Source organism: Pleurodeles waltl, chromosome 10 (assembly GCF_031143425.1).
Source record: "Pleurodeles waltl isolate 20211129_DDA chromosome 10, aPleWal1.hap1.20221129, whole genome shotgun sequence".
NCBI classification, from domain to species: domain Eukaryota; kingdom Metazoa; phylum Chordata; class Amphibia; order Caudata; family Salamandridae; genus Pleurodeles; species Pleurodeles waltl.
The window spans coordinates 930,391,714-930,535,892 of record NC_090449.1 but is presented as its reverse complement, the minus strand read 5'-3'; positions in this window follow the sequence as shown (position 1 = coordinate 930,535,892).

Sequence of the window (144,179 nt, the reverse complement as noted above, 5' to 3'; positions counted from 1 at the left end):
CAAAAACATTTGGAAGAAAAAGCTCATGAAAACACTGTTATTGGGAAAATGTCCAGAAAGAATGTTTTGCAGAAACTTATTTCACAATCTTTCCGAACGTTTTTGTGTACAACGTCTCACAAAGGCACAGTGGGGTAAAATGTGGAATCATGCGAAGTTCTCCTTTTTTGAGAACAAAGTTCTAGCTTCCCATAGCCCAGGCAATTATCCCAGCTTTAATGCGGGTGGGAGGGTGATGGAGAGATATATTGGCGAAAAATGTTTTCAATTGAAAGGAAAAAAGTTAGGGTTAAGAAAACACCTGTTCACTGATAGTAACTATGGTATATATCAGCTAAACAGGTGTTAGTATGGAACATTTTGTGTATTGTGTACACAGAGATTGTTTTATAAACAATTATATTGGGTTTTCATACGTGATATAAAGAAAACTGACAAAATTGCAGAAGCAGAACGAAGATCATGTTCCTAGACCCACCTGTAGTCAATCAAAGTTTTTAACGAGAAATCAGATAAACGAGCAGAAATACCCCTTACCACCCACAACCCAAAGTGTTCCTGCCAAGGGTCCTAAGTGTGTTAGTGTTTATGTGGACATCCAAGTACAGGGGTGAGTTATTACATGCATATACATAACTTACACCTTGTGTTTACAACAGTTCAGCAATTCAGGTCCAATATGTTCACGGTGAGGCCCCTTAGCATGTTTCCATCATGCTCTGAACACGGAAAAAAACTGTAAAGTGACCCTCCAAAATTAATTTTGTTAGTTGAAGCCTGAGTGGATGTAGATTGTACTTCTCACAGACGGTGTACATCATGCAGACTATCGGCCTGATGTAATTTTAGGTGGGCGGCCCGCCATTCTACGATGGAGTTAGAGTAAATTACTCCATCCTTATGGTGGAGAGGACGCCCATCTAATTTATAAATGACAGCCGAGAAGACAGTTTTTTATAAAAGCATTGGCAGGAGCCGCCATGGCAGCGGTCCCTGTCAATGCATTTTCCAGTTTGCTACAGGAATGCTGCAGAAAGGTGCAGCCTTGAAGCAAACAATATATATATATATTTTTTTTTTAAACCCCCGAAACATTATTTTCTTTTTTAAAAGAAAAAAAGTAATGCTCCTTGCACCATGGGAGGCTTCTCCCTTGGTGGGGGGAGCATTACAATTGTTTTACTGTTCCTTACCGCCTACATGTCAGTCCATCTAAATTGGGTGGGTGGACAAATAGCCATTTCCCGGACGGCCCTTACTCCCCAGCGCTGTCAGAGAAGTTTGTCCATGGCAGAGACTGAGTAGCCTCTGCTGTGGTCAAACTTAAGGTCCACCTACAACTAAATTTGGCAGGCAGAGGCAATATTGTCAGGGAGATAACTCTGTTGCCATGGAGTATCATCTCTGCCAATATATAAATTAGGCCCAATGTCTCTTGTGGCTGAACTCTCTTCATGGTTCTTGCTGTTTTCTGGGGAATAATGTGGCATATCTGTTTTATTAGCATCCACCCATCCCTGCCAGATTCGTTCAATCAGAAGAGGCTTACCTTCAGGCTGTGCAGATATTTTAGTTTACAGCTCACCACATACAGTGTCCTGTTGGACCATTCTTCTAATGGGAACTGCAGAACTACAACTACCAGAATCAAAGGGGCTGTTGAGGAAATAATATGACTGGCTGAACATGGGTTGGGTCTCAGCTGGAAGCTCTCTCCGCCATCTCGCAGAGTCCTGTATAAAATGTCAATATTGGTAGGTACTTGGAGCTTTCTGTTGTAGGAAAGATACTATATTTACATTACAGATAACTATAGTAACAGAACGCAGAACTGTAGTTGGCAAAACACAGCTATTAAGGATCTAATGGCTTTAACTTGGCAGGAAATGTATAAAAATATAGCAGCCAGCTGGGAAATGGTCTCACTGTCGCATCAAATGCATATCAGCCCACAGAGAAGAGTTGTACATGTACATAATGAAACAGAAGCCTTACTGAGCAGAGGGGTTACTCTCTCATAAATGCATGGCAGCCGAAGAAGTGTTGGCACCACTGCGTATTTGTAAAACTAACTGTTTGTCTGTAATTGTTTTATTAGGATGGTGCCAATCACTGCCACTGCTGAGGTGACCCTTTTCTACCACTGGTGCCTCCCACTGAACCATGGGCACCACCCTGGTTATTACTTCTAGCAGAACCACTTGTGAGATGTGTTGACAGGTGACTTTTAAGGTGGCTGAGAATCAATACCTGCCTTGCATAGGACAGTGTGAGAGAGCAAAGCAAGCCAGATAAACATTTTAAGACGTCATAAATGGAATGCAAATCCAGAGGTTGCAAAGAGGCACTATTACAATATTCCAATAATGTTGTTGTGTGTTAGGTAGGCAGGCTTTACATTCCTCAGATAACCCAAGGATCTGCAAATTCACATGACCTATCATTTCTCAAAATGGATATTGCATCTTTCTTCAATTCATTTTTCTATTCTGCCTCCTCCAAATAGATTCCAAGAATCTGCTTTGAAGGGACAGGGAGCAGAAGTCAAAATGTTATACGAATCTCACAGTCACATTCCATAGATAGTAATACTAGACAAGGTTCATACTCCAATGGCACTGCATAGTACCACAGAGCTTAGAGTGGTTACTCCAATCTTACATGTTCAGATTCAAGACGCAACACTGATATCAAAGAAACCTGTTTCCCAATATTCAGAATGAAATATATTTACACAAGTCATGATGCTCTACCCATAGCAATGTATCCTTTACTACCAAATAATTAAAATAACCAACAGACCACCTAAATTGCGCATTAAGACCAAACCCAAGAAAGCTACAGCTGGCGAGCCTAACCTGTCTGTAAAAACAATCTGTTTACATTTGCAGGCGGTCACCACATATACATCCAGACACACTAAATACAGCACAAACAAGGTGATGTTTTTGCCAGGAGCAATACCACATAAAAACACAACAATATAGCTAACGTTTTCAAATACAGTGTAAGCTTGTATCCAATAACTACCTATTTACACACACTTCACATGTGGAATAATGGCTGTTGTTCTCAGTACACATGGTTTTTCATCAGTCACAAGATGAAACTTCAGAAATACTACTTGACTTGGTGTTTTAGAGAAACTGAGAAGGTGTACAGTCAGCCAAGTCTTTTCCATAAAGTTCTTTGACCTATGCCAATCTATCTGCCCCTAAACACCTAAGCTGCCCTCTAGACTGTGACTCAAGTGAATGTAGAATGCAACAGAGAATTGAAGAAATCTCAGTAAAATAGAGGCAAAACATAAACATTTTCCATTAATCATTTCATCACTGAGAAGAGAAAGTTAAGAAAAGTGGCATTACATAGACTATTGTAATCATAATTGCATTTATATAGCACTAACTACCCCTGAAGAGATGTTCCAATGCTTTACACCACGCAGCATGCTACACCAGAATCAAAGGTTAGTGGTTACTCCAGTGTTATTGGTTATTGTTGTTATTATGATTAGTCTTGTGCGTTACTCCGGTTTCTTTGTGGTAGATTACATTTATAAGAGTTAGGTGACATCATTAGTGGGGAATGGGTGTGTGAGTTTATGCAGATGGTTGGTGGGGTAAGTAGAGGAACTTGAGATTATGTATTGTTAGGTTGCAGAGGTATGACTTGCAAAGATGGAGCGGTTGTGATGTTTGATATGAGTTGTGAGCAATTTTCAGCAGTACAATCATAGAGTAAGGCAAATATGCAAGTGACGTTGAGAAGGATGTGCTCAGAGGGAAGGGGCATTCAGAGAATAGAAGGAAAGGAGAGGGCCATTTAAAAGGCAACAGGAGAGGAGTCAATCAGACATTTTAAGTAAAGGGCAGTTTTGTGTGCCTAATTTACAAACATACAGGACACTCTGTGAGACAGGATGCAATTTGAGGATGCAAGACTGTGGAAAGAAACAGCATAATCTGAATGGTAAGATTGTAATTGCAAATGCAAATTGTATTTGTATAGTGATTTCTACCCCTGAGAAGGTGTTGAAGCATTTTGCAGTGAGTAGCACCCAAGGTTAAAAGTAAAAAAAGTATGAGACTAGTCAAAGTACTTTTTTGTTTCCTTGTGCATTAGTTGTGGTAAGTGAGTTTGGAGATCTCACGCATTTACTGTATTGTCTTGAATGGGATACATTGGTTGAAATAGATTATAAAGGGAAGATGTGTGGTGTTAACTGGGAGTGGTGTACATGTCCATCTGTTATTTGGATGAATTGGACAAAGGAGACAAAAGTTTGGTGAGGACTCTGAAAGTGCATAGAAAAAGGAACGTTTTGGGATGAATCAGAGAGTGGAGTTGCAGGCAGAGGGTAAAAGGGAAAATATATATATATTTTTCCCAATAAATACAATTAATATTTTCTTGTATAGATACAAAACAACACCTCTAAGTATATAGCAATATGTATACATGCATACATACAAACACATTATACGTATTACAGTTTATGTACAAGGCACAACTCCCTTTAAATATACACCCATATGTAAATACATGTAGTAATATTGACATGTTCAGACATCAACATGTTGTGCATAAATATATATAGTCTGCGTAATATTTGTTATTTTGTTTTTTTCTTTCTATATTTCTGTAACTCCATATAAAAACAAACACAAGCCCATGTACATAAAGAGAAGTATATAGACAACATCATCCATTTCTTTACAGAGTACAGACCTAAATATCTTCACATATGTGCACACCCTAACAATATATGTATGCATAGATATAAATATATGAGAAAAGTTGTAAATATACATTCCTGGAATATATACTTATATAGTAGAGGCTAAACTATATATTTGTTTGTATTTTTATTACATTTGTTTTCATGTCTTGTACAATGTATTGTAGTACATTGTTGTGTTGTGAGTATTGTGGGCATGTAAGGAAGAGACAACTGTTGACTCATTTTCTGAAGCAGGGGTGGTTGTCAATGAATCTTATGTTTAGGGGGACAAATCCAATAGTTAGTTTTTTTGGGCAAAGTAGATGTTCCACCCATGTTCCTTTCTTGTATGCTGGGATTTTGAGGCAGGGTGGCAGTCTACAGTGGAGGTTCCTTTTTGTATGTATTTTGTGATTTTCATCCTGATGAAAAATGGTCTTTTGTCATGTATTGCTCTGTGGGTGACACAAAGCACCTTGAAAGTGGATCTTCTGGCAACTGGTAACCAATATAGGGCCATCAAGATTGGAGAGATATGTGCTTGTGGTTTTACTTGTAGAAGTTGTCTGGCAGCAGATTCTGAATCCTCTGTAATCTTATCAGGGTTGAAAAAGGTGAGTCATGATATAGACCATTAGCATAATAAAGTTTAGATAGGACAAAATAAATTAATGTTTGGACCTAGGTGTGGGAAAATGAGTTGGGTTGCAGCATTTCCATGGTATTAAAGCTTTATTTGCCTACCTTATCCACTTAGACATTCATTGAAAACTTGGAGTCCACGGTAACACCGCAATTTCTTACCTTCCCTCCTGAGAAGCCAAGCACAAAGACAGTCATAAGTTTTGCAGTCACCACAGTTGAGAATTTCAGTTTTGCACACATCCAATTTGAGCAACTGAAGATTTTGGAGTTTCCAATAGATTATGTGACAAGTGCAGCAAATTCATAGTGCACTAGTTAACAAAGCATAAAGTAATATCTGGTTAACTATACAGGGAAAATGGAGATCTTTAGGGTGTACTCAAAAGTAGCCGTAAAATCAAGATCATAGCAATAAAAGAAATTATGTGGGTATAGAATGCAGACATTGAGAAGGAAAGTCTGCAAATGCTGAAGTGGATGTCTGGTGATGTTCATCCTCAAATTTGTCTCACAGTATTAATATGAAAGCAAATATGGATTCATTTTGATGCACCTAGTTGTGGCATGACAGAAGTTGGAGAACAAGGACAGCTTCTCCGGACAACTGAAGTGCATTTGTGTACAATGCCTCATTGCCCAACATGTGGCAATGAGGCATCTGCATTTACACCTCAACAATTGGGATTCTTGACTGTGAACATGGGATTAGGACCCTGTCCGTTCTTCTTAGTCATAGTCCTTATTAAGTGAGTTTGATTCCAACCCCAAGAAAGGCTAATCAGCTCTTAATATTGTTTACCAAACATCCTTCTACGGTGTTTAGTAAAACTTTACTCAACCTGCTCAACTCATAAGACCGCCAGTGTACTCATATCCAATGTGATTTTTCCTTTTCTTGGTTTGGTATCCCTGATTTGACTATGTCATAATTCAAATGTTTATTTTTATTGAATAATATATGTGGGCCTGCACTACTGCAGGTCACTTTGATTCTTGCACTGTTTCAATGGCAGCCCGTCTTGTTACATAAGCATCAGAAGTGGTGTTGTGGGCTGGTAGAAGAAGCAAGATGGAGACAACCTGAGCCAGTCCTCCCACTCCTTACGAAAGTGTCACATAGAATATGCTTGTCTAGAGAATTGGCAGACAGGCCAGAGAACATTTTATACTTTTGGTGGAGGCAGGGCTAGTGTTCCCCAGTGCTTAAGCAGCTCGGCTTTAGTGAGCTACTGTTGCCTATTCTTCTGTTAAGTACTAAGGAGAGATGCAAGTGTGCATCCAAGAATAAACATACAGGACTCTAATCTTTGCTAATCCCGACACACACCAGTGCTGTAGTTTGGGAGCTACTCTGGGGACCAGCAGGATTCAAGGGAGATAGTCCTCATAGGAAGTAGTTCAATCTTAAAATAAGAGAGAATTAACACCATTTGTTTGTGCACTAAAAGCATTTATACTTCGTATTCAGGGGCAATCTGTTTTAGTCGAAACAGACACCCAAGTAGCAAAGTCACACATAAAGTGACAGGAGGCATGATGTGCTAAAAGTTGTATCAGGTAGCTGAGACAGCGGGTCTCTGAGCAGAACTCCATCTTCCGTCCTTAACAGTGACATGCGTACCAGGGGAAGAAAAGGTAATGGTAGATCATTTGATAAATCATTTTTATTTTTCAATAGACTTACAGTTGCATCCCAGAATATTCAAGAAAATAACCGGTTGCAAGTGGTGCCAGTGTCAGAGCTTTTTCGTTAAGGGAGAATGCTCTACTGCCAGTCTTCTGCTCAAAGGCTAAGGGCCTGATTTAGAACTAGATAGATGGGCTACTCCTTCACAACGGTGATGGATACCCATCCGCTGAAATCTAAATCCCAAAGGATAGAATGGGATTTAGATTTTGGTTGCCGGGATATCAGTCACCTTTGTGATGGAGTAACCCGTCTGCCGAGTTCTAAATCAGGCTCTAAATGTCAAGAGGTCTGTTGAATGGATACATCAGCCCCAAGGCCTCCAATATGTCTTGTTTCCCATTCCCCTCCTCCAGTGAATGCTGAAAAAGATTCAAAAGAAAATGGTTCAGATAATTCTGGTACCTATTTTATGGCCACAAATGCATTAGTTTCTGTTGATAAATTAACTTGCTGTAGTTCCACCAATGAGGCTAGAGAAGTTTCCCAGTCCTTTAATTAATACAATACTAACACATTAGGCAGTTATCAGGCTTCAACTAACTGTTTGGAAACTGAAAGGGAAGACTAGGTATAACATTGGATGTTGTTTACAAGTTGTTTCATATATCCTAGAGAGTAGAAGTCCTATTACCAGAGTATTGTATTCCAGACACAGGACACATTCTTCAAAATGCCTTCCTTCTACCTCTTTTAATTTTAAGATATTAGGGGGCAGATTTAAGAGCCCCTAGCGTCTCCTTGCGCCACATTAGCATAATTTTTATGCAGATGTGGCCCAACAAGGCCAAAATTGCTGCCTCAAATTTTCAAAGTGGCGCAATGTTTCATTGTGCCACTTTGTAACACATTGTGCTACATTATGCCTGCGCCAGGCATAATGTATGCAAAGGGGGTGTTCCCCCATTAAGGGGGGGGGGAAATGGTGCAAATAAATGTAAGAGATTTCTTTGCGTCATTTTTTTGCCACTTTTAACGCCTGCTCAGAGCAGGCATTAAAAAGAGGCACACCATTGTTTACAATATTAGCGTCAAACATTTTGAAGCTAATCCAGCAAAGCTCCGAACTAGCGTAAAAAAATTCCCTACTACTGTCACAGTGCGCCATATCTTAGGTAGGGAGCACACATGGTGGCATTAGGGGGGCACTAAGGGGTGAAAGAAAAGTGACGCTTCACTGGTTGCAGCACAACATTTCTTAAATCTGGCCCTATATTTTTTAAGGGATGTATTGGTGAGGGATTGTTCCACTGCAGCAACAAGACGTCAATAGGAGGCTATTAAGGATTGAATAGGTAAGCTGAATGCCTTAAAAGTTATACACTATTTAGTGAGTGATCTTTATGAAGCTTTTGTTTTTAAACGTCCAATAATTCAATTCATGGAATTTGCCAGTGGCTCTCAGTGGTCTTCACATTCCACATTTAAACCGGTAGCCTTAGTCCAGTTGCCATATCTAGTAGCCAAGCTGGTGTTTTTGTTAAGAATAAATTTAACCAGTCACTTGGTGAAATTTCATCCAAATAAGGTTGCTCTAAAAACGGCCATGGAGTTTATACCTAAGATACAATCACAATTTCAGTTGAAGCAATATATTATACTATTAATTTTTATTCTGAATCCGTTGAATTAGACACAACAGTTCATTACATAGTCTAGATGTTCAAATGGCAATAGGAATGTGGATGCAAAGAAAAGTTCATTTTTTAAATGCCACTCTTAGTTTTGTTTCAAGTTGGAAAGGCAATAAACCATCACCCACTTCAATAAGTAAATAAGTGATATTTGCTATTGATTCATCATATGAGGCTGCAGGTCGGGAAATACCAGCAGGCGTCCAGGGTTTCTCTAAAATAGGTCTAGCAGCATCACTGGCAGAGGCCAGCGGAGTTACCCTTTTAGAAATGTGTATATCATCTACATGGCTTTGAAAGCAGAAATGTATTAATCATTACAACTTCAACGTGATCCTCAATTCTTCGAAGTCTTTACTAAGTGTTCTGCACACTCTTATGTTTTCTTCTGTCAATTAAATTCTTTATGTGCCTTTAGTTGGTGAAAGCATACATATGAAGTTTGGTTTACCTCACTTAGCAAGGACTGTGACGAGGAACACGGGATGGGAGGTAATGGGCCATGGCCCAATTACTTACCAGTAATTGTAATTAGCCTATCTCGGGGTTCGAGAGATTCTGTATGTGGAAGGACTGTGACAACAAATACTTGGCTTGGACTAAGAGTAATGACAATTATCTGTAAGCAGTCGGGCTGTGAACGCACCCAACAATGTAGAACTCTGCTTCGAGGATGGTATTAATTCTGAGTATTGTGTGCAAAACCAATATCAATAGGAGCACAAAAATGAAATAAAACATCTGAATGCTTTAAGTAGCTGATAAAAATATGCTTTTTCAGTTGAAGGTGATAGTAAGGCTGTTGACCTGGGCGAAGAATAGGAAAAATGCGCAAAGAAAATTCCTGAAATAAAGGACATGCAGAACTTGTTGCAAGGTGCAAAATATACGAAATAAAAATGGAAGGTTATCTTTGGCTGTGCACCATATGGTTTCAAATACGAATATATAAAAGAAAAGCCCTATAAATTGAAAAGGTGACAAATAGTCACTAATGCCGCATCCTTACTAGAGCATCAAATGTGCGAAGCATCAACTTTTGCTGAAAAGTTACCCCTATGAAATGAATTTGTAAGAGAGCCATGGCTAACCGTTAAAGATGGCGGACCCTCTTCTCTAAAGCTCCGATGAAGTGCCCAGAAACCACTCTTCCTCAGTCACGATCCGTGACCAACGCGGGGTAATGGCCTCGTGGATATCAACCCAGGTGCCTGGCTACAGCGAGATGATTGGCTCCCCTGCTCCTCCTGATTTCCCAGCTTCGGTAAGGTGACAATAAAATCTATGACACACTGAGAGCCCCCTCCCCCAATGGGCTACTCCATACTGGCATTGAACCGTGGCGGGCGTTGAGAGAGTCAAGTGGGAGCGGACCACAGCACCGAGGACGGAGGCCTGTGAACACCTGCGGCGGTATGACTGACTCCCCCTTTAACTGCGGATCCCCAGGCCCTGAGGGGACAATGATGATTGCTGCAACATGTTGAAGACCCCTCACCTCCACCCTCAACCTAGGCTACATTCGCAGGGATCCTTGATGGGAGCCAGGGAGGGGGGTGCATGCGACCTGATGTGGACTCTGGGCCGCAGATTGAGATTGAGCTGTGAGGAGCGAACACTAGCATGGGAGGGCCACCAGGGCAGGCCAACTGGGACTTAACTAATACAAAATGCTGCTTCGGCGGACTGGATGGGTACTCTGTTGGGGCTGGGTGAGGCAGTCCAGAACTGCCAAGCCCCTCCCACCCACTTGATTGGCGATGTGGGTGGGCTGCCTACGCAGGCCGCAGACTTAGACACTGTGCATAGCACGGCTGGGCAAGCCTTAAAATCCTATGTGGGGCAGCCCCCCCTGCATCCTTTTCACAACCGCTTGCCAGAGGATGGTGGCACCACATGTGAGGGGCATAACGCCTATCATACACTGCAATAGCACTAATTACCAGAGGACGGCCTTCCCCTCCCCAGTTGCCGATTAATAGACACGCTTGACAAAGAGTTTAATGTAGCGCTCTGGCCCAATGCTACGTGAAATCCCTATACTAGACTTTCTGCCAGCAAAATGCCACCTGTCTCTATTACTACAAGTGCTGACTGTGCCCTAATTGCTTCTGGTGAACTTTGTGTACAGCCTTGAAAGGACTACCATGCACAATGGGCACTACTAAAACTAATAAGCCGGTGCCGCAGCCAAACGACAACATATCCCAAATCACCCAGTCAGATGGCTGTTCCACTTAAGTGGCAGAGGACTGTATTCTGCCCACAAGACTCAACCCTACCCCTGACAATTTAGATGCTATCCTGCAGGAAATCTGAGACTCTAGGGCAGTTAACAAGCACTGCATCAATATACTTGCCACGGATGTAAACCTGCTGAGGGACGACCATCGCAAACTATCAGACAGGGTAATTTCTGCTGAGACAGCCCTGTTCTCATTATCTGCCTAGCAGGTGGAACAGTCCATCTCTGTAGGACGCCTCCAGGAACAACTCATCACTTTGTCCGACCAGAAGATGTAGAAGGACGAGCGTGAGGAAATAATGTGCACATCATTGGCTGAGGATGCAGTGGGACCCACCACCACATTATTTGTGAAGAATTGGCTGAAAACTAAGGTGGCCCCACAGATTTTGTGTGCACTGTTCATGGTGGAACAGGCCCATCGGGTGCCGACTCCCTGTGGCACCCATGGTGCTACGAATAGCTAGGGAAAATGCGGCTAATTCTGTGGACAACACAACAGTGTCCCTTATACCTGACTATACATTGGTGTTCAACTTTCAAGCCACCGAAAAACAGTTGCTATCAGAAGGACTCACCTACGCACTTATGTTTCTCGCTAAGTTGAACGTGATCCACAACCAACATGCCCTTTTCTTAGATACTCTTGAGGTGGTGTGGGACTGGCTTGGACAACAATACCCACATGCCCAATGACCACTTGCATCTGGGGTGCCCTCCCATAGGGCTGAGCAGCCTCCTCGTCGGTGCTGATGTGGAGCCCCCTGAGTAGTGCTCTGGGCGGTGGTGCCGTCCCCGTGGCAGGCTCTGGAGGGCAGACAAGCAGCGATCTCAATGGTGTTCTCCATTCAGTTGCATCAGTTATCACCCCATTCAAGCTCCTCAGCAGCTACTACTTCAGATTCAGATTCCAATACTAGTGTAGCCCTATTCCCCTCAGAGATGCCGCAGACAGTGGAGAAAATACCCGGAACTGGATTCTCTATGCACACTGCACTGCTATTTTAGACCACTTGCTGGGTGGGGGCTTGGAGAGATTCCCCCACCCCCCAACAAACTTTATCTACTGAACAGCACCGTACATGAAGATACAAGGTTGGTTTGTATGACACAGGTGGTGGTGAGGGGGTGGGAGACGGCAGGGGTCTGATTGCAGATTAGAATTCCCCGGTGATGCCCCCACCCCCATAATGTACAGCCTCACAATTCTTACAACTGTTCCAACATGAACCCAAATACACTATTACCGCACTGTACCACTAGTAATACAAGGAACTTCTGCAAACTCCCGTCCCTCCTCTTATTCTTAGGAAAGTTCACTACCAAAAGGGGATACCTGTGTATGTGGCCTCACCTTCACTCCACATTGGGGCACCACCCTACTTAATATGCCTACCAACTCATACTACGCCTCACATTAAGGTTTTGTTGGGACATGACCATAGGAACATCTCAATATTATTTACTTTTACACCTTTGTACCGATCAAGAGTCCTTGATGGCACACGACAATCACCTGTTAAAATGATTTTCCAGTTCTGGTCGAATGATCATTCTTCACTGGACCTAGTATTGGGGAAAGGTTTTGTTTTTTTGTCATTTTCTGCTTCTAAATGCCTCATTTTGCATGGGATGTTTGCTGCATGATTCATAGTGTTATAATGTATAGTTTTGGATCAAATGTTGGTTATTCAAAATAATTTTAAAGCACTAACTTGGCGTGCAAGGGTCATGGGGTCCATACACAAAAGGCACAGAATTCTAGCACAACTCAACTGCCATAGGGCAAGCATAGTTTGCTTACAACAGACCCACCTCACTGCCACTGAAACTATTATATTGTGTACAAAATGGAGAGGACAATTATTTGTTACTACGTAAACTGCCTTTGTCCATGGGGAAGCCATTTGGTTATGCACAGGAGTACCGTTTGAAGCCTCTGACACCAGAATAGATGAGAATGGTCATTAGGTTTTTGTCTGAGGCACATTAGATGCAAGGTATTAGTACTGAGCAGTATTTATGCTCCTAACATAAAACAAGATATGTTCCTTAAACCTTAAATACCTTTCCTTTATATTGGCTGACTGGACATGCATCCCATAGATTCTTAGTGGGGATTTTAACGCAATCATGGACATCAACCTAGACCTTTCTCACCCTAAACTGCTGAGTGCAACTTCGATTACACAGGCCAGGGCTCTAGTGGACTGTCCCTGAGTGATGCTTGGTGCTCTCTCAATGAAGGGAAGCATGAATACTCCTCCTATTGCCCCTCACCCCCATAAATAACATACTAGCCTAGACAGGATCCTTTGACCAGTGTCACTACAACTTCACATTGGGTATCCAACTTACCTGGATTAAACACTAGCAGACCACAACACGCTGGAACTGACCTTTGCCTGGAGATGGCACAAACTTCACAGAAACGACCAACCCCGCATCATTCCCATTGATGGAATGGGAGGCTTTGAAGGTGGTGATCACAGGGGTGTCCATCAATACCATAGTAGGCACGTGACGGACTTTACACCAAGACCTCAAAGATACTGAGACCCAACTGGGCCTCCTTGAACATGAATCTACCCTTGATGATTCACATGTGGACAGCTTACAAGAGGCCAAAAGTAAATATGCAGAACTCCTTGAGCATTTCAGAGTTATAGACTAGGCTACATACACACAAAGACTACAGGCAGAGGGAGATATGGCTGGTACACTTTTAACATGTATTATCAGACCAACACCGTCACCTACACCTATACTATTGGTGCTTACCCCCACACACACTTGCTCACCACGCAGGTAGAGCTCAACAATGCCTTCTGCGGATACTGCACAGAGTTGTATGCCTCTCCCCCCTCAGACACCTGGCAGCATTGATACCCTTCTCAATGATTTACAATTACCTCGGATGTCTGCTATAGATAGGGAGGAATTCCGGGCCCTTCTGTCACATGGGGAAATCTGCCACACTATTAATGAACTGGTGTGCAACAAAACGCAAGGACTGGATGAATTCCCTGTGGAACTTTATGAAACATTCATTACCCAAATTATTCCACAATTGGAGTGCCTCTAAAATATGTCCCTAGAAGCGGGTTCCCTGTCACCCACCACACAACAAGCTTTGGTCACGTCCCTACTTACGCTGGGCTGCAACCCTTAAGATCTGTCCACGTATAGGCCCATGTCTCTTCTCATCATAGAGTATAAAATATTAATTACAGTATTGGTAGAAGGACTATTCCCCTTGCTCCCTCCGCTGATACATGCTGACCAATGTGGCTTTGTCCCCTGCGCAGCACTTCTTTGAATAACAGATGCCTCTATCAGGTTATGGAAGTGGCCCGCGAGCAATACTTAGCGGTGGGCTGACTCTCTCTAGACTTACAACAGGCATTCAACAAATTGTGGTGAGTTTAATTGTTCTTAGCCCCTGCAAAATATATCCCCCTGGCTTTCATACCATGGATTAGACTGTTATATGCTAACCCCACTTCCAGAGCACAGATCGAGCAACATATCACCTCAATACTCCGTTTTACGCTGCACCAAACAGGGAACTGTGTTGTGAGGAAGGTATCATATTACATACCTAGTTTCACATATGCCCTTAGTTGTTATAATTGTGCATAGGATAGGACTTTTGTATTGCACTAACTAATATTGGCTTTGAGCACACCTATCCCAAATGCACTTTTAGCAGTTATTGGGTCCCACTGGTAATCCACTTCCTGCAAAAAAATCTCCAAGAGCCCTGGATGAGCCAGTTTAGGACTATGTAGGTGCTGGCGAAGGAGCAACCCAGTGATGAAACATCCCTCCTTGTGAGTGAGAGGTGTTGCGTGCTTTCTGAAAAATATTTCTCCTTTTGTAATATCAGGTTGACATAGACCATTATGTCATTACAGCCAGTTGAACTAATAACATAAACATCGTCTCCAAGAGTACAAATTGTGACCCTCAAAAAACTTACAGAGTCTACCAGCCCTTTTTGTGCATGTTCCTCAAAATAAGCTCCTGTGGGGTCACCAGCCCGAATTAAATACTGGTTGGCAAGGTCTATGTAAATTATAACAGCCTGGTACAACGTGCTTACACTGGCCTATTCAAAGTTTAACAGCCATTCTTTGTAGTTGTTTTTGTATTTTCATACAAAGACATACCTATTTACTTGAGAATCGTTGTATAGTATTATGAATTCATGACAATTAAGCTAAGAATTATTCACCCTGCCTATGAAAGGTATAGTGTCTGTCAATAAAGATATGGCAGCCATGATGAGAGGCTTTCACACCGTTCAATAAAATTTTAGTAGCCTTGTTGAAAAATGTTGTTATCGTCAATTAGGAGTATGGCAGCATTACTAAAATGAGTTGGTAGTTTTCTATTAAACTCTTGACAACCCTGCTGGAAAATGTTGTTCTAATCAATTAATCTATGGCAGCTCAGCTGAGAAGTATGGGTTCACAGGAAACCTGCTAAGAAGTGTTATTTAGGGAAATAAATTATTTTAGTTGAGACTCTTTAGTATTATCCATGGGAAACAAAGTTGCCTATTGAAAGGTGCTGGTGCTGTCTATGAAAAGTATGACAGTTCTGCTGAGAAGTACTGACTCAGTCCCAAAGTTATTGCAATCCAACCTAGAAATGTTGGAACTATCCATGAAAAATATGGTAGCCACACTGATAAGCATTTTTAGTGCTCAATAAAAGCAAAGCTATCTGCTGAGAAGCTTTAACACGGTCCACTAAGCATCCTGGTGGAAATTGATGGTATTTAGCTGCTCTACTGAGAAGACTTTTCAGCCGAACAGGAATTCCTGCCAACAGATCCAAATCTTTGCTCTGACCAAACCACATCAAACTACTCTTTTAAGAAATGTTATCATTGTCTAATAAAAGCGTAATATTCATGCTGAGAAGTATGGCCAATATCAAAGTCTGTAAAATCAGGTGGGTACACAGATTACATCATTCTGAAGACAAGCAAAAGAAATGACTTATGGTATACGGGCTCCCCCCATCATGTCCAAATGAATGCGCTCTGCAGACAGCCATAGAATGAGAAAGAGGTGAGGGGGCAAGAGAGATAGAGGGAGAGGGTCAAGTGAGAGATGGAGAGAGAAAGAGACAGGCAGAGAATGAGATAGAGAGATAGGGGTTTTGTGCAGAAAAGGTCAGGAGTCTGGATCCATGCTGTGCCACTGCCTCTTATTGTAAGACTAGCAGGAGCCATGCCATTGGATCCAGGTGGCAGAGAATGGGGAGTGGGAGGGTCGCCACTGAAGCAGCATAAGGCAGGCACTTAAAGCAGGCACTGCACTAATGGTCACTTGCTGAAATTGGAACTCCTGGCAGTAGATAGGTGGCATGCTTTGAAAGGACAGTGGAAAGGTCTGGTTGGCAGTGCCACTAAGCAGCAATCAATCAAATATCAACCAAATAATTTCTTAAGCGCACTACTCACCCGTTAGGGGCTCAAGGCGCTGTGGAGGGGGGGGGGGGGGGGGGTGTTTGCCGGTTACTGCTCAAAAAGCCATGTTTTAAGGTGCTTTCTGAAGGTTAGGAGGTCCTGGGTCTTGCGTAGGTTGGTGGGGAAGGAATTCCAGGTCTTGGCAGCGAGGTGGGAGAAGGATCTGCCGCTGGAGGTGGTGCGTTGGATGCGGGGGACTGTAGCGAGGGCGAGGTCGGTGGAGCAGAGCTGTCGAGTAGGTATGTGGAAGTTTACTCGTTCGTTGAGGTAGGCCAGTGCAGTGTCCTGGAGGGCTTTGTGAGCGTGGACGAGGAGTTTGAAGATGATCCTTTTGTTGATGGGCAGCCATTGTAGGGATCTGAGGTGGGTGGATATGTGTTCGTGGCGAGGGAGGTTGAGGATGAGACGTGCGGCTGCGTTTTGAATTCGCTGGAGTTTTCTTCGAAGCTTGGCTGTGGTCCCTGCATAGAGGGCGTTGCCGTAGTCCAGTCTGCTGCTGATGAGGGGGGGTGACCGTTCTTCTTATTTCTAAAGGAATCCATTTGAAAGTCTTGCATAGCATGCAAAGGGTGTTGAAACAGGAGGATGATTTGGCCTTGATTTGCTGGGTCATGGAGAGAGATGAGTCTAGAACGATGCCAAGGTTGCGTGCGTGGGCAGTGGGTGTTGAGGGTGGTTCGAGGGTGGTGGGCCACCACAAGTCGTTCCATGCCGTCTTGTTGGGGCCGAAGATGATGATTTCTGTTTTGTTTGAGGTGGCTTGCTGTCATCCATTTGCCGATGTTGAGGAGTCCGGCGTGCAGGTTTATCTTGGCGGTGGCTAGGTTCCTGGTGAGGGAGATGATGAGCTGGGTGTCGTCTGCATATGAGATGATGGTGATTCCTTGGGGGCGGAGGACGTTGGCGAGATGAGCCATGTAGATTTTGAAGAGGGTGGGGCTGAGGGAGGATCCTTGGAGGACCCCACAGATGATTTTGGTGGCTGGAGATCAGAAAGGAGAGAGGTGAACTCTTTGGGTCCTTTCGGCGAGGAAGGAGGTGAGCCAGTCCAGGGCCTTGTGTCAAATTCCGGCGTCAAAAAGGCGTGCGCTGAGGGTTTGGTGGCATGTAGTGTTGAATGCTGTGGAGAGGTCTAGGAGGATGAGGGCGACGGTCTCGCCCTTGTTCACTCTGGTCCTGATGTCATCTGTGCAGGCGATGAGGGCGGTCTCAGTGCTGTGGTTCTTGTGGAATCCAGACTGGGAGGCGTCAAGTATGTTGTTTTCTTCTAAGAAGTGAGACAGTTGGGTGTTGACTATCTTCTCAGTGACCTTTGCGGGAACGGGGAGAAGAGAGATGGGACGGTAGTTCGTGAAGTCTTCCAGGTCTGCTTTGGGTTTTTTGAGGAGAGCGTTGACTTCGGCTTGCTTCCAGACGTCTGGGAAGGTTGTGGTGTTGAAGGAACTGTTGATGACGGCGCGGAACTGGGGAGTGATGGTTTGGCTGGCCTTGTTGAAAATGTGGTGGGGGCAAGGGTCTGTGGGGGAGCCTGAGTGGATGGAGTTCATGGTTTTTCAGATTTCTTCATCGTTGGTGGGGGTCCAGGTGTGTAGTTGGTTGGTGTGAGAGGGTGTTGTGTTGTTGGATGTGTCAGTGGCGGTGATGGTGGGGTCTGATGCTGTGAAGCTGTTGTGTATGTCTGCGATTTTGGGATGAAAGTAGTTGGAGAGGGAGTTTCAGAGGTTTTGGGAGTGAGGAGGGTCGATGGTGCTGGATTTGGGTTTGGTGAGTTCTTTGACGATGGCAAAGAGTTCCTTGCTGTTGTGTGTGTTGTTGCCTATGCGTTCTTTGTAGAAGGACCATTTGGTGGTCCGGATGAGTTGGTGGTGTTTGCGCATGCCTGTTTTAAGGGTGGAGAAGTTGCTCATCAAGGGTTCTTGGCGCCAGGCTATCTCGATTTTACAGCATTCTCGTTTGGAAGCCTGGAGTACTGTGGTGAACCAGGGTACGGTTTTGACGTGGTGAGTATTGTTGTTTGTTTTCAATGGGGTGAGGGAGTCTGCGCAGGTTGTTAGCCATTGTGTGAGGTTGTGGGCGGCGGTGTTGGGGCTGTTGGTGGTGGGAGGTGGAGCTTGTGTGAGTTTGGCGATCAGGTGTTCTTTGGAGATCTTGTTCCACTTGCGGTAGGGTGTAGTGTGTTGTTGGTGGTTTCATGATGGAGAAGTGGGCGCAGTGGTGGTCAGTCCAGTGGAGCTCGGTGGTGTGAGTTAAGGTGATGTGGCTGCTGGAGGTGAAGATGGCGTCAAGTGTGTGTCCCCCTGAGTTCGTGGGTGAGGTGACCAGTTGCTTGAGGCCAAGGTTTGTGAGGTTGTCCAGCAGGGGTGAGGAGTTGCAGTCATGGATGCTTTCCAGGTGAAAGTTGAGGTCACCAAGGAGTATGTAGTCTGTGGAGGTGAGGGTGTGGGAGCTGATGGTATCTGCGATGGCGTTGCAGAATGGGGGACGGGGTCTGTAAATGAGGGTTCCTCAAAGGGTGGTGTTGGCGTTGATGTGTATTAGAAAGAGTAGGTGTTCTGCATTGTTCAGGGTATCGTTGGTGTTGGTGGAGATTTTGATGGTGTTTTGTGCATTATGGTGATACCTCCTCCTGGTTTGTTTATGCGGTCTCTACGGGTGATTTTGTAACCTTCTAGGATGGCTATGGCTATGTTGGGTTCTGATGAGGGGTTCATCCATGTTTCCGCGAGGAAGGCGATGTCAGGAGAGTATGTTGTGAGCATGCAACCTCTTAAGAATAACGGTGCCATCCTGAAGGATGATAAATCTTTGTGGGGAGCAATGGCTCACTGTAGGCTAAGCACTTCAACTGCATCTATATGCCGGGCAACTGCCTAGAAATGGGAGCGCTGTGTGAGGGCTCTCTTAATGACAGAAATCCCTGCTAGTATAACTGAATCCACATGCAGACAATACAAATTTATCGCTGAGGCTTGCATTTTTCAAAGAAGAATGAGGAAGAACTACATCAACACAATCTCTCCTGCTGTTGCAGTAAATGACATAATGGGACTGGTACCATCCTGGCAAATATCCTCATATGGTTCTTGCTGTGTTAGGGCTTGCTGCATTGGCCTTCTACCTGAAGACACAGACTATTGTCACTGGAACCTGTTGACTGAACTACATAAACCAAATCCCCAAACATGTACAAACATAAATTGTCTTACCTTGTGCAAGTTAATTCTATCACCCAACATACAACTCCTCAAACTGCATCCCAGAGGAACACATGGTAAACAAGAACCCTTCTGCCATTTAATATGAATGTTCAAAGGGATAAACCCACAATAACTGACATATTCCTAGCCATGAAAAACTCAAGGTGGCCATGGAAAACAAGATAGATGCAGTGATGATTGAAGTCCACATATTTCACACGGAATTGGGAAAATGACAGTGTGCATCCAAACAATTGAACACAACGTCAAAGGATTGAAATGTGGCATTGACACCTCAAGGGAAAGAATGTCCCATCTAACTGCTCTAACCAGAGCCCTAGAAGATAGACCTTAAGAATAAGAAGGCTGCTCCAGAATTAATAATTTAGGATTTTTGTCTTTTCTGAGTGATCAGATGGAACATCAACTGAATTATTCCTCCAATAATGGATCCTACAACCCCAGAGCCTCAAAAACATGTTCACAGAAAAAGAGTGCACAAAGACCTGGTACATATGCCCCCGCCAGGTGCTCGTCTGAGGTTTCCAATAGCCAGATTCCTCAGTTACAGAGACATGGACTGTATCCTAAAGACAGCATGACATGCTGAAACCCCTGAAATGAAAATCAGATGATTGCTATCTTTTCTGACTACATGGAAAAAGTGCAAATGCAAAGAAAATCTTTTGATGAGATGAAGCTGAAGTAATTGAACTGGAAATGCATGTTATTATAACAACCTCACCTATGAGAAGTAGGAAATGGAAAGAACAACTTCTTTGATGCCCCATAGAAAATGTTGCTTGGCTAGAGATGTGGGGCAAGGCACCACAAAAGGGAAGGTGCACAAGCTGTTCTAGTTCACTCAGAGATAGAATGTGGAGCGTAGACATAGTAGGGCCACAATGACCGCAAGACCCTTGCCAACGCGTCCCTTTATGTTAATTTATTACACACTAGGACTCGTTTTAGGCCAATGAATCTTTTGACCCAGATGAGAGACACTGTAGGACTAGATAGCTAATCACCATGTCAATCAATACATCAATACTGTCATCAATATTTATCACGACAATGTATTTCACCTTAGTCAAAGTCATCAATCAATTCAAAGACGGTACCATGACCTTTCAGTCATGAATAACCACACTTTGTTTAGTAGAATTTTATGAATTTTATTCCCTATTAATTAGAATCTAATAGCAAATGCGTTAATCTCAACACCAAGAAACATAAAAGCATAGTCACGATATGGCAATTTTGATAAGATTTCATTAAAGCAAGGATCACAAACATCAGAACATAACACGGCGTGAACATAGATCAATTTTAGCAGAATGTCAATATCGCGTCAATTCGACAAAGCATGGTCTCGGTCATTTGTCTATTTGCGTCAATTTCAGTGAACACCTTTTCTAACCACTGATTAGCATTAGCATGTTGGGCTTCATTCAAAACAATTTAGAACACCAATTTGAAAAACATTTAGCTAAGGTCTCTGTCAAAACAAGCAGTTGGTACCTAGAAAAGAAAAGCAAACAGACAAATTACAATTGCATTGTCATAGTTACCCTCCAGAGATTAGGTCAGCGCACAGGTTCAGTCTTCGTCTTCAGGACATCAGTCAATACACCATCAATCAGGACTTAACTAAAGGGCAAGAATGGGCACTTCCCTCATAAGGAGGATAAGTGTAAAAGGACAATCTGTGGGTGAGGACGGTTTCTAATAAGTCTCAAGTCACCAAACAGAGTGACAGAGTTTCTGGATAAAATCAATGGCATTCCCTACCTAATTCTCTATGACCTCTCTGTGACATGGGTTTTTATCCCTTTTTCGTAGTACATTCCCCCAAAATTCTATTGGACATTTACTATACTCCACTATCTTTAAGCTATCAAATTTAACATTTGGTAATCCCAATTGTCACCCCATGTTATTTTTGAGATTGTTGATTGGTCTTCACAATGGACATCTTCAGAGGTGGCACATCCGGCGTTACTACATTTTTTGGCATCTTTTGGCACGTCCTTTGGTCAGCAGTTTCGTTGTTCATCGGTCTAAGTGACCTTGCACATAACATTAATCTACACTTGTTTCGATATTTTATAACATTCATTTCAGAGCACCGAAGATGCGCCTGGGAAAGATTTTTAATGTGGATACATTTGTGTTCCGAGTTTGAAGAAAAAGAACATTTGCAGGGTCATGGCCCCTTGTGAGTCAGCACACTGAAAAACAGGAAAATGCATTTAATCAGAGAGCCGAGCAGCTAAACTGCAGCTCACGCTAAGTTAAGGCCTATGAAGAATTTCAGTATAGTTTCAACAATACGAACGTTAATATAAGCTTAATTGAACGTAACATAAACATTTTATTCATCATTATTAGTTGCGTCTACATTGGTGGCCACTCATCGTGGTCACAATTTCAGTACACGTTTAAGAAAAATCGCTATTAATATTGTTTTCTATGCAGTATCGTCACACATTAATATATAGATATTTCGTTCTAATATAGGTTATATAAACTGCGCTCTCTCAGTCCCTCCTCTGATGACGCTCGTCATCACACAAACCTCTCTCTTTGACCTTTCACCTTAATTTTTCACTTTGCGCATGATGCGCATTTCGACATCTTGTCCCTTGTGTGAGCTTTCCCAAATTTCATTGAACATTTTCTCTCTTTCACTTTCTTAATTTCTCCTGGTTCTTTTTGCCCAATTTCTTTTAATTTTATCATCAATTTTGCATGCTCCCCATAATCCTAATAGACAGGCCAGAACAATTAATAGACCACCTAGTATTTTTGCAAGAACCCCATTCCATATATTGGTAAACTAGCTTCCCACTCTAGCAACTCCTTTTCCAAATTTCTCCCACACTCCAAGTTCCTTCAAATCTTTCAAATCTGCACTATCTCTAGTTAGGTTAGTAAGCATACCTCTAATCTTTTTACTATTATCTGGAATGAATGAACAGCAATGACGCTCATTGAGCATCTTGCAGACCCCTCCGCTCTTTACTAAAAGGATGTCTAAAGCAAGCTGATTTTGAAGAGTCATAGCTCTTTCTGCAGCAAGTTCAGTATCCATCAGGAGTATAGCCCCTGTAAAATTTGTCAGCATGTTATCCACAATAGTAGACAACTTTTGAATTTTTATCGAATTCAAGATAACCCCTACTGAAGGGATTATGGCTCCAAATATATCACCAATGACAGCCGCCACTGATTCTCGTTTTTGTCTAGCATGTTGTAATTCAGAAGTTTTAGGTATTTGTTTCAAGTCGTCAATCTGGTAAATCTTTGGGAAAATTATTCCCAAATAACATGTCCCATACCATCCCTTAGGGAGATGGTAATAAGCATTAAGCCCACAGATGTAATAGATCCCAGGGATCGCTGGATCCTGTCCATTCAACATAAATGTCCATTTACTCTGAAACAAAAATACGTCTACATTCACTCGTTCCCACAAACAAATTGTCTTGCTCAGATTTTGGCCTATATATACAAAGCCTACCTACATGCAATGCATCTATAGCTAATTTGCCTTGTGTTTTGATTGCTGTGTAAGCATAGTCGTTTGCATATGTGCGTTTTTCTAACCCTTTTTCTAATCTTTCTTTCAATGCTTTGCGTCTATCATCAGTGTGATCTAAAAAGCTTTTCTCTACAGGAGACAGTAAGCAGGTCAGATTGTTGCGATGTGCATAAACAGTCCCAAATGTAAGCGTTGGTTTAAAGAAACCTCTAACTATTTTTATATCATGCTCTTTAGCTAGCTTGTTCAAGAATTCAATCACAGGCACAAAGGAAAACACAACATCCAAATTTGAATAAAAGTATTGCACATGCTCTTGATTATAGACTCTGGTTAGTAACAAGCTACAGCTAATCCCGTAAGTTAAAGGAAGGCTATGATAGGTAACTCCTTCTTGCACAGATGAAGGAATCTTAGTACACACATAACAGTTTTTCGCATCCATGGTCTCGACATACTCATTCAGTAAGCGATAGAAGACATTAGTAGAAAGTTCCCCTTTTGAATTACTTCCCTCATGCAAGTGCCTTGCATCCTGCTCGAACCTCTCCCACGGTGTTAGTATGGTAGTATCAGGTTTTGAAGTAGCATTAATAGTTTTCTTATCTAACCACGGCATTCCCACAATTACTCCCACAATTATCACTGCACACACAATACCTATTATAAGACTTAACCAACCACACACCTTACTCTTCTTGTTACTACCTCTATCATAAGCCATGTCTGTATAGAATCAAATAGCAGAATAACAATCAACTTGAGGATGATATGAACTTTCCTTCTTTCACTCTCCTTTGCGTGTATTTACAGTGTTTTCATTTACTCCAGGATCCCTTTGTCAAATCAGGTTAGCAGCTTGTCATAATCAGGTTTCTCAAAGTCAAATCAGGTTATCAGTGTCTCATCCGGTAATTTATAAGTCTCTTTCTTCAATTCTCAGTTTTCGATTTTAACAAAAGTCTTATCTTTGCATTAGTTCAGGTGCCGTAGTATTGGCCTGGTACTTCTCGATCAAAACAGAATGCTAGGAATTCCTGTTGCCATTCAGATGTTGTAGCAGACGCCCATTCAGGACCTGTATACCTTCGATTTGCGACTCTTTTTCTTTTCAGTCTACGTTCACCTTGCAATTCTCCTTCACTCAGATCTTCTACTCGGGATGTATCAGTTTCTTCAACTATTGTTTCACCTGGTACACTTCTCGCATTTGCAGCCTGTTTCTCTGGCCAGTTATCTCCTTTATGCGTCTTCTTCCAATTTATCTTTTCAGGACGCTGAACAGCACCCTCCTCTTGTAATATGGTGTTTTCTCTTGATGGACCTGCAACTGGCTCAGGGGATGCCGGATTGCTCTGGTCTCTTTCTATCATTTCCCCTTCTTCTGCTTCTTCTTCTTCTGGATCTGTAACGGGTTCAAGTTCTAACCCGTATTCGTCTGCTTCTGGGAGAACTCCTTGACTTAGTTCTCCTGCTGCCTCTACTGAGATAGGCACTCTGTCACCTCTCTCGAACTCACTCACTGTTTGAGGGACAAGGCTGTTCTCAGTGGGCTCTCCTGCAGTCTCAGTTCCCTTTTGGCTGTTTTCTAGCCCCGAGACTTCTCTTTCTGGGACTGTTGTGCCGGAAACTTCAAGTTCCTCGTCAGTTGGACACGTTACCTTCTTTGTGTGACTGGCATGTATCCAATTTGGAATGCCTGCACATTTCACAGTAGTAGTTGTTGTCAAGATTACTTGATACGGCCCCTTCCAGCGTGGCTCCAAACACGACTTTCTCACGTGCTTCTTGACAACTACCCAGTCACCGGCTTGTCGGGTGTGACCCGGATCTCCAATCTGTGGCAATGTGTTAGTTTCTACCTGGTGAGAGAAAGAGCGAATCACATCAGCCAAGCCTTTGCAGTAGTCCAACACCATATCATCCGTGATATTCACTAGAGCATTTGCAAGTACTGCGGGTAACCTCATAGCTCTACCCATGAGGATTTCATGGGGTGATAGTCCTGTCTTCTTATCGGGGTGTTTCTCATTGACATCAGCACTAAGGGTAATGCATCTGGCCATTTCATATTGGTAGCTGCGCACATCTTTGCCATTCTTGATTTCAAGGTACCATTCATTTGCTCTACTAATCCTGATGCTTCAGGGCGGTAGCTACAGTGCAACTTTTGTTCAATGTCTAGGGCTGCACACAGAAGTTTAATCACCTCATTGTCAAAGTGTCTGCCCCTATCTGATTCTATAGAGACCGGAAACCTGAACCTGGGTATTAGCTCCCTGAGTAGCAGCTTTGCGACTGTGAGACTGTCATTTCTACGTGTGGGGTAGGCTTCAATCCAGTGACTGAAAACACACACAATCACCAACATGTACTTCAATCCTCCACAAACAGGCATCTCAATGAAATCCATTTGCATTTTGCTAAGTGGACCACCAGCTCTCCCAATGTGGCTCAAAGTCACCACAGTCCCTTTTCCAGTATTCATCTGTTGACAGATGATGCACCTGTGACAGGTAGCCTCTGCGGCATGTCTGAACTTCGGGTTAAACCAATCGATCTTGAATGACCTGATCATTGCATCTCTCCCAAGATGAGCCTGTCCGTGATACAACCTTGCGAATTGGGACAGAAGACTGTTTGGTAAAACTAATTTCCTCTCCTCTGATACCCACAAGTCATCAGCCCTCTGTGCACATTGCATTCTTTGCCAGGAGCGTTTTTCCTCTTTGCTAGCACGACCTTGTAGTGTCTTAAGTTCATCTAGCGTATCGACTACCCTTTATGCAAGGTTCAAACGTGTCATTTTCAGTTTGCAGTAACAATTCCCACTGGTCCTTGAACGATATACAGTTCAATGCGCAAAATCTTGCAACTTGATCTGCATAGCCGTTTCCCATGGACACAAAGGGGGTCATTCTGACCCCCGCGGGCGGCGGTCGCCGCCCATCTGGAGGGAGCCGCCATATGGCCGCTCCGCGGTCGAAAGACCGCGGAGGCCATTCTGCCTTTCCCGCTGGGCTGGCGGGCGACCGCCAGAAGGCCGCCCACCAGCCCAGCGGGAAACCCCTCCCCACGAGGAAGCCGGCTCCGAATGGAGCCGGCGGAGTGGGTATGTGCGACGGGTGCAGTGGCACCCGTCGCGTATTTCAGTGTCTGCAAAGCAGACACTGAAATACAAAGTGGGGCCCTCTTACAGGGGCCCCTGCAGTGCCCATGCCATTGGCATGGGCACTGCAGGGGCCCCCAGGGGCCCCACGACAACCCATACCGCCATCCTGTTCCTGGCGGGCGAACCGCCAGGAACAGGATGGCGGTATGGGCTGTCAGAATCCCCATGGAGGATTCAAATGGGCAGCGGAAAACCGGCGGGAGACCGCTGGTTTTCCACTTCTGACCGCGGTCAAACCGCCGCAGTCAGAATGCCCAGCGGGGCACCGCCAGCCTGTTGGCGGTGCCCCCATCATTTTAGCCCTGGCGGTCTTGGACCGCCAGGGTTAGAATGACCCCCAAAGTCTTGTGACTTGACATGAGCATTGCATTTCACCACGGCAATTTCAAGAGGTAACTGAATCACATGTAACAAGTCTTTAATTTGTTCACCATTATTTCACCGGAGAACCAGAAGAGGTCATGAAACCTCTCTGTGACCACAGTTGGTCAAAATCATGTACAATTCCGAATCCATATCTGTTGTCAGTATAGATAGTGACTTTCAGATTCATAGCCACGTGGCATGCCTTGGTAAGGGCGATTAGTTTTGCCACTTGTGCGGAAAACACTTTTTCAAGCCAGGAAGCTTCGATAATACCAGCTATGGTACATAGAGCATAACCAGCTCTCAGTGTTCCGACTGAGTCTCTCAGACAGGACCCATCAACAAACATGATGCAGTCATTTTCTTTCAATTGTGTATCTTGAATGTCAGGCCGTGGCTTGGTACATAATTCCGTTACCTCAAGACAATCATGCTCAACTTACTCTTCATTATTAGCTTCAGTATTTTCGGCAGGAAGTAGAGTTGCCAGGTTCAATACAGTACATCGTTTCAGAGAAACATTTGGAGGCCCTAGTATAATTGTCTCATATTTAGTGAGTCGAGCATTTGTCATGTGCTGAATTTTGGTTCGAGTTAACAAAATTTCAACTGAATGTGGAACCATTACTGTTAGGGGGTATCCCATCACTATGCCTTCGCATTGCGTAATGCTCTGACCAACTGCTGCAACTGCACGCAAACAACCTGGTAAGGCTGCTGCAACGGGGTCCAAAGTAGCTGAAAAATATGCTACAGGGCGATTTGCACCTCCATGGACCTGTGTTAAGACACACAAAGAACAAGCATCACGTTCATGACAAAACAGTAGAAAAGGCTTTGTGTAATCAGGCATACCCAAAGCTGGTGCCCTGCACATGCATTCTCTCAACTCCATGAATGACTCAAGCTCTTCTTTGGACAAATCTATGGTATACGGCTCATCCTTGATCTCTTTACCTGTCAGCTTTATCAAAGGTTTTGAGATAATCTAGAAGTTGGGTATCCACTGGCGACAGTAGCCCACCATTCCCAAAAACATTCTGACATCTCTTTTCGTCGTTGGAGGGTTCATTTGCAAAATGGCTGTTATTCTTTCCTTCGATATTCTTCGGGACCCTCTTTCAATCAGATGCCCTAAGTATTTCCCCGAAAGTGGTAATTTCGGAACCTCTGCACTTCTGACTGTAGAGCGTGTAGCTCCAGTATCAACCAAGAATGAAACCTTGTGACCCATTACCTTTCCTTCTACATAGGGTCCCCTCTGATCTACTTCTAGGGACGCTGCAAGCCTGCACTCTTCGCTATCTGAGCTGTCATCCGACCACTGCTCATTCATTCCATCTTCACCACGCAATGGGAATTGCTGTACTTTGTTATTTTGACTCATTACCTGACCTGTGACCTGTTGAGGAAGCATCACCTGTTGCTGTCCCATCGGAGCCATTGGTAATTGCATTTGCTGTCCAGGTACCATGGGAACCTGCTGTTGTGCTTGCTGCATTTGTACTGGCTGAACACACGGCATTTGCATCTGCTGCATGGGCTGTACCCCTTGCATCTGTACCTGGTTATTTAGAAAATTCGAATTCTGATTTCTCAATTTTGGACCTCGTACATTTTGTAATGTACCGACATTAGTACTTTGTTGAATGACACCATCCTGCACCACATTCGGGCACTCCTGTTTCCAGTGCTCCACGCCCCGCACGCGTGACATGGTGACATCCTTTTCATCCCTTGTGCGTCATTTTGAACCACAACAGTATTCAAATCTGAACCGCGATTCACAAAACCTCGACCTCGACCTCTCGGTTGTGGCTGAAACACACCATTCATTTGTGGTTGTTGCTGTATCATCTGTTGAACTCCATTCCCCTGTATTCCTGCCTGTGCAGCCCTTATCTGCATCACCATCACCTTTTCTTTCAACTTTTTCTGCTTTAGTTCAATCTCGTCGCTACAGTATTTTGCATACTGTAAAACCTCATCAATTGGCTTCGCTTGCCAACAAATCAAATGATTCTTGATCGTCTGGCTGACCTCTGGTCTCAACCTTTCAACAAATCGGAACACAAGATGGTTCATGTCTTTCGGCTCAATAGTTTCAGTACCACTGTTATGTTTGAATGCCTTTAACAATCTCTCATAGTAAGCATGTATTGATTCCTTAACCTCTTGCGAGGTCCGGTCGATTTTCTTCCAATCAGTCACCTTCTGCGACACTTTCTGCTTCAAAAACTCAATCACTTTATGATAATATTTCATCACCTCCTCAGAAGGTGCTCCAGTCACCTTATCTCTTGCCGGCTCCTTCGTCGGCCAGTCTACTCCTCTTTTGCACTCAAGCCACAAATCAGGCGGAACAATGATCTCAAACAGAGTATTAAGGTCTTCCCAAAGACATTTTGCAAGTTTCACAAACCTATCTGTTTGTTGGTACCACTCGATCGGTTTCTCCCTCAACCTAGGGTAGTCATTAGTAAATGATAGGATGTCTCCTCTAGTCCATGGCACATGAACTAAAACACCACCAGCTGTCTCTCTCATAGGTAGTATTTTTACCGATTCTATGTCAAGTGAGGCCTTGGTCTGACTCAACCCTGGACTGTCACCTTTTCCCTTATCCTTTTTCTTTGCCCACCTGCCTTCCCATTTCTCTAGCGCCCCCCAAATTTGTGCACTTTGCAAAAGTTCTTCTAAATGCGCCTTCATTCCGGCAGACCTCATGTGCTCAAAGTCTTTTGAATCAAAATCTAGTCAGTAACTTCTCTTCAAATGTTTGGTGTTCCCAATATCAATATCGTATTTGTCGGCTAGATTCGCTAATCTCTGATGCACCTTGCCCACTTCTTTAGTAATCTTAGGACACAGGTATCTCAACTCTGCTTCGGTGTATGACTCCAGTCTATTTACCCCCATGGTTCCGTCCACTAATTCAGCAGCTTCCACTCCCAGTCTCACAAAATTCAGATAGTCATCTTGCCCTGTCTTTTCCGGTTCTATAGTAGTCACTGTAGTCTTTTGTGAAGCATAGGTTTTTTCCAGCCACTCGTTTAGCTGTTGTACTGTAAAACCTTGCAGTGAAATGTTTCCTGCATGCATCATTGGTGACTGTGAATCATTCATACTTATTGTCTGCAGAGTCAAAACCCCTAGCCCTGCCTGACGCATTGCTTCCAAAGGCGCTTCCACTGGGCTAAGGTCTATTAAGGACCTCTGCTTTTCAACTGCTTGTTCTCCCGGGGCCATTATCTGGGGAGTTCCCATGGACCCTCCTCTCGTTAGATCTTGGGTCATTACTCCCTGATCACATACGCCAGATTTACCCTGTGCATATAACGGCACTGGTGGACCGACAGTAATTGGTAACGATATTGCTCCAGGTGTCTGACCCGGTCCCAAACTTCGTGGAGCAGTAACCCCATAAGTCTGTTCCAAAGTACCCGGGACAGGTACTAACGAAGGACCAGCTACTGGATTGTACCCTGGTATCAGTTGTGGTTGTGGTTGAGGCAGTAATTTTGGAGTTGACTCAATCTGCACTAACCTCGATTTTGCATATATCGGGTCTGGCGGCACAATCAGATTTGTAGTAGTCTCAAGTACTGGGACGTCTGGATAGATTCTCTGTATCTGCGGTGGAGGTTGCAACTGTATCTGCATGTCTGGCGCAATGGGTACACTGACACCATTCTGTATCGAAGCTGTATCACTAGTCTGTACCGTATCAGTAACTCCCTTCTCCTGCGTCTGGTTCACAAGACCCACGCTAGTGCTTGGAACACTGTCGCTCACCGCATAAGGTGGCGGGCGATCATGTAATAATCGGTCCATGAATTTTTCATTGTCTGAATCATCTTCCTCTTCCCAAGGTCTCTTATTTTCTTTAGGCTTACTAGAATCCTTATCTGTTTTACAGGTGGCTTTCTTTCCCTGCGTCTCGTCTCCCTGTGTTATTGCTGGGAACAGTTTCAGCCCGTCAACAATTCCCCGTCTCCACATTTTGTTCTCATTATCCCACCTAGCTTCTGCATAAGACTTTTCTGCCCATTTTAGTCTTCTCTGGAATCTTTCTTGTCTATGTTTAAGAGCCCTCAAGTCCCAAATCGCTAAAGCCTCATACTGAGCTGATCTCGGAGGTGGTTTTGTGTACTTAACATCCATCTTAAGTTCTCTAGTACCTTTGGATTGAACGTCCCATGTTCTGGAAACGCTAAACATCCCTCTTTCTCTGTCAACTTACGCCACTGTTTCATCCATAAACAAGGCGCGACACCCTTTTCCTCCATAAATATGTAAGCTGGAGTACCCTCAGGCGGTGTAGGCTCTCCATCAGTGGCCATAATATAGGCGTCTCCTTTTAGAGCGCTCTTGAATGCTTTGACAAAATTCATTTCTACGTTTTCTCTTTATTTATTTTAATCAGAAAGTGACTTAGTTCCCAGGACACTCTTCACCCACCTTTCTCAACCTATTGCCTCTCACGGACGGCAGCCAATCCATGCGCGACCCCTCTCGACAACTGACCTATCTCAGCGCGGCACCACTGACGTCACACTCACACACTGCAGCTGACAAAGTCTTGCGGCTTGTCCGCCCCTCACTAGATTCACACAAAACTAATGCAAAATTACTGCGAGCACCGTTAACAATGACACAAATCTACAGGTTTACTACAGGAAGGGTAAACATTCGCTTCAGAATTTTACAGAGATTTCACTTGAAGCCTCGGCCGCTACTCTCTCCTTCTCAATTCCCGCATACGCAAGCAGAATCCGACCCACAAATCCTACTCTCGACTTGTCAATGGTTTGTTCTAGTGCACTTTAGAACTTGCCAAAGGTTTCACACATGCGTTTTTTTGTTTTTTTTTTACTCAAACTCGACTTGTCAACCACGCCTGATTGACCTATTAAACCGCACAGATTACAACATAAACCCAAGTGTCTCCTACACTTGTCAATATACTCCGGAGTCTTAGACCACGATTGGTCCGTACAAAACAACCAACCACGTGGATAATTTTTTAGCACAAAGCGCTACACTCATATGAGGTACGCCGACTTCCCTACTCTCATACTGCGGAGTACGCCCACTCCTACTAAAACAACATTTACTTGACCTAGATACACACAAATTTCACAATCACCTGCAAAAAGGCATAAGCTGAGCAAGCGCAAACCCTACACCATACATGTTATGACGCTGAGAACATTTCCAACTTACTTAGGCAGGCTCTGAGATCCCGGGAAAGTCATGGTGAATTTAGAAACACATCATACCTCCAATTTGCATTATCACAGGAAAACAATTTAAACAGTGATTCTCCGTCCTAGGGCCCCAAAGGGCCAAACCGTCGCTCTGCTACCAGAACTGCCAACGCGTCCCTTTATGTTAATTTATTACACATTAGGACTCGTTTTAGGCTAATGAATCTTTTGACCCAGTTGAGAGATACCGTAGGACGAGATAGCTAATCAATATGTCAATCAATACATCAATAATGTCATCAATATTTATCACGACAATGCATTTCACCTTAGTCAAAGTCATCAATCAATTCAAAGACGTTACCATGACCTTTCAGTCATGAATTACCACACTTTGTTTAGTAGAATTTTATGAATTTTATTCCCTATTGATTACAATCTAATAGCAAATGCGTTAATCTCAACACCAAGAAACATAAAAGCATAGTCACTATATGGCAATTTTGATAAGATTTCATTAAAGTAAGGATCACAAACATCAGAACATAACATGGCTTGAACATAGATCAATTTTAGCAGAGTGTCAATATTGCGTCAATTCGACAAAGCATGGTCTCGGTCATTTGTCTATTTGCGTCAATTTCAGTGAACACCTTTCCTAACCACTGATTAGCATTAGCATGTTGCGCTTTATGCAAAACAATTTAGAACACCAATTTGAAAACATCAAACTGAGGTCTCTGTCAAAACAAGCAGTTGGTACCTAGAAAGGAAAAGCAAACAGACAAATTACAATTGCATTGTCATAGTTACCCTCCTGAGATTAGGTCAGCGCACAGGTTCAGTCTTCGTCTTCAGGACATCAGTCAATTCGCCATCAATCAGGACTTAACTAAAGGGCAAGAATGGGCACTTCCCTCATAAGGAGGATAAGTGTAAAAGGACAATCTATGGGTGAGGATGGTTTCTAATAAGTCTCAAGTCACCAAACAGGGTGACAGAGTTTCTGGATAAAATCAATGGCATTCCCTAGCTAATTCCCTATGACCTCTCTGTGACATGGGTTTTTATCCCTTTTTCGTAGTACATTCCCCCAAAATTCTATTGGACATTTGCTATACCCCACTATCTTTCACCTATCAAATTTAACATTTGGTAATCCCAATTGTCACCCCATGTTATTTTAGAGATTGTTGATTGGTCTTCACAATTGACATCTTCAGAGGTGGCACATCCGGCGTTACTTAATTTTTTGGCATCTTTTGGCACGTCCTTTGTTCAGCAGTTTCGTTGTTCATCGGTCTAAGTGACCTTGCACATAACATTAATCTACACTTGTTTCGATATTTTATAACATTCATTTCAGAGCACCGAAGATGCGCCTGGGAACGATTTTTAATGTGGATACATTTGTCTTCCGAGTTTGAAGAAAAAAAACATTTGCAGGTTCATGGCCCCTTGTGAGTCAGCACACTGAAAAACGGGAAAATGCATTTAATATGAGAGCCGAGCAGCTAAACTGCAGCTCACGCTATGTTAAGGCCTATGAAGAATTTCAATATAGTTTCAACAATACGAACGTTAATATAAGCTCGATTGAACATAACATAAACATTTTACTCATCATTATTAGTTGCGTCTACATTGGTGGCCACTCATCGTGGTCACTATTTCAGTACACGTTTAAGCAAAATCGCTATTAATATAGTTTTCCATGCAGTATCGTCACACATTAATATATAGATATTTCGTTCTAATATAGGTTATATAAACTACGCTCTCTCACCCTCATCCCCTAAGGACAAACAGCTCCATTACTTGTGCAGACAGGTGACACCTTGTCAGAGGAGGACTCTTCCACCCCTGCTGAAGCATCTGAAGCTGTCACTGATGGCATTAAGTTAATTGCTGAGTAATAACTGGATGCCTGAATCATTTGGAACAATTAAATAATAAACCCAGACACCTCGGAAAGTGCTCGTAGTCATTTACTTAAAACAATTGGAAAACTGGTGCTTTAGCTATGCTTAACGAATGAACATGTACTCTGAGGGTGCTTTCTCCTACTTTCAGCAGAACTGGGATGCTCATTTTGGGTAGCTGTTGTGCTTTATAAGACACCTATTCATTCATCCAGTCACCTCCATATTAATATTGTGGCATCAGCATATTAAGCTATAGAAGTAAAAGAATATACCTACAAGATCTGGCAAAAACACATAGGGGTTAGAGAATCAACATGCCACCTGTGAATGGGAATTACCAGAGGAAAATCTGCCTTCCAACAATGGCTTGCACATATAATGTATGAAAGCTTAAGAGAGGTTCTTAGGACATCTGGTGGTCTCAAGCTCGGATAGTAATACCCTGCCCTCAGCCGGAGCAATCTGGACTGCAAAGTAAAAGTTGGAGACAACTAAACTTGGTCAAGGATTGGATTGCTATCAGCGCTTAATACACAAATCCATAATAGTGGTGTGGTAGTTACTGACGTTTTAAGGGAAAGGGAGGAAGATTAGTGAGCTGATCTACTTACTAAATTAGGGGGAGAACAATCAAAACCATTTGGGGAGGCACCTGGTTTGTACTGTAGTATGCTTATATTAATGCATGCAATTAGTGGCACTGGGTTAGGGGAGGGAGAAAATAATGTTAGTCATCAGTTTTACAAAGATTAGGGGACCGCGTGTGCATGTCTACAACATAATGAATTATGGACTGGCAGTATATCTGATTGTGTGGCCAAGAAAAGGTTCACCAAAAGCTCAGACAAACTGATGTTATTGCTCAACAAAGACGATCAAGAGGAAACTAATCTCCTGTAATGTACAGGCTTTGAAGCAACATCCTAAAAAACGTAGGATACGTTTACCTTTAGCGACATGGGAAACCAACCATTAAGTTCCAGGAAAAACACTTACTGAAGCCAGAGATTGAGAAACTAAGGGGCATATTTATACTCTGTTTGGCCAGATTAGCTTTTTTTATTTTTTACGCAAATCTGGCGCAAACTTAACTTCATATTTATATTTTGAAGCCAGACCTGTCTAGCATCAAAATATTTGAGTTAACGTCATTTTTGTTTACCATGAAAACCTACCTGGCATCAATGAGATGCAAGGTAGGAATTCTTGGGCCAAAAAATGACTCAAAGGCCCTAGTGCGTTATTTTTCCTCCCGTGCAAAAATCACACATGAGAGGAAGAGGGCCTTAAATAATGGTGCTAATCTTGCTTAGCACCATTATTTAACGCCTGGGTCAGGGCAGGTGTTAGGGGACCTGTGGGCTCATTTCCATGGTCCGAGACCATGTAAGCAGCCCACAGGTGCCCTTCCCTGCCCCCAGGATCACTCCCACCCACTAACACCTGAGGTCTCCTAAGGATGGGGGGACCCATCCCAGGTAAGTCCAGGTAATTTTTAAAAAAATGTTTAAAGGGCCATAGGAGGGCCCAACTTGGGCCCCCCTTCATGGCACTGTGCCCAATGGCCATGCCCAGGGGACATATGTCCCCTGGGCATGGCCATTGGGCAGAGGAGCATATCTCCTGTCTTTACTAAGACAGGAGTCATGTCCATGGGGGTTGTGCATCAAAAAATTACGCTAGTCAGGTTAGAGTCATTTTTCTGACTCTAACCTGACTAGCGCCATTCTTTCACGCACAACCTCCTGTTTCCCCTACGCCTCCCCCACCTGGTTAGCATAATTTATTTTGATGCTAATCGGGTCTTACCACCGCTAGCGTCATTCCTTAAAAATGACGCCTGGCTGGCGTCCAGGAACGGTGCTAGCCGGCGGTAAACTTTTTGACGCAAACCTACGCTAACGCAGGTTTGCATCAAAAAGTATAAATCAGGGCCTAAGAAACAAAATGGAGGCATATTTTCGCACCTCCCTACTCTACTTATACTAGAGGGGTACTTGCAGGGATTGCTGCTGAGGTCCCCTTATAGGGAGATACATTATAGTTGTGGGCCTCCTAGACTGAGTTCAAATTTGATTAGTAAATATTTACACATCCGACAATACGTGTTGCATCTCCTGACATGGGTACCAGATTCATTTGGACAGGTGACCTGAATTCTGTGCTAAATTAGTACATTGATAGATACTGTGCCAAAGCTGATTTGAGACCGGAAACTGTAACCACACTAGGACACACCATGACAGAACTTTATCTGGTACACATTTAGAGATTTCAGTACCCGACTGACAACATCTATTGTGCTGCTCACTCACTCATCGCACCATTATCTGACTTGATAATATTTTTATTAAAGTAGAACATCTATTGGGCATGAGTGAGACAGCTTACTTAAATACCTACCTCACCAATAATTTGCCATTGTCCTCCCATTAAAGAAAACCATACTCAGAATACCATTGTGGAGGCTTAGGACCAAGGCCCTAAATGACCACTCCTTTATATCTTCTCACATGTTAAGGAATATAGGGCCATATGTACCAACACATTTTCCCATAGACACAGAATGGGTAAATCCCTTTGGTACATCTGGCCCATACTAACCATTTTTTTTCAGCGTAACCGGAACCAGCAGGGAGCGGGAATGGCAGGCTTTCAAAGTAGCAGCCAGACGGGTGTGCATTTCCCAAAACACAGGGGTAAAAATGTAGATTCAACACACACTCAGAGATATGGAAACAATGCTAGTAGGCTTTAAGAAAAAGATGGCGCTTTGGCCAGACAAAATGCAACAATTGGCAGACATCATGAGAACGCTAGAAGATACTTGGGATGGCGGAGACAAGTTCACTCATACAAAATACATGCAAAAACTCTATAGAGAAGGGCGTAAATCAGGTCAGATGGATTGGGTAATGAAAATAGAGAGGGCCCCCAAGCATGTATACTACACTTACAGCAGGAGGAAGCTACTGACCTAATCACTAGTGAAGGGATAAACGAAAAATGTAGTGAATATGTAATAAAAGCCTACGCACATACCCATATTGTGAGAGGACATTTTTCAGTATTTCACTGGAATGGAATTACTGCAATTGTTGACAGAGTGGCGAGAAAGATTTGAAATCCCATTGACCAATGAGGAAATTGATAAGGCACTTGCTGGGTTGCAAAAACAGAACACACTGGGGTCAAATGGTGTACCCGCAGACCTGTGTCTATTCATCCCTAATTTAATCACAGACAAATCGTTGCAAGTCTTTGAAGAGCTGATTACAATAATCTCTAAAGGTGACATAGATCCAGCACAATTGGCATCATATTGCCCACTTTCGATCTTAAACACCGATGTGAGAGTGCTCAGTAAAGCCTTAGCAAATAGAACAATTACAGTAATAAGGTTTCTATTCTATATAGACCAGTCAAGCTTTGGTCCAGTCTGAAGGACAATGCAAAACATTAGAAGGCCAACACATATCATGCATTCACAGAAGGCCTTAAAGGAGGACTATGCCCTGGTGGCATTAGAAATAGAATGGGCCTTTGAAAGGGTCTCTTGGCAATATCTGTGGCTAGTAGGGAAAACATGGGGGATGGCAGGTGTTGTGCATTGTCTCCCATGCTGTTCGCTATTTCCATGGAACCCCTGTAATGTAAATTGTGTGCAGCCATGACATAGCGGAGCACACAGATTGGACTAGCAAATCATATTGTGCCTCTTTATGCTGATGGAACCTTGATTTATTTAAAAAGCCCAACACATTCACTGCTCATCCTCTGTACTGAATTACACACATTTGGAAACGTTTCAGTATTAAAAATGAACTATATATAAAGTAAATTTAGGGTTTAGGGATGGGAAAGGGTTTTGGGTGGTAAGGGTGTTTGTACGGTTTAGAGGTGGGTAGGGGTATAAGGTGATAAGTGTGGTTTTAGGTTTAAGGGTTGGGTGAGGGCATAGAGTGTTAAGGATGTTTTTAGGGTTTAGGGGTGGGTAAGGCTATTGGTAAGAGTTTAAAGGTAGGTAAGGGAGTAGGATGGTAAGGTTACTAAAAAAGAGGGCTTATACACATCTATAGCTATATATCCATATCAATACGTACTTACACACACACATATATATGGTGAGCATATTAAGTGAACCCCTATTTTTTTACATATATATATATATATATATATATATATATATATATATATATATATATATATATAGATATGGATATATGATATAGATAGGCATAAGCCCCCCTGCTTAGTGAACTTACCACCCAATTCCCTTACTATCTATCCATCTATCTATCTATATCTATCTATCTATCTCTCTCTCTCTCTCTCTATATATATATATATATATATATATATATATATATATATATATATATATATATATATATATATAATTTCCAAGGGGCACTAGAGGTAGTTCTTGTTAGGACCTAGTTTCTATAGAAAAAGTGCTTTTTTACTTGCCTATATGTTTGGCACCAGTTGACGAATCTTCACGAAATGTTACCAAAATATTTGACACGCGCGTGAGCTCCTGTCTGGAAAGTTTTGGGGTGATCCTTCAAGTGGGGGCCAAGAAAAAGGGGGCCCCATAACACTTTTTTTCCATTCATTTTTCCATAGGTATTTTGAACCTCATTAACGAAGAAACCACTGGACAGAATTACAGCAAATTTGGCAGAAAGCTAAGCCTGGTCCAGAAAGCGACCATTTGGTGATTTAGTATAAATCTGTTCAGTCGTTTTATAGAAAATTCAAGAAAATCCAAATTTGTACATAGGTACATGAAGGCTCCACAAACCCTCCAGATCTCGTGCTGAGATCTGATTGGCTGCCAACACTTCACTGACTGGCTGCCAACACTTCAACAAGGAAGTGTTGGCAGCCACGTTGGGACTCACCTTCAGCTGAGCCCCAGAAAGAAAGATGTAAAAGAACAGAAGGGGCCATGGTAGGGACACCCTGATCCCTTAGCAGGTGAAACAAAAAAAACAAAAACACGGACGCCGGTGCTTGTTTTTAATAAGCCTGTGGATAGGCCAGTTCCCGGGTGCTCCCTACCCCTGCTGCTCCAGGGACCCCCACCTCCATCGCTCTTAAAACAAATATGATGGTGGGGCCACACCCCCCCCCCCCCCTTCTGCTGCCCTGGGGACTGCCACCTCCCTGGAACTATAATAAACGAATGAAGGGGGTCTGTTTTGGACCCCCACAGTCCTGAGACTGCCACCTCCCTCGGGCTATGCTCGTAGGAGGGGGGCCGTGTGGCCCCCCTTCAGGTGCCACTGATGGTCCTGGGGACCGCCACCTCCCAGGGCCGTCTCCTGCTATGTCCCAGGGTGCCCACCTCAGGACATGGCTGTTTGCTTTTGCTTGGTGGGAGCTCAGAGCTCCCACCAAGAAAAAGCAAACAAAGTCTGGTTTCTGCAAGAGAGTGCGGTCAAACTAATTTCTCTTTTTCAATCTCTTTCACTCCCACACCCACTCAGACTCTTATACACCCAGTCACAGACCCACTCAGACAGTCACAGACCCACTCACAGAGCCACACAGACACTGAGGCACCCACTAAAACACATATGTACCCACTCTCACACCCAGGCACTAACGCACTTACTCACAGACACACTCACACCCTCATGCACCCACTCACAGTCCTACTCACACCCTTGTGGACCCAGTCACAGACCCACTGAGACAGTCATACATCCACTCACAGACCCACTCACACACCCAGTTACACACTCACTCACAGACACTGAAGCACCCACTAAAACAATGATGCTCACACTCTCCCACCCAGACAGACACTTTTACAGCCACTTTCACTCCCAGATACAGTCTCTCAAACCTATTCTCAGACCCAGAGAGACAAGCAGCAGCCAACTCCCACTGCGCACTGCAAAAGGGCCATGCCCAATGTGAGGTTAGGTTGTTAGGGGGGTTGGCCACAGGGTCTGGCCACAGGTACGTCTAGTAATGAAAATTACTTTACTTAGAAAAACCATAGCAATTCACTGAAAAAAACAAAGATTACAGGGATGTTATAGTTAGGCTCACATTTTAAACGTATGAAACCATAAAAATTCACCTGTTATAGTTAGAGTTATCTCTAGAACTATAACTCATGCCCTAAGGTAACTATAACTGGCGACCTTGACATGCACTGCTAATTACACAAAAAACTACTGTACTCATGACATCTTTGATAATAACACTGATAATATCAATGTAATATTTGCAGTACAATTTTTTATGAAAAAACTGTAAAACTGAATGGTGGGCGCACGTGTTATAGCTACCTTAGAGCACGAGTTATAGTTAGTTCAGATAATTATAACTATAACAGGTGAATTTCTATGGTTTCGTACGTTTAAAATGTGAGCCTAACTATTATATATATATATATATATATATATATATATATATATATATATATAGGGGTTTCACTTAATTCACTTAACTTAAATATATGCCTACCTTGGGGTACAAAGTCATGTGTGGTAAAGGTAATATGCATGAGAAATGCTTGCATGAGTAAGGCAATGCATGGTAAAACTATTGCGTTGGAATGGATGCTTGGTAAAAGCATGCACTGTAAATGGTATTTCTCTTACTGTGTGCCTATATGCTGTAAAAGCCAATATGTCCCATGCCAGCTAACCTATTCTCCAAACTAGACATATTAAAGTGTTCCTTGGTTTGAGATGGGAAATGTAATTGAGTTAAATTGTAGATATCTAAATCCTGTGGGTAAAGGGAGGAACTTGGTCTCCCAGACGTATTCCTGTACTAGGCACATGACAACTACAACATGCAGTGCAGCAGTTTGATAACAATACTAACAGGAAGAATAAATTATTGGCTGTGACGCACCTGTCTGATACTGTACCCTAGGCCTTCATGATGGAGAATGGTATAACACAAAACATCCTGTACTTAGGGCGACAGATGACAGGAGTTTGGGGAGGGTTGTCAAAGCCTTATTAAGAACATGTCATTGATTAGATGAAGGGAGGGGGTATTGTTGGACAATGGGAAGTTTATTCCTAAATAACAGATTTTGTAAATTTTATTAAGCACAAGAAACCTTCTGGGTAGGCTCAGGTCAATTCCTTCAGCACGTGTAACTGTCACAGGTACCTGCAGAGACCTGGACCACATTCCTTGAAGTGAGTCCAGAAATAGAAATAATAATGAGAACCCTTAATATGAAAGGTGGCAGAAAATAGATTACTAATCTGTATTCAGCACTGATACAAGAAAGGAGTAGAGTTATGAAACAGGGATGGGAGAAGTGGATACAAGAGTGCCCAGAACCTTTGCCAGATTCAGACTGGAGGAAGTTCTGATTTTGCCAAAGTCAGGTTTCATAGGTAATTTAATTTCACTACCACACAAAATAATATTTCACATCTAAAAAACTAGCTAGGATGTACTGAGGTAGAACATTGGCATTTAGTTGGTGTGCAGCGGTTTGGAAGGACTTTCTTCCTGTGGTCTGAGACTGCTCAAGGAGGGCTGAATTCTGAGAGAAAGTGGTAAAGAGTTTGCAAATAATAATAGGGGCAGTGTCTACAAAAGCAAACAAGCAATATTTATTGGCTATATTTCCTGTGAAGAAAAACTATAGGATGAAAGTAAGGTTAGACTCCTTTGGCATGGTCCATGCTAAAAGACCTGTAGCATTGGGTAAGCCACACAGATCCGAAATATGAGTTATGAAGAGATACCTAATTGATGGGCTGTAGGGGATGACAAATTAACTGAACATTTAGCTGACTTGGCAGAGGTGCTAGCAAAACTAATACACCCCCAATAATAAACTGCCATGAAAATGTAAGGAAATACGCACAACATAGACAGTGCTTAGTTGGTAAAAGACTAAGGGTGATGGTTGGACCGCCACACTCCAGGCGATCTAACTGCCACATTACGACCCTCGCGGTCAGACCATTAGGGGACTGCCGTCCACGCCAGGAACATGGCTTCCGATGGGCTGATGGCAGTCTGAGTTGTACTCAGCCATGACGGCACTGAACTCAGCTGTGCCTGGCTGATTACAGCTCAGCTTTCTGCCAGTCTTTCCATTGCGGAACCCTTCAATGGAAAGGCTGGCCAGAAAATCCAGTGCTGGGGGGCCCCAGCACCATCGGAATGTGCACTATCTGCTTTCCAGTCAGTACGCATTCCGATAGTGCTTGTGTGCTACGGTATTGGCCTCGGCTCCCTTAAAGTAGCTGAGACCAATATCGTAGCACTGTTCCTGCCGGTCAGCCTGGCGGGAACATGTAATACAATATTCCCGTCAGTCAGCCCAGCGAGAACATTGTATTATGCTTTGGGGGGGCAGACCGGTATGACGGTGGCATCCTCCCTGCAAGTTTGGCGGTCGGCTCGTCTGACTACCAAACTCGTAATCAGGCCCCAAGTGCCTGGAACAAAACGTTTGCTCAGAAGCCCACAGCTAGTGATATTGAATGTTGGGGATGCTCAGTACCAAAGCTGCATACTTCGGATTCCCCCCCATGACCCTGTCAACCACCACCAGACACTCCCTGCCCTATTTATCTTACTCTTTCAGGTTATTTATTTGTCATACTTTGTCCCTTTTCTCTCTCTTGCCCTGGGTCAAAGACTGATGAAGAAAAACAAGCGCTGGCCCTCAAAAATGAGAGCTGGTGGGCCCCACCTGCAACCATCGGCTCAAATTATGCACTGAACATAGCACATGTATGTTCCTAAATATAATCCCAATTTGAAATATGTAATTATACATAAACTTAATGAGAATGTGAAGCGAGCAATTCCATGTCCCAGGCAGGATATTCTCCATGCTGTACATTGTCCCTGAAAGGCAATAACGTTAATTCAAAAAAACATCCAGTTCCCACTGATTCCTTTGGTCGGCGGTAATTTAACATTTACTATTTGCCACATACTCCCCCAGCATTTTCTAGGAAGCAGAATCCCTAACCTTTCGGCAAAATTGTGTTTAAATTATACCTAGTTTTGAGGAATATTCGTTCAAATGAAATTAAAATGCTTTATTTGCAATTCATGTATACAGAGCTTCTTTGAGAGAGAATTCCACACAATTGACCTTTTATCCTGTTTTCACCAATGTTAATGATTTCAAATGGTTTAAAATGCACCACTGTCTACACCATTTTCCACGAAATCATGAACTGATTGACCCAACCCTCAAAAAAAATTATCTTTGAAAATCGTCAGATTGTGACCATATATTAAATACATAACATGTTTATTCTGATATAGAAAACAAATAGGTGATTGCATCAGAATTTTAAATAATCAAGATTAATCTTGTCAAGCCGATAAAAATGAGGTTGATCCAAATGTGTGCTCTACATCTGTTTTTTTTATTATTACATATGTAGTAATAATTGATGTCCATTTTACCATGTGCCAAAATAGCAACAGTGGCGAACAAGTGCTGACTTCATGTCAATAACTGGAAACAGGATGAAGAACGTTTTGGCAAACTTACATTTCTCAAACTATTATAAAATAATCCCTCCGCCTTATCCGTAAAAAAAAAACAATAGCATTTTTCTGCTTTTTAAAATATAGATTCATCCACCATCATAGGATGACGTTTAATATTTTTTTTTTACGTCAGTCTTGACCGCGCAGATGTGGCCAGACCTGACAGGATGTAGGACTGCTACAGTGAGTACCACCAAGACACCGGTCCATCGGAGTAGAGATTTTGATTTGGCAAAAGCTGTGTGCTTCCACAGAAAGAGTGCGTTTGACTCAGCAGCAGTATGGCCTGCTACAGAAGGCTTGCTAAAGCCCACACAATGTCACGTCAAGGTGTTGTATTGGAATGGGCTACAGCTTGACCTTTAGGGTACATGCACGTCACTGTTATGTTGTTAAACAAAGTCTCCTAGATAACTACATAATTACAGTGTTTGTTCCTCTGTGGCAGTAGGATACATGGGAGACAGCAGTCATGAACTGCAGGTTGGTGTTTACCCAGTTCCAGCACATCTCTTTTCTTCCCTTTTCATGGTTAACTTCAGAGTGCAGTTGTATGACTGAGGTCACTATGGGATTCCCAGCGCTATATAAATCTATATGAAGTTTTACTAGAGGTGTTCAAAATCCGTGTACTTGTCTTTCATGTAATTTTATGAAATTTTGGGAAAATTGCAAAACATGATGCATAAATACACGAAATGAAAATATTTTATTTAGCTTTCTATTTTAGCGTGATTTGCGTCCTTGTGTCAAGTTGTAAAGTGAGGACGCATATGTGATACAGAAAATAGTATGAAAACCAGTAGCAGTATAACCAACAGCCCCTCGAGTTCTGGTCGATCACGCTATTAGCACACATTCACAGTAAACTTTTGTCTCAAAGGAGAAATAATTATACAAATTAACGCAAAATTTAAGAAATCACACCAGCATATTTTAACTTTCGTCCCAGCCTCATTTTTACACACCTTTACATGGCGTTGCTTGAAAAAATGGTGTTTTTCTTTCTAGGGTCGAGCCTGCGATAGCCTATGCTAGCACATGCGTCTCGTTTGTACGACACTTATGTGAACTAAAAGGGGGTTTGGAGCCAGCCCATTGCTTACCATGGCACTGTTCTTTAAAGCCCCGTATTTCGTCACTACAGGCCAAGCACCATTTCTGTTCCTGTCTCATTCAAATTAATCAGTGACCGTCCGCTGCTTCTGACATGATTGAAGTACTTCTTTTTTTTAACCTCGTGGGCCCTGCAATCCGAATGTGTGTGACTGTCAAAAACTTTGCAAAGTTTTATTCTCTATAGTTAACACTTATTTTAACAAGTCTTCTTTTCTCCCTTTGCACCCATGTTTTGTGTGTGCTGTTCTCAAAAGATGACGATTCTCTTGTTCTAAATAGTGCAGAGCAACATTGTTTCTTTCACATGTGTAATTTCCAAAATTATGCTTTAACATATAAGCGTGCAGGAACACCCCAATCCACTCCAGTCAAATGCAATCAGCCCCACTCCAATCCATGCCAACCCACCCCATTTCAATTTACACAAATCTACCCCACTCAATCCAATCCAACCCACTTAATCCAACTGACCCCAAACCAATCCAATCCACCCCACTCCAATCACCCCACCACAAACCAAACCACTCACCCCAATCCACTCCAATCCTCCTAACCCACCCCACTCCAATCTGGCCCATCTACCCCACTCCAATCTGCTCCAATACAAAACTATCTGCCCCACTCTAATCTAAAACAATCTACCCCACTCCAATTTGCCCCATTCCAAACTGTAATAATCTGTCCCACTCCAATCTGCCTGACTCCAATCCCAAACAATCTGCCTCACTCAATTCCAAAGCAATGTGCCCCAATCCAAACCACCCACTGTAATCCAAAACAATCTGCCCCTTTCCAATCTGTTCCACTCCAATCCAAAACAATCTGCCCCACTACAATTCGCCCCACTCCAATCCAAAACAATCTGCCCCACTCAAATCTTAAACCATCTGCCTCACTCCAATCTAAAACAATTTGCCCACTCCAATACAAAGCAATCTGTCCCACACCAGTCCAAAACAATCTGCCCCACTCTAATCTGCTTCACACCACTTCAAGATGATCTGTCCCACTCCGGTCTGCCCCACTCCAACCTGCCACATGCCAATCCACAACACTGTGCCCAACTCCAATCTGCCCCACACCAATCCAAAACAATCTGCATCACTCCAGTCTAAAAATAATCTGTCCCACTCCAAACCGAAATAATTTACCTCACTCCAATCCAAAACAATCAGGAACACTTCAATCTGCCCGACTCAATCCAAAACAATCTGCCAGTCCATTCTGCCCCACTCTAATCCAGAACAATCTGCTCACTCCAATCTACCCCACTCCAATCCAAAACAATCTTCCCCACTCAAATCTGCCCCACTCCAATCCAAAACAATCTGCCCCACTCCAGGCCAAAGCAATCAGCACGATTTCAATCCAAAACAATCTGCCCCACTCCAACCTACCCCACTCCAATACCAAACAATGTATCTCACTAGAGTCTCAAACAATCTGTGCAGCCCTCACATCCCAAACAATCTACCCCACTCCAATCCCAATCTGCACCTTTCCAATCCAAAACAATCTACCCCCTCAAGTCTACCCCAATCCAATCTAAATACATCTGTCCCATTCCAATCTACCCACTCCAATCCAAAACAATCTGCCTGCTCATTCCAAAACAATCTGCCGTTCCAATTCAAAACAACCTGCTGCACCCCAATCTGCCCCACTTCAATCCAAATCAATCTGCCCCACCCCAATCTGCATCACTCCTATCCAAAATAATCTGCCCGACTCCAGTCCATAACAATATGCCACACTCCATTCCAAAGCAATGTGCCCCAATCCAAACCACCCACTGTAATCCAAAACAATCTGGCCAACTCCAGTCCAAAACAATCTGTCCCTCTCCAATCTGTTCCACTCCAATACAATCTGCCCTGCTCCAACTCACCCCACTCTAATCCAAAACAATCTGCCCCTTTCCAATCACAAACAATCTGCCTCACTCCAAACTAAAGCAATCTTCCCACTCCAATCCAAAGCAATCTGCCCCACTCCAATCCAAAACAATCTGCCCCACTCTAATCTGCTCCACACCACTTCAAAATGATCTGTCCCATTCCGATCTGCCCCACTCCAACCTGCCACACGCCAATCCAAACACTGTGCCCCACTCCAATCTGCCCCACGCCAATCCAAAACAATCTGCATCACTCTGCTCTTAAAATAATCTGTCCCACTTCAAACCAAAACAATTCACCCCAATCCAATCCAAAACAATCTGGCACAATCAACCTGCCCCACTCAATCCAAAACAATCTGCCAGTCCATTCTGTCCCACTCCAATCCAGAGCAATCTGCCTGCTCCAATTTACCCCACTCCAATCCACAACAATCTTCCCCACTCCAATCTGCCGCACTCCAATCCAAAACAATCTGCCCTACTCCAATCCAAAGCAATTTGCACGATTTCAATCCAAAACAATCTGCCCCACTCCAACCTTCCCCACTCCAATACCAAACAATGTACCTCACTAGAGTCTCAATCTATGCAGCCCTCACATCCCAAACAATCTACACCACTCAAATCCCAATCTGCACCTTTCTAATCCAAAACAATCTACCCCACTCCAATCCGCCCCAATCCAATCTAAAAACATCTGTCCATTCCAATCTGCCCCACTCCAATCCTAAACAATCTGCCCCACTCCAATCCAAAACAATCTGCCCCACTCAATTCAAAACAATCTGTCTCGCTCCAAATCAAACCAATCTGCTGCACCCCAATATGCCCCACTCCAATCCAAATCAATCTGTTCCACTCCAATCTGCATCACTCAAACCTGTCCCAATCCAAAACAATCTGCTCCACTCCAATCTGCCGCATTCCACCCCAAAACAATGTGCCCCACCTGAACCATGCCACTACAGTCAGCCCCACTCCAATCGAAAACAATCTGCCTGACTACAATTTGCCCCGCTCCAATCCAAAGCAATCTGCCCAACTTCCATCTGCTCCACTCCAATTTGACCCACTTGAATCCAAAACAATCTACTTCACTCCAATCTGCCTCACTCCAATTCACCCCAATCCAATCCACCTCACGCCAATCCAATCCACCCCACTCCAACCAAATCCATCCCACTCCAATCGATCACAATCCGCCCCACTCCAATCCAAAACAATATGCACCACACCAATATGCCCAGTCCAATTTAAAACAATGTGCCCTACTCCAATCCAAAACAATCTGCCCACTCCAGCCCAAAACAATCTGCCCCATTCCAACCCACAACAATCTGCCACACTCTAATACAATCTGCCCCACTCCAGTCTGCCCCATCCGAGTCAAAAGCAATCTGCACTGCTTCAGTCAGCTCCAATCCAAAACAATCTCCAACTCCAAACTGCCCCTCTCCAATAGAAAATAATCTTCCCCACTCCAACCTGCCCCACTCTAGTCCAAAACAATCTACCCCACTCCAATCTTCCCCACTGCAATTCAAGAAAATTGACCCACTCCCGTCTGCCCCACTGCAATCCAAAGCAATCTGCCCCACTCCAATTCACCCTACTCCAATCCAAAACAATCTGCTCCACTTCAATCTGTGTATTCCAATCCAAAACAATCTACCCCAGTCCAATCTGCCCACTCAAATCTGCCCCACTCCAATTCAAAACAATCTGCCACACTCCAATCTGCCCCATTCCAGTCCAAAGCAATCTGTGGGATTTCAATCCAAAACAATATGTCTCATTCCAATATCCTCCACTTCAATCTACCCCACTATAATACCAAACAATGTACCCCACTACAGCCTCAAACAGTCTGTGAGGCCCTCCAATCCCAAACAATGTACCCTATCCAATCCCAATATGCCACACTGCAATCAAAAAACATCTGACCCATTCCAATCTGCCCCACTCCAACCCAAAACACTCCGCCCCACTCCAATACAAAACAATCTGCTGCACCCCAATTTGCCCCCACTCCAATCCAAATCAATCTGCCCCACTCCAACCTGCATCACTCCAATCTGTCCCAATCCAATCCACAGCAATCTGCCCCATTCCAATTTGCCACATTCCAGCCCAAAGCAATCTGCCCCACTCTAACCAAAATCAATCTGCCCCACTCATATCCACTGTACTCCAATCCTCCCCACTCCAATCTGCTACACTTCAATCTCCCCCACTACAATCCAAAACAAACTGGCCTGCTCCAATTTGCCCCAATCCAATCTATCCCACTCCAATTCACCCCACTCCAATCAAAAACAATCTACCCTACTCCAATCTGCCCCACTTCAATCCAAATCAATCTGCCCCACCCCAATCTGCATCACTCCTATCCAAAATAATCTGCCCGACTCCAGTCCATAACAATATGCCACACTCCATTCCAAAGCAATGTGCCCCAATCCAAACCACCCACTGTAATCCAAAACAATCTGGCCCACTCCAGTACAAAACAATCTGTCCCTCTCCAATCTGTTCCACTCCAATACAATCTGCCCTGCTCCAATTCACCCCACTCTAATTCAAAACAATCTGCCCCTTTCCAATCACAATCTGCCTCACTCCAAACTAAAGCAATCTTCCCACTCCAATCCAAAGCAATCTGCCCCACTCCAATCCAAAACAATCTGCCCCACTCTAATCTGCTCCACACCACTTCAAAATGATCTGTCCCATTCCGATCTGCCCCACTCCAACCTGCCACACGCCAATCCAAACACTGTGCCCCACTCCAATCTGCCCCACGCCAATCCAAAACAATCTGCATCACTCTGCTCTTAAAATAATCTGTCCCACTTCAAACCAAAACAATTCACCCCAATCCAATGCAAAACAATCTGGCACAATTCAACCTGCCCCACTCAATCCAAAACAATCTGCCAGTCCATTCTGTCCCACTCCAATCCAGAGCAATCTGCCTGCTCCAATTTACCCCACTCCAATCCACAACAATCTTCCCCACTCCAATCTGCCGCACTCCAATCCAAAACAATCTGCCCTACTCCAATCCAAAGCAATTTTCACGATTTCAATCCAAAACAATCTGCCCCACTCCAACCTTCCCCACTCCAATACCAAACAATGTACCTCACTAGAGTCTCAATCTATGCAGCCCTCACATACCAAACAATCTACACCACTTGTAGGAAAGTACCATCTTGCCTGGCATGTTACCCCCATTTTTCACTGTATATATGTTGTTTTAGTTGTATGTGTCACTGGGACCCTGGTAACCCAGGGCCCCAGTGCTCATAAGTGTGCCTGAATGTGTTACCTGTGTAGTGACTAACTGTCTCACTGAGGCTCTGCTAATCAGAACCTCAGTGGTTATGCTCTCTCATTTCTTTCCAAATTGTCACTAACAGGCTAGTGACCATTTTTACCAATTTACATTGGCTTACTGGAACACCCTTATAATTCCCTAGTATATGGTACTGAGGTACCCAGGGTATTGGGGTTCCAGGAGATCCCTATGGGCTGCAGCATTTCTTTTGCCACCCATAGGGAGCTCTGACAATTCTTACACAGGCCTGCCACTGCAGCCTGAGTGAAATAACGTCCACGTTATTTCACAGCCATTTTACACTGCACTTAAGTAACTTATAAGTCACCTATATGTCTAACCTTTACCTGGTAAAGGTTAGGTGCAAAGTTACTTAGTGTGAGGGCACCCTGGCACTAGCCAAGGTGCCCCCACATTGTTCAGAGCCAATTCCCTGAACTTTGTGAGTGCGGGGACACCATTACACGCGTGCACTACATATAGGTCACTACCTATATGTAGCTTCACAATGGTAACTCCGAATATGGCCATGTAACATGTCTATGATCATGGAATTGCCCCCTCTATGCCATCCTGGCATAGTTGGCACAATCCCATGATCCCAGTGGTCTGTAGCACAGACCCTGGTACTGCCAAACTGCCGTTCCTGGGGTTTCACTACAGCTGCTGCCAACCCCTCAGACAGGCATCTGCCCTCCTGGGGTCCAGCCAGGCCTGGCCCAGGATGGCAGAACAAAGAACTTCCTCTGAGAGAGGGTGTGACACCCTCTCCCTTTGGAAAATGGTGTGAAGGCAGGGGAGGAGTAGCCTCCCCCAGCCTCTGGAAATGCTTTCTTGGGCACAGATGTGCCCAATTCTGCATAAGCCAGTCTACACCGGTTCATGGGACCCCTTAGCCCTGCTCTGGTGCGAAACTGGACAAAGGAAAGGGGAGTGACCACTCCCCTAACCTGCACCTCCCCTGGGAGGTGTCCAGAGCTCCTCCAGTGTGCTCCAGACCTCTGCCATCTTGGAAACAGAGGTGCTGCTGGCACACTGGACTGCTCTGAGTGGCCAGTGCCACCAGGTGATGTCAGAGACTCCTTCTGATAGGCTCCTTCAGGTGTTAGTAGCCTATCCTCTCTCCTAGGTAGCCAAACCCTCTTTTCTGGCTATTTAGGGTCTCTGTCTCTGGGGAAACTTTAGATAACGAATGCAAGAGCTCATCCGAGTTCCTCTGCATCTCTCTCTTCACCTTCTGCCAAGGAATCGACTGCTGACCGCGCTGGAAGCCTGCAAACCTGCAACATAGTAGCAAAGACGACTACTGCAACTCTGTAACGCTGATCCTGCCGCCTTCTCGACTGTTTTCCTGCTTGTGCATGCTGTGGGGGTAGTCTGCCTCCTCTCTGCACCAGAAGCTCCGAAGAAATCTCCTGTGGGTCGACGGAATCTTCCCCCTGCAACCGCAGGCACCACAAAGCTGCATTACCGGTCCCTTGGGTCTCCTCTCAGCACGACGAGCGAGGTCCCTCGAATCCAGCGACTCTGTCCAAGTGACCCCCACAGTCCAGTGACTCTTCAGTCCAAGTTTGGTGGAGGTAAGTCCTTGCCTCACCTCGCTGGGCTGCATTGCTGGGAACCGCGACTTTTGCAGCTACTCCGGCCCCTGTGCACTTCCGGCAGAAATCCTTTGTGCACAGCCAAGCCTGGGTCCACGGCACTCTAATCTGCATTGCACGACTTTCTACGTTGGTCTCCGGCGACGTGGGACTCCTTTGTGCGACTTCGGGTGAGCACCGTTTCACACATCCTTGTAGTGCCTGTTTCTGGCACTTCTCCGGGAGCTACCTGCTGTTGAGAGGGCTCCTTGTCTTGCTCGACATCCCCTCTCTCTCCTGGTCCAATTTACGACCTCCTGGTCCCTCCAGGGCCACAGCAGCGTCCAAAAACGCTAACCACACGATTTGCAGCTAGCAAGGCTTGTTGGCATTCTTTTGGCGGGAAAACACTTCTGCACGACTCTCCACGGCGAGAGGGATCCATCCTCCAAAGGGGAAGTCTCTAGCCCTTTTCGTTCCTGCAGAAACCTCAGCTTCTTCTGCCCAGTAGAAGCTTCTTTGCACCTGCAGCTGGCATTTCCTGGGCATCTGCCCATCTCCGACTTGCTTGTGACTTTTGGACTTGGTCCCCTTGTTCCACAGGTACCCTAGATTGGAAATCCACAGTTGTTGCATTGTTGGTTTGTGTCTTTCCTGCATTATTCCTCTAACACGACTTCTTTGTCCTTAGGGGAACTTTAGTGCACTTTGCACTCACTTTTCAGGGTCTTGGGGAGGGTTATTTTTCTAACTCTCACTATTTTCTAATAGTCCCAGCGACCCTCTACAAGGTCACATAGGTTTGGGGTCCATTCGTGGTTCGCATTCCACTTTTGGAGTATATGGTTTGTGTTGCCCCTATCCCTATGTTTCCCCATTGCATCCTATTGTAACTATACATTGTTTGCACTGTTTTCTAAGACTATACTGCATATTTTTGCTATTGTGTATATATATCTTGTGTATATTTCCTATCCTCTCACTGAGGGTACACTCTAAGATACTTTGGCATATTGTCATAAAAATAAAGTACCTTTATTTTTAGTATAACTGTGTATTGTGTTTTCTTGTGATATTGTGCATATGACACTAAGTGGTACTGTAGTACCTTCACACGTCTCCTAGTTCAGCCTAAGCTGCTCTGCTAAGCTACCATTATCTATCAGCCTAAGCTGCTAGACACCCTATACACTAATAAGGGATAACTGGGCCTGGTGCAAGGTGCAAGTACCCCTTGGTACTCACTACAAGCCAGTCCAGCCTCCTACATTGGTTGTGCAGCGGTGGGATAAGTGCTTTGAGACTACTTACCACTCTTGTCATTGTACTTTTCATAAGAGAAAAATATACAAAACAAGGTCAGTGTATATACACATAGCCAAAAAGTTTTGCATTTCCTCTTTTCACTCTTTTCTAAGTGCTGAAAAGTACTTCTAAACTTTCAAAAAGTTCTTAAAAGTTTAAAAAGTTTTTTTTCTCTGTCTTTCTAAAAGCTCTGACAAACTTTTTATCTTTTACTATCACTTTAACTCTCTCTAAAAATGTCTGGCACAGGCCAAAATGTTGATCTGTCCAAACTTGCATATGACCACCTTAGCTGGAAAGGAGCAAGGAGTCTCTGTGTAGAGAGAGGTTTGAGTGTAGGGAAGAATCCTTCCTTGGAACTGTTACTTAACATGCTTAGAGAACAGGATAAGGCTAGAAGTGCCCCATCTGTTGAAAAAGTAGCTAATGGTTCTCAATCTGATCCAGAGACTCCCCCAGGAAAAGATTCAGGAAAGAAACTTCCTAGCCTGCCCATTACTAGACAGTCTAGCATAGTTGGTAATGATGATGAGCCACACCATATAAATAGTGTTGTCTCACATCATAGCAAAAGCATTTATTCTCACCATACTGGTAGTGATGTTTCTATTAGCCAAGCTGTTAGGGTGGCCTCTGTAAGGGACAGGTCTCCTTCTGTCCATTCTCACCATACTTCTGTTTCAAGGCATGTCCCTCCCACCCACCCTGATGACAGATTGTTAGAAAGGGAGCTCAATAGATTGAGAATGGAACAAACCAGACTGAAGCTCAAGAAGCAACAGCTGGATTTGGATAGACAGACTTTAGAAGTAGAGAAGGAGAGACAGAAACTGGGTTTAGAAACCCATGGTGGCAGCAGCAGTATTCCCCATAGTCATCCTGCAAAAGAGCATGATTCCAGGAATCTGCACAAGATAGTTCCCCCTTATAAGGAGGGGGATGACATTAACAAGTGGTTTGCTGCACTTGAGAGGGCCTGTGTTGTACAGGATGTCCCTCAAAGGCAGTGGGCTGCTATCCTATGGCGATCATTTAGTGGAAAAGGTAGGGATAGGCTCCTTACTGTGAAAGAAAATGATGCTAATAATTTCCAAGTTCTTAAGAATGCATTCCTGGATGGTTATGGCTTAACCACTGAACAATACAGGATAAAGTTCAGAGAGACCAAAAAGGAGTCTTCACAAGACTGGGTTGATTTCATTGACCATTCAGTGAAGGCCTTGGAGGGGTGGTTACATGGCAGTAAAGTTACTAATTATGACAGCCTGTATAACTTGATCCTGAGAGAGCATATTCTTAATAATTCTGTGTCTGATTTGTTGCACCAGTACTTGGTGGACTCTGATCTGACCTCTCCCCAAGAATTGGGAAAGAAGGCAGACAAATGGGTCAGAACAAGGGTGAACAGAAAAGTTCATACAGGGGGTGACAAAGATGGCAACAAAAAGAAGGATGGTAAGTCTTCTGACAAGGGTGGGGACAAATCTAAAAATGAGTCTTCATCAGGCCCACAAAAACACTCTGGTGGGGGTGGTGGGCCCAAATCCTCTTTTAATCAGAACAAGGAAAAGAAACCATGGTGCTATTTATGTAAAATAAAAGGCCATTGGACAACAGATCCCAGTTGTCCAAAGAAAGGCACCAAGCCTCCTACCACTACAACCCCTACTGCTACACCTAGTGTCCCTACTAATAGCAGTGGTGGTGGGAGCAAACCTACTAATAGCCAATCCAAGGGAGTAGCTGGGCTCACTATTGGTAACTTAGTTGGGGTTGGCCTTGTTAGGGAGGCCACAGAGGCTGTGTTAGTCTCTGAGGGGGCTATTGATTTAGCCACCTTAGTTGCTTGTCCCCTTAATATGGATAAGTACAAGCAACTACCCCTAATAAATGGTGTTGAGGTTCAGGCCTACAGGGACACTGGTGCCAGTGTGACTATGGTCATAGAGAAACTGGTCCACCCTGAACAACACCTACTTGGTCACCAGTACCAAGTAACCGATGCTCACAACAACACACTTAGCCACCCCATGGCTGTTGTAAATCTCAACTGGGGGGGGGTTACTGGTCCAAAGAAAGTTGTGGTAGCTTCAGATTTACCTGTAGACTGTCTATTAGGGAATGATTTGGAGACATCAGCTTGGTCAGATGTGGAGTTGGAGGCCCATGCAGCAATGCTGGGCATCCCAGGGCATATTTTTGCTTTGACAAGGGCTCAGGCCAAAAAGCAAAAAGGACAGGGAAGCTTGGATCCTGGAACAATGGACCAAGTGCTCCCTAAAGCTAGGGCTAGTAGAAGCAAACCACTTCCTACTATCCCTCCCTCTACAGTGGATTCTACTTCTGAGGAAGAAGAATTCCCTCCCTGTGCAGAACCTACACCAGAGGAGCTGGAAGCAGACACTGCTGAGCTTTTGGGTGAAGGGGGGCCTGCCAGAGAGGAGCTGAGTGTGGCACAGCAAACCTGTCCCACATTAGAGGGTCTCAGACAGCAAGCTGTCAAACAGGCTAATGGGGATGTCAGTGACTCTCACAGAGTTTACTGGGAGGACAACCTCTTGTACACTGAGCATAGGGATCCTAAACCTGGAGCTGCCAGGAGATTAGTGATTCCTCAGGAGTACAGAAAGTTCCTCCTAACCCTGGCACATGACATTCCCCTAGCTGGACACCTGGGTCAAATGAAAACTTGGGACAGATTGGTTCCATTGTTTCATTGGCCTAGGATGTCTGAGGACACAAAGGAATTTTGTAAGTCCTGTGAAACCTGTCAAGCCAGTGGCAAGACAGGTGGCACCCCAAAGGCACCCCTTATTCCACTGCCTGTGGTTGGGGTTCCCTTTGAAAGGGTAGGGGTTGACATAGTTGGCCCCCTTGACCCTCCTACTGCTTCAGGCAATAGATTTATCTTGGTGGTAGTGGACCATGCCACAAGATATCCTGAAGCTATTCCTTTAAGGACCACTACAGCACCTGCAGTGGCAAAGGCCCTCCTGGGAATATTTTCCAGGGTGGGCTTCCCAAAGGAAGTAGTATCAGACAGGGGAAGCAATTTCATGTCTGCATACTTAAAGGCCATGTGGAAGGAGTGTGGTGTAACGTACAAGTTCACAACACCCTATCATCCACAAACAAATGGACTGGTGGAGAGATTTAATAAAACTCTCAAAGGCATGATTATGGGTCTCCCTGAAAAACTCCGCAGGAGATGGGATATCCTTCTACCATGCCTCCTTTTTGCCTACAGGGAGGTACCCCAGAAAGGAGTGGGCTTCAGCCCCTTTGAACTTCTTTTTGGACACCCTGTTAGGGGTCCACTCACACTTGTAAAGGAGGGTTGGGAACAACCTTTAAAAGGTCCTAAACAGGATATTGTGGACTATGTACTTGGCCTCAGATCAAGGATGGCTGAGTACATGAAAAAGGCCAGTAAAAACCTTCAGGCCAGCCAAGAGCTCCAGAAGCAATGGCATGATCAGAAGGCTGTTTTGGTTCAGTACCAACCAGGGCAGAAAGTGTGGGTCTTGGAGCCTGTGGCCCCAAGAGCACTCCAAGATAAATGGAGTGGACCTCACACAATTGTTGAAAAGAAGGGAGAAGTCACCTATTTAGTTGACTTAGGCACTGCCAGGAGTCCCCTTAGGGTGCTCCATGTCAACCGCCTGAAACCCTACTATGACAGGGCTGATCTCACCCTGCTCATGGCAACTGATGAGGGACAGGAAGAAGACAGTGATCCTCTACCTGATCTCTTCTCTTCCACAGAACAAGATGCTCTTGTGGAAGGTGTAGTTTTGGCTGATTGTCTTACTGCTGAGCAGAAAGACAATTGCATAAATCTCCTAGATCAATTCTCTGAACTCTTCTCTACTGTGCCAGGTACCACTTCTTGGTGTGAGCACACTATAGATACTGGAGACAGTTTACCTGTCAAAAGTAAGATCTATAGGCAGCCTGACCATGTCAGGGACTGCATAAAGCAAGAGGTCCAGAAAATGTTAGAACTAGGAGTGGTTGAGCACTCTGACAGTCCATGGGCTTCTCCTGTGGTACTGGTACCAAAACCCCATTCCAAAGATGGAAAGAAGGAAATGCGGTTTTGTGTAGACTATAGAGGTCTCAACTTGGTAACCAAAACTGATGCTCACCCTATACCCAGGGCAGATGAGCTCATAGATACACTGGCATCTGCCAAGTATCTAAGCACTTTTGACTTGACTGCAGGGTATTGGCAGATCAAATTATCAGAAGATGCTAAACCTAAGACTGCATTTTCTACCATTGGAGGACATTACCAGTTTACTTTAATGCCTTTTGGTTTGAAAAATGCACCTGCCACTTTTCAGAGGTTGGTGAACACAGTCCTGCAAGGGCTGGAAGCTTTCAGTGCAGCATATTTGGACGATATAGCTGTCTTTAGCTCCAGCTGGGATGATCACCTGGTCCACCTATGGAAAGTTTTGGAGGCCCTGCAAAAGGCAGGCCTCACTATCAAGGCTTCAAAATGCCAGATAGGGCAGGGTAAGGTGGTTTATCTGGGACACCTTGTTGGTGGGGAACAGATTGCACCACTACAGGGGAAAATCCAAACAATTATTGATTGGGTTCCCCCTACTACACAGACTCAGGTGAGAGCCTTCCTAGGCCTCACTGGGTATTACAGGAGGTTCATTAAGAACTATGGCTCCATTGCAGCCCCTCTTAATGACCTCACATCCAAGAAAATGCCTAAAAAGGTATTATGGACAGCAAACTGTCAGAAAGCTTTTGAGGAGCTGAAGCAGGCCATGTGCTCTGCACCTGTCCTGAAAAGCCCTTGTTACTCTAAAATATTCTATGTCCAAACTGATGCATCTGAATTAGGAGTAGGGGCAGTCCTATCACAACTTAATTCTGAGGGCCAGGATCAACCTGTTGCTTTTATTAGTAGGAGGTTGACCCCTAGAGAAAAGCGTTGGTCTGCCATTGAGAGGGAGGCCTTTGCTGTGGTCTGGGCTCTGAAGAAGTTGAGGCCATACCTGTTTGGCACTCACTTCATTGTTCAGACAGACCACAAACCTCTACTTTGGCTAAAACAAATGAAAGGTGAAAATCCTAAATTGTTGAGGTGGTCCATATCCCTACAGGGAATGGACTATACAGTGGAACATAGACCTGGGAGTAGCCACTCCAATGCAGATGGACTCTCCAGATATTTCCACTTAGACAATGAAGACTCATCAGGTCATGGCTAGTCTTATTGTCCTTCGTTTGGGGGGGGGGGGTTGTGTAGGAAAGTACCATCTTGCCTGGCATGTTACCCCCATTTTTCACTGTATATATGTTGTTTTAGTTGTATGTGTCACTGGGACCCTGGTAACCCAGGGCCCCAGTGCTCATAAGTGTGCCTGAATGTGTTACCTGTGTAGTGACTAACTGTCTCACTGAGGCTCTGCTAATCAGAACCTCAGTGGTTATGCTCTCTCATTTCTTTCCAAATTGTCACTAACAGGCTAGTGACCATTTTTACCAATTTACATTGGCTTACTGGAACACCCTTATAATTCCCTAGTAAATGTTACTGAGGTACCCAGGGTATTGGGGTTCCAGGAGATCCCTATGGGCTGCAGCATTTCTTTTGCCACCCATAGGGAGCTCTGACAATTCTTACACAGGCCTGCCACTGCAGCCTGAGTGAAATAACGTCCACGTTATTTCACAGCCATTTTACACTGCACTTAAGTAACTTATAAGTCACCTATATGTCTAACCTTTACCTGGTAAAGGTTAGGTGCAAAGTTACTTAGTGTGAGGGCACCCTGGCACTAGCCAAGGTGCCCCCACATTGTTCAGAGCCAATTCCCTGAACTTTGTGAGTGCGGGGACACCATTACACGCGTGCACTACATATAGGTCACTACCTATATGTAGCTTCACAATGGTAACTCCGAATATGGCCATGTAACATGTCTATGATCATGGAATTGCCCCCTCTATGCCATCCTGGCATAGTTGGCACAATCCCATGATCCCAGTGGTCTGTAGCACAGACCCTGGTGCTGCCAAACTGCCGTTCCTGGGGTTTCACTACAGCTGCTGCTGCTGCCAACCCCTCAGACAGGCATCTGCCCTCCTGGGGTCCAGCCAGGCCTGGCCCAGGATGGCAGAACAAAGAACTTCCTCTGAGAGAGGGTGTGACACCCTCTCCCTTTGGAAAATGGTGTGAAGGCAGGGGAGGAGTAGCCTCCCCCAGCCTCTGGAAATGCTTTCTTGGGCACAGATGTGCCCAATTTTGCATAAGCCAGTCTACACCGGTTCAGGGGACCCCTTAGCCCTGCTCTGGCGCGAAACTGGACAAAGGAAAGGGGAGTGACCACTCCCCTGACCTGCACCTCCCCTGGGAGGTGTCCAGAGCTCCTCCAGTGTGCTCCAGACCTCTGCCATCTTGGAAACAGAGGTGCTGCTGGCACACTGGACTGCTCTGAGTGGCCAGTGCCACCAGGTGACGTCAGAGACTCCTTCTGATAGGCTCCTTCAGGTGTTAGTAGCCTATCCTCTCTCCTAGGTAGCCAAACCCTCTTTTCTGGCTATTTAGGGTCTCTGTCTCTGGGGAAACTTTAGATAACGAATGCAAGAGCTCATCCGAGTTCCTCTGCATCTCTCTCTTCACCTTCTGCCAAGGAATCGACTGCTGACCGCGCTGGAAGCCTGCAAACCTGCAACATAGTAGCAAAGACGACTACTTCAACTCTGTAACGCCGATCCTGCCACCTTCTCGACTGTTTTCCTGCTTGTGCATGCTGTGGGGGTAGTCTGCCTCCTCTCTGCACCAGAAGCTCCGAAGAAATCTCCCGTGGGTCGACGGAATCTTCCCCCTGCAACCGCAGGCACCAAAAAGCTGCATTACCGGTCCCTTGGGTCTCCTCTCAGCACGACGAGCGAGGTCCCTCGAATCAAGCGACTCTGTCCAAGTGACCCCCACAGTCCAGTGACTCTTCAGTCCAAGTTTGGTGGAGGTAAGTCCTTGCCTCACCTCGCTGGGCTGCATTGCTGGGAACCGCGACTTTTGCAGCTACTCCGGCCCCTGTGCACTTCCGGCGGAAATCCTTTGTGCACATCCAAGCCTGGGTCCACAGCACTCTAACCTGCATTGCACGACTTTCTAAGTTGGTCTCTGGCGACGTGGGACTCCTTTGTGCGACTTCGGGTGAGCACCGTTTCACGCATCCTCGTAGTGGCTGTTTCTGGCACTTCTCCAGGTGCTACCTGCTGCTGAGAGGGCTCCTTCTCTTGCTCGATGTCCCCTCTCTCTCCTGGTCTAATTTGCGACCTCCTGGTCCCTCCAGGGCCACAGCAGCGTCCAAAAACACTAACCGCATGATTTGCAGCTAGCAAGGCTTGTTGGCGTTCTTTTGGCGGGAAAATACTTTTGCACAACTCTCCATGGCGAGAGGGATCCGTCCACCAAAGGGGAAGTCTCTAGCCCTTTTCGTTCCTGCAGAAACCTCAGCTTCTTCTGCCAAGTAGAAGCTTCTTTGCACCCGCAGCTGGCATTTCCTGGGCATCTGCCCATCTCCGACTTGCTTGTGACTTTTGGACTTGGTCCCCTTGTTCCACAGGTACCCTAGATTGGAAATCCACAGTTGTTGCATTGTTGGTTTGTGTCTTTCCTGCATTATTCCTCTAACACGACTTCTTTGTCCTTAGGGGATCTTTAGTGCACTTTGCACTCACATTTCAGGGTCTTGGGGAGGGTTATTTTTCTAACTCTCACTATTTTCTAATAGTCCCCGCGACCCTCTACAAGGTCACATAGGTTTGGGGTCCATTCGTGGTTCGCATTCCACTTTTGGAGTATATGGTTTGTGTTGCCCCTATCCCTATGTTTCCCCATTGCATCCTATTGTAACTATACATTGTTTGCACTGTTTTCTAAGACTATACTGCATATTTTTGCTATTGTGTATATATATCTTGTGTATATTTCCTATCCTCTCACTGAGGGTACACTCTAAGATACTTTGGCATATTGTCATAAAAATAAAGTACCTTTATTTTTAGTATAACTGTGTATTGTGTTTTCTTGTGATATTGTGCATATGACACTAAGTGGTACTGTAGTAGCTTCACACGTCTCCTAGTTCAGCCTAAACTGCTCTGCTAAGCTACCATTATCTATCAGCCTAAGCTGCTAGACACCCTATACACTAATAAGGGATAACTGGGCCTGGTGCAAGGTGCAAGTACCCCTTGGTACTCACTACAAGCCAGTCCAGCCTCCTACACCACTCAAATCCCAATCTGCACCTTTCTAATCCAAAACAATCTACCCCACTCCAATCCGCCCCAATCCAATCTAAAAACATCTGTCCATTCCAATCTGCCCCACTCCAATCCTAAACAATCTGCCCCACTCCAATCCAAAACAATCTGCCCCACTCAATTCAAAACAATCTGTCTCGCTCCAAATCAAACCAATCTGCTGCACCCCAATATGCCCCACTCCAATCCAAATCAATCTGTTCCACTCCAATCTGCATCACTCAAACCTGTCCCAATCCAAAACAATCTGCTCCACTCCAATCTGCCCCATTCCACCCCAAAACAATGTGCCCCACCTGAACCTTGCCACTACAGTCAGCCCCACTCCAATCGAAAACAATCTGCCTGACTACAATTTGCCCCGCTCCAATCCAAAGCAATCTGCCCAACTTCAATCTGCTCCACTCCAATTTGACCCACTTGAATCCAAAACAATCTACTTCACTCCAATCTGCCTCACTCCAATCCACCCCAATCCAATCCACCTCACGCCAATCCAATCCACCCCACTCCAACCAAATCCATCCCACTCCAATCGATCACAATCCGCCCCACTCCAATCCAAAACAATATGCACCACACCAATATGCCCAGTCCAATTTAAAACAATGTGCCCTACTCCAATCCAAAACAATCTGCCCACTCCAGCCCAAAACAATCTGCCCCATTCCAACCCACAACAATCTGCCACACTCTAATACAATCTGCCCCACTCCAGTCTGCCCCATCCGAGTCAAAAGCAATCTGCACTGCTTCAGTCAGCTCCAATCCAAAACAATCTCCAACTCCAAACTGCCCCTCTCCAATAGAAAATAATCTTCCCCACTCCAACCTGCCCCACTCTAGTCCAAAACAATCTACCCCACTCCAATCTTCCCCACTGCAATTCAAGAAAATTGACCCACTCCCGTCTGCCCCACTGCAATCCAAAGCAATCTGCCCCACTCCAATTCACCCTACTCCAATCCAAAACAATCTGCTCCACTTCAATCTGTGTATTCCAATCCAAAACAATCTACCCCAGTCCAATCTGCCCACTCAAATCTGCCCCACTCCAATTCAAAACAATCTGCCACACTCCAATCTGCCCCATTCCAGTCCAAAGCAATCTGTGGGATTTCAATCCAAAACAATATGTCTCATTCCAATATCCTCCACTTCAATCTACCCCACTATAATACCAAACAATGTACCCCACTCCAGCCTCAACAGTCTGTGAGGCCCTCCAATCCCAAACAATGTACCCTACTCCAATCCCAATATGCCACACTGCAATCAAAAAACATCTGACCCATTCCAATCTGCCCCACTCCAACCCAAAACACTCCGCCCCACTCCAATACAAAACAATATGCTGCACCCCAATTTGCCCCCACTCCAATCCAAATCAATCTGCCCCACTCCAACCTGCATCACTCCAATCTGTCCCAATCCAATCCACAGCAATCTGCCCCACTCCAGTCTGTCCCATTCCAATTTGCCACATTCCAGCCCAAAGCAATCTGCCCCACTCTAACCAAAATCAATCTGCCCCACTCATATCCACTGTACTCCAATCCTCCCCACTCCAATCTGCTACACTTCAATCTCCCCCACTACAATCCAAAACAAACTGGCCTGCTCCAATTTGCCCCAATCCAATCTATCCCACTCCAATTCACCCCACTCCAATCAAAAACAATCTACCCTACTCCAATTTGCCACAGTCCAATCAAATCAATCTGCCCAGCCCCAATCATCTCCATTCCAATCCGACACACTCTAATTCAAAACAATCTGCTCCACTCCAATCTACCCCACTCCAACCCACCATGATCCAATCTACCTCACCCCAATCAAATCCACCCCACCCCAATCCATCCCACTACAATCCAGTCCATCACAACCTACCCCACTCCAATCCAAAACAATATGCCCTCACTCCAGTATGCACCACTCCAGTTCAAAACAATCTGCCCCACTCCAAACCCTACTCCCATTTGCCACAATCCAATCAAATCAATCTGCCCAGCCCCAATCATCTCCATTCCAATCCGACACACTCTAATTCAAAACAATCTGCTCCACTCCAATCTACCCCACTCCAACCCACCATGATCCAATCTACCTCACCCCAATCAAATCCACCCCACCCCACCCCAATCCATCCCACTACAATCCAGTCCATCACAACCTACCCCACTCCAATCCAAAACAATATGCCCTCACTCCAGGATGCACCACTCCAGTTCAAAACAATCTGCCCCACTCCAATCCAAAACAATCAGCCCCACTTTATCCCAAAACAACCTGCCCCATTCCAATTCAAAAACATCAGCCCCATGCCGCCAAGCTGAGAAAAGATGGTGACTAGAACCTTCCACAACCAACTTCTCCACCCTCAAAACCACCATTCGCACCCATCACAAACTCATACGCAGCGCCAAAAGAGATCACTACAAGACACGCCTTGACAACAACTCTCAAAACAGCAAAGAACTCTTCACCATCATTAATGAACTTGCCAAACCCAAAGCCAGCAACATAGACCCGCACACACACAGCCCCTATGTGACGCCCTTTCCAACCACTTCCTCTAAAAAATCTTGGACATCCACAACAGTGTCATACCACACCCACCCACCACACATACCCCTCACTCACCCAACCCAACCCCCACTCTTGACCACCCCACCACACTCTCCACCTGGACCCCCACCACACACGAAGAAACCGAAAAAACCATGAACTCCATCCACTCCGGATCCCCCTCCGACCCCTGCCCACATCGCATCTACAACAAAGCCAGCCTAACCATCGCTCCCATACTCTACAACATAATCAACTCCTCTTTCGACTCCGCCACCTACCCAGGCCCCTGGAAGCACGCAGAAATCACCGCTCTCCTAAAAAAAACAAGCCGACCCGGAGATCCTCTCCAACTACCGCCTCATCTCCCTCCTCCCTTTCCCCGCCAAGTTTGCAGAGAAATTAGTCAACGCCCACCTATCCCACTTCCCTGAAGCAAACAACACTCTTGACCCCTCACAATCGGGTTCCGCAAGAACCACAGCATGGGAACCGCCCTCATCGCATGCACTGACGACATCAGGACCAAAGTCGACAAAGGCGAGACCTTTGCACTCATCCTCCTAGACCTCTCCGCAGCCTTTGACACCGTCTGCCACCACACACTCCGCACACACCTCCACAACATAGGAATTTGCAACAAAGTCTTAGACTGGCTCACCTCCTTCCTCACCGACCGGACCCAGAGAGTCCGCCTTCCACCCTTCCAATCCAACACTCCCAAGATCACCTGCGGAGTCCCCCAAGGGTCCCCCCTCAGCCCCACACTCTTCAACTTCTACATGATCCCCCTAGCCAACATCCTCCGAGCACACGGAATCACTATCCTCTCCTATGCAGATGACACCCAACTCATCCTCTCCCTCACCTGCAACCCCACCACCGCCAAAACCAACCTACACGCTGCTCTCCTCGACACCGTCAACTGGATGACCACTAACCACCTCAAGCTCAACTCAAACAAAACCAAGATCATCATCTTCGGCCCCAACAAAACCACATGGGACGACTCCTGGCGGCACACTGCCCTAGGCCCCACACCCACCCCTGCAAACCACGCACGCAACCTCAGCATCATCCTGGACCCCTCCCTCTCCATGACACAGCAAATCAATGCTCTAACCTCCTCCTGCTTCCACACACTCCGCACTCTAAAAAAAATGCTTCAAAGGGATTGCCCCAGAAACCAGGAAGACAGTCACCCATGCACTCATCAGCAGCAGACTGGACTACAGTAACGCCCTCTACACCGGCACCACACTCAAACGCAAACTCCAGAGAATCCAGAACACAGCCGCAAGCTTCGTCCTTGGCCTCCCCCGCCACGAACGAATCTCACCACACCTCAAATCCCTTCACTGGCTCCCCATAGACAAGAGAATCACATTCAAGATCCTCATCCACGCACACAAATCCCTTCACAACACCGGCCCAACCTACCTCAACGAACTCCCACATGCAACCTCCGATCAGCCGCCCTAGCCAGAGTGCCCTGCATCCAACGCACCACCACAGGATGCAGGTCCTTCTCCTACCTCGCCCCCAAAACCTGGAACTCCCTCCCCACCAACCTTCACAAAACCAAAGACCTCCTGCTCTTCAGAAAGAACCTCAAGACCTGGTTGTTCGATCAGTGGCACTCCCTGCCCCCTTCTCCCTGTTTACCCCTCCCCCCAGCGCCTTGAGACCCTCACGGGTGAGTAGAGCGATCTACAAGTTTTTTCTGATTGATTGATTGATTGACTCAAATACAATCCACCCCACTCCAATCTGCCCCATTTCAATCCAAAGCAATCTGCACCTTTCCAGTCAGCTCCACTTCAATCCACAACAATCTCCCACTCCAATCTGCCCCACTCCAATACAAAACAATCTTCCCTATTGCGATGGGCCCCACCACAATCCAAAACAATCTACCTCACTCAATCTTCTCCACTGCATTCAAAGACAATCTGCCTCACTCCAATATGCCCCGCTCCAGTTCAAAACAATCTGCCCCACTTCAATCCAAAACAATCTGCCCCAGTCCAATCTGCCCCACTTCAATCTTCCCCTCTCCAATTCACCCCACTTTAATCTGCCCCACTCTAATTTAATCCACCTCACCCCAATCCAATCCATCCCACTCCATCCTATTTCACCCCACTCCAATCCATCACAAACCACTCCACTCCAATCCACCCCTCACCAGTCCATTACAGTCCAATCCAATCTCTCCCACTCCAATTAGATCCACTTCGCACTAATCTAATCCACCCCGCCCCACCCCAATTCACCTCACTTCAATCCAATCCACCTCACTTCCATCCAATCCACCCAGCTCCAGTCCAATCCAACCTACTCCAATCCAGTCTAACCCAATCCATCCACTGAAATCTATTCCAATCCATTCCAATCAAGTTCACCCCACTCCAGTCCACCCCATTTCGCTCCAACTCACCCCATTTTATCCATCCTAATCAATCCAGTTCACTCACTCCAATCCAATTCACTCCACTCCAATCCAATTCATTCCACCTCAGTGCAATCCACCCACTCCATTCCACCCCACTTCAATCCACCCCACTCCACTCCATTCCACCCCAATCGAACCCACCTCAATCCAAGCCAGTCTAATCCACCCCACCCCACCCCACTGCATTCCACTCCACTCCACTCCAATCCAATCCACCCCAACCATATCCACCACTCTCCATCTCAATCCACCCCACTCTATCCACCCCATCCAGTCCACCCCAACTCAATCCATTCAATTCCAATCCAACTCTCTAATCCAATCTACAAGAATCCACCCCACTCTACCCCAATCCAATCTACCCAACCCCACTTCAGCTCACCCCACTCCAATCCAATCCATCCAGCCCACCCCACACCAATCCAGTTTCCACTCCAATGCAATCCACCACAATGTAGTCCAGTCCACTCCACTCTAATCCAATGCACCTCACTCTAATTCAATCCTCCCCACTCTAGTCCAGTCCACCCCACTCCAATTAATCCAATCCACCTCACTCTAATCCACCACACACCAGGTCAATCTAGTCCACACCACTCCACTCCAATCTAGTCCACCCCACTCCACTCCACCCCACTCCAATTCACCCTACTCCAAACTAACCCATTCCAATCTAACACACCCCACCCCAAATCAATGCACACCACCTCAGTCTTATCTCTCCAATTCAATCCATCCATCCTGATCCAATCTAATCTCCCCACTCCAATTCACTCCAATGCAATCCACCTGACCCGTTTATATCCACCCCACTCCAATCCACCCCACCAACTCCAATTGACCCCACTCTACCTAGTCCACCAGACTTTACCCCAGTTCTGTCCACCCCACTCTACCCTGTCCACCCCACTCTACCCCAGTCCAGTCCACCCTACTCTACTCAAATCCAATCCACTAGACTACCTCAATCCACTCCAACTCAGTACACCCTATTCCACCCACTCCACTGTACACCACTCCACTCTATGACACTGCACTCTACGACTCTCTCTGCCACTGAACCACTGAACTCTACTCCCCTCTACTCCACTTTGCAACACTGTACGCTAAGAAATCCACTCTGCAACACTGGTCCCCCCACTCCACTCTATGACACTCCATGCCTCTAACTTTTAGCCATGCTGAAGAGCAACCACACTGGTGTACAACATGGCAAAGCACATTGCAAGCCAATAGCTCTTGTATAGGCAAGATCTATTGGCTTTGCCAATGCTTCTTAATTCGTGGAACACCTTTATGTGATTGCTGGTGTTAATTGTAATATGGGAAGTTGCCCTTAGCTTAAAGTGTAACACTTGAATGTGAAATACCTTCACATTTATTATAACATCTTGTCGAACGGTCAGCTAAGGTGTTGCACAATCAAACATCCCGTGAATTAGTTATGCGGCAGCAGACACAGAAGCCAACAGCAATCCAGCAAACATTTCTGTGCACATGCCTGACCCCCACATTTACAGATTACTGCCTGGGATGAGTACTGCCTCCAGCACAACACCCGACCACTTTCATCCCATCACCACCAATATAGATCATTACCACAACCACATTGCCTCACCCAGTATAACACTACTATCCTGCACACAACAAGACCAGTGTCATGTACCACTATACATCTCCCGAGCATTGTACAGCAGCCACAGAACCACACTGCCGCACACCAGCACATTGCTATTACTACTACCAAGGACACGCTATCACCACTCCGCTACGTCACAGTCACATGCCAGAAGCACACTACTGATGCCCACATTACTGATTACTAATATTCAGACATCTTTAACCATCCTTGGCACCAGATTACCACTCTGATAACTGCACTATCATTTGCACTACCAAACTACCAGCCCACACCCTAATATTATCACTCTGTCACTGAATGGCCACATCACACACTACACTACCACTCCACACTATCACATTACTAATCTGCACCACACAGAAAACAATCTCATTCGACCTGCTGACCATCCATTTATCTGTCAATCCATCCAACCACCTGTTCCTCGTCTTTCCACCCAAGTGCTAGTGTCAACCAGAAAACTTCCCTTAGAATACAGTACCAGTAAGTTTCTCTCTCAGTTGCTAACTCCTCCATCTCTTGTTTTTTTTTTTTATGTTGGCTTATCCATATCCATCCAACCCTTCATTTGTTCAGTCACACATGAACTCTACATTCTTATATGAATTCACATGCACACATCAATCCATCCATTCATCCCTCTGTCCATCTACTCATGTTACTTCAACTTACATATCCAACCCTCTTTCTTTTAGTGTAGCCCAGTGGGAGACATGATGTAAAATATGGTATGAGTAAGTATACTGCCTCTTTTGCTAAACCTCACCCCACACTCCCCAATCTATTGCTCTTTTTTCGTGTTTCCTCCATCTCCCATGTTTGCACAGCAAGTGGGGCAGAACTATATTTCATCTTTAAAAATTCAGCTGCAGCTCAGAGGGACTGTGTGCCCGTAGTCTACAAAACGTGTTGCTCTGCATTGGTAAGTACAATGATTTAGAGAGAAGCGCTTTTGTTTGCAGGCCTGAACGATTTGTATGTGTAAGCCTAGAGTGAGTTGTGCCTGTGTGCATGCAGTGTGAGTCTTGTGGCCCTTTGTGAGTTGGGTGACTTTTGTGCTTGGGTCCAGGGTAAGCAGTGTAGCTGTGTGAGTGCAGGAGGAAGGGTGTGTATCCTAGTGTAGAATAATCGGTGCCAGTGTGAGTGAAGGGTGGGAATGTGTGAATGCAAGGTTTGCATGTATCAGTACATCGTGTGCCTGTGTGCATGCAGGTGTGCCAGTGTGTGTGCAGAGTAAGATGTCTGTCTGTGTGTGTACAGGGTGACGGCTGTGCCTGAGTGAAAGGTGTGACTGTGAGTGCATGCTTCAGTGATGTGCCTGTTGGTGTGGCATGAGTTGTTCCAGTGTACTTGCAGGGTGTCGTGTGCCTGAGGGTAGAGTTTATCTGTCTGAGTGTATGGTGAGCAGTACACCTGTGTACCTGCGATGTGAGCCTTTGTGGGAATCACTACACGTTTGATTTCCATATTAAGCGTATCTGGCCTTGTCACATTTTCACTTGTGGCTTGTGCAAGGCAAATTTGCAGATTGGGAGGAGCTCGAATGCTCAGCGATATTCAGTCTTTCACAACACTGTTTCCTGTCAATACTGCTAGGAAAGGCTTAGAAATAAGTAGGTGTCACCGTGGGAAACTGGATGGTTCTGTAAACCTGGTTCTGCTTTCTTTGAAAGTTACTGCTGTGTAATTTTTCAGAAACTGCTGGACCAGTTCCGATTAGGAAGGTAAAATATTCTATACAAAAATTACTACTCTCTGCCATCGTTGGTGCCATGTATGTTCATCCTGTTGGCGAGTAAAGAACACTTTAATGCAGTTGATGTTTCTATGTATTTTCTCAGTGTCCTAGATCAGTCAAAGCTTACTGGATAATATAGGTGGTGGGTCACATTGTTACCCATTGCCAATGCAAGGCTTAGGGTAGCACTGCCCTCTGATTAGGTGATCCAGACTTACTGGGACAAATTTACTAAATGTTGATGCAACACAGCACAGCAACCAAAGTGTGTATTACCATGGGGCAACTTTCCAACTTTGGGCTACTTTCCAGCAGAAAGCAAATCCATCACTTTTGTACTGCAGACTGGTGCAATGTTTTGCTTAATTTGGCCCCTTTTGTAAACTATTCAGGACCAGCACGAATGAGAATTCAGGACTTACTCCAGGAGGTCACAGTAGTTTAGTATCACAGATAGTGTGTGAAGAAATAATCACCCACAAAACAATCAGTCATTTCAGAGCTATGTCTTATAAAAAGAGAAGGTATCTTTAGGAAAAGGTTGGCGTATTAAAGTAAGACACTCCAATGAAACCAAAAACGTCTTAGGATGCTGTAGGACCGAGAAATAACCAAAAATGTAATCCAAATTTACAAGGGATCAACCCCTCTTAAATTAAACCGTTAAACTGTGTACACGTTTGACAAAGACATCTCAGTTCACTTTAATGTGTTACAATGACTCAAACCACACAAATTTACCCACCAATCAATGAATTGATAGAATATACCTTGTAGAGTATTACATTTCTTACTGTGTTTTTGTTTGTTCACAGTCCAGAGTGCAAGAAAGGTGGCTCACTTGATGTTAGTAAATGCTATGGCACCCCCTCAAAACCTGATCACTCACCATTCAAGAGTGACAGACCTCATGATCTGTAGAGATGCTAAGCAGGCCTCGGGGTAGTTTGAGGTGCCAAGTGTTTTTGGGAATGTGACAACACTGACACGTTTTAAAACTCATTTCAGAAACAGCAGTAGGGCAACGCAAGAAATCCGACCCATCGGAGACGATGCACCACTTTCTTGTAAATGAGGCCCTAAATGTCATTGTTTGGTTGAACTCTTTGACAGAGCGGTTTTGCCCTAATATTTCGTAGTAGAAAGTTCTAGTGATGACATCAGAAGACATCTGGTGGTACAGAAGTATTACTCCCTAAATATCTTTTCAGACAGCTTGTATGCAGAGGTTCTTTCAATGCTCAGATTACCTTTGTATCTCACTCTTGGCATTGCACTGCCTTATTGCAGTCAAAGTTGTTTTGATAGACCTTCTTTGGTATGGATTGTCAGTGGCTCCTAATAATTTATGGTGTTTGGTTGCAAATTTTCTTTGGAGGTTTCTGCATTCATTTTCTTACATTATGTGCCCCATAGGATAGTACCATTTCATCACCGGATTGGTACTATCCAGGGTTTAATTTGTGTTGATTTTTGTCAGTGTTTTGCACATGCATTTATTTTTTAACACCAACACTTATTTATGACAGTCCACCACATCACATGGAGGCACTATTGTTAAACATGGCTCATCAACAAAGTGTTCAATATGTTAACAAAAAATAGAACCAGCATGTTCCGACCAGTCTTCTAGCTTAAGGGGCTGGACTAGTTCAAACTGTCACACTACACTTGTGTAATGCTTGGTAATTGACCATGCTGGTAGGGACAGTGGATAGTGCCAACCCTGACAAATACAGATGGCGCAGACACTTATATTTTCACAAAGGACGCACTGCTGCTATCCTGTTATTAATATTCATACACTGCATTCCAGTGGCTTTATACCTGATCGGCATATGCAATGGCCAAGCCACAATGCTTTTGTGGGTGGTTTGAAGGACGTAAGGGAGACGTCAGTGTTCAGTGCCAGAGGCCCTAAAAGGTGAAGAGTTTCTTTGTACTGCGGTGGAAAGTTGTTGCCACACCCTTTGCTCATGTTTCAATGTTTGTCTCACTTTTCAGTTCATGGCAAAGGTGCTTAAATTAGGGAGTGTGTGTGTGTGCTGTAATAGCCCTAAAATACCCATGCTGGAGCTCAGAAAGGGTATGAGCAATAAAGATGCCTTTACATTTTACCTTGCCACAGAGTTCACGTCAGGCTCTGGCCTTTACCTTTCTTTCTCTGACTGCAAAGTGAGAGATTTTTGTAATGTGAGGTGTGTGACAATCTTGATGCACATGAAAAAATGTCCTAAGATGTAACTCATTTTTTTCTAGCAACCAAAAAATATGAACTGTACAAAAGTATCCTTTCGTAACTCCTGAAAGCAAAAACTAAGCACTTTCTTTTGTCATTCTGAAGTTTGATGGAAATAAATATTTGAATAGGATCAGAACAAATCAACACACTTTGCTTGAAGATGTGTAAATGTGCTGTTTGTTAAATGACAGAGCGTTACCACACCATGCTTTAGTAATACTTTTTGTGACAGAGTTCTCCAAAACTGCCCACTTGCTACATTCTACACCCTTACCACTCTCCTCAAAGAATGGGCGTGGCTCAGTTGCTACATTTGGTCTTTGACTGAAGTTAGGAAATTTCTCAATCCCTATTACTTCAGCGATGTAACATTAATGGCAGCAGCCCTACTCTGAAAAATGTTTCAGCATCACTGAATATTAGGGGTTTAAGTCACTGTCAATTTGGATTGGAGGAGCTTTATTTCTTCTTATGACATAGTTTGTCTACAGGAGACCTGGTCTAAAGACACATTCCTTCTGAACGGTTTTACTTCTCTGTGTCAGCCGGCAATAACCTCCCAAATGGGGAGAGCACGTGGTGGCCTTTTAGTTCTTGTTTCCTTACATCTCCCGCTTTTAAACGTGTCCTTAATCTGGCCTTCCCCTTACTTCATGGTTGTTTTAGTTTCTATTAGCGGACAAAAAGATATTTTGATTTAAAAATTTTATAATAATATCCCTCGGGCCTCCTTATGGGTCACTTGGAGGAGATAACGGATCTTATAGATTCATCAAATGTTTTGCAGAATAGTGATCTAATTACTCTATGGGTGGGCGATTTCAATACTCCTCTGTGTAGCAAGGAACACACGGACTTGTGCGCTTTCCCTGCTGAGGGTAGAGAGTCATTAATTAATTTCAATCATACTACTGAAGGAGATGCTCTAAATCTTTTTATTTGTAAGTTTGATCTGGTACACGTTACAGAGAAACTGGCTGCTGACACCTGTAAAATACCAACTTTCACAGGGAATTTGAAGGGGAGTATTATTGATTTTATAATTATGCTCCTCTGATTTTTATTTAATTCAAGATTTTAAGATCACGCCTCACTGTGCCAGCGACCATAATCCCCTTAGTATTAACTTGGATTTAAAAATTAACCAGGTTCCTAAGAATAAAAGTTCGAGAGCGACTACTGCTTATAATCCAAATTGTGGTTTACGCTTAAAATGGGACAAAATAGATCCTAAAATGTTTAATTATGAAATTGTAAAAAGTAGGTCAGACTCTATTCACATGTGTTTGTCCCAGCAGCTAGATCCTGAACGTATAGTTCGTGAATTTGAATCTTTAAGTACCGATATCGATATCGGTGGACAGGCCCGTGAAGGGGCCAGTGGCCCACAGATGGTTTGACTCTGAGTGCTCATCTGCCCATAAAAAACTTAAAGATGCCCTCAAAGCAGTTCCCTTCTCCCGCCAACTAGTTAAACTAGCTAGAGCCGATTACAAGGCCGCCCTTGAAAAAAGGAAATCGGAAATTAGGTCTAAGGCCTGGGATGAACTTTTGACTGCCTCTGAGCTGAAGGATTCTTCCAAATTTTGGAAAGTGATAAATCACTCTTACTTCTCAGATAATAATACTAAGGCCGATGACTGTCTTATTGCTGAGGACATCTGAGTAACTCATTTTAGGAAAGTTTTTTGTCCAGGAAATAATGAGAACCTGTATATAGAAGATAATCTTACAGCACATTCTATTTTAGACCCTAATATTAAGGCCTTAGATATTACCTTTGATCTCCATGAGGTCTTAAGTGCCATCAATCGATCAAGGCAGGGAAAGGCTCCTGGCCCTGATGGGGTCCCCGTTGATCTTTTTAAATCTGAAATTGACCTTTGGGGTCTGCTAGTTACAAATATGTTGAATAGTGCAGTGAATAGTAATGTACCCATCTCATGGAAATCGGCTATTATTGTTCCCATTTTCAAAAAAGGAAACAGATAAGATCCTTCCTGTTACAGACCAATTTCCCTTATTGATTCGACAGCAAAGATTTTAGGAAGCGTGATCTTATCCTGTTTAGAAGATTGGGTGACTGAGGCCCAGATTTTATCCCCTATTCAATTTGGTTTTAGACCCGGTGTAGGTACAGTTGAGCAAGTTTTAAATCTACATCTGATACTCAGTAAATATGTGATAGTCAAAAAAGAGCCCATTCATATGGCATTTATTGATCTAACTAGTGCCTTTGATATGGTTAATAGGTCGAAGCTATGGCAAACCGTAGGAGCTTTAGGCTGTGATACGTCCCTTTTGGAGCTTATTAGACGGCTACATACAGATTTAACGGTTTCTGTTCAGACTGTTTACATGGGCAGAGAACTTCTCCCATTCCGTCAACAAGGGGCGTAAGACAGGAATGTATTTTAGCGCCCTTTCTTTTTTTGATCTATATAAATGGGCTCTATTATTCTCTGGTAAAACATTCAAAGGATGTATCAAAGATGGGCCAGAGATCACTCCGTTTTACTATATGCTGATGATGCAGTTTTAATTGCTCGTACCGCAAATGGTTTACAGGGACTTTTGGAACTATTTTACAATTTTATGTTGAACCTTGATCCGAAAGTAAATTACCCCAAGACTTTTGTTATGACATGTGGCCCACGTAATACAAAGTCTAAACAATTTACTATGGGGGACATATTTTAAACAAGGTGAATATTTTTTGTTATTTAGGCTTGCATATAAGTTCCTCTCTGTCCTGGAAGACACATAGGCCCTCATTCTGACCTTGGCGGGCGGCGGAGGCCGCCCGCCAAAGTCCCGCCGTCAGGTTACCGTTCCGCGGTCGAAAGACCGCGGCGGTAATTCTGACTTTCCCGCTGGGCTGGCGGGCGGTCTCCTTCAGACCGCCAGCCAGCCCAGCGGGAAAGAGGCTTCCACGATGAAGCCGGCTCGGAATCGAGCCGGCGGAGTGGAAGCTGTGCGACGGGTGCAGTTGCACCCGTCGCGTATTTCACTGTCTGCGCAGAAGACAGTGAAATACATGTAGGGGCCCTCTTACGGGGGCCCCTGCAATGCCCATGCCAGTGGCATGGGCACTGCAGGGGCCCCCAGGGGCCCCGCGACCCCCCCTACCGCCATCCGGATCTCGGCGGTCCGACCGCCGGGATCTGGATGGCGGTAGGGGGGGTCAGAATCCCCGCGGCGGTGCAGCAAGCTGCGCCGCCGCGGAGGATTCAATGGGGCCGCGGTACACTGGCGGGACCCCGCCAGTGGTGCCGGTCCGACCGCGGCTTTACCGCCGCGGTCGGAATCCCCATTGGAGCACCTCCGGCTTGTCGGCGGTGCTCCCGCGGTCCTCCGCCCTGGCGGTCAAAGACCGCCAGGGTCAGAATGAGGGCCATATTAACTTCAAGCTTCAACAGCTGACAAGGAATAACGAAGCGATTTTTCGCTTTACTAGTAAACTAGGCCACAGACCCCCTGCACAGATGAAAACACTCTATAACTCCAAGTGCGCTGCAGCAGTCCTATACGGGGCAGGAGTTTGGGGTTATAACAAAATTCCCTCTCTCCAGAGCGTTGAAAATAAATTCCTGCGTAGATTACTGATGGTTCCAAAATGTACAGCAAATATAATTTGCCATGAAGAAATGAGTCAGCGTTTTTTGGAGGACAGGGTCTCCATTGCTCCTCTACTGCTCTGGATTAGATGCTGGCTAAACCCTGCGGCAAAACTTGTTCAAGGCTGCATTTCTGACTGCCTACAATTAGACAATTCAAATAGGATTCCTTGGCTTAAGTTTCTGCGAAACTCCTTTGAGAAGCTAGGGCTCAGGTATATGTTTGACGAACCCCATTTGTTAACTACAATTTCTAGGACTGTTTTGAAGTCAACTTATTCTGAGCATGTTTCAGAGTTGAGATTTTATAGTTCCCTGAAACTGAAATCCTTTGATTCCTATACTCGGATTGCGACTGCTCCATGCCTTGAACCCTATTTGACCTGGTTTTCAAGTTTTAGAACAATTTCTCTTTTAACTCTTATTAGATTTAATCTAATTCATTTTAAGGTGGCCTTCCCGAACCATGTTTCTGGAAAAAGGATTTACCATTCTGCTCCTGTGATTCCAAGTCAAATCAGAGTACCTCGTGTTTTCTTCTTTTTTGCCCTCTATACGCTGCTCCCAGAAGGGCTTTTATCCTACCCACTTTATGTCACCTTAGACCCATCCACTACAAGGAAGCTCTATTATATTTCCAGAGACTGTCAGATATTCAAACCTGTCATCCTGTACTATATTTTGTTATAGCTTCTTTAAGTATTAGGAAAAGGTCTACTCCATTTTAAATTCGTATATCTTAGTGAAAGTCTACTTTTTTAGATAATATCTGTATTTTTGTGCTCTTGTTATTTCTTAATCATGTTTAGTATATTTATCTGCTATTTGTCAAGGGTTTTTAGATCGGATGCTTATATGGTGTTCTTAGAAATTGTTTTACAGTTTTTAATTGTGTCTTACATTATTTGTAGATCAGTAATATGTGTTCTAGTTTGCACTTTTATGGCAACTGCCGCATAAAGTTATTCGACCGACCGACCGACCACTGTCAGGGTGTGCAAGTGTCGCCCCCTTCCTATCAGCAGTGCAGTGAACGAGCACTGACCTAGTGCTGCAGACAGCTCCTTAATATTGTTTTAAGGTAGCACTGGTGATGGTACTTTCTGTTGCCTCTCTGAGTCAGCTGCTTGTCTCCTAACACCTTCAAGCACACTGATTTGTTGTTTTCCTGTAAAACATCGCCTTCCCGTTGGAGTCATATGTTGTCCAGATATGGCCTCGTGCGTATGCGCTCATCTCTGCACATGTGCAACGTTTTCTGTTGCCTTTTTAACAAGCTGACTGCTTCCTTGGCCCATTCCAAGAGCACGCTAGTAAAATAAACTCAGTGCCAACTGAAGGAAGAGTTAAACAGCCTTTATATGTTTATTATATTGTTTACGACCACAATTTCCTAAAACATTCGAAATAATTTCCCTTTTCCAATTCTGAATGAAAAGGCTTTAGTTCAGCAGCATCTCGCCATTAAAGCTGCTGACGGGTTCCAGCCATCCATTAAAACAGGAAGTGACAACAGTGTAAAATGAACAGGTATGTAGCAGCCGAGGTGTCAATTATGACATTTCAACAGCAACTTTTTCTTGCCATAATATACATAATTAAAATACATTGACTAATGCAGGCTCCCGGAATGTTGCAAAACTGCAGCGTGCCTTTCTGTGTTCCCAGAAGCCTTGCACGGCATGAAAACAAACCCGCAGCTGTGAGAGCGATCCTTTGCCTTCAGGCGAGGGGAATATACTGCCAGGACCCAGTGAGTGGCTGACGTGCCGCATTAAAGTGTGTACAAGTTTATTGTTTATGAGACAGATGACGGGCAATGAAGAGTTTCACAAGAGCCAATAGCAGTGACAAATGCAGAACGGGCAAGATGTAAACAGGACAAACTCGAAATTACTGGAAATTCAGCAGCTGGTAGAGTCAGGTGTCATCATCCCAGGTCTAGGTGCACAAGGTTTTCCTGTTTACTGGAACAGCCATTTTCATACAAAAAGTAGGCATGCTCTCCTAAGTTCCATTTTCTATTTGTCAACAAACACCACTTAAGAGTAGCACGTGAAACCACAGGCTGCAAAATTATATACTTTTACAAAAACTCAAAAACACACTTTCGAAACCTCCAACTTATATAAATATCACCTACCAAATAAATCGCCCTGCCTCATCTTACTGTCAACTACACCCACCCAAATATGCCACGAATGGAGTTAAAATAGTAAATAAACCCAGACCTTAAATGATTGGGAACTCAGTTTGGAATTAAGTGCGAGTCTACATTTTGGTACTCCGATATTTATGCACGTTCAAGTTTTTGGCAGTCCATTTTTTGGAGTCTGAGCAACTGTTTTCACGTGAAGCACTTTAAACTCTTTCATAATGTGCCCTTGTGATAGTTGTGTTTACTTTGAAATTGTGTCTATTAGACCAAATAAGAGAAGTGAACGCCACAGCAGAGGTGAGTTAATGTTCCCTATCACCTTCCCCATCCAAAAATCAACACACTGGTAGGCAGACCTTCAAGTTGAACAACACTGTGAATCAAAATGTATGTGCTCATCAAGGGTCTGAGACAGTGCTTAATTTGCAAATAAAAACATGCTGGTGCCCAAAGCCCTCCTCTTAAACACGCGGCTGCTGCAATAAATGTGCAAACACAGAATACTGAGGCAGCGTAATCCTGAAGCCATCTCGGGCCTCTTTAATCCATTTACCGCCACTCCCTTCCCCTTCAGTTCACTCTTGCAATTTTCTTTCTCCCATTGTTATGCTTTTTCGTGTATCTTTTCCTCCGTCTTTTCAATATGTGTCATTTGTTCGCAATAAATGTTTGAGGCAGAAAAATAAGTGCCGGCCCTAAAAATAAGTGCCAGTGCCCGCACCAGAAACCACAAGCACAAATTAAGCACTGGTCTGAGTGGAACAAGAAAGATGAATAATGGAAAGGTAAACCAGTAAGTGTAATGAAAATTCGTTAAAAAGGGAAAATCTTCTGTACCACATGAAATCATACCCTCCCAACTAAAGGAGGACTATGGCTGTCCTGAGCGCCTAGAAGAACATACGCCATGAGGTTTTGGGTGTCTTGAGTTGGGTGGATATATGTTTCCATTCCTGGTAATCTACGTTAATTCATCGGGGAAGCCTACCGAGGCCATGACACCCTGAGATCCTATTATTCTTCACTGCCATCAATGCTCGCTTCTTGATTGGTGTACTAGGAGGTAAATGTGGGCAAAGCAGAAGGCAATTATTACCCAGCCAACTTCTTCAGCCTGGAAGCTGTCCAATTCTCATCATTCTTCAGAACAGGTGAGGGGTGTAGTATGTCTTTATTCAGTTGAAAACCAAAAAAGAATTCAATTCATTCGAACAAAAAAACTGCAATAAATAGGGTTGATAAAAGGTTAAAACCATGAGCAGCATAGTGGAAAAGTAAAAAGCCCTTCCAGCAGTCGCTGTACAAATACACATAGGCCCTCATTCTGACCCTGGCGGTCGGCGGAGAGGCGGCGGTCGGACCGCGAACAGACCGGCGGTATTAAAAATGGCATTCTGACCCTGGCGGGAACCGCCAACACAGCCCGCCAACTTAACACTCCGACCGCCACAGCGGTACAAACAAACAGCGCGGCGGTTCCCGCCAACAGCCCGGCGGCAGACAAAGTACCGCCCACCCTATTACGACCCACCAATCTGCCACCTTTTCCGGGGCGGGAGCACCGCCGATAAGAACACGGCGGAAACAGACTACGAACGGGAAAACGCTCACCTCTACGCACTCCACGGGAGATTCCGGCAGTATGGAGCCAGAGTTGCAGGTCATCCCCGCACTCCTATTCCTCCTCATATACCAGGAGCACGCCCGGCGGCGCGGAAGACATCGGTGAGTACTGCACCTACGACACAGGGGAGGGAAAAGATTACCGGCACACACCCACCCACCCACACCCACTACAACACACACATCAATGCATTCCCACAGATCACTGTCACAACCCACAAACCACCCCCCTCCGAAATAATGCAAAGACCAAAAGAAGAGATCAGAAACGGGCAGATATATTGAAATAAACTATGTACAAAATATATACAGCTACTAAATGTAGTCCAACCACTGTCCGTGGATCACAGGGGTCCTGTGCAAAGGGGCAAGGCCCAGTCCCACGACAAGAACTCCACGGAGAGAACACTGCAGGGGCATCAGAAAGAAAATAGGACAGGCACCTCAGGGGGAAGGGAAGGGGGGGCACCTCAGCCACTTGAGTACACGACGCCAGATCCACGAGGGGACTCCATGACCACTGGGCCATCCTGGGGAGAGCAAAGCCACAGTCCAAACAGTCCATACAGTGGGTGGCCTGCCCACTGGGCCATCCTGGGGAGAGCAAAGCCACAGTCCAAACAGTCCATACAGTGGGTGGCCTGCCCACTGGGCCATCCTGGGGAGAGCAAAGCCACAGTCCATACAGTCCATATAGTGGGTGGCCTGCCCACTGGGCCATCCTGGGGAGAGCAAAGCCACAGTCCAAACAGTCCATACAGTGGGTGGCCTGCCCACTGGGCCATCCTGGGGAGAGCAAAGCCACAGTCCATACAGTCCATACAGTGGGTGGCCTGCCCACTGGGCCATCCTGGGGAGAGCAAAGCCACAGTCCATACAGTCCATACAGTGGGTGGCCTGCCCACTGGGCCATCCTGGGGAGAGCAAAGCCATAGTCCATACAGTCCATACAGTGGGTGGCCTGCCCACTGGGCCATCCTGGGGAGAGCAAAGCCACAGTCCATACAGTCCATACAGTGGGTGGCCTGCCCACTGGGCCATCCTGGGGAGAGCAAAGCCACAGTCCAAACAGTCCATACAGTGGGTGGCCTGCCCACTGGGCCATCCTGGGGAGAGCAAAGCCACAGTCCAAACAGTCCATACAGTGGGTGGCCTGCCCACTGGGCCATCCTGGGGAGAGCAAAGCCACAGTCCATACAGTCCATACAGTGGGTGGCCTGCCCACTGGGCCATCCTGGGGAGAGCAAAGCCACAGTCCAAACAGTCCATACAGTGGGTGGCCTGCCCACTGGGCCATCCTGGGGAGAGCAAAGCCACAGTCCATACAGTCCATACAGTGGGTGGCCTGCCCACTGGGCCATCCTGGGGAGAGCAAAGCCACAGTCCATACAGTGGGTGGCCTGCCCACTGAGCCATCCTGGGGAGAGCAAAGCCACAGTCCAAACAGTCCATAACAGACCCCACTGCCACTGGAGGAGGCAAGTTGGCCAGAGGACATCCTGCAGCCCTGCGCAAGATAGATCCTGCCCTGCCACGTCTGCCAAAGGGCCAGCGGTTCTTGCCTTGAAGGGCCCAGGTCAGCGGTTCTTGAGACGGCGGGGCCCAGTTCAGCGGTTCTTGCCTTGAAGGGCCCAGTTCAGCGGTTCTTGAGACGGCGGAGCCCAGTTCAGCGGTTCTTGCCTTGAAGGGCCCAGTTCAGCGGTTCTTGAGACGGCGGGGCCCAGTTCAGCGGTTCTTGCCTTGAAGGGCCCAGTTCAGCGGTTCTTGAGACGGCGGGGCCCAGTTCAGCGGTTCTTGCCTTGAAGGGCCCAGTTCAGCGGTTCTTGAGACGGCGGGGCCCAGTTCAGCGGTTCTTGCCTTGAAGGGCCCAGTTCAGCGGTTCTTGAGACGGCGGGGCCCAGTTCAGCGGTTCTTGCCTTGAAGGGCCCAAGTCAGCGGTTCTTGAGACGGCGGGGCCCAGTTCAGCGGTTCTTGCCTTGAAGGGCCCAGTTCAGCGGTTCTTGAGACGGCGGGGCCCAGTTCAGCGGTTCTTGCCTTGAAGGGCCCAGGTCAGCGGTTCTTGAGACGGCGGGGCCCAGTTCAGCGGTTCTTGCCTTGAAGGGCCCAGTTCAGCGGTTCTTGAGACGGCGGGGCCCAGTTCAGCGGTTCTTGCCTTGAAGGGCCCAGTTCAGCGGTTCTTGAGACGGCGGGGCCCAGTTCAGCGGTTCTTGCCTTGAAGGGCCCAGTTCAGCGGTTCTTGAGACGGCGGGGCCCAGTTCAGCGGTTCTTGCCTTGAAGGGCCCAGTTCAGCGGTTCTTGAGACGGCGGGGCCCAGTTCAGCGGTTCTTGCCTTGAAGGGCCCAGTTCAGCGGTTCTTGAGACGGCGGGGCCCAGTTCAGCGGTTCTTGAGACGGCGGACGGTCTATGGCCAACTGCTAATTGCATGGTGGTGCCCTCCTGGGCAGCGGGGATGGTGCTCCTTCACTGCCCACCTGGGCTGTGGGTGGTGGGGCCCTCCTGGCCAGCTGGGCTGGGTCCTCCCTGGGCAGCGGCTATGGGGGTGGTGGGCTCTCCCGGGGCAGCGGCTATGGGGGTTGTGGGCTCCTCCTGGGCAGCAGGCCTGCTGCCTGACCTCTCCAACTTGCTGCCCTTGCCCTCCTTAGTCGTCGGCCTGTGGCCCTTGCCTCCCTTTGGAGCTGTGGCTGGTGACTGTCTCTGGGTGGTGTCCGGGGGGGATGTAGAAGGCGGGCTCCTGCGGCGCCCCTTCCGCCTTCTGCTCCTCTTCCCAGGGGGTGGGCTGGCTGTCCCCTTGCTGCTGGGTGAAGATCCAGACATGCGGGCTGGCGGGCTCCAATACCCCTGCACCCTTGTCAAGGGGGCTGCAGGGCTGGTGGTGGCTGAGGTGCTCTTCTTACCCCGACGAGAAGGAGGGGGGGGCTCAGGGTCAGGAAAGAAGTTAGTAGTGGCGAGGAAGAGCTTCTTGGGACAATGGAGAGTGGTAGGTACAGTGGGAATGGGAGTGGAGGGAGAGGATGTGGTTGTAGGTGAGTCACGTTTGCTGTCTTTGGGTGCAGGTGCAGGAGGGATAGGCTGTCGTGAGGTGGATGGCTGTTGGGTGGGTGGGTGGCTGCGTTTGTGTGGTGTGGAAGAGGGGGTGACAGACACAGTGGGAGAGGACACAGGGGACGTGTAAATGGCAGTGGGGGTGGTGACTGCACGTGTGCGGACTGGAGTGGAGGGTGTGCTGGTGATGGAAACACTGGCTGATGGTGAGGTGTATGGAGGTGTGAGTGTAGACGTCACAGGGAGGGAGGAGGGAGACGAGGAGGTGGGGGTCACAGAGGTGGTAGTGACTGTTGGCATGTCTGCATCGGAATGTTGCGTGTGTGAATGTCTGCGTGATCTGTGGTGCTTCTGTTTGGATGAGCTTCTCTTGGGTGTTGAGGTGTGTGCAGGCTGGTCTGATGGTGTGGGTGGGACAGGCAGAGGAACAGGAGACTGGGAGGAGGGAGTTAGTAGAGGCAGGCAGGAGACAGGGACAATGGCTGCCGTCAGTGCTGAGGCCAGAGCCTGGAACGATCGCTGATGGGCAGCCTGACCCGAATGAATGCCCTCCAGGTACGCATTGCTGCGATGAACCTCCCTCTCCACCCCCTGGATGGCATTCAAAAGGGTAGTCTGCCCAACAATGAGCGTTCGGAGGAGGTCAATGACCTCCTCACTGAGGGCAGCGGGGGTAACAGGGGCAGGGCCTGAGGTGCCTGGGGCGAAGGAGATGCCCGGCTTCCTGGCAGAGCGGGCACGGGGCGAACGCGGAGGGGCTGCTGGGAGGGCGGAGATGGTGCGCTGGGTGGCGGCTGTACCTGTAATGGCGGGGGGCACGGATGGTGCCACCCCCGCAAGGGAGCCCCCTTCCGAGGACGTGTCCGTGTCGCTGCAGGCTCCAGTCGTCCCCGTCGTGGAGCTCCCCTCGCCCTCCGTCTCACTGGTCCAGTCTGACTCTGTGGCATGGCCCTCCTGGGCCATGTGAGATGCAGCTCCCTCCTGCCCCGATGCCACTTCTCCTCCGCCTGATGATGCTGATGCACACAAGCACAGAAAGACAAACAAAAAGGGGGGGGGAGAGAGAAATAAAGGGATATTGAGTACATGGATCTCCGGTACAGTTAGCGGACATGACAGACACAGATGCCCCCTGCACTAACTTGCGCACTTGGGGTATGCTACGCATTCCGTGGAACATGCCCTACACGCCTAGAGTTGACAACTGCACCCATGGATGACACGGCCCAGGGATGGCTGTACTGACACACTACTGAGGGTGGTGGCTGGGGACACAGGGGCTTACGGGGGTGCCCAGCCTACAGATATCGCCCTGGCCTAGGGGGACCCACAGCCCTCCTCCCCCACCCAGACACCTCCACTGCACGACAACAGAGTAGATGATGCTTGTACTCACCCCCTTGTGTCTGCTGTGCTGCCCTCACGCGCCCATCCAAATCAGGGTAGGCCACCGCCAGGATCCGGAACATCAGGGGGCTCAGTTGACGGCAGGCACCCCGCCTACGTTGGGAGGCCATCCCCAGCAGAGACTCGGCGGTCTTCTTTGTCCCGCGGCGGATGTCCTCCCACCTCTTGCGGCAGTGGGTGCCCCGTCGATGGTGGACCCCCAGGCCCCGGACTTCCTTGGCGATGGCACGCCAAATCCCAATCTTCTCATGGGCGCGGACCTATGTGACACGTACAGGGAGGGAGAAATACCACGTTCAAGTTACTCAGCATTTTCCTTTCCAGTGGCCCAACGCCCCCCATCCCCGCCAGGCCCCCCGCCAGGCCCCCCGCCATGCCCAACATGCCCCCCATCCCCGCCAGGCCCCCCGCCAGGCCCCCCGCCATGCCCAACATGCCCCCCATCCCCGCCAGGCCCCCCGCCAGCCCCAACATGCCCCCCATCCCCGCCAGGCCCCCCGCCAGGCCCCCCGCCATGCCCAACATGCCCCCCATCCCCGCCAGGCCCCCCGCCATGCCCAACATGCCCCCCATCCCCGCCAGGCCCCCCGCCAGGCCCCCCGCCATGCCCAACATGCCCCCCATCCCCGCCAGGCCCCCCGCCATGCCCAACATGCCCCCCATCCCCGCCAGGCCCCCCGCCAGGCCCCCCGCCATGCCCAACATGCCCCCCATCCCCGCCAGGCCCCCCGCCAGGCCCCCCGCCATGCCCAACATGCCCCCCATCCCCGCCAGGCCCCCGCCAGGCCCCACGCCATGCCCAACATGCCCCCCATCCCCGCCAGGCCCCCCGCCAGGCCCCCCGCCATGCCCAACATGCCCCCCATCCCCGCCAGGCCCCCCGCCAGCCCCAACATGCCCCCCATCCCCGCCAGGCCCCCCGCCAGGCCCCCCGCCATGCCCAACATGCCCCCCATCCCCGCCAGGCCCCCCGCCATGCCCAACATGCCCCCCATCCCCGCCAGGCCCCCGCCAGGCCCCACGCCATGCCCAACATGCCCCCCATCCCCGCCAGGCCCCCCGCCAGGCCCCCCGCCATGCCCAACATGCCCCCCATCCCCGCCAGGCCCCCCGCCAGCCCCAACATGCCCCCCATCCCCGCCAGGCCCCCCGCCATGCCCAACTTGCACCCCATCCCCGCCAGGCCCCCGCCAGGCCCAACATGCACCCCATCCCCGCCAGGCCCCCAAGCCAGCCAGTGGCCCCAAATCCAGATAGAATTACACTCACTTGTTGGTCTGGAGGACCGTAGAGTAGCGCATACTGGGGGAGGACCCCATCCACAAGTTTCTCCAACTCCTCGCCAGTGAAGGCAGGGGCCCTTTCCCCAGTCGCAGCAGCCATTGTCCCTTCCAGACCGAGGTCACAGCAACACTTGCAGTATAGGTCCTCTCCTGTGAAAGTTCAAGTCGCAAGTGGATAAGTAGATAGAAAATGGCGGTCACGTCCGCGGCGGTGCGTACCGCGGCGGTGCGTCCCGCCACCGCCGGCGCCCTTCGCCATTGGCTCCTGAAACCCATAGGCTTCAATGTTAACCAATGCGGCTTCGCGCCGCGGTCTTGGCCCGCCGCCCGCCGCGGTGTGCCACGCCAGCGCATTGACCTCACATCCCATTGTCACACTTCACAGGTCAGGCAGCCGCCATTTCCAGGGCCCACATGGCTCAATTTCAACTGCGTCACACAGGCCTAGGCCTTGCATAGCCACTCATACACGCCATTCACTGCATAGAGAATCGTATACTGTGCTAGCTGTGAGTACGTACCTGTGGGTTGCCTGACTGTGTGCTCCATGTTGTCCTTCCTAGGCACCGTCCGCTGGGTTGGGCGAGGAGACGGATGAATCCTCCCGTGTACCGACCGCTGGTGGACCTGTCGACAATGGAAGAACGCCACATTATCCTGACCTACCGTCTTAACCGTGCCACTATCCATGAACTGTGTGCCCGGCTGGAGCCCGACCTGATGTCCCCCATCCGCCAACCCACAGGGATTCCCCCTCTGGTGCAGGTCATGTCAGTACTCCATTTCTTGGCAAGTGGGTCATTTCAGACAACAGTGGGAATTGCTTCTGGGATGTCTCAGCCCATGTTTTCAAAGGTGTTATCCAGAGTGTTGTCTGCCCTGATGAAATCCGTGAGGAACTACATCATTTTCCCTGAGGTGGGCGAACTGGCTACAGTGAAGGGTGATTTCTACGCCCTTGGACATATTCCCAACGTAATTGGTGCCATTGATGGGACCCATGTGGCTTTGGTTCCCCCAAGAGACAGGGAGCAGGTGTACAGGAACAGAAAAAGTTACCATTCAATGAACATCCAGGTGGTGTGTTTGGCTGACCAGTACATCTCGCATGTAAATGCCAAATTCCCAGGGTCAGTGCATGACGCCTACATCATGCGGAATAGCAGCATCCCTTACGTGATGGAACAGCTACAGAGACACCGTGTATGGCTAGTGGGGGACTCTGGGTACCCCAACCTGTCGTGGCTACTGACCCCAGTAAGGAATCCCCGGACCAGGGCAGAGGAACGGTACAATGAGGCCCATGGGCGTACTAGGAGGGTGATCGAACGCACCTTTGGCCTCCTAAAGGCCAGGTTTCGCTGCCTGCATATGACCGGGGGATCCCTAATGTACTCACCTAAGAAGGTGTGTCACATCATCGTGGCCTGCTGCATGCTTCACAACCTGGCTTTGCGCCGCCAGGTGCCTTTCCTGCAGGAGGATGGTCGAGACGGTGGTGTTGTGGCAGCGGTGGAACCTGAGGAGAGTGACGAGGAGGAAGACGACGGGGCTGAAACAGACAACAGGGACAGAATCATTGAACAGTACTTCCAATAGGACACAGGTAACATTTCAAAGATAATTTAGTAAAAGTTAACTACTCTGCAGCATCTCTGCTGCCTGTCTATTTGCCCCAGTGTATGATGACTGAGTTTTGGCTTTTCCCTCCCTATTTCAGATCTGGGGTCCCCACTACGAGTCCTGTGCTTCGTTTCCCCATGGACTACAGCTTTGTGGCAGCTGTTTGTTGACTTCACCATGTACAAGGACATATTTGCACTGTCATGTCAATTACAATCTATTGAAATCACAGCCAGACTCCTGATATTTTGGTGCAAAATAGGTGTTTATTGAAGTGCTCAAAATGGGATGGGTGGTTTCAAGTGGGTGGGGGCTATGGTGAAGGAATGTCCATGGCAGAGTCCAGAGTAACAGTCACACAGGTGCATTGTCCAGAGGCCTGTGGAGAGATGGAGCATGGGCAGTTCGAGGATGGACAGGGTGACAATGTGGGACAGTGGGATGACATCAGGTGGTATCCATTGCTGGCGGGGGTCTTGACATCCTACTCTGTCTTGCGAGATCTCAGGGCCCTCTTGCGGGGTGGTTCTTCTCCTGCAGGAGGTGGGGGTCTGGTGGGCTGCTGCTGTGCGGGGGCCTCCTGTCCACTAGCGCCGGCGGAGGTGGATGGCTGTTCTTGGTCCCGGCTAGTGGCAGGGGCCCTTGGGTGTTGTTCAGTGTCCGCCCTGCTGTTTACGAGGTCCTGCAGCAGCCCTACCATGGTAACCAGGGTGGTGTTGATGGCTCGGATGTCCTCCCTGTACCCCCGATAGTGTTCCTCCTGCAGCACCTGGATCTCCTGGAACCGGGCCAGTACCGTCGCCATCGTCTCCTGGGAGCGGTTGTATGCTCCCATGATGGTGGTGAGGACCTCGTGGAGAGTGGGTTCCCTGGGCCTCTCCTCCCCCCCCTGTCGCACAGCTGCCCGCCGAGTTGGCCTGTTTCCCTGGGCCTCTGCCCCCTGGCCGGTGTGCCCACTACCACTGCCCCCAGGTCCCTGTTGTTGTTGGGGTGGTGGGTTATCCTGGGTGCCCTGTAGTGGTAGACACACCGCAGATTGACGCGCCCTGGAGACAGAGGCATGGGCCCGCTGGGTGGGAGCTGTGCTGGTGTTCCCAGAGGGGTTAGGGTCTATAGTGGCCTGTGCCTGTGTGAGGGGAACCGACTGTCCAGAGGTCCCCGATGGTCCGGGCTGGTCATCGGTGTCCAGATCGACAGAGCTGCTGTCATCGCAGACGGCCTCTTGGGTGGGGGGTGTGGATAATTCTGGCCCCTCCGCCGCGGTGTGTTGACGGTCGGGTCCTGCAGGGGTATAGAGGTATGGTTATAGTTTCAATGTGTGGCATATGGGTGTATCTGTGGGTTCCCGTGTCCCCAAGTGCTGGCATTCGTGTGTGGGGGCTTTGGTGAGGGTGGCTTGTGGGGGGGATGTGTATATGCATTGGGCATGCTTTGGTGATGGGTGTCCATGCTTAGTGGACGCATGCAGGCCTAGGTTTTGGGATGTGTGGGTTGTGATGGTGAGACATTGGCGGGGAATAGGTGTGCTGGGGGTGGGGGTGAGGATGGTGGTGGGGGTGAGGATGGTGGTGGGGGTGAGGGTGGGGGTGAGGATGGGGGTGGGGGTGAGGGTGGGGTTCGAGGATGGGGGTGAGGGTTGGGGTCTGATTTGGCATGCAGGTGGGGGGGAAGCAGTATTGAAGCTTCAACTTACCAGTATCCATTCCTCCGCCGACTCCTGCGAGGCCGTCAGGATGCAGGATGTTCAAGACTTCCTCCTCCCATGATGTGAATTGTGGGGGTTGAGGTGGGGGTCCTCCGCCAGTCTTCTGCACGGCGATGTTGTGCCTGGATACCATGGAACGCACCTTCCCCCGTAGGTCGTTCCATCGCTTCCTGATGTCTTCCCGATTTCTGGGGTGCTGTCCCACTGCGTTCACCCTGTCGACAATCCTCTGCCATAGCTCCGTCCTCCGGGCAATGCTGGTGTATTGGACCTGTGTGCCGAACAGCTGGGGCTCTACACGAACGATTTCCTCCACCATAACCCTGAGTTCTTCGTCTGTGAAGCGGGGTTGTCTTTGGGGTGCCATGGGGTGGTGTGTATGATGTGTGGGGTGGAGTATGTGTATTTAAGTGAGTTGAGTGTGGTGGTGTGTGTTGTTTTGTGTGTGGATAGTGTGTGGGTGATGGTGTTGAGTGGCTGTGGCTGTTATGTTTTGGATCCTGGTGTCTCTCTCTTGCCTTCTTTACGATTTTGTAAGCGTAGGGGTTTGTGGGTGATGTGGGTGGGTGTTTTATATTGTATTGTGTGTGTGGGAGTGGTGTGTGTATGTGTATCAGGTGTGTGGGATTCAAATCGTCCAATGTGGGTGAGTTTTGTTCGTTGGTGGGTATTCTGACCGCGCCGGTGTGTCCCGCCAATGGAATACCGCGTTTGAATGACCGCCGCGTGGATTCGTGGGTCGTAATGGGATGGGCGTATTTCTGTTGGCGTGGCGGTGGAGGTTTGGTCACCTCCACCTTTCCGCCGACCGCTGGTCTGGCGGTCTGTTGTGGCGGTCGGATTTTCGGAGGTTTGCCTTCTGCGGGTCAGAATGACCGTGGCGGGTTTCCGCGACCGCGGCGGGATTATGGAGGATTTCTGACCGGCGGTAGGCGCCTTTTACCGCCGAGGTCAGAATGACCACCATAGTGCCACAACCATAAACAACCATCTGCAACCTTTTTTTTCCAAATATCTTTATTGGCAATTTTAACATATTTCTGGTCATCAATTCTTAATCAGGATGTAAGTGTCCAGTTTGTATAAGCAGCCTCTGGTATACAACCTTTTCAGTTCACAGATAATTTAGGGAATTGTGGGAACAAGGGTAGTTAATAATTACAATGACAATCTATTACCACTAGAATGTTAGTTTTTCCTATACGTGACAATAACAGCCACTTCTATGCATTTTATCGTAGTTTCCTGATGAATACATCCCACTGGAATGGGGATTGTTAGATCCCAGACCCAGTATCAAGTCCAACAGCTTAAAAGAGAGTAGAGTTGCCATTGTCAATGCAACTTGCTGATCAATCATTAAGTGAATCGTGTAGGCCATTCAGTACATTCACCTTATTAATAAAAAATAAAAATAGCTAAAACACACTTAAACCAGTCCAATGCCTAATTTTGAATGCACATAAAACTGCACATAGTAACAAGGGAACGTGTATTGCAAAGGTGATTGATGTGAATCATACAATACAGTCACCGGAGTGACTTGGCAGGTCATACTCAAAACCTGTCCTATAGTCTGAATACGTACAGATGGATTTGTACATAGTGACTGTAGGAGGCTGGCCTGGCTTGTAGTGGGTACCAGAGGTACTTACACCTTGTGCCAGGTCCAGTTATCCCTTATTAGTGTAGAAGAGGTGTTTCTAGCAGCTTAGGCTGGTAGAAGGTAGCTATAGCAGAGCAGCTTAAGATGAACTAGGAGACATGCAAAGCTCCTACTATACCACTGGTGTCATATGCACAATATCATAAGAAAACACAATACACAGATATAAAAAAAAAAATGTACTTTATTTTTATGACAATATGCCAAAAGTATCTCAGTGAGTACCCTCAGTATGAGGATGACAAATATACACAAGATATATGTACACAATACAAAAAATATGCAGTAATAGCAAAAGGAAGTGTAAAGTTAAAGTTACAATCAGTGTAAAGTTACAATAGATTGCAATAGGAGCACATAGGTATAGGGGCAACACAAACCATATACTCCAAAAGTGGAATGCGAACCACAAATGGACCCCAAACCTATGTGAGCTTGTAGAGGGTCGCTGGGACTGTAAGAAAACAGTGAGGGTTAGAAAAATAGCCCACCCCAAGACCCTGAAAGGTAGGTGTAAAGTGCACCTACAACCCCCAGAGAGCACAGAAGTCGTGATAGGGGGATTCTGCAAGGAAGACCAACACCAGCAATGCAACAACAGTGGATTCCCAGACCTGAGTACCTGTAAGACAAGGGGACCAAGTCCAAGAGTCGCAACAGTGTTGAGAGTGGGCAGATGCCCAGGAAATTCCAGCTGAGGATGCAAGGAAGCTGCCACTGGGTGGAAGAAGCTTGGTGTTCTGCAATAACGAAGAGGACTAGGAACTTCCCCTTTGGACGATGGATGTCCCACGTCGTGAAGAAGCTTACAGAGGTGTTCCCATGCAGAAAGACCGCAAACAAGCCTTGCTAGTTGCAAGGGTCGCGGTTAGGATTTTTGGGTGCTGCTGTGGCCCAAGAGGGACCAGGATGTCGCCACTTGGATGAGGAGACAGAGGGGGCGCCCAGCAAGTCATGGAGCCCTCACAGAAGCAGGCAGCACCCGCAGAAGTACCGGAACAGGCACTTAGAAGAGGAGTGAACTGGAGTCCACCCGAAGTCAGAAAAAGGAGTCCCACGATGCCAGAGGACAACTCAGAAGGTTGTGCACTGCAGGTTAGGGTTTCGGGGACCCAGGCTTGGCTGTGCACGAAGGAAATCCTGGAAGAGTGCACAGGAGTCGGAGCAGCTGCAAATCACGCGGTAGCCAGCAATGCAGTCTAGCGTGGGGAGGCAAAGACTTACCTCCACCAAACTTGGACTGAAGAGTCACTGGACTGTGGGAGTCACTTGGACAGAGTTGCTGAGTTCCAGGGACCACGCTCGTTGTGCTGAGAGGGGACCCAGAGGACCGGTGATGCAGTCTTTTTGTTGCCTGCGGTTGCAGGGGGAAGATTCCGTCGACCCACGGGAGATTTCTTCAGAGCTCCTGGTGCAAGAAGGAGGCAGGCTACCCCCAGAGCATGCACCACCAGGAAACAGGCGAGAAAGCCGGCAGGATGAAGTGATACAAGGTTGCAGTAGTCGTCTTTGCTACTTTGTTGCGGTTTTACAGGCGTCCTGAGCAGTCAGCGGTCGATCCTTTGGCAGAAGGTGAAGAGGGAAATGCAGAGGAACTCTGGTGAGCTCTTGCATTCGGTATCTGAAGAATTCCCCAAAGCAGAGACCCTAAATAGCCAGAAAAGGATGTGTGGCTACCTAGGAAGGAGATAGGCTAGTAAGAAATGTAAGAGCCTATCAGAAGGAGTCTCTGACATCACCTGCTGGCCCTGGCCACTCAGAGCAGTCCAGTGTGCCAGCACACCTCTGAATCCAAGATGGCAGAGGTCTGGGGCACGCTGGAGGAGCTCTGGGCACCTCCCCTGGGAGGTACAGGTCAGGGGAGTTGTCACTCCCCTTTCCTTTGTCCAGTTTCACGCCAGAGCAGGGCTGGGGGATCCCTGAACCGGTGTAGACTGTCTTATGCAGAAATGGGAACCATCTGTGCCCATCAAAGCATTTCCAGAGGCTGGGGGAGGCTACTCCTTCCCAGCCCTGACACCTATATGACACCTATTTCCAAAGGGAGAGGGTGTAACGCCCTCTCTCAGAGGAAGTCCTTTTTTCTGCCTTCCTGGGCCAGGCGTGGTTGGACCCCAGGAGGGCAGAAACCTGTCTGAGGGGTTGGCAGCAGCAGCAGCTGCCGTGAAAACCCCAGAAAGGCAGTTTGGCAGTACCCTGGTTCTGTGTTAGAGACCAGATCTTAGACACATTAGATGGCCATGTTCGGAGTTACCATTGTGACGCTGTACATAGGTAGAGACCTATGTACAGGGCACGCGTGAAATGGTGCCCCGCACTCACAAAGTCCGGGGAATTTGCCCTGAACGATGTGGGGGCACCTTGGCTTGTGCCAGGGTGCCCTCACACTAAGTAACTTTGCACCCAACCTTCACCAGGTGAAGGTTAGACATATAGGTGACTTATAAGTTACTTAAGTGCAGTGGTAAATGGCTGTGAAATAACGTGGACGTTATTTCACTCAGGCTGCACTGGCAGGCCTGTGTAAGAATTCTCAGATCTCCCTATGGGTGGCAAAAGAAATGCTGCAGCCCATAGGGATCTCCTGGAACCCCAATACCCTGGGTACCTCAGTACCATATACTAGGGAATTATAAGGGTGTTCCAGTATGCCAATGAGAATTGGTAAAATTGTCACTAGCCTGCAGTGACAATTTTAAAGCAAAGAGAGAGCATAAACACTGAAGTTCTGGTCAGCAGAGCCTCAGTGAGACAGTTAGGCATCACACAGGGAACACATACATATAGGCCACAACCTTATGAGCACTGGGGTCCTGGCTAGCAGGATCCCAGTGACACATAACGAACATACTGACAACATAGGGTTTTCACTATGAGCCCTGGCCCCTGACTAGCAGGATCCCAGTGAGACAGTGAAAACATCCTGACATATACTCACAAACAGGCCAAAAGTGGGGGTAACAAGGCTAGAAAGAGGCTACTTTCTCACAGTGACACTTATGTGCAACCCTTCAAACGATTCATGCTCAGACTGCTCCATACAGTGTAAAAACCTATTAAACCAAAGCAAGGTTACTTGGCCACCACATTACGCTGCCTTCTCACAGCCGCAATGAATCTGTTAACCGTGAGACAGACCACATCAGACTGTAACAACTGTAAGCAAAGTAGAGCTTGTCTGCATCTTTTAATGTTAAGAAACCTGACTAAGGGAATTAAAACTAGTTTCTATGGAGTTCTATGCAAATCACAAAAGAAAAAAATGTAGCAAGGATTGTGTAGATGCTGAATCAGAAGTACAAGACACAAGGGGCCAGATGTAGCAAACATTTAGCGAGTCGCAAACGGCAAAATTTGCCGTTTGCGACTCGCTAAACGCGTATCCCAATGCAGAAATGCATTTTGCGAGTCGTTACCGACTCGCAAAATGCATTTCAGACTCGCAAATAGGAAGGGGTGTTCCCTTCCTATTTGCGAGTCGCATTGGGATGCAATACCATTTGCGACCGCATATGCGGTCGCAAATGGCATCGCAGTTACCATCCACTTCAAGTGGATGGTAACCCAATCGCAAATTGGAAGGGGTCCCCATGGGACCCCTTCCAGTTTGTGACTGGACCCCAAAATAATTTTTCAGGGCAGGGAGTGGTCCAAGGGACCACTCCCTGCCCTGAAAAAAAACCGAAACTAAAGGTTTCGTTTTTTTTGAAGTGCAGCTCGTTTTCCTGTTAGGAAAACGGGCTACACTTAAAAAAAAAAAAACTGCTTTATTGAAAAGCAGATCGCAAACATGGAGGTCTGCTGACAACAGCAGGCCTCCATGTTAGCGAGTGCCTATACTCGCAATGGGGCCGCAATTTGCGACCCACCTCATGAATATTCATGAGGTGGGTCATTGCGACCCCATTGCGAGTCGCAGTCGGTGTCTGAGACACCGTACTGCATAGCAATTTGCGACTTGCAAATTGCGAGTCGCAGGGACTCGCAATTTGCAAGTCGCAAATTGCCGACTTGCTACATCTGGCCCAAGATCCTTTGTTCAGAATGCATCTATTACATAGGCAATTGACAGGTGGGCAATATTCAAACGAAATCTAACCAGTATGTTAATATAGCTCCATGCAATTTGTGGTAATTAATAGAATGTAGGCCACCACCCTCCTCTTACAACACTCAAATGCTCTCTTTTCCTTGACAATAGAGACAAAAGTTCAGTTTGGCAGAGCTTTTACTAATGGACTGATGCTCTGTGGATTATCAAGAAGTTCTGGGTTTCCCATCGAGTAAAACCGGACCTTCATATAAGTCAGCCATTGGATGTTTCAGGCTTTATCATGTTTCATACAATCAGTAATCACGTCTTGGTTTAGTGATACTTCCGATCTGGACCAAATTGATGGCCACAGCATGGGCGGTGTGGTTTTTATGAGATCTTCTATATGTGTTAGGCCCAGTTCCTCATGGCTTATAAAAGTTGGGGCACTGGTGGGAACACATAACAACCTTCGCAAAAAATATTTTCACTGGTCGTAGTTGTATAATATCACCGGGTCTCCATATGCCTGCAGCATACATAGCGACTGATGTACATCTTGCCTTATATATTTTGATCATCACTCCCAAGGAGGATGACCTCAGTTTGGAATATTGCAGCAATCGATGGTTCAAACAGAATCCTCCTCACTTTTACCAAATGCCTCCAGGTGCCTTTATTTTCAAGGGGGACCCCTAGGTACATAAACGTTGGCACCCGGAGCAAATTTATATTGCTAAAATACAATGGCCTCACCTTACTAAGCTCCCTACCACAGACCATGAAAAAGGATATGGATTTGTTGATAGCCAGGTCCAGTCCATTCATGAACAGTACAAAATTACCCAGTATCGTTTGCAAGCCTACCCTGGTTCTGGATAATAAGACACAATCATCTGCATAGAAAGTAGCTGCAAAGTCTTAGGGCCTGATTCTAACTTTGGAGGACGGTGTTAAACCGTCCCAAAAGTGGCGGATATACCACCTACCATATTACGAGTTCCATAGGATATAATGGACTCGTAATACGGTAGGTGGTATATCCGCCACTTTTGGGACGGTTTAACACCGTCCTCCAAAGTTAGAATCAGGCCCTTAGTTTCCACCTCTGGTACATTTGCCTCTGCGCTCAACAAGAATGATGCGAGAGCATTAATATAGAGTCTACCACCTACCCCTCTCCTCCTCCCCCTTAATGGCAGGGGTGCACTCACCATTTGGGCCATATTTTACGCATCCCATTACATGGTCATGAAGTCCGATAAGTAGACGCACAATCTGAGGGTCTGCTCCCATCTCCAACATCTTCCCCCACAACCTCCTTCTGTCAACATTATCGAATAGGAGGCACAGCTAGGGCAGTAGACTTTCTCTTACCCGTTTTTCCGATCGAACTCAGTTGTGGCATTGCAAACAAATAGGTCAAGAGATGTGGTCCAGCCGATCCTCCTTCGGCCACAGAAGGATGCAGACAGACCCGCTCTTCGTCCTGCTCCATGGGCTCAGAATCCTCTTTCAATCCACACCCAGTGCAACCAGATGCCCTACCTCTTCGCACTGCAGAAGTCAGGGTTTTGTGAGGCTTGAAGTCCTTCCCGACCCTTCCAGATAGCACATCCTAAAGGGTGTTTATATGTAGATATCATCAGCCGCTGCTCCAATCTCATCGCTACATAAATTACATTTAAAGCCCATCTAATTAAAGCCATCTCTGCTGCCAGTGGCTCTGTCCTGAGTTAAGCTGCGGGATAAACACTGGCTAATCCCCTGCATCATAACCCTGGCATCCACTGTGCTCTGGTGCTTTGTGACTCGTATCCTGATTGGAAGTCAAGGCACCCAGAAGAACATCTTCACATCTGCCAAAAGGACAAGAGAGAGAGCTGCTCTCAGGTCATCTTATGGGACGTGAAATCAAATATCAAACGCCATCAAGGGCATCCTGACTTCTTTACACTGCCCATCAGGCACTCAGGAACCTGAGGCACCGGGACGAGCAGAGGAGCAGCAGGTGTTTATTCAACATGTGGCCAACTTGTGCTCCAGCTTATCATGTTCCAGGCCAGCCTTACAGCTGAGGGGCCTGGGCTCGTTCAAACAATCACACTAGTATCGTGTGTTGGTTGGTACTTGACCTTGCTATGTGACCGTCCTGGCAGGGCCAGTGGGTAGTACAAACCACGATGGCGTCTTGAGAAGTACTGCGGGCTGTGGCACTTATATTTTCACAAATGCAGTTCTGCTGTTATTCTGTTATTAATAGTCATAGGCTGCATTCCAGTGGCTTTGCACCTGATGTGCATACGCACTGAGGAAGCCACAATGTTTTTGTGGGTGGCTTGTAGGGCTGTACGTAAGTCAGACGTCACTGTTCATGGCCAGAGGCAATAAAAGATGAAGTGGCTGATTGGGCTATGATTGAAGGTTTGTACCACACCCTGGCTCTTGTTTAAATGTTTGTCTCACTGGTGAGTTCATGTACACTCTGCATATTTGGAGATATGCGTATTGGCAAAGGTGCAGATAGTTGTGGTTAATACCTGAAAATATAATGAATCCAACACAGGTCGTTACGATTTTACACGTATAAAGTAAATATGACCTGACAAATCATAATTGGCCATTTGGTAAGTGCAGGTATGGGCCAACTTATCAACTTGAGAGGAAGGAGCAAAGACATTTTGACTAATGGTTCCTATTCAGTTTATCTGGAGATAATGAATCTTGCACACGTCACAACTTGCCAGAGACTGTCAGCCATATACTATATTATACAGGATTTATAGAGCGCATGGCAACCCGAGGGCATCCCAGGGCAAATTTGATGCATTGTTCTGAGTTCTAGCAACTTTTCACCCCAAGTGCATACAGAGGAAATCCCCAGGTTCTTTTTAAAGGGTTTGTTGCATGCTAACTTTAGTGCAGAATAAATAAAAGAGTATAATTGCAGTAATCAATAACACTGATTGTACTGCAAAAGCACAAAATGTAAACATGAAAAAAGATAACATAAAATGCACTGCATTTTTAGCGATCCCTACATGCCTATGGTCATATGTTTTACCATAATGAGGGTTCAGTATTTTGACAGAGTCAACATGCATTCTTACGTGAACTTCATATGTTTTCCAGACTGTGGACCTATCTGCAAGACAAGGCCACATTATGTCGCAGCAGAAAAAAATGTTGTGAGACAAACAACACACATGACCTCTGCGTGGTTCAGCTCAGAGGTACCCTGCTCTGATATCTAGAATGCCTATCAAGTCCCAGTCTTTCTCATTGAGATCGCTATGAACATCTCCTCTATAAACCATTTATTTTGAGAAAAATATATCTCTTGATCAAAATATCAAGTGAGAAAATAACTTCTGAATTCTCTTGCACACTGTGGCCCTTATGATGACCCTGGCGGTCTTCTGACCGTCAATGCCAAGGTGGCGTTTTCAGACTGCCACATTATGAGTGTGGTGGGAGTCTGCCAGGGTGGTTGGACCCCCCCAGGCCGGAGATGAACATACACAGAAGACCACTGGCAGTATTTAGAGCTGGCTTTCCACAAGGGTATCTGCAGTGGTACCGCTGCCACGAAAACCCTGGCAGAAAGGCTATCGATGACAGAGAATTTATTATAGCTCATAATACGGCTGGTGGAGTCCTTCTGGCTGGGCTGGCCCGGTGGTGGAACCACCCATGCTCCTCCCCCTGCCAACACAACTACTGCTGGATTTCCACCCAAAATGTGGTGGAAATCCAGCAGTACTCATAATATGGTGTTCTTCTGGCACCTGCGGCATTGGCAGTCTTTAAAACAGACCACCAAAGTCAAAATGAGGGCCTATTTCTCTTTTCTCTAAGCATACACTATTCAAATGACTTTGCGAATATATGAACTAGCAGCATACTATTAAAACAGATGATAAATATAATGCACATTGTTTCACCACAATGAAAATATATGCATCATCTATTGCAAATGAATAACAATTTATATACCCTGAGGCCTCAATAAGCTAATGAGCAAATGTATGTGTGTTAGAAAGGGCTTCTGCAAGAAATAGAAGGCAACATATGTGATGAAGTGTTTGTTCAGCAGTTGGTTGTTCATCACGCTGCATTCAAAAACCCACTGTGTGAGATAGCATTGCAAATAGATGCCAGCATTGATGAAGCCTACCTATAATTGGATGAGTAATGCACGTATCACTGTAATGCATTTATCACTGTTGAGTATGGCCAGTACTTTGGTTCTTCCCCCTTTCCTGCCAATATGATTCTCAGCTAAGGAAATTGAGGGATCTTCTATGTTTGCTCAAGCAGATAAACCCTAAAGAGAGGCTCAAAAAAGTACAGTGCACCAAATCCAGTATGTGAGGGCAGATGTTATGTCAGTGTTCATTAATAGAGAAATTCCCTTCAATTTATTAAAGCCTCCTATAGTGTGGGCCAAGTGCTTAGGTTCTGGTAGATAGTACAGAGGATGTGTACATTAAGGCCCTCATTATGACTCTGGCAGTTTGCTGTAATATAGTGGAAAGTACTGCCAACAGGCTGGTGGTACTTTCCACCTTATTATGACATTGGCGGTTTGGTTGAAGCCAAACTGCCAATGTACCACACCGACTGCCAAGGCGGTAACAGCCGCCGGGCTGGAGATATCAATCTCCAGCGGCTGTCACTGTACCGTCTGTGGGATAATGTCCCTGCCTACTGCCATGGTTTCCGTGGCTTCCTTACCGCCACGAAAACCATGGCGATAGGAACTATCAGTGACAGGGAATCCCTTACCTGTCACTGACAGTGGTCTTCCCCACCCCAACCCCCTCTCCAGAAACCATCCCCACCCCTTCCTCTCCAAGCCCCCACACATTCATGCCCCCTTCACACACACACACACACATGCATACACACACCCATTCCCACATGCATCCACGCATGCATACATCCATTCACACACACATCCACACACACTTTCATACATACATGCAGACATGCATTCACAGAACACAATATACATTCACTCACACCTACATACACAAATGCACATTCAACAACGAACACATACCCGCATATACACACGCACAAACATTCACACACACACACACAACACCCCCATCCTCCTCCCCTGTTGGAGCACCCACTTACCTGTGTTCAGGGGGGTCCTCTGGCGGGAGACAGGATGGGGCGCTGCTGCCAGCAGCAGTGTCCGCCAGCAGAACACTGCCAGGCTGTATTATGGGTCATAATATGGCTGGCGGCGGTCTACTGGCGTGGCGCTGCTGCTGGCAGCAGCGCCACCTTACCACCATCCGCCGGCATGGCCACAGCTGGATTTACGCCATTCTTGTGGAGGAAATCTGGCTGTGGTCATATTATGGCGTACGGCTGGTAGCCGCGGCAACGGTCTTTTTGTGGCCGTCGCCATGCCAGTAGGCAGTTTTTACCGCCAATATCATAATGAGGGCTTAAGTTTGGAAAAGTTAATTTGCATCAAAATAAATGATGGAATGTTAGTATTAATAAACGTATTCAAATGACTGCGTACAAATTGCCTTTGTTAAAGGGTTGAAAAATGCAAAGCCTGGTGGGAGGAATATAATGCATAGGTGGAAGAGCTGTTTCAATTCTACTGAGATTATACATTGGATTATGAATGATTACTTACTATGTGTTTGCAAAATCTAATTAATAATAATAATATGTTTATTGATAACTTTATATGGTTTTCATAACAATTATATCAAAGTTTGCTTTGCATCTACAGCAGAATTCATGTACATTTTTCTGTTGTACAAGAATAGTGGGTGATAGCCCAGTTGTGGCTCCAAACTCATTCCTCTTTTGGTCTTTATAAATGATGCAATTCTATGAGCAAAAATGGCCTCAATACTTTTTCTTTAACAATATTTCACAGGTTTTGGAGTGGAGGGGCTTTTACCGCAAAACTAAAAATGATGCTAACCCCGAAGTCAAACAGTGTTATTTGATTGCCATTGTTGGGAAGCAACTGGAAAAGTATGTGCTGTTCATGTCCTCGCCTTTGCTGCAAACGGCATCTAGATGCATCTTGAAAAATTGCTGAAGTACAGCATGGAACACTTCAATAGAAAATACACAGGGCCATTCTTTTGAGTCAGCACAAGGGGCTTATTGTACTAAGGTACAGCCAATGTATGTTGACGTGGCCTATGGAGCTAAGAGACGTTCCAGTTATCTGCAAGCGTCTGAGAATTTGTGTCTCGAATCGAGTCACAAAACTGTCTCTTTGAGGCTACACTTGTAGGGTTGATGAGAATAGATTTAGGTCAACTACCTTCTGCTCAAGAAATTCGCCCTTAAAACGCCATGGTACTTGATGCCTTCACAAAATTGGCTTGGCATATAGGGAGCAGGCTAGAGGTGATACAGACATAAAGTTGATAAAATTAGGATTTCATTTATTTATTCGTTTTTTTGTTTATTAATTGCTTAATTTGTGTATTTATTAAAGCGTTTTATATGAAGCACTTTGAGTGCCTCACGGTCACTTTGCAGCACTATATGTAATGTCTTGCAAGCCAGGTGGTACGTGGTAGGAATCCAACTAAATGCTGGATAAGTCCTCACTTCTCTATTTCGCCCAGTTATTGAATAGAGAAAGGACGTTCTATTTATCTGAAATGGCAAATACCTTTATGGCTAGACAAATTAACTGAAAGCCTGCTTTAGCCTTGTATCACCGTATCACATAAAAACGATGAGAGATTAATATTATCCGTTTAACTTTCCAGACTTCGAGAAGTGTTTTAAGTTAACACACTGAAAGTAAAACCTACTTATCACGTAATGATGAGGTGCCCTTTTCAGAAGTAATTAAAAATCAAATGGGTGGAATCACTGTTCCTGGGGAATGAAGGGGTCATGCACAAACCACAACCTTTTTTGGTCTGGGGTTTGACAGCACAGCTGTCAATCAGACCTGTTTCAAACAATATGCATAGATAAATAGTGGGCTTTGGATCTGCCCCTTTTCAACCATTGGCTTACTTCAACATCTCTTTCATTCATTGCTTGGAGAATCAATCAGTCATTTATAGAGCATGCTACTCACCCGCTAGGGTCTCAAGGTGCTGAGGGGGGTGGGAGGGGGAGGTGCTACTGCTCGAACATCCAGGTCTTGAGGCGTTTCCTGAAGGTCAGCAGGTCCTGGGTCTGTTGTCGGTGGACGGGGAGGGAGTTTCAGGTCTTGGCAGCGAGGTGGGAGAACGATCTGCCGTCAGCTGTAGTTTGGTGGATGCGAGGAACGGTGGCGAGGGCGAGGTTGGCGGAGCGGAGTTGACGGTTGGGAGTGTAGAAGCTGAGTCGCTCGTTGAGGTAAGCAGGGCCGTTGTGGAGTGCTTTGTGTGCATGGTTGAGGAGCTTGAAGGTGATCCTCTTGTTGACGGGGAGCTAGTGTAGGTCTCTCAGGTGGGCTGAGATGTGGTTGCGGCATGGGATGTCGAGGATGAGGCGTGCGGAGGCGTTCTGTATACATTGCAGTCTTTTTTGGAGCTTGGCCGTTGTTCCAGCATAGAGAGCGTTGCCGTTGTCCAGTCTGCTGCTGACGAGGGACTGGGTGACCGTCCTTCTGGTTTCGGTGGGGATCCACCTTAAGATCTTGCAGAGCATGCAAAGGGTGTTGAAGCAGGAAGATGAGACGGAGTTGACTTGCTGGGTCATGGTGAGTGATGAGTCCAGGATGAATCCTAGGTTGCGTGCGTGGTTGGTGGGCAACGGTACTGTTCCTAGGGTGGCCGGCCACTAGGAGGCATCCCAGGTGGAGGGGTTGGAGCCGAGGATGAGGATCTCCGTCTTGTCTGAGTTCAGTTTCTGGCAGCTGCTCTCCATCCAGTTGGCGATGGCCTTTATTCCGTCATGGAGGTTGATTTTGGCGGTGGCGGGGTCCTTGGTGGGTGAGAGGATCAGCTGGGTGTCATCGGCATAGGAGATGATGTTGAGGTTGTGTGATCGGACGATGTTGGCAAGCGTTGCCATGTAGATGTTGAAAAGGGTCGGGCTGAGTGAGGATCCTTGGGGAACACCACAGATGGTCTCGGTGGCTTCAGATAGGAAGGGGGAGAGGGGGACTCTCTGGGTTCTGCCGGAGAGGAAGGATGTGATCCAGTCCAGGGCTTTGTGGCGGATCCCTGTGTTGTGGAGGCGTGTACGAAGGGTGTGGCGGCAGACAGTGTCGAAGGCAGCCGAAAGGTCTTGGAGGATGAGGGCAGCAGTTTCGCCTTTGTCTAGCATGGTCCTGATGTCGTCTGTGGCGGCGATGAGGGCGGTCTTGATGCTGTTGTGGCTATGGAAACCGGGTTGAGATGTGTCCAGCGTGTTGTTGTCTTCAAGGAAGCGGGTCAGTTGGCCGTTGACGATCTTCTCGATGACCTTCGGTGGGAAGGGGAAGCGGGAGATGGGCTGGTAGTTCTTGAGATCTCTTGCGTCTGCTTTGGGTTTCTTTAGGAGGGCGTTGACTTCGGCGTGCTTCCAGCTTTCCGGGAAGGTGGCGGTCTCGAAGGAGCTGTTGACGATCATTCGGAGTTGGGGGCCATGATGGAGCCTGCTTTGTTGAAGACGTGGTGGGGGCAGAGGTCGGAGGGTGAGCCGGAGTGGATGGTGCTCATGGTTTTGATGGTATCCTCATCGTTCATGTGGGTCCAGGAGAGCAGGAGGTTGGTGTGGCTGGGATCCGGTGAGTCGGGGTTTGTGGTGACAGCGGCTGTCATGGGGTTCGAGGTGTTAAAGCTGTCGTGGATGTCCGTGATCTTGCGGTGAAAGAAGGTGGAAAGGGAGTTGCAGAGGTCTTGCGAAAGTGGGGTGTCGATGGAGCAGGACCTGGGGTTGGCGAGTTCCTTAATGATGTTGAAGAGCTCTTTGCTGTCGTGTGTATTGTTGTCAATGTGTTCCTTGTAGAAGGATCCCTTGGTGGTCCGGATGAGCTGGTGGTGCTTGCGGATGGCGTTCTTGAGGGCAGTGTGGTTGATCTCTGTTTGTTCGTGGCACCACTTCTTCTCAATTTTTCGGCACTCCCGCTTGGAGGCCTGAAGGTCAGCGGTGAACCAGATGGCCTTAGTGCTGGTGCAGTTGTTGGAGGGTTTCTTGATCAGTGCGAGGGAGTTGGCGAAGTCGTCTATCCATTGTCTGAGGTTGCGGGCGGCTGTGTTGGGGTCGGTGGTGATGGGTGGCGGGGCTTGGGTGAGGGTGGAGATCAGTTGGTCTTCAGTGATCTTGTTCCAGCTGCGGCGGGGGATCTGTTGTGGGTGGTGGTGCATGGTGGGTTTCTTGAAGGTGAAGTGGACGCAACAGTGGTCGGTCCAGTGGAGTTCGGTGGTGTGGCTGAAGGTGACGTGGCTGCTGGCGGAGAAGACGGGTCGAGCGTGTGGCTGGCAGAGTGCGTGGGTGTCGTGACAAGTTGTTTGAGAACGAGGTTGTCGAGCAGGGCGGTGGAGTTGCTGTCGCTGGCGTTCTCGAGGTGGAAGTTCAGGTCGCCGAGGAGGATGTAGTCCGTAGAAGCAAGGGTGTGAGCGCTGATTACGTCGGCGATGGAGTCACTGAACTGCTGGTGGGGGACGGTGGGTATGTAGTTAAGTGTTCCTCTGAGGGTGGTGTTGGCGTTGATGTGAATCTGGAAATGTAAGTGTTCGGCGGCATCGAGGGCGTCTTCGGTGTTGGTCGAGATTCTGATGGTGTTCTTGTGGACTATGGCGATCCCTCCTCCCGGTCTGTTGGTGCGGTCTCTGCGGGTGATCTTATAGCCGTCCGGGATGGCTATGACGATGTCGGGTTCCTAGAAGGGTTTCATCCAGGTTTTGGTTAAGAAGGCGACGTCCAGGGATGATGAGATGAGTAGGTTCCAAAGTTTGACGGCGTGCTTGTGGACGGAGCAGGTGTTGAGGAGGATGCAACTGAGGTGGTTGTGTTTGCTTCTGGCGGGATGCTCGGTGGCTCGGGGGCTGGTGAAGCTGCAGTTCCGGCAGGAGAAGGGTCCGTGGATGAGCTTCGGGGTGGCTTGGAAGCAGGTGGCTGATCGGTCGGTGTTGAGGGCGTGGAGGGCGTTGGCACTGTAGCGGCGTCGGGCGGCGTGGGGATCGCGGGGGCCAGGGTGTCTGGTGCTAGGGGCAGTCAAGGCACGGATGGGCGCAGGCGGGCTTGCCTCTGGCGTGCTTCCAGCGCGCCAGAGGCACAGCCGCGCAGCAGCCACCATTTAAGAAGGGGAGGTGGGAGGGAGGCGCAACTGGGAGGTGGGAACGGTTGGCGAATGGGGGCGCGAGGGGGGTGGGGCCACAGGGGACGCAGCGGCGAGACTGGAACAGAGCGCGAGGGCTGAGCAAGGGAAAAAAACTGCAAAGAGGTGAACAGCTAAAAAAGCACAGGAGAAAGGAGAAAAAGGCAGAAAAAGGAAACAAAGAGCAGTAAAGAATACAAAAAATAAACAGACAAGCACAAGACAGATGCACAATACTTATGGCAACCACTAGACACCAGGGATGAGGTGCAGGTGGGAGCCTGTGGGTGCTGGAGGGCCTCAAACTCGCAGCAGCAGCGAGGGCGGGTAGAGGGCACGGGCGCATTCAGGTGGAGCTGCGCAGCGTGGGGAGCGAATCCCGACCTCAAAACAGGTCAATCTGTCAATAGTATTGTATTTGCATTTTTATAGTGCACACTACCCCTGATGAACCAGTGAAATGCTTTATGCCGGGCAGCATGCTGCTCTGGAACCCAAGTTTAGTGGCAAGTCCAGTATTATTGCTTATTGTTTGCTACTGAGATTAGTCGTGTGTGCCTAAGCCAACCATCCAATCCATTCACTCCAGTTTCTGTGTGGTAGATTAAATTAATAGATGTTATTTATGATCATTAAAAGGGTGGATGTGAAAGCTGCACGCTTGGTGGGATAAATAGATGAGCTAGACAAAGTTAGGCATTGTTAGACTGCAGGAGTATAACTGTCAGAGGAAGAGAGGTTGTAATCTAGTAAATGAGCTGTGGGGAGTTGCATAAACAGAATAATATAGCATAAGACAAACAGGCGTGTGAGTAGGGTGTGTTCAGAGAGAAGAGGCTTGCAGAGGATGGATGGAAAGGAAGGAGGGCATACAGGCGAGGTGACAATAAGACGTTTTGAGTAAAGGTCAAGTTTTTTTCAAACCAGATTTTAGGGATATAGGCCCTCATTCTGACCCTGGCGGTCTTTGACCGCCAGGGCGGAGGACCGCGGGAGCACCGCCGACAGGCCGGCGGTGCTCCAATGGGGATTCCGACCGCGGCGGTAAAGCCGCGGTCGGACCGGCACCACTGGCGGGGTCTCGCCAGTGTACCGCGGCCCCATTGAATCCTCCGCGGCGGCGCAGCTTGCTGCACCGCCGCGGGGATTCCGACCCCCACTACCGCCATCCAGATCCCGGCGGTCGGACCGCCGAGATCCGGATGGCGGTAGGGGGGGTCGCGGGGCCCCTGGGGGCCCCTGCAGTGCCCATGCCACTGGCATGGGCATTGCAGGGCCCCCCGTAAGAGGGCCCCTACATGTATTTCACTGTCTGCTGCGCAGACAGTGAAATACGCGACGGGTGCAACTGCACCCGTCGCACAGCTTCCACTCCGCCGGCTCGATTCCGAGCCGGCTTCATCGTGGAAGCCTCTTTCCCGCTGGGCTGGCTGGCGGTCTGAAGGCGACCGCCTGCCAGCCCAGCGGGAAAGTCAGAATTACCGCCGCGGTCTTTCGACCGCGGAACGGTAACCTGACGGCGGGACTTTGGCGGGCGGCCTCCGCCGCCCGCCAAGGTCAGAATGAGGGCCATAGTGTTGTTTCTTTTTCTTCTGCTACCTTCCCCGAATGCTGGAAACACGCCGAAGTCAACGCCCTACTAAAGAAACCTACGGCTGACCCGAGCGACCTGAAAAACTTCCGCCCCATCTCTCTTCTGCCTTTCCCAGCCAAGGTAATAGAGAAGACCGTCAACAAACAGCTGACCACCTTCCTGGAAGACAACAACCTGCTCGACCCTTCACCAACCGGATTCCGAACCAACCACAGCACTGAAACCGCCCTCATCTCAGTCACAGACGACATCAGAACCCTGATGGACAACGGTGAAACAGTCGCCCTCATTCTCCTCGACCTCTCGGCTGCCTTTGACACCGTCTGTCACCGCACCCTAATCACCCGCCTCCGCTCCACCGGGATCCGAGGCCAGGCCCTGGACTGGATCGCCTCCTTCCTCGCAAACCGTTCCCAAAGAGTTTACCTCCCTCCGTTTCGCTCAGAACCCACCGAGATCATCTGCGGCGTACCTCAAGGCTCATCACTCAGCCCGACACTCTTCAATGTCTACATGAGCCCCCTCGCCAACATCGTACGCAAGCACGACATCATCATCACCTCCTACGCCGACGACACCCAACTTATACTCTCCCTCACCAAGGACCCCGCCAGCGCCAAGACCAACCTACAAGAGGGTATGAAGGACGTCGCAGACTGGATGAGGCTCAGCCGCCTAAAGCTGAACTCTGAAAAAACAGAAGTCCTCATCCTCGGCAACACCCCGTCTGCCTGGGACGACTCCTGGTGACCCACGGCCCTCGGCACCGCACCGACCCCCACAGACCACGCCCGCAACCTCGGCTTCATCTTGGACCCTCTTCTCACCATGACCAAGCAAGTCAACGCCGTGTCCTCCGCCTGCTTCCTCACCCTCCACATGCTCCGCAAGATCTTCCGCTGGATCCCCGGCGACACCAGAAAAACCGTGACCCACGCACTCGTCACGAGCCGCCTGGACTACGGCAACACCCTCTACGCCGGACCACAGCCAAACTCCAAAATCGCCTGCAACGCATTCAAAATGCCTCGGCCCGCCTCATCCTCGACGTACCCCGCAGCAGCCACATCTCTGCACACCTGAGACACCTGCATTGGCTCCCAGTCAGCAAAAGGATCACCTTCCGACTTCTCACCCACGCACACAAAGCCCTCCACGACAAGGGACCGGAATACCTCAACACACGCCTCAGCTTCTACGTCCCCACCCGCCTCCTCCGCTCCTCTGGCCTCGCACTCGCTGCTGTCCCTTGCATCCGCCGCTCCACGGCGGGTGGGAGATCTTTCTCCTTCCTGGCGGCCAATACCTGGAACTCCCTCCCCACCAGCCTCAGGACCACCCAGGACCACTCCGCTTTCCGGAGACTCCTAAAGACCTGACTGTTCGAGCAGCGATAACCCCCCCTTTTCCCCTAGCGCCTTGAGACCCGCACGGGTGAGTAGCACGCTTTATAAATGTTAATGATTTGATTTGATTTGAATCTTTTTGAGATAGCATGCAATTTGGTGAAGCAAGACTGTAGAAGTTAAAAAAAGCTCCTGCTGTTTGCTAAAGATAATAGGATGCAGCCCAGAAACAATATAGGCTTCATTAAAGTTATCAATATACATCAAATAGAATCAATGGATGCACATTCATGGAAAAAACACAGAGTTCAAAGTAGAAAGAGCACCCTATGGGGAAAAATGCTAGTTTTAAGGGCGACAGTCAGTAAAACAAGTTTCTCTTTGGTGCCACAACACATTTTCTCCAAAAAACAGTCCCTTATTCATGTATCAGATTTGTTGGGTAGATCAGGATTATGTTTATTGGGCCTTTGTTGTGGAGAGAGCACAGGTGAGTCTAGTTGTCTGACTCTCTTTGCCCGACCTGGCATTCAGTTTATAGGATTATTGACGTACACTTTACTTGTCTTTTTGTAGAACTGTAGTGCACTTTTGTAAAATGCAACTATGTTTGCATATCTCTTTTTTCGTTCCTTCATCAGTTCAGTGCCTGATGTTGCCTCTCAGGAGTTCCCTATCCTTTTCCTACATAACATTCGATTGTGGTCAGGTTATTTCAAATGTACATTCTGTCAGTGGTTTGACTGCTCTGTCTTCCTCAATGGTGTATGGGTTCTGATAAAATACTTCCCTTTAGTCAGCAAGTGGTGCATTTACTAACCTTTTTGGATGTTACTGGTTTGTTGCCTTCAAGAATGCATTTAGGCCCATATTTATACTTTTTGACGCAAACCTGCGTTAGCGCAGGTTTGCGTAAAAAAGTATAGCACCAGCGAGCACCATTCCATGACGCCGCCCGAGTGCCATATTCCTGGAATGGCACTAGCCAGTGCTAGTGTCCTTGGAAAGGATGCTAACAGGGCCAGGGAAGTGTAGGGGGAACCAGGGATTGTGCGCCAAATTATGACGCTACGCTGTTTAGAGGCAAATAAATTGCCTCTAAGTAGTGTAGCACCATTTTCTGGCGCACAAACCCCATGGACATGGCTCCTGTCTTCGTAAAGACAGGAGCCATGCCCACCACCCCAATGGCCATGCCCAGGGGACAAATGTCTCCTGGGCATGGCCACTGGGGCCAGTGCAATGCAGGGGGCCCCAAGTCAGGGCCCTGAGCGATGTTTGGGAAAAAAAAAAAAATACTCACCCGGACTTACCTGGGATGGGTCCCCCATCCTTAGTGTCCTCCTGGTGTAGGTGGGGGTGGGTGGGGGTGTCCCTGGTGCAGGGAAGGGCACCTGTGGGCAATTTCCATGGCCTCTGACCATGGAAATCTGCCAACAGGTCCCCTTACGCCTGCCCAGACCCAGGCGTTAAATAATGGCACTAAACAAGCTTAGCGCCATTATTTAAGGCCCCCATCCCCCGTGCTGGATTTTAGCACGGGGATAAATATGGCGCAAAGGCCATATCATCCTTTTCTGGATGGGAACGCCTCCCTTGCATCTCATTGACACAAAGTAGGTTTCCCCTCCAGAAAACGACGTAAACTCCATAACTTTGGCGCTAGACGTGTCACACAGAAAGTCTACTAGTGATGAAGGTAATGCACACATTTGATAACTAATGCCAGCAATGTCTACCGAGTGGAACTGATTTATCACAAAGCCTGTTTCCTGTTAAAAATTTCAAATATCTGTTTAACCTATTGTGACCTTGCTACGTTTGGTGCAGCTTTTTTAGCTGAGAACTGATTTTAATCAAATCAAATCATTAACATTTATAAAGCGCGCTACTCACCCGTGCGGGTCTCAAGGCGCTAGGGGGAAGGGGTTACTGCTGCTCGAAGAGCCAGGTCTTGAGGAGTCTCCGGAATATGGAGTGGTCCTGGGTGGTCCTGAGGATGGTGGGGAGGGTGTTCCAAGTCTTGGCCGCCAGGTAGGAGAAGGACCTCCCACCCGCTGTGGAGCGGCGGATGCTGGGGACAGTGGCGAGAGCGAGGCTGGTGGAGCGGAGAAGACGGGTGGGGGCGTAGAAGCTGAAGCGGTGGTTGAGGTATTCTGGTCCCTTGTTGTGGAGGGCTTTGTGTGCGTGGGTGAGAAGTCGGAAGGTGATCCTTTTGCTGACGGGAAGCCAGTGCAGGTGTCTCAGGTGGGCGGAGGTGTGGCTGTTATGGGGTATGTCGAGGATGAGGCGGGCGGAGGCGTTTTGAATTCGTTGCAGACGTTTCTGGAGTTTTGCGGTGGTCCCAGCATAAAGGGTGTTGCCGTAGTCCAGGCGGCTAGTGACGAGGGCGTGGGTCACGGTCTTTCTAGTGTCGGCGGGGATCCAGCGGCAGATCTTACTGAGCATGCGGAGAGTGAGGAAGCAGGAGGAGGACACGGCGTTGACTTGTTTGGTCATGGTGAGGAGAGGGTCCAAGATGAAGCCGAGGTTGCGAGCGTGGTCTGAGGGGGTCGGTGCGGTGCCAAGGGCCGTGGGCCACCAGGAGTCGTCCCAGGCGGTCTGGGTGTTGCCGAGGATGAGGACTTCCGTTTTGTCTGAGTTCAGTTTCAGACGGCAGAGTCTCATCCAATCTGCGACGTCCTTCATACCATCTTGCAGGTTGGTCTTTGCGCTGGTGGGGTCCTTGGTGAGGGAGAGGATAAGTTGAGTGTCGTTGGCGTAAGAGGTGATGATGATGCTGTGCTTCCGTACGATGTCGGTGAGGGGGCTCATGTAGACATTGAAGAGTGTCGGGCTGAGCGAGGAGCCTTGAGGGACGCCGCAGATGATCTCGGTGGGGTCTGAGCGAAAAGGTGGGAGGTAGACTCTTTGAGAGCGGTTGGAGAGAAAGGAGGCGATCCAGTCCAGGGCCTGGCCTTGTATCCCAGTGGAGCGGAGGCGGGTTATTAGGGTGCGGTGACAGACGGTGTCGAAGGCAGCCGAGAGGTCGAGGAGGATGAGGGCGACTGTTTCACCGTTGTCCATCAGGGTTCTGATGTCGTCTATGACTGAGATGAGGGCGGTTTCAGTGCTGTGGTTGGCTCGGAATCCGGATTGTGAGGGGTCGAGAAGGTTGTTGTCTTCAAGGAAGTTGGTAAGCTGCTTGTTGACGGTCTTCTCTATGACTTTGGCAGGGAAGGGGAGGAGCGAGATGGGGCGGAAGTTCTTCAGGTCGCTTGGGTCAGCCGTAGGTTTCTTTAGTAGGGTGTTGACTTCAGCGTGTTTCCAGCTTTCAGGGAAGGTAGCAGACAAAAACGAGGAGTTGATGATGGTCTGGAGGTGCGGGGCGATGATGTCGTCGGCTTTATTGAAGATGAAGTGTGGGCAGGGGTCCGAGGGGGCACCGGAGTGGATTGAGTTCATGGTGGTTTTGGTTTCTTCTGTGTTGATGTGGGTCCAGGCGTTGAGGGTGATGGCTGGGGATGTGGGTTCAGTGTTGGTTGGCTGGGTCTGGTGTCCGAAGCTGTTGTGTAGGTCAGTAATCTTACGATGGAAGAAGGCGGCGAGGGAGTTGCACAGGTCTTGCGAGGGCGTGATGGCGTTGGCGTTGGGGTTAGAGAACTCTTTTGCGATGCTGAAGAGTTCTCTGCTGTTGTGGCTGTTTTTGTCCAGTCTGTCTGTGAAGAAATTCCTTTTGGCTGCTCGGATCAGGTGGTGGTGTTCGCGGGTAGCGTTCTTGAGGGCGGTCATGTTGTCAGCGGTGTGGTCCTTACGCCAGGCTTTCTCGAGGGCGCGACAGGTTTTCTTTGATTCCTTAAGGGTGTCAGAGAACCAGAGAGGTTTTTTGGTGTTGGCCTGTCTTGGAAGGCGTCTGAGGGGAGCGAGGTTTTCTGCACAGTTGGTGATCCAGTTCATGAGGCTGAGGGCTGCGTCGTTGGGGTCGGCGGTGAAGGTAGGTTGGTTGTCGATGAGCGTGGAGAAAAGCTGTTCTTCGGGGATTTTGTTCCACTGTCGGCGAGGGATGGGTTGAGTGCGGAGGTGGCGGGTCTCGCGTCGGAAGGTGAAGTGGACACAACTGTGGTCGGTCCAGTGAAGAGCGGAGGCGTGGCTGAAGGAGACGTGTTTGCTGGCGGAGAAGATGGGGTCAAGCGTGTGTCCGGCGATGTGGGTGGGGGTGTTCACCAGTTGCTTGAGGCCGAGGTTGGCGAGGTTGGCGAGCAGGGCGGTGGTGTTGGGGTCGTTGTTCTGTTCTAGATGGAAGTTGGGCCATTACATTAGAGCGACCCTGCAGAAAAGCGCCAGTACTGCCCACTAATCCTCCATAGTGCACATTAATTGTATAGACATTTTAAGGGATCTCACTATTAATGGGGTAGTGACATTGGGAGCTCTGATATAAATTGACCACAGGCAGCCCCATCTTTCCAACTTGCACCTTTTCTGCAAACCTCAAGTCCATTAATCAATCAGGAATTTATAAAGCATACTACTCACCCGTGAGGGTCTCAAGGCGCTGCAAGTACATGCATTCTGGGTTTACAAAGATGAAATAGACTTGCGGCCTGAGAGACAGGCTGCTTTGTAAGCATGAAGTGTCACGAAAAGCGGGTGTACGAAGCAGTGATTTGTAGTTGATATTTTGTGATTATTTATAAGCGCTCTACGTCCAGGTTGCACGAAGTGCCAGTCTCTCCCATCTGTCCCCTTATGCGGGGTAATTTGCAAGCATCATGTATAAATGCAAAGAGACCGCTCCTCAAGGGCGTAGCTTGGTCAGTATGATTGGGGGGTGTGAGCATCAGATTTTCCAACAATCAGACTGGCATATAATGTTTAAATACATCATACCACAAGCATGGTTCGTGGGAGGGGCATGAGGCCGAGTGGAAGAGAGAGGACTACGGCTTGGTAGGGGTACTAACTGAGGGAAAACACAATATTTTGTAAAATTATCAATATTTTTGACGAGTTTCAAAACTGAGAGAGCGAGAGTGTGTGTGTGTGTTTGTGTAGGAATGTATGTAGAAAGCCCAGGTAAAATCAGGCAGATATCTCACCATCCCCAACTGAAGACATCTGTACCCAACTATTTCTCAGCAGATTCATTTATTAGAGGAAGGTAGTATCCCAACCCCCCACCTTCCCCCTGAAGCTACACACCTGCTGCTCCCCAGCCCAGCCCAGCACTCACATCTTATTGACTTGAAAGAGGTCTTCGCATGTGAAAGTGTGCAGGTGTGATCACCAGTTCTCTGTGTTCTAAATCACTGGGTGTTCCCACATGCTATCTCAATATTCTGGTTCCATGTCAGGATCAAATCAAAAAGCCCTCTGGATTTAGATGCAATATGTAACATGAAACTATTTATCTTGATTATATTCTCTTGATTGAGAAAAAAATAAGTTTTTATAGAACAATGTAAATGAGTGAAGACTTATCAGTACAGTATCCTGACACCTTGGTTCAAGTGCAGCCCCAAAGTGATTCCTCCACCCGGAGGCTAAAATGGGTTATAAAAAAGGTACGTTTTGCAGTTGGTTCTTAGCCCTCCATCACGACTCCAAAGTCCATAGACCTCGCCTCGGGCCCATAAATTCCCCCCCCCCACCGCCCGATCAGGTATTCTTGGAGTGTTGACGGAACCCCTTTCTTGTTCGTGGGCATGGCATCAGCTCCAAGAACTGAAGAAGGAGCCAAAAAGGGTCCAAGAGTTTTTAAAGGTCCCCCAAAAAGGCTATGTGCAGCGGGAGCTAGCAGTCTGCAGAGTGTTGGGCGCAGGTTCTTTGGTTGACCCCCGCTGTGCACGTCCAAAGGCCTACTGCAGTGGAGTAGGATATACTTTCATAGAAATTTGATATACTATATCATCAATAAACCCTTAAATACACAGAAAAAAACAAAGTTAAATTTGAGCTATGGCTGTAAAAACAAAAAACTGAAAAATGTGCAAGTTATGATCGGCTCCGCAGTCCACAACTTGGTTCACTCCATTGGAGTATGCATCCTTCACCTAATGCTATTGGCTGTTTGGTGTATCCTTCACCTGCTACCTGTATTCTCACACATTAAAGCCAGACCTACTGGCTTTACCAGTGCTTGTTATACTCAGCAACAGTGGTAAATATTGAACACTAATGTTGACATTTGCACTTGTGAATTCACCAATGACATAATATGTGAGTGATACTGATCACTATTATGTTAACGGTATTACTGAATTAATTTTCATGCTTGATGATTTGTCTTCTGGAGTTAGTGTAATATTTGATGGGTGTGTTAAAATATCTGCAAATTCGTCTTAATGTTAGACTATTTTGTGAATATGCTTTTATATGAACTAAATGTAAAATTCTTGATAAACATAGCATGTGTATTTGTAAAGCTCAGGTTCATCCTGTGTGGCACATTAGCACTGATTTACAAATGTTTATTGTAACCCAATGATGCTCATTACATTGACCTTGGAATTGTAAAAGGCTTAGTGGGCTGTCTGAGATTTGAACTTGTGAGTATGCAGTCAAAAACAGATGGATGAAACGGATAAATTAGTCAAATATGGCACCATATTTAGCTATGATGGCCACATAAATATGCATTAAGATTCTATATAAGTTACAAAGCTGGATCCTAGAGGTTAATGCTGCCATACCTAGTGATTACCAAATCGTCCTCCCAGAGTTTTTGTGACCACCGCAGAATAAAAGGTAATAGGTTAATTGCTTGTCCAGTGAGGGAGTGATGCGGGGTGCAAAAAACAATTGTATCTCTGCGGGGGACAGGTACTGGCGCCTCAGAAGACAGATCACATGAGGAGCACGGAGTCACAGACAAAATCATAGAGCCTGCATAATGACGTTAATCAATATAACTGGCAACTTATCAATAAGGCAACAGTGGTAAACAAGGGTTGGTTTCTTTACAAAGCCTACACAGTGCTTAAGTCTGAGAGTGACTGAGTCATACAGTAGTTGCTGTTCTTTAGAAGTGCTTCAAATATATTAGGGGTTGATGCTCTAGGTATTTTCACTGATTGATGAATTCCAGGCAGTCATATCATGATTAGTTCTTGTCACCCATTGTTGGAAACAAAATCCCAGGGCAAAAGTATTTCTGGACTCATCTGGCTATGAATGTCCCAATTTGTCTCTTCTTGTAGCTTTAGCATGGAATGAAGAATGGATATTGAGTATGGAATTTGATTTCCTTAACCACTGTTAGACTTAGCAGCTTTTGGCATGTCTCCCCTGTCTTTTTGAATTCTGAATTCCTTTTTATGGTATACTGGACTCTGTTTTTGCTGGTTTATTGCCACTGAGCACTTTACCACTGCCAATCTGTGCTAAAGTGCAAGTGCTCTCTATATAAATTGTACTGTTGATTGGTTTATCCATGCTTGGCATATTTGATTTACTGGTAAGTCCCTAGTAAAGAGCACCTGAGGTGCCCAGGGCGTGTACATCAAATGCTAATAGTGGGCCTGCAGCACTGATTTTGTGACCCACATGAGTCACCCTGTAAAAATGGCTCAGACCTGCCAGTGCAGTGGCTGTGTGTGCAGTTTTAAACTGCCAGTTCGACTTGGCAAGTGTACCTACTTGCCAGGCCTAAACCTTCCCTTTTTATATATGTAAGGCACCCCTAAGGTAGGCCCTAGGTAGCCCAATGGGCAGGGTGCAGTATATGTTAAAGGTGGGACATGTAATGATGTGTTTTACATGTCCTAACAGTGAAATACTGCCAAATTTGGGTTTCACTGTTGCAAGGCCTATCTCTCTCACAGGTTAAGACGGGGCGGCCTTTAAATATTCTTAAAGTGCAGTTTCCCTTTGAAGGCAGATAGAAATGTGGAGTTTGGGGCCTCTGAACTCACAATTTAAAAATACACCTTTTGGTAAAGTCAGTTTTTAGATTGTCAGTTTACAAATGCCACTTTTAGAAGGTGGGCATTGTCTTGCTTAAACCATTCTGTGCCTCTGCCCGCTTGTGTATTTCACATCTGGGTCAGACTGACAGTTGGGCTGTTGTGAATTCCCTTTGGACACTGACACAAAGGGAGGCGGGGTGTAGCCTGCGTATCCTGATAGGCCATCTGGGCTAGAGTGGAGGGAGGAGTGGTCCCTTACACCTGAAAGGGCTGTGCCTGCCCTCACAGGTCTCCGACCCCCTGGTGTGTGTCTGGGGTCAGGCCTGGGCAAGGCAGAATCTTGTCAACAACAGAGACTTTCTTTGAAGTTTGCCTTCTTCAAAGGAATAAAGGGGTATAAGTTGTGGGCCCAAAACCCCAGACTTTTAGAATTTTCTGGATCAAAAGGAACCTCTGCCAAGGAAAAGAGCTCAAGATCTGGAGGAGGAGTACTGCCCCTTTGCTGTGTGTGCTTTGCTGGGTTGGTCTGCAGTTTCTGCTTCTGCCTTAAAAGAGAGCAAAGGGTGAACTTTGCTGCATATCCTCCTTGAGAGTTTTCACCGCTGGCTGCACCGTCACTTGCCGACGCTGCACGGAGCGGCACCGCCCTGCTTCACACCACAACCTTGGTCTCACCGACACCGCCATCTGATGCCACCACAGAGCCACTACTTGCACCGTGACCTGTGGGCCCGACACTCCAGCATTGCCTTGCTCACACCACAGCCTCCCCACCAACGACGCTCCTGTTGACACCAGCGCCGTGCCTGCACTGTGGCCTGTGGACAGCACTCGTGAGGTACACGAAGCAGCATCCCGTCCCCCACCGCAGCCCTGGTCCACCGACACCAGCACCATCTACTCCAGTTTCACCAGGCATCCTTGTCTGCACCGTGACCCATGGACGCCGCACAGAGCTAGTCCCGCACCGCACTGCAGATTTGGGATTACCGATGACAGCGCTTCAGCAACAACGACGCCACTGCCTGCACCGTTACCTGGTGACACCGCATGACACACGCCCTGCTTCACACCACAGCCATGGTCTCACCGGCACGGCTGGATGGCATCTCCAAGCCGCTGTCTGCACTGTGACCTGTGGGCACCGCATATCGCATTGTCTCTCTTCGCACCACAGCTCCGATACCATCCACTCCAGCGCTCCTGACTTTATCATCCTGGAGTTTGATCTGCAACACGTGTGACTTCAAGGGCCCAAAGACCCACACACAGACCTCTGGAACGGACACTGCGACGCTAGCAACACCGCTCTCCTGACCTCATCATGAGGATCATGACACCCTGCCTTTCCAACGTACTGTTTGTGGGTCTTCCCGACATGATAGCTGGCCCGCGACATCACAGCCGGCCTTAACTGTTGGATTTGCTGTTCACGATGCCGTGATAGCCACAGACTGAGCTATTGACTTCAAGTCTTTTTAAGTGATTCTTGCAAAATTTGTATCTTATTTATTGTGTGTTGGATTTTTATCAAATTTGGTCTTGTTTTATATAGATAAATATTAGCTATTTTTCTACTTGCTGGAGGTTTTCCTTTGGATAAATATAAGGAATGGCCTTTTGTCATGGATGTGGACTGATAATTTGTGAACAATATCCCCCGGACTAATACCCAGGGAGACATTAGAAATCATTTGGAACTTCAAGATTCCATTCCCATCCTAAGCACATTCCTTAAAGATTGTTCTACATTGATAATGATTGAAGTTTTTAGATTCAGGAAATATTTCTTTTTGGAAAAGAAAAGAAACACCATGGGGGCAACATCTACCCACCAACATGGCAAACCTTTACTACGAGTCCTTTGAGGCTAAATGAGTTTTGACAGAATCATGCTTTTCTCTAACAAATTATGATGCCAACACATAGACACCTCTTCAGTGTTCATGTGTTGGCATCATAATTTGTTATGATGCCAACATATCCTTCTCCCAGAGCTTTTGGGAAACTCTTTCTGCCGTATAACGATCCCATGGGATAGAATGGGATCGTAATACAGCAGCCAGGATACCCGTCTGTGGGAAAGTACCATCTTGCCTGGCATGTTACCCCCATTTTCACTGTATGTATGTATGTTTTAGCCCCTGTGTCACTGGGATCCTGCTAGGCAGGACCCCAGTGCTCATAGTATGTGCCCTGTATGTGTTCCCTGTGTGGTGCCTAACTATATCACTGAGGCTCTGCTAACCAAAACCTCAGTGTTTATGCTCTCTCTGCTTTCTAAATTTGTCACTGCAGGCTAGTGACTAAATTTACCAATTCTCATTGGCACACTGGTACACCCATATAATTCCCTTGTATATGGTACTTAGGTACCCAGAGTATTGGGGTTCCAGGAGAGCCCTATGGGCTGCTGCATTTCTGTAGTATTCCCCTCCTCCAACTTCTAAATCAGGCCCTCAGTCTCCATCTACTTACTGGAATAAGCATCAGCACTCTACGTCTGATCAGTGACTGAATGAATCTCAAGTTCCCTCTTAAGTAAGTAAGTTACTTTTTTTGTTTCAATGAATTCAAATCTTACAGAGGAAAAAACAATATTAAAATGCATAAGACGGAATATTGGCTCCAAGCAAGATTAAAAACTATTATAAGATCAGTAAGTAAATAAATGTTGTCTGAGGTATCTAAGATATACGGCTTGTCCAGAGGCCTCGCTATGTACTGGGTTAAAGTGCAGGTGTACAGGATAAAAGGTTTTATCAGGCTGCTGCGTAAAATTGAAAGGAGTCACACAGATGTCTGTCGAATCAAGCATTCACCTTTGTCGAAATGTTCCTGCTTGCCAGGAACTTCCCAAGATTTACATGTTGATGTTTGTTCCCCAGCTGAAAACCTGGCCCAGGTGTCATGCAGGTGTTAAAAGCAATGATTAAGGTGTTGCTCTTATTTGTGATGGTTCAGAGTTGTTGATTGGCAAATCTCTTTTCATCTAACAGTATCCCTAGGTACTTATATTCTTTTACTGTTTCTAGAACATGTATGCCAAGATGTCCCCTCTTGATTAGTCCTTGCTGGCTATTGCTGGAAGGGAAAAGAAATATCATGAAAATATCCTGTTCTCTTCTAAAGAAGAAAGGGTGTTTCTTCTGGCTTGGAGGAAGATGAACCCCTGAATCCATGAAAAAAGATTTAAGTGTTGGATTCTTCCTACATCAACAGCTCTTGAGGCCAGTTGTGTGAGCTATCATCAGCTCAAACTATTATTCGGTACAGGTGTGCCATTCTTTCACTGTCAACTAAAAAGACATAACTTGGTCTAACTTCATTTTACCAAGAGTAATGAATGGAAATGAGAATGCGTATCTGCGTGTAAGTGTGGATGTGTGTGTGAATGAATTAATGCATGCGTGTAGGTATGCATGTATGTCTGTGTGACTGAGTGTGTGTCTGCATGTCTGTGTGTATGGAGAGGTTGGAAGGGAGGGGGAGCGTAGATGAAGGGGGAGGGGTGGGGGCGTCTCAGAAGTGTTGCAGGGAGGGGGCCACCTATCAGTGACAGGGAAGGAATTTGCTATCACTGACAGGGCTACTGCCATGGTTTTCATGACGTTACGAACGCCACGGAAACCATGGCGGTAGGCGGGGTCATGACACCGCCGGCAGCACAATAGCAGCCACCAGGCTGGAGATGGTTATCTCCAGCCCAGCGGCTGCTACTGCCATGGCAGTCGGAGTGGTATATTGGCGGGTTGGCTTAAGCCAACCCGCCAATGTCATAATGTGGCGGTAAGTACCACCAGCCTTTTCATAGTGTCCAAATCAACACCCAGTGTGTATTAAAGGGAACAAATCCCAATGTTAACCTAAAGAAGGTAAGTGCTTGGAGTAATCCATAGGAAGCCTACAACTAGCTTTGCACAGAGCAGTCCCCCTGATCAGTAGGAGAAAAAGAGTGCTTTACTATGAGAAAGATCCAAATGCTAATTCTGTCACACAGCAGTTGATGATGATCAAATGTACTTCTAGAGCACAACTGATACCTACAAGGATGTCCTGGCACTGTATGACTGCAGCCAATTTATAACTGTTAAAACAGCTAAGTGTTTGAGTTCTTACAAAACTTCCAGTGGTTAGTTTCAGCTCTGTGTGCTAAACGGAGACTATTTCACAACTTCGAGCTCAAAAGGAAAGGATCCTCCACCCTTTGTCTTGAAATGTATTAGGTTGTATTTTAAAAAATCTGCAATTCACATACTTTCTTAGTTTCTCAGAATTACTGGCTGGTGTTTTATAGAAGGCTCTGTGGACCAGGCAAGTCATTTTAAAAAAACACTTTCTGCTCCAAAGGTAACTAATGTAATTGTTTCAGAGCTGAAGAGGATGAATTATATTCATTTCTTCTGCATTCTCCGTCTAGGATTGCATAATTTCTCTTTCTTAAAGCTCCAGGTTCATCCACCCTGCTTTGCCCCGACATAACACTCTCACCTTCCAGCAGCCACAATTTACTAAGTTCACATCCACATTGAACCAAGGCTGTATGCTATCACCACTTTAGCAGCTACCACTGTCTAATATCAATCACTTAACATCAATACAATCTGCCCTGCCTCAGGCTTTATTCACCCCTTAACATACTTGACTATAGCAACTGGATCTTCATTGGTATTTCCTCCTACTTCTGGCCCATTGACAAATGTGTCACATGTTCCACGCTCCAGTGCCCACTCTGGTCAAGATCTCGCATAGCCTAGCAATGCCTGCTGTACAAAATCAAACACCGGTGTTCAAAGCTGCCCATAATTCCTTCCTCAACATATCCCATGTTGTTTTCCATTACATTCTCACCAACCACATTCAATCTCAATTCCTCCACCCAACTCACTAATCAGTATCCCTATTACCCATCCTTGTTCCTTCTAGATAGCAACCATCGCATCAGCTTCCCATCAGTAACCAATGCCACCAACCAGGACACTTGCATCTGAATTCTACACTTGATGCACTATTTGACAGTTTGGTAGTAAATACAAACGAATAAAGTTCTTCTTAGATGGAGTATGGTGTTATGATACATGAAAGCCTGCAAACGCCGTATAAATATTTCCTTATTTCCATATTACTGTTTAGTTGTGACATCACTACCTACCGGTAATATGAAAATTGTATATCTACTATAATGCACTAACATGTTACAGCTGAGTCTTGATGTCGCAATGCCTCCTGCCACAGTCATCAAACAACTGAACCACTGCCTATTTGTAAAAATGGGATGCTAATTGCAGCATTTATACTTTTTCATTGCCAGAATTTGTTACAAAAACAGCAACAATTTACAAGGATATTGTAGGAACAGTGGTGGTCATTCTGACCCTGGCGGTCTTTGACCGCCAGGGCGGAGGACCGCGGGAGCACCGCCGACAGGCCGGCGGTGCTCCAATGGGGATTCCGACCGCGGCGGTAAAGCCGCGGTCGGACCGGCACCACTGGCGGGGTCCCGCCAGTGTACCGCGGCCCCATTGAATCCTCCGCGGCGGCGCAGCTTGCTGCACCGCCGCGGGGATTCCGACCCCCCCTACCGCCATCCAGATCCCGGCGGTCGGACCGCCGAGATCCGGATGGCGGTAGGGGGGGTCACGGGGCCCCTGGGGGCCCCTGCAGTGCCCATGCCACTGGCATGGGCATTGCAGGGGCCCCCGTAAGAGGGCCCCTACATGTATTTCACTGTCTGCTGCGCAGACAGTGAAATACGCGACGGGTGCAACTGCACCCGTCGCACAGCTTCCACTCCGCCGGCTCGATTCCGAGCCGGCTTCATCGTGGAAGCCTCTTTCCCGCTGGGCTGGCTGGCGGTCTGAAGGAGACCGCCCGCCAGCCCAGCGGGAAAGTCAGAATTACCGCCGCGGTCTTTCGACCGCGGAACGGTAACCTGACGGCGGGACTTTGGCGGGCGGCCTCCGCCGCCCGCCAAGGTCAGAATGAGGGCCAGTGTCTTTAACGGGATACTATAAGATTTAAGGTAACCCCTACTGCTCCCTAAAAGGACTTTAAAAGCCATCTCATATTTCCTCTACTCTATACAACGAAATTCATCCTTCATTTTTTTCCTCTATAAGGTCACAGAACTCCTCTGACTTTCAAAATTCTTACTACAAACAATAGGGGATACTCATACACAGTATTCTTGTGGTGACTGCCTTTCACAATTTGTCAAGTGTAATATCTTTGCATAGTAAACCCTAAAATTAAATGAATACATAAATACATGCATGTAGATGATCTATTAATATGATAGTAAATGCCATCTAATATGACTGTTGTGTAGACTATTACTTTAGCTCAAAATACACTTCATTTGATAGGACAGTATTAGTATCTCCTGTTTTAGAACACTGGGTGAGAGGTGCTCCATCTTATCAAAGCGTGCTTTTATGGTGAACGCTCGTCATCATTGTATAAGTATATTTCTTTAAGATTACATCGTAGGAACAACATATAGGGCCTGATTCTAACTTTGGAGGACGGTGTTAAACCGTCCCAAAGTGGCGGATATACCACCTACCGTATTACGAGTCCATTATATCCTATGGAACTCGTAATACGGTAGGTGGTATATCCGCCACTTTTGGGACGGTTTAACACCGTCCTCCAAAGTTAGAATCAGGCCCATAGTGTGTTTCAGCACAAGTGAATGTGGAAGCCTTCTCCAGAGTAGGGAAAAGACCTGCCGAATCTCACTATGTCAGAACAAAAGCTAATGCTAGATTCAGTGTGTTAGACCCACCTAGTAAGATGATGGCCACTTTTTGGTATGTCAGTCAGGCATTACAGTTAAGAGTATGGCCCAGTTGTAATGTAGGTGTCTGTTTTGTAATATATGGCTAGGATGCCACTCTTTGCGCACATCTTCTGATAGTAACTTCTTCAGTGTTCTTTATAACTTAATGTGCCTCACTTTAGTAATAGGCACAGGGAATCAAGCCAATTTAATTTACACTATCCAAGAGCTTAACATACTCCTTTGGAATATTGCTGGCCTTGGTAGCAAGGCGGGTATTGAGAACTGGGGTGTTTTTATACACAAATATGACATCATATTTTCCAAGAGATTTGGGCCACTGAAGTCATTAGCTGGACGGTTATATTTCTTACATGGCCTGGCAACTCCATCTTCATCTGGCAGGGTAAGGGCAGGACTAGTGGCCTGGTTTAGAGCAACTCTAGAGTGTGACATTAGCCCAGTCTGCACGAATAGCATTTTAGCCCAAGCCTTTTTATTCACTTGGCTCAATGGCTTGAACATTATCAATATCAATTTCTATAACGGGTATACTAAGTCCGATTTTAGTGTAAGTTTTATAATGATTTCAGATTTTATCTTAGGCCTTAAATTTAAATGTGCTCTTCTGCACAAAGGGTATCAGAATATTACAGGCAGGGACTTTAATTTAAAACGTGGACTTATAAAGGAGGAAAATTAATATACTCTGTTTGACAACATTAATTCTGGGTGCGTAAGCCCGCACAGGGACCAGAGGGGACATAGGCCCTCATTCTGACCTTGGCGGTCGGCGGAGAGGCGGCGGTCGGACCGCGAACAGACCGGTGGTATTAAAAATGGCATTCTGACCCTGGCGGGAACCGCCAACACAGCCCGCCAACTTAACACTCCGACCGCCACAGCGGTACAAACAAACAGCGCGGCGGTTCCCGCCAACAGCCCGGCGGCAGACAAAGTACCGCCCACCCTATTACGACCCACCAATCTGCCACCTTTTCCGGGGCGGGAGCACCGCCGATAAGAACACGGCGGAAACAGACTACGAACGGGAAAACGCTCACCTCTACGCACTCCACGCGAGATTCCGGCAGTATGGAGCCAGAGTTACAGGTCATCCCCGCACTCCTATTCCTCCTCATATACCAGGAGCACGCCCGGCGGCGCGGAAGACATCGGTGAGTACTGCACCTACGACACAGGGGAGGGAAAAGATTACCGGCACACACCCACCCACCCACACCCACTACAACACACACATCAATGCATTCCCACAGATCACTGTCACAACCCACAAACCACCCCCCTCCGAAATAATGCAAAGACCAAAAGAAGAGATCATAAACGGGCAGATATATTGAAATATGTACGCCATTAATCCCAAAAAATAAATAAACTATGTACAAAATATATACAGCTACTAAATGTAGTCCAACCACTGTCCGTGGATCACAGGGGTCCTGTGCAAAGGGGCAAGGCCCAGTCCCACGACAAGAACTCCACGGAGAGAACACTGCAGGGGCATCAGAAAGAAAATAGGACAGGCACCTCAGGGGGAAGGGAAGGGGGGGCACCTCAGCCACTTGAGTACACGACGCCAGATCCACGAGGGGACTCCATGACCACTGGCCCATCCTGGGGAGAGCAAAGCCACAGTCCAAACAGTCCATACAGTGGGTGGCCTGCCCACTGGGCCATCCTGGGGAGAGCAAAGCCACAGTCCATACAGTCCATACAGTGGGTGGCCTGCCCACTGGGCCATCCTGGGGAGAGCAAAGCCACAGTCCATACAGTCCATACAGTGGGTGGCCTGCCCACTGGGCCATCCTGGGGAGAGCAAAGCCACAGTCCAAACAGTCCATACAGTGGGTGGCCTGCCCACTGGGCCAACCTGGGGAGAGCAAAGCCACAGTCCAAACAGTCCATACAGTGGGTGGCCTGCCCACTGGGCCATCCTGGGGAGAGCAAAGCCACAGTCCAAACAGTCCATACAGTGGGTGGCCTGCCCACTGGGCCATCCTGGGGAGAGCAAAGCCACAGTCCATACAGTCCATACAGTGGGTGGCCTGCCCACTGGGCCATCCTGGGGAGAGCAAAGCCACAGTCCAAACAGTCCATACAGTGGGTGGCCTGCCCACTGGGCCATCCTGGGGAGAGCAAAGCCACAGTCCAAACAGTCCATACAGTGGGTGGCCTGCCCACTGGGCCATCCTGGGGAGAGCAAAGCCACAGTCCAAACAGTCCATAACAGACCCCACTGCCACTGGAGGAGGCAAGTTGGCCAGAGGACATCCTGCAGCCCTGCCCGAGATAGATCCTGCCCTGCCACGTCTGCCAAAGGGCCAGCGGTTCTTGCCTTGAAGGGCCCAGTTCAGCGGTTCTTGAGACGGCGGGGCCCAGTTCAGCGGTTCTTGCCTTGAAGGGCCCAGTTCAGCGGTTCTTGAGACGGCGGGGCCCAGTTCAGCGGTTCTTGCCTTGAAGGGCCCAGTTCAGCGGTTCTTGCCTTGAAGGGCCCAGTTCAGCGGTTCTTGCCTTGAAGGGCCCAGTTCAGCGGTTCTTGAGACGGCGGGGCCCAGTTCAGCGGTTCTTGCCTTGAAGGGCCCAGTTCAGCGGTTCTTGAGACGGCGGGGCCCAGTTCAGCGGTTCTTGCCTTGAAGGGCCCAGTTCAGCGGTTCTTGCCTTGAAGGGCCCAGTTCAGCGGTTCTTGCCTTGAAGGGCCCAGTTCAGCGGTTCTTGAGACGGCGGGGCCCAGTTCAGCGGTTCTTGCCTTGAAGGGCCCAGTTCAGCGGTTCTTGCCTTGAAGGGCCCAGTTCAGCGGTTCTTGAGACGGCGGGGCCCAGTTCAGCGGTTCTTGCCTTGAAGGGCCCAGTTCAGTGGTTCTTGCCTTGAAGGGCCCAGTTCAGCGGTTCTTGAGACGGCGGGGCCCAGTTCAGCGGTTCTTGCCTTGAAGGGCCCAGTTCAGCGGTTCTTGAGACGGCGGGGCCCAGTTCAGCGGTTCTTGCCTTGAAGGGCCCAGTTCAGCGGTTCTTGAGACGGCGGGGCCCAGTTCAGCGGTTCTTGCCTTGAAGGGCCCAGTTCAGCGGTTCTTGCCTTGAAGGGCCCAGTTCAGCGGTTCTTGAGACGGCGGACGGTCTATGGCCAACTGCTAAATGCCTGGTGGTGCCCTCCTGGGCAGCGGGGATGGTGCTCCTTCACTGCCCACCTGGGCTGTGGGTGGTGGGGCCCTCCTGGCCAGCTGGGCTGGGTCCTCCCTGGGCAGCGGCTATGGGGCTGGTGGGCTCTCCCGGGGCAGCTGTGCCGGTTCCTCCCGGGGCAGCGGCTATGGGGGTTGTGGGCTCCTCCTGGGCAGCAGGCCTGCTGCCTGACCTCTCCAACTTGCTGCCCTTGCCCTCCTTAGTCGTCGGCCTGTGGCCCTTTCCTCCCTTTGGAGCTGTGGCTGGTGACTGTCTCTGGGTGGTGTCCGGGGGGGATGTAGAAGGCGGGCTCCTGCGGCGCCCCTTCCGCCTTCTGCTCCTCTTCCCAGGGGGTGGGCTGGCTGTCCCCTTGCTGCTGGGCGAAGATCCAGACATGCGGGCTGGCGGGCTCCAATACCCCTGCACCCTTGTCAAGGGGGCTGCAGGGCTGGTGGTGGCTGAGGTGCTCTTCTTACCCCGACGAGAAGGAGGGGGGGGCTCAGGGTCAGGAAAGAAGTTAGTAGTGGCGAGGAAGAGCTTCTTGGGACAATGGAGAGTGGTAGGTACAGAGGGAATGGGAGTGGAGGGAGAGGATGTGGTTGTAGGTGAGTCACGTTTGCTGTCTTTGGGTGCAGGTGCAGGAGGGATAGGCTGTCGTGAGGTGGATGGCTGTTGGGTGGGTGGGTGGCTGCGTTTGTGTGGTGTGGAAGAGGGGGTGACAGACACAGTGGGAGAGGACACAGGGGACGTGTAAATGGCAGTGGGGGTGGTGACTGCACGTGTGCGGACTGGAGTGGAGGGTGTGCTGGTGATGGAAACACTGGCTGATGGTGAGGTGAATGGAGGTGTGAGTGTAGACGTCACAGGGAGGGAGGAGGGAGACGAGGAGGTGGGGGTCACAGAGGTGGTAGTGACTGTTGGCATGTCTGCATCGGAATGTTGCGTGTGTGAATGTCTGCGTGATCTGTGGTGCTTATGTTTGGATGAGCTTCTCTTGGGTGTTGAGGTGTGTGCAGGCTGGTCTGATGGTGTGGGTGGGACAGGCAGAGGAACAGGAGACTGGGAGGAGGGAGTTAGTAGAGGCAGGCAGGAGACAGGGACAATGGCTGCCGTCAGTGCTGAGGCCAGAGCCTGGAACGATCGCTGATGGGCAGCCTGACCCGAATGAATGCCCTCCAGGTACGCATTGCTGCGATGAACCTCCCTCTCCACCCCCTGGATGGCATTCAAAAGGGTAGTCTGCCCAACAATGAGCGTTCGGAGGAGGTCAATGACCTCCTCACTGAGGGCAGCGGGGGTAACAGGGGCAGGGCCTGAGGTGCCTGGGGCGAAGGAGATGCCCGGCTTCCTGGCAGAGCGGGCACGGGGCGAACGCGGAGGGGCTGCTGGGAGGGTGGAGATGGTGCGCTGGGTGGCGGCTGTACCTGTAATGGCGGGGGCACGGATGGTGCCACCCCCGCAAGGGAGCCCCCTTCCGAGGACGTGTCCGTGTCGCTGCAGGCTCCAGTCGTCCCCGTCGTGGAGCTCCCCTCGCCCTCCGTCTCACTGGTCCAGTCTGACTCTGTGGCATGGCCCTCCTGGGCCATGTGAGATGCAGCTCCCTCCTGCCCCGATGCCACTTCTCCTCCGCCTGATGATGCTGATGCACACAAGCACAGAAAGACAAACAAAAAGGGGGGGGGAGAGAGAAATAAAGGGATATTGATTACATGGATCTCCGGTACAGTTAGCGGACATGACAGACACAGATGCTCCCTGCACTAAGTTGCGCACTTGGGGTCCGCTACGCATTCCGTGGAACATGCCCTACACGCCTAGAGTTGTCAACTGCACCCATGGATGACACGGCCCAGGGATGGCTGTACTGACACACTACTGAGGGTGGTGGCTGGGGACACAGGGGCTTACGGGGGTGCCCAGCCTACAGATATCGCCCTGGCCTAGGGGGACCCACAGCCCTCCTCCCCCACCCAGACACCTCCACTGCGCAACAACAGAGTAGATAATGCTTGGACTCACCCCCTTGTGTCTGCTGTGCTGCCCTCACGCGCCCATCCAAATCAGGGTAGGCCACCGCCAGGATCCGGAACATCAGGGGGCTCAGTTGACGGCAGGCACCCCGCCTACGTTGGGAGGCCATCCCCAGCAGAGACTCGGCGGTCTTCTTGGTCCCGCGGCGGATGTCCTCCCACCTCTTGCGGCAGTGGGTGCCCCGTCGATGGTGGACCCCCAGGGCCCGGACTTCCTTGGCGATGGCACGCCAAATCCCGATCTTCTCATGGGCGCGGACCTATGTGACACGTACAGGGAGGGAGAAATACCACGTTCAAGTTACTCAGCATTTTCCTTTCCAGTGGCCCAACGCCCCCCATCCCCGCCAGGCCCCCCGCCAGGCCCAACATGCCCCCCATCCCCGCCAGGCCCCCCGCCAGGCCCCCCGCCATGCCCAACATGCCCCCCATCCCCGCCAGGCCCCCCGCCAGGCCCAACATGGCCCCCATCCCCGCCAGGCCCACCGCCAGCCCCAACATGCCCCCCATCCCCGCCAGGCCCCCCGCCAGGCCCCCCGCCATGCCCAACATGCCCCCCATCCCCGCCAGGCCCCCCGCCAGGCCCAACATGCCCCCCATCCCCGCCAGGCCCCCCGCCAGGCCCAACATGCCCCCCATCCCCGCCAGGCCCCCCGCCAGGCCCCCCGCCAGCCCCAACATGCCCCCCATCCCCACCAGGCCCCCCGCCATGCCCAACATGCCCCCCATCCCCGCCAGGCCCCCCGCCAGGCCCAACATGCCCCCCATCCCCGCCAGGCCCCCCGCCAGCCCCAACATGCCCCCCATCCCCGCCAGGCCCCCCGCCAGGCCCAACATGCCCCCCATCCCCGCCAGGCCCCCAAGCCAGCCAGTGGCCCCAAATCCAGATAGAATTAAACTCACTTGTTGGTCTGGAGGACCGTAGAGTAGCGCATACTGGGGGAGGACCCCATCCACAAGTTTCTCCAACTCCTCTCCAGTGAAGGCAGGGGCCCTTTCCCCAGTCGCAGCAGCCATTGTCCCTTCCAGACCGAGGTCACAGCAACACTTGCAGTATAGGTCCTCTCCTGTGAAAGTTCAAGTCGCAAGTGGATAAGTAGATAGAAAATGGCGGTCACGTCCGCGGCGGTGCGTACCGCGGCGGTGTGTCCCGCCACCGCCGGCGCCCTTCGCCATTGGCTCCTGAAACCCATAGGCTTCAATGTTAACCAATGCGGCTTCGCGCCGCGGTCTTCGCCCGCCGCCCGCCGCGGTGTGCCACGCCAGCGCATTGACCTCACATCCCATTGTCACACTTCACAGGTCAGGCAGCCGCCATTTCCAGGGCCCACATGGCTCAATTTCAACTGCGTCACACAGGCCTAGGCCTTGCATAGCCACTCAGACACGCCATTCACTGCATAGAGAATCGTATACTGTGCTAGCTGTGAGTACGTACCTGTGGGTTGCCTGACTGTGTGCTCCATGTTGTCCTTCCTAGGCACCGTCCGCTGGGTTGGGCGAGGAGACGGATGAATCCTCCCGTGTACCGACCGCTGGTGGACCTGGCGACAATGGAAGAACGCCACATTATCCTGACCTACCGTCTTAACCGTGCCACTATCCATGAACTGTGTGCCCGGCTGGAGCCCGACCTGATGTCCCCCATCCGCCAACCCACAGGGATTCCCCCTCTGGTGCAGGTCATGTCAGTACTCCATTTCTTGGCAAGTGGGTCATTTCAGACAACCGTGGGAATTGCTTCTGGGATGTCTCAGCCCATGTTTTCAAAGGTGTTATCCAGAGTGTTGTCTGCCCTGATGAAATCCGTGAGGAACTACATCATTTTCCCTGAGGTGGGCGAACTGGCTACAGTGAAGGGTGATTTCTACGCCCTTGGACATATTCCCAACGTAATTGGTGCCATTGATGGGACCCATGTGGCTTTGGTTCCCCCAAGAGACAGGGAGCAGGTGTACAGGAACAGAAAAAGTTACCATTCAATGAACATCCAGGTGGTGTGTTTGGCTGACCAGTACATCTCGCATGTAAATGCCAAATTCCCAGGGTCAGTGCATGACGCCTACATCCTCAGGAATAGCAGCATCCCTTACATGATGGAACAGCTACTGAGACACCGTGTATGGCTAGTGGGTGACTCTGGGTACCCCAACCTGTCGTGGCTACTGACCCCAGTAAGGAATCCCCGGACCAGGGCAGAGGAACGGTACAATGAGGCCCATGGGCGTACTAGGAGGGTGATCGAACGCACCTTTGGCCTCCTAAAGGCCAGGTTTCGCTGCCTGCATATGACCGGTGGATCCCTAATGTACTCACCTAAGAAGGTGTGTCACATCATCGTGGCCTGCTGCATGCTTCACAACCTGGCTTTGCGCCGCCAGGTGCCTTTCCTGCAGGAGGATGGTCGAGACGGTGGTGTTGTGGCAGCGGTGGAACCTGAGGAGAGTGACGAGGAGGAAGACGACGGGGCTGAAACAGACAACAGGGACAGAATCATTGAACAGTACTTCCAATAGGACACAGGTAACATTTCAAAGATAATTCAGTAAATGTTAACTACTCTGCAGCATCTCTGCTGCCTGTCTATTTGCCCCAGTGTATGATGACTGAGTTTTGGCTTTTCCCTCCCTATTTCAGATCTGGGGTCCCCACTACGAGTCCTGTGCTTCGTTTCCCCATGGACTACAGCTTTGTGGCAGCTGTTTGTTGACTTCACCATGTACAAGGACATATTTGCACTGTCATGTCAATTACAATCTATTGAAATCACAGCCAGACTCCTGATATTTTGGTGCAAAATAGGTGTTTATTGAAGTGCTCAAAATGGGATGGGTGGTTTCAAGTGGGTGGGGGCTATGGTGAAGGAATGTCCATGGCAGAGTCCAGAGTAACAGTCACACAGGTGCATTGTCCAGAGGCCTGTGGAGAGATGGAGCATGGGCAGTTCGAGGATGGACAGGGTGACAATGTGGGACAGTGGGATGACATCAGGTGGTATCCATTGCTGGCGGGGGTCTTGACATCCTACTCTGTCTTGCGAGATCTCAGGGCCCTCTTGCGGGGTGGTTCTTCTCCTGCAGGAGGTGGGGGTCTGGTGGGCTGCTGCTGTGCGGGGGCCTCCTGTCCACTAGCGCCGGCGGAGGTGGATGGCTGTTCTTGGTCCCGGCTAGTGGCAGGGGCCCTTGGGTGTTGTTCAGTGTCCGCCCTGCTGTTTACGAGGTCCTGCAGCAGCCCTACCATGGTAACCAGGGTGGTGTTGATGGCTCGGATGTCCTCCCTGTACCCCCGATAGTGTTCCTCCTGCAGCACCTGGATCTCCTGGAACCGGGCCAGTACCGTCGCCATCGTCTCCTGGGAGCGGTTGTATGCTCCCATGATGGTGGTGAGGACCTCGTGGAGAGTGGGTTCCCTGGGCCTCTCCTCCCCCCCCTGTCGCACAGCTGCCCGCCGAGTTGCCCTGTTTCCCTGGGCCTCTGCCCCCTGGCCGGTGTGCCCACTACCACTGCCCCCAGGTCCCTGTTGTTGTTGGGGTGGTGGGTTATCCTGGGTGCCCTGTAGTGGTAGACACACCGCAGATTGACGCGCCCTGGAGACAGAGGCATGGGCCCGCTGGGTGGGAGCTGTGCTGGTGTTCCCAGAGGGGTTAGGGTCTATAGTGGCCTGTGCCTGTGTGAGGGGAACCGACTGTCCAGAGGTCCCCGATGGTCCGGGCTGGTCATCGGTGTCCAGATCGACAGAGCTGCTGTCATCGCTGACGGCCTCTTGGGTGGGGGGTGTGGATAATTCTGGCCCCTCCGCCGCGGTGTGTTGACGGTCGGGTCCTGCAGGGGTATAGAGGTATGGTTATAGTTTCAATGTGTCGCATATGGGTGTATCTGTGGGTTCTCGTGTCCCCAAGTGCTGGCATTCGTGTGTGGGGGCTTTGGTGAGGGTGGCTTGTGGGGGGGATGTGTATATGCATTGGGCATGCTTTGGTGATGGGTGTCCATGCTTAGTGGACGCATGCAGGCCTAGGTTTTGGGATGAGTGGGTTGTGATGGTGAGACATTGGCGGGGAATAGGTGTGGTGGGGGTGGGGGTGAGGATGGTGTTGGGGGTGAGGATGGTGTTGGGGGTGAGGATGGTGGTGGGGGTGAGGGTGGGGGTGAGGATGGGGTTCGAGGATGGGGGTGAGGGTTGGGGTCTGATTTGGCATGCAGGTGGGGGGGAAGCAGTATTGAAGCTTCAACTTACCAGTATCCATTCCTCCACCGACTCCTGCGAGGCCGTCAGGATGCAGGATGTTCAAGACTTCCTCCTCCCATGATGTGAATTGTGGGGGTTGAGGTGGGGGTCCTCCGCCAGTCTTCTGCACGGCGATGTTGTGCCTGGATACCATGGAACGCACCTTCCCCCGTAGGTCGTTCCATCGCTTCCTGATGTCTTCCCGATTTCTGGGGTGCTGTCCCACTGCGTTCACCCTGTCGACAATCCTCTGCCATAGCTCCGTCCTCCGGGCAATGCTGGTGTATTGTATCTGTGTGCCGAACAGCTGGGGCTCTACACGAACGATTTCCTCCACCATAACCCTGAGTTCTTCGTCTGTGAAGCGGGGTTGTCTTTGGGGTGCCATGGGGTGGTGTGTATGATGTGTGGGGTGGAGTATGTGTATTTAAGTGAGTTGAGTGTGGTGGTGTGTGTTGTTTTGTGTGTGGATAGTGTGTGGGTGATGGTGTTGAGTGGCTGTGGCTGTTATGTTTTGGATGCTGGTGTCTCGCTCTTGCCTTCTTTACGATTTTGTAAGCGTAGGGGTTTGTGGGTGATGTGGGTGGGTGTTTTATATTGTATTGTGTGTGTGGGAGTGGTGTGTGTATGTGTATCAGGTGTGTGGGATTCAAATCGTCCAATGTGGGTGAGTTTTGTTCGTTGGTGTGTATTCTGACCGCGCCGGTGTGTCCCGCCAATGGAATACCGCGTTTGAATGACCGCCGCGTGGATTCGTGGGTCGTAATGGGATGGGCGTATTTCTGTTGGCGTGGCGGTGGAGGTTTGGTCACCTCCACCTTTCCGCCGACCGCTGGTCTGGCGGTCTGTTGTGGCGGTCGGATTTTCGGAGGTTTGCCTTCTGCGGGTCAGAATGACCGTGGCGGGTTTCCGCGACCGCGGCGGGATTATGGAGGATTTCTGACCGGCGGTAGGCGCCTTTTACCGCCGAGGTCAGAATGACCACCAAAGTCTCTTTTATTTTATTAAATCGTTTGACCTCACCAATGTTAGCTAACTGTTCGACCCACTCTATCTTACTAAAGCCACCTTTGAAAGGAGTGAGTATTGCTTAGTTATTGACTATATTTTTCGTATCTCGAGTTGTTGGGTTGAGATTCTGGGTGGAAATTTTTAGATATTTTTATAGCGACCACAACTCTCTGTATTTTGGCCTATGCATCTGTAGGAAGGAAAGAGGTGCTAAGGGTGTGGACTCGCTTTCCTTAGCTGTTAAGACTCAAGGTCTCTGCCTGGCATGGAAAAACGCTGACCCAAAAGCCTTTATTTTAAATCTGTGTGCTAACCATCTTACCATGGTGTTTAACTGTCTCACCTACTCCGATGACCACTGGCTTGTGACCACCCATTTTGTCAGGCGGGACTAACAGTGGGTAGCTTGCTTATGACAAATTATGAATTATGAGGTCAACTGGTTTGATCAATCCTGTGGGAAGGCCTCAGCGAATTTGCATGAGGCGCTGAAAGACAAGCCTAGGGATAGTCGTAAAATCCAACAGTGCAGAGCAGAGTATAAGGCTGTGTCAAACCTCAGGGTGGTCTTACTCCAGCTTTTTTGCCTTTACCTCCTGTTTTGTTGCTGTATCTTGTTGTTAGCCTTAGGACTCTGAGCATGTTACCACTGCTAACCAGTGCTAAAGTGCATGTTCTTCTCCCCTAACACATGGTAACTCTGGTGTGTCCACAATTGGCATATTTAACTTACGTGTAAGTTCCTTGTAAAGTGGTATTCTATATACATTAAATGCTACTACTGGGCCTGCAGCACTAATTGTGCCACCCACTTAAGTAGCCCTGTAAACATGTCTCAGGCCTTCCACTGCAGACCCTGAGTGTGTTGTCTCACTGCAACTGACTTGGCATTTAAGACCCCTAACATAAGCCCTTGGTAGCCCATAGGGCAGGGTGCCATCTAAGCTAAAGGCAGGACATATACGTAGGAAAGTGCCAGCTTCATGGCATTGTTATCCTCACTTTTTCCCCACTGTCAGAGTGTTTGGACTGTAGTTCACCCACAATTGGCATGCTGGTGCACCCATGTAAGTCCCTGCTATATGGTACCTAGGTACCCATGGCATTGGTACACCAGGGCCCTCATTCTGACCTTGGCGGGCGGCGGAGGCCGCCCGCCAAAGTCCCGCCGTCAGGTTACCGTTCCGCGGTCGAAAGACCGCGGCGGTAATTCTGACTTTCCCGCTGGGCTGGCGGGCGGTCGCCTTCAGACCGCCAGCCAGCCCAGCGGGAAAGAGGCTTCCACGATGAAGCCGGCTCGGAATCGAGCCGGCGGAGTGGAAGCTGTGCGACGGGTGCAGTTGCACCCGTCGCGTATTTCACTGTCTGCGCAGCAGACAGTGAAATACATGTAGGGGCCCTCTTACGGGGGCCCCTGCAATGCCCATGCCAGTGGCATGGGCACTGCAGGGGCCCCCAGGGGCCCCGCGACCCCCCCTACCGCCATCCGGATCTCGGCGGTCCGACCGCCGGGATCTGGATGGCGGTAGGGGGGGTCGGAATCCCCGCGGCGGTGCAGCAAGCTGCGCCGCCGCAGAGGATTCAATGGGGCCGCGGTACACTGGCGGGACCCCGCCAGTGGTGCCGGTCCGACCATGGCTTTACCGCCGCGGTCGGAATCCCCATTGGAGCACCGCCGGCCTGTCGGCGGTGCTCCCGCGGTCCTCCGCCCTGGCGGTCAAAGACCGCCAGGGTCAGAATGACCACCCAGGTGTCCCCCATGGGCTGCAGCATGTTTGTGCCACCCATGGGATCCCATGCAAACTGTGCCTGCAGGCCTGCCATTGCAGCCTGCATGTAAGGGTGCATGCACCCTTCTACCACCAAACCTGACCACTGCACTTAGACATTATAAGTCACCCCTCAGGTAGGCCCTTCAGCCCAAGGGCAGGGTGCATGTCTCTAAGTGGGAGGGTACAACTGCATGAGCAGGGTGCCCCTGTAGACCCAGGCCAATTCCTGGACTCTGTAAGTGTGGGAAAGCCATCTTAAGGTATGTAGTGGATACTGGTCAACATGAGTTGTCCAACTACATAATGGCATGTTTGGTATGAAACATGGCATGTTTGGTATGAAACATGTTGGATCATGCAACTACACCAATTCCAGTGTTAGTTGCATGATACCATGTAGTCTGAGGGTTCCTAAGAGGATCCCTCGGTTCTGCCTGTGCAGTCTTATGGGGACCAGCTGCTAGCCCACACTGCTGCTGACCCCAGACACTGTTCTGCCCTCCTGCTGGCGAGCCAGGCTTAGGTCAGCAGAACAAAGTATTTCCTGCAATGTAGAGAAGCGACCACCTTCTCCTGTGTACTAGGTGTCTAAGGGCTGCGGTGGTCTCTGAGCACCACCAGACTGCTTTGAAGGGCACATTTGGTGCCTTCCTTGCACAATCTAGTTTACACCAGTTCAGGAACCCCCAGATCCCACTCTGGCGTGAAACCACACAAAGGACAGGGGAGTGACCACTCCCCCTGTCCAGCTCCTCCCTTAGGGAGGTGCACAGAGCTCTGCCAGGTGGCCACTTGAATCTGCCATCTTGAAAATAAGATGGGCAAAGGCCCCTGGGAGCATCTGACTTGTTAGGCCCAGTAGATGATGTCCCTTACCCCCTCTTATCGGTGGGTCACTTCAGAGACCAAGTACCTTTCAGGTTTAGTTAAGGGCTTCCTTGCGGGTGGGTCCTCAGATTTGTCAAGCAAGACTCTGCAAGGAATTCTCTGCAAGACATCTTCTGCTCCTGGCCCCTGGAACCACTGCTGATCTTCGTTGGAACTGAACAAGTCTGCTTCTGGGGGGAAGTTTCCCACTGCAACATTGTTTCTCCGAATCCTGCAAGAATTCTGCAACATCCGAGGCTGTGCATCCTTCAGGGTCACAAGGACTCTGTTTGCACCAGGAAACACGAAGGAATCTCCCTTGGAGTGAAGGAGTCACTCCTCTGTAACCACAGGCACCTCAAGACAATGTCGACCGGCTGGCAGGATCTGCTGTCCCACAGACATCCAATGACTCTGCAACACAGGTGGTGAGTCTGTGGCCTCCTCTGGGCCCTGCTTGTTTTCTAACTAACTTGGGAGACTGTGGGCCCCTGCTTCTGCCTCTGGACTGGAACCCCTGTGCACCACAACTGTTGAACCTGCCAAAGCTTCTTGACTCTTCCTCCGGGAGATCTTCAGGCTCCAAGTCTTGCAACTTTTGGTACGTGGGACTTCTGTTTTGTTGGACTGGTAAGGCCTCCTTGTGACTACCTGTGTCCAGCGCCTGTGAGTCACTCGTGGGGGCACCATCTACTTCTCTTGACCTCTATGTGTGCTGAGGGTGACCCCTGACTCTCCTTCTGGGTACAGTCTCCTTGACTTTGCTGGTACCCAAAACTTTGCAAACTCTTCTGCAACTCCTGGTTGCTTTTGACTGTGCTTGTGGGTGATCTGGCTGGTCCCTCCTGCAATCTGGCGACCATCGAGGTACAGCTCGTAGACTACAGATGGGATCTTCTGCAGCTCCTGGACCACACAGCTGGACTTTTCCTTCCACCGACTTGCAGGAACTTTCCCTTCAGGAAGGTGGGAATTGCCCCCTGCACCACCTGGGCACCTCTCCTCTCACTTTGCAGGTACTCCATTTCTAGAATCCATCCCTGGGTTCCACAGGTCTGGTACACAGGTTTTGACAGCAGCTGGTCAATCTGAGGTATCCACAGACTACAGAGAGAGTCCCTTCTCCCCTCTGCATCCGGGTCCCTGGTGTAAGTACTTCTGTCTTCTGGGTGTCCTGCGTTGAAGTGCTCTCCATCGATCCTGTTGTTTGCTGGTTTCCTCGTGGTCCACTGGGAAGGGTCCTGAATTCTGCAAACTCCAACCACTACTCTCTGTGTTGGTGTATGGACAAATAGTTGGGTAACTACCTTGCACCTGGTTGCTGGGGACACTTTTGTACTACCTCTGGTATTTTTGAAGTGCCCAATCCCCTATCTAACTACCACACTTACCTTGGATGAGGTCACTATTTCACATTCCACTTTTTTAGTATGTAATTTGGCCCTCCCCGAGGGTCTGTGTATTTTTATGCTATTTCTGATGAGTATTTTGTGTATATTTTACGTGTATATATATCTCCAAAGGGAGATTTGGAGTTTAGTTGTAGTGCTGTAATAAAGTATTATTTGTTTGTGCAACACTTGTGTGGTTCTTTTTTGTGAGAGAATTACTGTCTGAATACTGTGGTGTTGCAAGGGCTTTACATTCCTCCTGGATAAGCTTTAGCTGCTCGCCTCAGCTACCCCTAGAGAGCTTCTGCTTTCTGGACACCTATTCACTATCACTAAACGTTTCCATGACTCAGTAGAGGGTGCCACACCATAGATGTACACCATAAACTGAGCCAGCCTCCTTCAATGTACTCTTATGTTTTTCATGTCCTGGTAATGAAAAACGCCCCTAAAAGATGGTAACGTTGCTGTATCCACAATTGGCATATTTAACTTACATGTAAGTCCCTTGTAACGTGGTATACCATATACTCAGGGCCTGTACATTAAATGCAACTAGTGGGCTTGAAGGACTAATTGTGCCACCCACTTAAGTAGCCCTGTAAACGTGTCTCAGGCCTGCCACTGCAGAGCCTGTGTGTGCAGTCTCTCTGCCACCCCGACTTGGCATTTAAAACCCTCAGCAAGCCTTAAAGTCCCCTTTTCTTACATATAAGTCACCCCTAAAGTAGGCCCTAGGTAACCCATAGGGCAGTGAACCATGTAAGCAAAAGGCTGAACATGTACTCTTAAGTTTTACATTTCCTGGTAATGAAAAACTCCCAAAGTCGTTTTTTATTACAGCGAGGGTTGCCCCTCTCATAGGCCAGCATAAAAGATTCCTTAAAATACCTTTAAGCAGTAATTCCTGATCTGAGAGAAGTAGGTCCATCATGTTTATTACCATTGGAATGGTAATAATAAATCCTCTTTCCTGGTTAAGACAGATGTATTATTACTATTTTAGAAATGCCACTTTTAGAAAGTGGGCAGTTCTATGCACTCACTGCCCTGTGTGTCATCAGCTCATCTCCAATACACGTCTGACCTGGGCTGGGTGACAGCTATACTTGTGCATTCCCTCCTGATGCCCACAACACAGGATACTCAACTGCATCAGCATTCATCTGCATACTGATGGCTCTTCCCGGGGAGGTGGTTGGGAAGGGCTCACACTTAACCTCAAAGGGTAGTGACCAGAGTCCATACAAAGGGGCTGATTACCTTCCACTGATAGTCTGGAGCCTGGGCAGACCTGAAAGGGGGACATGTGCAGTTCACAGGACATTTTTGTAGTCATCCCCCACATCAAAGGCACTTTCTGGTATAAGCACAGGGTCCCTGACCCACTAAAATCAGTACACTTATGGCAGGGCCGGCTTTAGGGCGGTGTGAGCAGTGCAGCGGCACCAGGTGCTGACCTGGATTGGGGGGCGCTGACCTAAGAGGATGCTGTGTTTAGCAATGACTTACGAAATTTGTGATTTGAAAGCACCTGTCGAAAAGTTCCTTGTGCATCCAGCCTTCAGGGAACAATTAAAATGTCAAGATACCTCTTGTGATTAATGTTCCTGCTAGGGAGAGAGATGGGAGTTTTGCCTACCTACAGTTTTGACTTGCCATAAAGTAGCGCAGAGGGTTAATATGTCTGCTGCGAAGAGCAGAACTATATTTTTTGTGGATAGCTGAGTGGATTCGTTAAGTTGCCTTTACTTGTGCTTTAAAACAAATTAATGTATGTGCAAAGAAGGCTATGGAGAGATGAGGGGCACATTTGCTGGGTGGTAATGAGTGGATCCAAGGAGGTGGTCATGGGGTGGAGGTGGCAAAAATGACTGTCCCACAGGGCGCCACAAGCGCTTAAGCCGGTCCTGACTTCTGGACTCAAGGAAACTCTGCTGGTGTAAAGACTGCTGTGTGCCAGGATTGTCACTCTGCCAGAAGTGACTGTTCCCAGGGACTGCTGCTGTGCCCTGTTGTGCTGCCCTGCTGACTGCTGATCTCTGCCCTGCACCCCAAGAACTACTCATCCCTTCCAGAGTACCTCCAATGGCTTGCTTGCTTGCCCCCGGTTCCACTGAGGAGGGTCTCTTGGGACATCAAACACCCCCCAAGTGGCTACATCACATATGGCCATCCCGCTGAACAGAAACTTTAGAGCGGCTACATTGCAATTCGCTGCGGTGCATAAACCTACAAGCGGCCTCATTGCAACCTGCTGCTGCCATGTACACACCTCCATGTGGCCTCACTGCAGCCCACTGCTGCTGTGCATAAACCTCGAGGTGGCCTTGTGATTGCCTGTTGCCTGCTGAGCAGAAACTTCGGAGCAGATTATCTTTCTGATTGCCACCCTGCCCGCACCTGAACTTCGAAGCAGCCCCACTTCATTTGGCCAGCCACTTCACATGGACTCCATTGCAGAACCCCTTCAGGTTGCTGCCCACGCTGACCAGGTAATCAAGGCACACTGCCCATGCTTGCCTTACTGGGCTCAGTCACCCCCTGCTCTCTGTCACAGCGCTGGCTGCCACGATACCACTTACCGCTAACCTGCGGTCGCGGAGGTGCCTTGCCTGATAACTGCAGACCTGAATGGGCTGAGCGCTTCTGCTGCGCTCCCTGCAATTGAGAGAATTTCACCATTGTAACAGTGATCCAAACCTTGGGTCAGTATTAAATGACCCTGACGCGTCTTTGCTGCGCTCATTGCAGAGGGGCACACAAACTTCACTGAACTTCCATAAAGGCTCTAAAACTAGCCCTGCATAAACTATTTTTTTGATACTCTATTGGATGTTTTATTGTGTTGGTCTTGATTCATTCAGATAAAGAATCTCCATTTTGTTATTCAAACCTGTTTGTAGTCTTTTAGTGGGTTTGTTACTGTATTTACTGTATGCGTTTTGCACAAATACTTTACACATGGCCTTCTAAGTTAAGCCTGCCTGCTCTGCGCAAGGCTACCAGAGGGTGAGCAGAAGCTAATTGATGTCATGCAATTGACTTGCCCTGACTAGGATTGTGGTCCCTGCTTGGACAGGGTGCATTCCTCTGCCAAAGAGAGACCCAGTTTCCAACAGGCTGCCCAACAGAACAGGGGCAAAAAGATTCAAAATGGATCCTGGGGGAAGCTGGTCATGGCCTGTCGAAAGAAAGTTACAAGGGTCTTCTGGGCTGTCGCCAATAACACTAACTCCTAGGGTGTTAAAATGAATTATTTTATTACCACCATTAGCCTCGAGGATTGAGTTAACTACTTCAAAATACTATATGGTTCTGATATTCCCTCACAGCTCGATGAGGAGGAGGTGGTCTTCGCCCTAGCCTTGGAATTCGACCTCAAACAAATCTGTTGTTAAGAGTTCATCTAGTAAGGCACCAGAACTGGATGGGGTGCCCTTGGACTTGCATAAATCACTCTCAGAATTTTGGGCTCCGTTGCTGTGCCACTGTTTTAATTCCCTTTTTAAATCGGGGCTCCCAGAGTCTTAGCACTCTGCCATCATAGTGCGAGAGTCATGTTGGAGCGCCCTCTATCTTGGGTCAGGGAGTCTGGTACGCTGTCAGAGGTGCAGTACCATTTCCATGAAAGGCTGGGAACGGTGGAGAAATTCTTGAATTTGCATCTGCTGATTAGGAAAAATTCCATTGCTAAGCAGGGCTCCATCTGCCTGGCCTTCATGGACCTGTTCTGCGCCATTCACAGCGTGGTGAGATCTAAATTGTGCGAGATCCTGGCTAACATTGGGGTTGATGGCGGCCTAGTGGAATTCCTCCAAGTACTACATCATGATTTATTAGCCACGGTGTAGTATGGTCCATCAGGCGATCGTAGTGATAGATTTAAGCTGGGGAAGAGGGTGCATCAGGGCTGTGTCTTGTCCCCTCATTCTTTTTCTTTTGTATATTACTGGCTTAGCATAGACCTAGCCAAAAGAATCTGGGATGCCCCCTTAATTGGTAATAAAAAAACGCGGACGATGCTGTAGTACTTGCCAGAACCTCTAATGGCCTAAACACTCTTGTTTTTATTGAGTTTGTAAAGACAACAAGTAACAGCAATAGGAATCATATAGATTTCCCCATCACATCGCTTACATGCCAATGTAGAACACAGGATGTATCGTATTAAGGGTGGCTCTTATAAGGCTTAAGGTGCCCATTAAAATTTCTGTTGGGTCAAACTTACTAAACAACAATAGAAAGCAAACATTCAGAAGAAATCAGGGTACATGGATGACATTCAGTCTGCTCGAATCGTGGCAGGGATTAGTGAAAGCTTTTAGTCATTGCATCAGTCAGCAGGGGAGGTAACAAGTGTTAGGGGGGAGTTAATTTCCCAATTTCAGAACTGGGAAAGATGAAGCAACCTAGTGAGTGTAGGGCACACAGAACTCTGGATAGGTACGACACCAAGGGACCTCAGGAAAACTCATAATTCTGTCATTCTCTCCATTGTGAGAGCTTGCCATAAGTGAGCATGCCATTGTGCTATTGCTGGGGCCTATTTTTTCTTCCAGGCCGTGGCTAATGCCATTTTGGCTGCGCCCAGACATAGCCTCTATGACTACGAGTTTGGCATTTAGGAGTCTCATCCCGTAGTCCCAAAAGTGCAAACCCCACTGCATTTGGAATCGGGTATCCTAATGTCTTTGAATTGGGCAAGTATCTCAGTTCCAAAAAGATGGATTATCGGAAAGTCCCACCAGCTGTTGCAAAAATCCCCAAGTAGTCCACAACCCCTCCAGTAGAGATCAGTGGTCTTGGAAAGTTTTTTTTAAATTTAGTAGGATATAAATACCAGTCAAAAAGTATTTTGTAGTGTGATTCTCTCAGACCTACCTAGTGATTACATTTCGGAATATCTCTCCATAATTTGTTCCATTTCACTCGAGACCCATTATGAGTTTCCCGCTAGGATGATAGGTGGAAACTGAGGTTTCCGCCAGTCAGCCTAGTAGGAAACTAGCAGTAACATTGTTTCCAGCTCGAAACCTAGCCGGTGGCAATGTTGTCGCCTGCAGAGTGCACCAGCACCCTCGCAGTGTTCACTGTCTGCACAGCAGACACTGAACATGGTAAGGGTGCTTGGCAGGGGGACCCCTGCACTGCCCATGACCTCTACTCGCTGTTAGCGATCACCGGATCAGCGGAGACAGTGGAATCCTGATGAAGACCGCCAGCCTCGTAATGATGCCCATAGTATCCTATTAACTTTTCTCAATTATGCTGTCCTTCACAATTCGAATTTCTCACTTCTACCACCAGTGACTTTAGTTTTTCCCAGTGATAGTGTACACTAATGAGTTTTACTCCTCCTCAACTTATTTTCATGTATACAAATTTAGTTTAGCCCTGAAGAAGTCAGCCGCTACTCATGCAGCACTGACAAAACACGTGTTGGCATTGGCTTGGGTATTAAAACTGTATGGAGCTTCTTATGTGAACCGTGAATAAGAAGAAGTCAACTTGGAGAATATTGGCTAAGACGTTGAAATTACATCGAATTTCCTTTGACATATGAGGAACACTACGTGGTCTAATTGTGTGCTCAAAGTTATCAAAAAGTACTGTGATTAATTGAGGGAATCAGGGTGGTTTTTCTCCCTTCTTGAGCACCAGTTGCTACCATTGCTACCCTTTATATCACAGTTGGAACTTAGCAAGAGTGCCATTATTCCCAACCACACATTTGAACTCAGGTGATATCTTTTTTTGCCCAAAGGAAGGGTGCTGTTGCTGTCAAGGTCTCAATTTCCACTGTAGTGAATGTTAGATTAAGTAGAAATTATTTAGTCAAAGAAATTCTGAAGCCTACCACTTCTTCAAAGTGACGTTATTCCTCCAGGAGTGCTACTAGTGAGGGCAGGGGGTTAGTGAGAGTTAAGAGTACAACATCAGCAAGCAAGGAAATCTTATGTTTCACTTAGCCAAAGATGATCCCCACGATACTCAGTGTGGACCTTATTTGAGGCACTAGGGGTTTGATACTGAGTGCAAATAAAAGTGGGGATAAGAGGCAACCTTATTGCCTTCCCCTCTCCAGCTGGAGGAGTCTTGAACCCACACTATTCACCAAAATCCTAGACTGAGGTGTTGCGTAATTGGCCTGGATCATTGCTATGAATCGGTCGCAGAAGCCATAGAGTTTAAAAGTGGGGAATAGGAATGGCCAGTCTACCTGATCACATGGCTTCTCGAAATAGAGACTTAACATTACGGCAGGTATGTTTTTGTTAGTGGCCTTCTCCATTAGCTGAAGCACTCTCCTCAAATTATCATTTGTCTGTCTTTCCTTTATAAAGCCAGGTTGATCTGAGTGGATCAAACCCAGCATCAGGTCATCCAGTCTGGCGGCCAGAATCTTTGAGTAAAGTTTGGCATCAGGGTTAAGCAGCACGATAGGTCTGTATGAGCCGCAAGAAAAGTCCTCTCAGTGCCTCACTCATTGAAGGCGTGACGGCTCCTGACTCAGCTATGTGGTTAAACAGGGATGCCAGATGGGGGACCAGATCAGAACAGAAGGTTTTATAAAACTGGGCTGTGAGACCAACAGGCCCTGGTGATTTATGGACTTTCAAGCCTGCTATCGCCAATTGGACTTCCTCTTCCTTAATAGATTTGTTCAGTATCTCGTTCTAGGTATGAGTCATCCATGGAAGATCTATGTCTTCCAAGTATTCAATTTGGGTATCAACGTTGGTATGTTCAGCTTTATAAAGCCTCCAGTAACATTTGTTGAATATGTGGGCCATCTCTGTGCCTGAACTTGTAGGGTCAACCGATGTTCATGTAATATCCCAATATACTCCTTCACCTGTTTGACCCTGAGCTGCTGTGATAGATGGGGGTGTGACCTTATTACTCTGTTCCTAGGACACATGTTTAAGATGCAGTAGAGTAATTTCCATCCTGCTAGTGTAAATGGCATTAAGTTTGATTCACAAGGCTGTAACTTTTCTATGTAAGGTTAGCGTTGGGTGTTCCTTGTGTGTCTGTTCTGGTGTATGTAGTTCTGTTTCGAGAGCCAGACAGTCCTTCTCCCACTGTCTTTTGAGTGCTCTAGTCAGAAGGCACATTTCCCTCAAAGTACCACCTTGAACGCATCCCAATTAATAGCTGGAGTTGTATCCATAAGGTTGTTTAGTTTAAAATACTGCCTAATGGCTTTCCTGAGTTCGTCTGGAAAGAGACGATCTCTGACGGGAGAGCTCAGAAAGAACCAATGGTGGTACTGTGGTGTGGCACCCGGCCAGCCCAGCGTGGTCACCACCGGAGCATGATCAGAAATAATAATTGGGTGAATTGTCACAGCCTGCAAATCTTGTTCTGTTTTTAAATGAGCTGTCAATAAACGAAAATACATATTATTCTAATTACCAGAACTTCAGCTCTTCTGGGATATCTTGTGGATGCTTTTTTCTTATGAAATGTTTTTATGTAGGCTTTATGAATTTTTATGTTTTCACTTTGTGCATACTCATAATTGCTCTTTGAACATGTGGTAACTTTTGCTACTATCTATATGCACTTTACTTCTCTTTATGTTAGTTGGAAGTAGGCTGAACAAAGGACCCGACAAGAACTGGCCTGGACTCACTACATTGTTGGATTTATGACATCTTTTATAACTACCTGTTTGCTGAACTTATATTTTGTATCTCCACCTGGTGTTTTTATGTGCTGTATTTTGCACAATGGAATGATACAAGTATATTATGCATCAATTTTCTCCACTCAACTGCAGCAGTTCTGAGTGCGACACACACTGGTTCCGAATGAGATGCACGGCTGCTGTTCCTGCAGTAGTCAATGCATCGATTCCGAAGGTGATGCACTCCATGCAATGATGGCTCATGCGAAGGCAAAGGTGCACCTGTTCCAATGAGGATGCATGGCTTCTGGTTCAGGCAGCACTTTATACCCACTTCCAAGGGCCCAGGAGTGGATTGGCACCACTTGGCAGGGCAAGACTTACAGTCAGCAAAGTCTAAGTAGTGTAGCAGGATGAGTTGAAGTCTTTTGTGTCACTGAGACTGCAGAAAAAAAGGAGACCAGTCAGCTGGCCCTTGGAGTCACCCTGGGTTCTAGGTTGTAGAGATGTAGTTCCTTCTCACTCTCAGGCA